The sequence below is a fragment of the Schistocerca piceifrons genome, chromosome 1 (genome assembly GCF_021461385.2).
Source record: "Schistocerca piceifrons isolate TAMUIC-IGC-003096 chromosome 1, iqSchPice1.1, whole genome shotgun sequence".
Taxonomy (NCBI): Eukaryota; Metazoa; Arthropoda; class Insecta; order Orthoptera; family Acrididae; genus Schistocerca; species Schistocerca piceifrons.
The window spans coordinates 185,035,643-185,179,821 of NC_060138.1; the positions used below are offsets into that span (position 1 = coordinate 185,035,643).

The 144,179-nt window shown below is 38.9% G+C and overlaps 2 protein-coding genes across 2 annotated transcripts; one reads left to right on the forward strand and one right to left on the reverse strand.

Annotated features, from left to right (window-relative positions):
• Positions 1 to 33,267: 33,267 nt before the first annotated feature.
• On the reverse strand, positions 33,268 to 35,101 carry LOC124798286. Its single transcript, XM_047261651.1, has 6 exons — positions 35,069 to 35,101; positions 34,800 to 34,864; positions 34,613 to 34,753; positions 34,366 to 34,558; positions 33,930 to 34,320; positions 33,268 to 33,338 (listed from the first exon to the last, which is right to left on the reverse strand). Exons 1-6 carry the CDS (start codon positions 35,099 to 35,101, stop codon positions 33,268 to 33,270), a joined length of 894 nt encoding a protein of 297 aa, XP_047117607.1.
• Positions 35,102 to 38,274: 3,173 nt separating this feature from the next.
• Positions 38,275 to 77,378, forward strand: LOC124798365 (intracellular protein transport protein USO1-like). The gene is made up of 5 exons (XM_047261774.1): positions 38,275 to 38,286; positions 39,130 to 39,422; positions 53,732 to 53,881; positions 70,364 to 70,493; positions 77,182 to 77,378. Exons 1-5 carry the CDS (start codon positions 38,275 to 38,277, stop codon positions 77,365 to 77,367), a joined length of 771 nt encoding a protein of 256 aa, XP_047117730.1. The 3' UTR covers positions 77,368 to 77,378.
• The last annotated feature ends 66,801 nt before the right edge of the window (positions 77,379 to 144,179 follow it).

The following is a 144,179-nucleotide window of genomic DNA, read 5'->3' on the forward strand; positions in this document are numbered from 1 at the left end:
AAATGAGTTTCTTAAATCTACAGGCCATCTTTTATGCTACGTACAGAAATAAATTAATAACGTTTACATGGACGTCTTTTGTTTTATTTATTTTGCTTCACTATGATGTATTTCCTCAGTCAACTCACGTGGAACACACGTCACGTGGTCAGAGGAACAGTGTCGTTCGCCTGCGCCATCTACCGTGGCAACGATGCATTTCCGGACACATGTTCATACGACCTCTTCTCATCCATTTGTATCTGTTACTGTATTCATTAGATGATGTGCATTACAACAATGTGTTGTCTTTTTTCATCGAATTTGAAATGAGTTTCTTAAATCTACAGGCCATCTTTTATGCTACGTACAGAAATAAATTAATAACGTTTACATGGACGTCTTTTGTTTTATTTATTTTGCTTTACTATGATGTATTTCCTCAGTCAACTATAAATCACGCCGGCCGCGGTGGTCTCGCGGTTCTAGGCGCGCAGTCCGGAACCGCGCGACTGCTGTGGTGGCAGGTTCGAATCCTGCCTCGGGCATGGATGTGTGTGATGTCCTTAGGTTAGTTAGGTTTAATTAGTTCTAAGTTCTAGGGGACTGATGACCACAGCTGTTAAGTCCCATAGTGCTCAGAGCCATTTGAACCATTTTTTTTATAAATCACGTTGCAGGTTTCAGGTATCATTTTACTTAACAATTGTGGGGATACAACAATACTGAATTTGAGGTCCTCTTTAAATTCTTCCGGTGGCTAGAAATCGCAGTGTAGCTAACAGCCTCTCCTCGCAAGTTACAGCTTCTCTCATGACCATTGTTTTCAGCTTCTCTCATGACCATTGTTTTCGTTAAGTATGGTTTCATGATGTTCAGAAGCTCCGAAATCCACGATTCATCCACTCTTAGAGTTAGTAACAGAACGTGGATGAAATTTTTTCCTTGTCTTAGCCACTTCATTAGCCACTTCTTTGCCCATACCTTTCCCCCGCCCTTTTTTGGCCTTGTTACGTCTAAAAAAGCCAAGGCAAACACTAGTTTTTGTTTCTATGTAAAACAAAACTTAAACTCAATCACAACAACGGGGTGGCGTTATAAGCGCTGAGTGCAGATGGTGGGGATGTGTGAAGTAGGATGCCACGACATTGGTTGGTCGGTCGATCGATAGACAATTGGTGCGTGTGCAGGGGCATTAAAATCGTAATTTATCTCGTAACCAACGAAAATATGACAACAATTAGCGTTATTAAAGAAAATATGCGATGCAAATTGAGCATCAAGAAGTGATGTCAGAGCAAGCATTACGTCATTTATCGAATCCAACTGTTAATATCGCAGATTCCTAACGACGCCGGCCGGGGTGACCGAATGGTTCTAGGCGCTACAGTTTGGAACCGCACGACCGCTACGGTCGCAGGTTCGAATCCTGCCTCGGGCATGGATGTGTGTGATGTCCTTAGGTTAGTTAGGTTTAAGTAGTTCTAAGTTCTAGGCGACTGATGACTTTAGGAGTTAAGTCCCATAGTGCTCAGAGCCATTTGAACCTAACGACTTGGAAATCGACTGTATCCATTCAGAGGAACCATCCAAGTATTTTTGCGTCAAACGCGATAAAGAAATCATGGAAAAGCTAAATCCAGGTGACTAGAGCGGGATTATAACCGCCATCCACCCGAATACGCTATTGCTTGACGCAGGAAGGAAACTTATGGGGATTCAACAGCTTCGGAGAAGATCTAGATACAATTAGAATCTTCCGTCGAGAAACATCAATAACTATTTAGCGCGTAACCAACAAGGTAAGTAAGATACTCCCTGAAAAACAATAGTTAACCATAATAAGCACATTCCTAATGTGAATTTAACAGCTCCTCTGGAGGCTGGAGCGAAAAATGTTTTGACAGCCGGGGTCTAGTGAAGCAGGGGATACAACCCCACAAAACAAAACATTGCACGAGGACTTTAATCTTGGACAATGCGTTCAGTGCCTTACAACTGCGCTACAGTTATCCTAAGTTTCCATTACTTTTTAAATTCGCTCTTATTGCATACCTCATTATATCTGAAACTACAGTTTAATTCGTATCTGTAAACAGCACGTTTACTCTTAGAAAAGACAATACCATTCTCAAAGAAATTACAACTCTACCTGATTTCCATGGTTACGACGTGTGCGAAAACAAATTATCCGTTGCGCACCCCGCGCAGTAATTATGTCCACCACGAAGCGGCAGGAATCGTCTACGGAGAAAGATAACACCAACAATGAAACTGAATTTGCTTTGCAGGTCGAGTTGTCCATAGAGACAGACCGAATACTGAAAGTGTTGGATCGCACTATGGAAAAACTGGAATTGGTTGTGAGTATTTACTGGATAGTTTCCTTGTCGTATGAATATATTATGCTCAAGGATAGCTTAATCAGTTATGCGCAGCTTGAATGAACTCTTACTTCTTTTATGCAGCTGTTACTCGGTATTTATAATTACTGGAAGTTGCACACTTCATCAGTCTTTCATTCTCGATTAAAATTTCGGAACAATACATCATAGGAACTACCACGAACTCAACATTGTATAGAACATTCATACGACCCATTTATGAGTACTGCTCTAATGTAGGGGGTTCTCAACAGATAGGATTGAAGAGAGGCATCGAAGCAATTCAGAAGCGTGTTGCTACATTTATTATCATCATTGTGAAGACAGCAATAGGGCTAAAGGGCACTTATGATGTAGGCGGACTTCCGATTGCGTGATGCTGTTGACAGTTCGTTATCATTGGGCGTACCCAGTCAGCTGATAGTGCACGGTAGCCAATGAGAACCACTCGGTCTTATAACCTTCGTTATCACAAATATGTAGCTGTTTTTTGGTAATTTCCAAGAATGATTGCCTATCGAAGTCGTGGAGTCGAAACGATACATATCGAACGCGCGGTCGTAAATCGATCATGCAATTCCGGTGGCGGGTGTTGTGATCTATTATTTGTGATCGTCATTTTTACCTGTTTTTCGTCGTTCGCTTACTTGCTCTAAATTAGACACCTCAGTGAATTATTTGTGAGTTGCTAGGGAAACCCAGACTAATTATGTCGTTAGTGAGTGGGATGTCTGGTGTTCTTGACGTTTCTTTGGCGGATTCTCTCACGTGGAACAATCTAATTCCATGTTTATCCAGCGTAGAAAATTGTTCGACTTTTGTCGGAATTATGGAGTACTACCGGACAAAGAAAGAGGGGACTGTGTAGACTGTGGTGGTGTGAAGTGTGTAAAACATCGTAAGAACAGTTTCGATGCTGAAATACCGTTACAATTTCATTGCGGAAAGTGCAAAAAACGAACGAGTATCGGGAAGAATACATAGTTCGACTCTTCCAAATTATCCATCCAGACCACCGTAATGGACTTTAACATGACAACACCGACGACGAGTAAGGTAAGTCGTCTTATTAGCAATTACAAGTATTTTTGTAACGCTCTTCTTTTGTCGTTGCTGTAATGACCCACGTAACCATACTCATTACGCCCGCCACCAGAGTCGCATGATGAATTTACGATCGTACGTTCGATATGTATCGTTTGGACACAGCCACTTCGATAGGCAATCATTCTTGGAAATAACTGACAACTGCTTCTACTCCATGTAATTTTCTTACATGTGCGTAATGAACGTATGTGAGTTCAATATAAATCACTATGCGTCAAAAAGAATTACTGGTAGCAAAGGCTAGTGCAAATGACTATCGTAAAAATTGTCAGCATATTACCGTATTTTTTTTATGCCAACAGGCATTATGAGTTTAAATTAATTCGTTCGACTTCACAGTAGGAGAACGCATTTAAGACCCATCGAACAAGCAAACAATTAATCAACTCCTGTGAATAACTCGACGGAATAACGTCGAAAACAACCGATATCTCGACAGGTAACCCTCCCTTTCGATTTAAGGCAATTTCGTATTTGTGCGTTGAAAATGACTGGGGTATACTTGTCGAAATATTGTAGCTTTTGAGGAGTTTATCCGGCCGCATTCTCGCGAGTAATTAGAGCATACAACACACTGGGAAAAGCTTAACTTCTCCTTGGACAATGTGTTGAAGATTATAGCCTGAATACTTCCAGGTTACATATTCCTAATCAACAAAAGCAAGGAATTCCTCACCCACTGTGTATGCAATCGATATGTCGACAAAAACATTGTAAAACCATGAGTTTTTAAAACCAAGAAAGATTATTACTTTACTTTGTTTCTAAATCTACATCGTAATAACATCTGCTATCCTGAGTCCGTGTCTGAGGCATCTGATTGTAAATTTAGGATGATGAAGTTCAAGACTTCCGTCCATCTTCGCGTCCCTGTCACTGTTATTTCTGAAACTTTTCAGTGGCTTCACTGAAGGTGATGCTGTGTATTGCTTCATGCACAACCGTTTCAGTGTCTGTTATCTTGAATATTTTTTTTTTCCCCACGCAGCTTGTAACCTGTCCGCAAATTAAATATATCGGATTATACTTTCGGCGATACATGGGTAAACGCAAAAATGTGTGGCCTCATTTACCTGCAAAAAAAGTCAAATTTGTACATTCTGTCGCGCGACTTTTAATGAATTAAGAGCTGCAGGAGTTGAATATTTTTATTTTTCAGCCAGAGCACAATATCCCCTTTCCTGGTGCTCATACTTCGTCTTTTCTCTGTAACAGCCGAATGACAGCAGGTATGGTAATTACAATAGACTTCGAAGCAAGGTACGGCAAGAATTGTTCAAGTGACAGCGTTTACTTAAGAATGGTAGTTACTAATTTTTTGCTTACATCTAAATACATGTTTAATCTCACGCACTAAATCAGAAGAAGAGCCAGCATGCAGAATGAGTATCCGAGAACCTTTTCCTACAGGAACTTTACAACCGCCAGTACCATCACTCATTTTCCAGCAGGTATTCATGGAATGATTCTGACTCACCAAAGTGTCATCATTGTAATACACAGCAGATCTACCTCCTGCTCTTGCATCGTGCATCTTTATAAGGGCCATGGTTTGTGCTGCTTCTATATCACTTCTTTCAACGAAAACATCTCTTAATATTTTTGAAACCAATGTCTTTTAAAATTCTTTGCATTGACGAATCGTTACCTTTGAAGCCAACTTTCTCAGACATAATTGTAACAAGTTTGTGTGACGTCGGGTGTTTCCTTCTTATACACATTTCAAACACGGGGCGCTTTAAAATACCGTTGTCAAAACAATCTACTTGTATTACACGTATCTTGCGATTTCGATGCTTTCCAGGGGACACGAAAACAAATTTTTCTGACGTTTCTACGGCTACGACACGTGCTTCTGTAGTTCGTTCTTTAGTCTTCAAAATGTCAAAAATAGCGGTCTCACTTTCAGATGCACATTTGAAAAAGTTTAAATGCGGGACATAAACCTCCAAAAGTACTTGTGTAGCATTTACATCTACATCTACCACATTACTCTGCAATCCGCAATTAAGTGCCTGGCAGAGGTTTCATCAAACCACCTTCAAACTCTTTCTCTACCGTTCTATTATCGAAGAGCGTGCGAGAAACACAAACACTTCAATCTTTCTGTGCGCTCTCTTAATTCTTCTTATTTTAGTGTAATGGTCATTCCTTCCTATGTAGGTGGGCGCCAACAAAGTATTTTCACATTTTGAGAAGAAAGTTGGCGACTGAAATTTCATGAGATCCTGCCACAACGAAAAATGCTTTTGTTTTTATGATTGCCACCCCAATTCGCGTATCATATCTATGGTAGTCTCTGCTCATTTCGCGATAACACAAAACGAGCTGCTCGTCTTTAATCTCTTCGATCAATCCTATCGGCTGAGGACCCCACAAAGATCCCATACCGGACGGCAGAACTTAAGAAGAGGGCGGAAAAGCGTGGTGTAAGCAGTCTCTTTAGACCTGTTGCATTTTCTTAGTGTTCTGCAAATAAATCGCGGTCTTTGGTTTGCTTTCCACACAACATTATCCATGCGATCGTTGCAATTCAAGTTATTCATAATTGTAACCCATAAGTATTCAGATGAATTTACAGCCTTTAGATTTGTGTGTTTTATCCTGTAAACTGTAATTTACCATACTCTTTTTAGTACTCATGTGAATGGCTTACGACTTTTCATTAGAGTCAATTGCTATATTTCCCACCATACAGATATCTTGCATAAATCGTTTTGTAATTTGTTTTACTCATCTGATTACTTTATGAGACGGTAACTCTGCGTGCGGGGACTACTCAAGAGGACGTTGTTATCAGGAGAAAGAAAACTGGCATTCTACGGATCGGAACGTGGAATGTCAGATCCCTTAATCGGGCAGGTAGGTTAGAAAATTTAAAAAGGGAAATGGATAGGTTAAAGTTAGATATAGTGGGAATTAGTGAAGTTCGGTGGCAGGAGAAACAAGACTTCTGGTCAGGTGAATACAGGGTTCTAAATACAAAATCAAATGGGGGTAATGCATGAGTAGGTTTAATAATAAATAAAAAAATAGGTGTACGGGTAAGCTACTACAAACAGCATAGTGAACGCATTATTGTGGCCAAGATAGACACGAAGCCCACGCCTACTACAGTAGTACAAGTTTATATGTCAACTAGCTCTGCAGATGACGAAGAAATTGAAGAAATTTATGATGAGATCAAAGAAATTATTCAGGCAGTGAAGGGAGCCGAAAATTTAATAGACATGGGTGACTGGAATTCGTCAGTAGGAAAAGGGAGAGAAGGAAACATAGTAGGTGAATATGGATTGGGGGAGAGAAATTAAAGAGAAAGCCGTCTGGTAGAATTTTGCGCAGAGCATAACTTAATCATAGCTAATACTTGGTTTAAGACTCATGAAAGAAGGTTGTATACATGGAAGAACCCTGGAGATACTAAAAGGTATCAGATAGATTATATAATTGTAAGACAGAGATTTAGGAACCAGGTTTTAAATTGTAAGACATTTCCAGGGGCAGATGAGGACTCTGATCACAATATATTGGTTATGAACTGTAGATTAAAACTGAAGAAACTGCAAAAAGGTGGGAGTTTAAGGAGATGGGACCTGGATAAACTGAAAGAACCAGAGATTGTACAGAGTTTCAGGGAGAGCATAAGGGAACAATTGGCAGGAATGGGGGAAAGAAATACAGTAGAAGAAGAAGAATGGGTAGCTTTGAGGGATGAAGTAGTGAAGGCAACAGAGGATCAAATAGGTAAAAAGACGAGGGCTAGTAGAAACCCTTGGGTAACAGAAGAAATATTGAATTTAATTGATGAAAGGAGAAAATATAAAAATGCACTACATGAAGCAGGCAAAAAGGATTACAAACGTCTCAAAAATGAGATCGACACGAAGTGCAAAGTGGCTAAGCAGGTATGGCTACAGGACAAATGTAAGGAAGTAGAGGCTTATCTCACTAGGGGTAAGATAGATACTGCCTACAGGAAAATTAAAGAGACTTTTGTAGAAAAGAGAACCACTTATATGAATATCAAGAGCTCAGATGGAAACCCAGTTCTAAGCAAAGAAGGGAAAGCAGAAAGGTGGAAGGAGTATGTAGAGGGTCTATACAAGGGCAATGTACTTGAGGACAATATTATGGAAATGGTAGAGGATGTAGATGAAGATGAAATGGGAGATAGGATGCTGCGTGAAGAGTTTGACAGAGCACTGAAAGACCTGAGTCGCAACAAAGCTCCAGGAGTAGACAACATTCCATTGGAACTACTGACAACCTTGGGAGAGCCAATCCTGACAAAACTCTACCAAGATGTATGAGACAGGCGAAATACCCTCAGACTTCAAGAAGAATATAATAATCCCAATCCCAAAGAAAGCAGGTGTTGACAGATGTGAAAATTACCGAACTATCAGTTTAATAAGTCACAGCTGCGAAATATTAACATGAATTCTTTACAGACGAATGGAAAAACTGATGGAAGCCGACCTCGGGGAAGATCAGTATGGATTCCGTAGAAATGTTGGAACACGTGAGGCAATACTGACCCTACGACTTATCTTAGAAAATAGATTAAGGAAAGGCAAACCTACGTTTCTAGCATTTGTAGACTTTGAGAAAGCTTTTGACAATGTAGATTGGAATACTCTCTTTCAAATTGTGAAGGTGGCAGGGGTAAAATACAGAGAGCGAAAGGCTATTTACAATTTGTACAGAAACCAGATGGCAGTTATAAGAGTCGAGGGGTATGAAAGGGAAGCAGTGGTTGGGAAGGGAATGAGACAGGGTTGTAGACTATCCCCGATGTTATTCAATCTGTATATTGAGCAAGCAATAAAGGAAACAAAAGAAAAGTTCGGAGTAGGTATTAAAATCCATGGAGAAGAAATAAAAACTTTGAGGTTCGCCGATGACATTGTAATTGTCAGAGACAGCAAAGGACTTGGAAGAGCAGTTGAACGGAATGGACAGTGTCTTGAAAGGAGGATATAAGATGAACATCAACAAAAGCAAAACGAGGATAATGGAATGTAGTCGAATTAAGTCAGGTGATGCTGAGGGAATTAGATTAGGAAATGAGACACTTAAAGTTGTAAAGGAGTTTTGCTATTTGGGGAGCAAAATAACTGATGATGGTCGAAATAGAGAGGATGTAAAATGTAGACTGGCAATGGTAAGGAAAGCGTTTCTGAAGAAGAAAAATTTGTTAACATCGAGTATAGATTTAAATGTCAGGAAGTCGTTTCTGCAAGCATTTGTATGGAGTGTAGCCATGTACGGAAGTGAAACGTGGACGATAAATATCTTAGACAAGAAGAGAATAGAAGCTTTCGAAATGTGGTGCTACAGAAGAATGCTGAAGATTAGATGGGTAGATCACATAACTAATGAGGAGTATTGAATAGAATTGGGGAGAAGAGGAGCTTGTGGCACAACTTGACTAGAAGAAGGGATCGGTTGGTAGGACATGTTCTGAGACATCGAGGGATCACCAATTTAGTATTGGAGGGCAGCGTGGAGAGGAAAAATTGTAGAGGGAGACCAAGAGATGAATACACTAAGCAGATTCAGAAGGATGTAGGCTGCAGTAAGTACTGGGAGATGAAGAAGCTTGGACAGGATAGAGTAGCATGGAGAGCTGCATCAAACCAGTCTCAGGACTAAAGACCACAACAACAACAACAAATCACAGCATCATCTGCAAACAGATCAGTAACCACAGAAGGCTTTCAACACTTTCTTGTAAACGCTTCTGTTTTACTCGGTGATTTTCCTTCGATTTCTATATACTGTGAGCTTTGTGCAGGAAATGACGAACCTAGTGCACAACTAAGACGATACTCCATAGGCATGCAATTTACTTAAAGTTGCTTGTGAGGAACTTCATTGTCATTGCCGTCATCTGATATTCATTTGGAAATCACACTAAAAAGTTTACAGATGCACGTTCACCGCTATACTGCTACAAGAAAGTAATATAGAAATCAGAATGAGTGAGTCGGTTGCTCTATGAATGAAACTGCATTGTCGCGAAATACGGCAACAGCGCAGCATGCGGGTAACGTCTTGCAGGGGCAGCAAAAGTTTGATTTTTAATAATAAGGCAAGCGTTACAATTAGAAACTACGTGTTTCTCTTGAGGCAGTGCAACTGACGGCGCACAAACACCCGGACTTTATTCATCTATTGTTCGACAATGGGAGCAACAAACTTATCACATAATTTTAAACCTTTCTCAACGACATCCTCCACAAAAAGACGAAAGAAAAAGATTGTAGCGTACTATATTTTCGTTTTTCATCAGTAAAATTTCAGTATCAAGAAAGACGTATAAATTTATAGCCTCTTTACTACTAATGCTATTCGCAACTCACTTTGTAGACAATATGTACGCATATCACTCAATGAACCTGCAAAATACATCATTGCACGACTCGTTAGTTCATCAGGTATGACTTCATAAATACTTAGTTGCGTGAAAAACTTGTTTCGTAATGAGACTACTTAGCGACTTCCAACAAACTTGAAGCCTTATTTCAAATCTTTTTTAAACCTTTTCTCGTTTACATGCTTGACGTCAAATACTTAACTCGCTGAATCATTTGTAAAGTAATCAGATACTTGAATCTGTTCTTTGCATGGTAGTTCAGTCTTTAGAGTATCGGGGTTTATTGGTAGATTAGTACTGTATTAGTGTATCGCCTCTCCACTTGAAACATATGGCTATAAAGTATTTTTTGATAGTACGTAGCTACGATTTCTTTACTTTTAATTTCGTTGTAGTTCATACTGCAGCTGTAGTCCTTTTCTCCGGCACTCGATTAGTTTTCTTTTCGATAAATATTTAAAATAAACGATTTATTGCAGCAAAATAGCCATTATAGTTATACATTAGATTACAATCATTTGAGAGTGAATTACAAGGTAGTATTGAGTGCCTGCATTTTGAACCATTTATTGCATAGTCTCTAATTGATATGGTCCTCTTGTTGCGTATTTCTATATGGTATCTCTCACAAGACTGTCCACATGGTGTACACTTGCAAAGGCTTGACGGTTCGTGGTATGTTGTATTTGCACAAATTTCATGATGGAATCCGTGTACTGCGAATCTTGTAAGTACGTGTCTCATCTAAAAATTTGCTGCTGTCCAAGTGCGGTCGATCATGGCCCCGGATCCATAGAATTCCGTTGGTACTTTCTCTCTTTTCTTGAGTAGTGATCTTTGTAGGTTCTCCGATGCTGATGTGTTGGGAAGTAAGAACCTTGTCCTTAGATCCTCTATGAGGAAAGATTCTCGTGCGAGAAGGTAGACTAATCTTGATCTTGTGGTTTTTGCTACCCCTAATGCTCTTTTGATATAGGTTGCTTTTACTCTTTCCAATGTTTCTAAGTTCTTTTCATTTAGGTGTATCCATATGATTTCTATCCCATAAGCCAGTATCGATATTATTTTTAATTTGAAGAGTGCCTTAGCTGTGTCTAGATTGTTCTGATGGAACTTATTTAGTTTATCGCTCTGATGGCTTGTGTCGCTTTCTCTGTTGTGTGTTTAGTGAAGCACTTTGCGGACGGCTGGAGTGTTATCCCTAGATATTTTTAATCTTTTGTGATAGATATTTGCTTTCCTTGTAGTGCAATTCTTGCCGTTTTTGGGATTTGCCCGCCTGGTCTGAATACCATCATTTCCGTCTTGTCGGTGTTGATTACGAACTTGTGTGCACCATTTTTCCACGTCTTCTATAGTCTCCTGTTGTTTCTTTAAGTTTTTTGAGCCTATCACAATGTCGTCCGCGTAGGCATATGCTTCGACATCTTCGTCTTGAGCGATTTCCATAATGTCCTTTGCTGCCAGAATGAACAGGAGCGGGCTTAGCGGGTCTCCTTGGAGTACTCCGTTTGTTTGCCTTATTCGTTCAGACAGGTCGAGGTTGTCCGAGATCCTTATCTCGTTCCATTCATTTATGGAGTTTATGATCCTCATCCAGACGCTGTCTCTTCTCAGGGTTTCGTCGAGCATCCTTTTTACTAATGATCGATCTAGGAGGTCGAAAACCTTTGTGAAGTCTATGAATACAGCATAATATTTTTGCTTCTTATTGATGGTTTCCCATATGTTTTTTAAAAAGCAGCTGCACTGCTGTGATAGTGGATCTTTTTTCCCTCAACCCGAATTGAGATTCTGGGAGGTGGTCTTCCAAAGTGTGTCTTATTCTTCCTGTGAATACAGTTAAGACTGACGTTCTAGATGTAAGATCCTACGCATCATTTAGTTTAAAACTCTACTTTGTGACATAACTGTGTGATTGGTACCTACCAACTGAAAGCTCTTGTCAGAAGTTCAAATTGGTGTCAACAATCAAAATATTGCAGTATTCATTTGTATTCGTGGCTGGAAAGTAGTGTTAATGTTCGTGTGCTCGGAAAAAAGGCAGAACACTGTCGCACTGCGTATGAAAGTTACGTGTAATGCGCATTATATTTATTTGGAATTTTATTTCTGTTTTATTTTTATTTATTTTATTTATATTTGTTGTACTGGTCTTATATCTACAACTTGAAAACAAGGTAGTTTATTATATTATGCCGTAAAACTAAAGTTATGGTTTCAAAACGTTACGGAAAGAGTACCACTGCTCAGAATGACATCAAATTTGAACAGCTCATTATTGACGCATGGCGAAATGTCGTAGACCAAGGCGTCTTAACGTAAATGCGGTCGGCTACAGATGGCACATGAATGGAAATACGGCGGCTACGGTTTGAGTTGCGCATTACACCATATGAACTGTTCAGAGTACATGATTGCTGTTCGGCAGTCAACGGTTGGAAATAAGTCTATCCACCACGGCGAGGTCGTACCACACTGGATGGGAAAAAACCTGGTTTCAATTGCCCTGTGGGCAAAAACGCATAAAAACCAAAATAACATGGGTTTTTAATTGTCTTGGGGCCAAAAACCGCATAAAAGGCCAAATGGCATCGGTTTCCAACTGTCGTGAGACATGTTCAGTATACTATGCACAGTTTTTGGCCACAAGTTGAAATCAAGAAACAGCGTGTTCCACAACAGATCGGAGTGCCTCGGGTGTCACGTCCAGAATACGCCGTGCAATGCGTGCCTTCAATTCAGCTACGTTGGTGGTTGGAAACTGAACAGAACGTCTTTCAGATAATTCCACAGCCAGAAGTCACACTGATTAAGATCAGGTGATCCAGACGGTCAGGCTGTAGGGAAATGACTGGCTGATAATTGTAGCATTTCCGAAATGCCTCTGCAGTAACTGCCTAACCGGCTGTGCAATGTCCGGAGGAGCGCCACCTTTCATAAAAGTTATCCTACCCACACATCTACATTGTTGAAGGGTTGGAATGATGTTGGTGCGCAAAAGACTCATAGCGTTGACCAATAACGTTACAGGTAACAGGACCCGCAGGACTCATCTCCTCTGTTTTTTTTTTTTTTTCCCCACTCCTCCATCAGACATCGGGCTGTTCCAGAGTTTGCTGTACATCCTTTACAGTTGTACAGATTATTTTTATTGCATTTATTTATTTTTCATGCACTTCAGTGCACATTTCACTTGGATATTAAATGCCCTTTATTCATTTCGATATTGTTACAATGGCAATGTTCATCTACATCTGCATCTACATCTACATCCATACTCCGCAAGCCACCTGACGGTGTGTGGTGGAGGGTACTTTGAGTACCTCTATCGATTCTCCCTTCTATTCCAGTCCTGCATAGTTCGTGGAAAGAAAGACTGTCGGTATGCTTCTGTGTGGGCTCTAATCTCTCTGATTTTATCCTCATGGTCTCTTCGCAAGATATATGTAGAAGGGAGCAATATACTGCTTGACCCCTCGGTGGCCGTGGGGGTGGCCGAGCTGTTCTAGGCGCTACAGTCTGGAACTGCACGACCGCTACGGTTGCAGGTTCAAATCCTGCCTCGGGCATGGATGTGTGTGATGTCCTTAGGTTAGTTAGGTTTAAGTAGTTCTAAGTTCTAGGGAACTGATGACCTCAGAAGTTAAGTCCCATAGTGCTCAGAGCCATTTGAACCATTTTTCACTCCTCGGTGAAGGTATGTTCTCGAAACTTAAACAAAAGCCCGTACCGAGCTACTGAGCATCTCTCCTGCAGTTTTCCACTGGAGTTTATCTATCATCTTCATAATGCTTTCACGATTACTAAATGATTCTGTAACGAAGCGGGCTGCTCTCCATTGGGTCTTCTCTATCTCTTCTATCAACCGTATCTGGTATGGATCCCACACTGGTGAGCAATATTCAAGCAGTGGGTGAACAAGTGTACTGTAACCTACTTCCTTTGTTTTTGGATTGCATTTCCTTAGGATTCTTGCAATGAATCTCAGTCTGGCATCTGCTTTACCGACGATCAACTTTATATGATCACTCCATTTTAAATCACTCCTAATGCCTACTCCCGGAAAATTTATGGAATTAACTGCTTCCAGTTGCTGACCTGCTATATTGTAGCTAAATGATAAAGGATCTTTCTTTCTATGTATTCGCAGCACATTACACTTGTCTACATTGAGATTCAATTGCCATTCCCTGCACCATGTGTCAATTCGTTGCAGATGCCCCTGCATTTCAGTACAATTTTCCACTGTTACAACCTCTCGATATACTACAGCATCATCCGCAAAAAGCCTCAGTGAACTTCCGATGTTATCCACAAGGTCATTTATGTATATCGTGAATAGCAACGGTCCTACAACACTCCCCTGCGGCACACCTGAAATCACTCTTACTTCGGAAGACTTCTCTCCATTGAGAATGACAAGTTGCAATCTGCTATCTAGGAACTCTTCAATCCAATCACACAATTGATCTGATAGTCCATATGCTCTTACTTTGTTCATTAAATGACTGTGGGAAACTGTATGGAACGCCTTGCAGAAGTCAAGAAACACGGCATCTACCAGGGAACCCGTGTCTATGGCCCTCTGAGTCTTGTGGACGAATAGCGTGAACTGGGTTTCACACGATCATCTTTTTTGAAACCCATGCTGATTCCTACAGAGTAGATTTCTAGTCTCCAGAAAAGTCATTATACTCGAACATAATATGTGTTCCAAAATTCTACAATTGATCGACGTTAGAGATATAGGTCTATAGTTCTGCACATCTGTTCGACGTCCCTTCTTGAAAACGAGGATGACCTGTGCCCTTTTCCAATCCTTTGGAACGCTACGCTCTTCTAGAGACCTATGGTACACTGCTGCAAGAAGGGGGGCAATTTCATTCGCATACTCTGTGTAAAATTGAACTGGTATCCCATTAGGTCCAGCGGCCTTTCCTCTTTTGAGGGATTTTAAATGTTTACCTAACCCTTTGTCATCTATTTCGATATTCTGACATAGATTACATCTTATACAATCGCAATATTATAATGTTACATAATACTAAACCATATTAGACAGTAGTGTGGCGTGGAGGAAGAGTGATAGGAAGAGAGAAAGTGGAAGTAAACTTATGGCTTGTGGAGGGGAATGAGAATAGCAGAATGTAATTAATAAGTAAAAGATACATGTCCATCTCCTCCCCCCCCCCCCCCCACCCCCTCCCCCACCCCCTCCCCCACCCCTACCATGAACCATGGACCTTGCCATTGGTGGGGAGGCCTGCGTGCCTCGGTGATACAGATAGCTGTACCACAGGTTCAATCACAATGGAGAGGTATTTGTTGAGAGGCAAGACAAACGTGTGGTTCCTGAACAGGGGCAGTAGCCTTTACAGTAATTGCAGGGGCAACAGTCTGGATGACTGACTGATCCATTAACCAAAACAGCCTTGTGCTGGTACCGTGAGTGGCTGAAAGTGTAATTTTTCCTGAGGGCATGCAGCTTTACTGTATGATTAAATAATGACGGCATCCTTGTGGATAAAATATTCTGGAGGTAAAATAGTCCCCAATTCGGATCTCCGAGCTGGTACTACTCAGGATGATGTCATTATCGGGAGAAACGAAACTGGCGTACAACGGATTGGAGCGTGGAGTGTCAGATCTCTTAATAGGTCAGGTAGACTAGAAAATTTAAAAAGGGAAATAGATATTTAACGTTAGATACAGTGAGAATTAGTGAAGTTTGGTGGCAGGAGGAACAAGACTTCTGGTCAGGTGAATACAGGGTTATAAATACAAAATCAGATAACGGTAATGCAGGATTAGGCTTAATAATGAATAAAAGATAGGAATGTGGATAAGCTTCTATGAACAGCATAGTGAATGCATTTTTGTAGCCAAGATAGACACGAAGCCCACACCTACCACAGTAATACAAGTTTATATACCAACTAGCTCCACAGATGATGAAGAGATTGATGAAATCTGTAATGCAATAAAAGAAATTATTCAAATAGTTAAGGGAGACAAAAATTTAATAATCATGTGGGACTGGAATTTGATTGTAGGAAAAGAAAGAGAAGGAAAAGTACTAGGTAAATATGGACTGGGGGTAAGCAATAAAAGAGGAAGCCACCTGGTAGAATTTTGCACAGAGTGTAGCTTAATCATAACTAACACTTGGTTCAAGAATCATGAAAGAAGGTTGTATACGTGGAAGATACCTGGAGACACTGGAAGGTTTCAGATAGATTATATAATGGTAAGACAGAGATTTAGGAACCAGACATTTCCAGGGGCAGATGAGGACTCTGACCACAATCTATTGGTTATTAACTGTAAGTTAAAACTAAAAAAACTGCAAAAAGGTAGGAATTTAAGGAGATGGGTCCTGGATCAACTGGAAGAACATGAGGCTGTGGAGAGATTCAGAGAGAGCATGGAGAGAATGGTTGACAAGAACGGGGGAAAGAAATACAGTAAATGAAGAATGGCCAGCTTTGAGAGATGAAATAATGAAGGCAGCAGAGGATCAAGTTGGTAAAAAGATGAGGGCTAGCAGAAATCCTTGGGTAACAGAAGAGATTCTGTATTTAATTGATGAAAGAAGAAAATAAAAAAATGTCGTAAATGAAGCAGGTGAAAAACAATACAAACGTCTCAAAAATGAGATTGACGGGAAGCACAAAATGGTTAAACAGGGATGCCTAGAGGAGAAATGTAAAGTTGTAGAAGCATATATCACTAGGGATAAGATAGATACTACCGACAGGAAAGTTAAAGAGACCTTCATAGAAAAGAGAACCACCTGTATGAATATCAAGAGCTCAGATGGAAAACCAGTCCTAAGCAAAGAAGGGAAAGCAGAAAGGTGGAAGGAGTATGTAGAGGGCCTGTAAAAGGGCAATGTACTTGATTGCAATATTATGGAAATGAAAGAGAACGTAGATGAAGATGAAACGGGAGATATGATACTGCCAGAAAAAATTGACAGAGCACTGAAATACCTAAGTTGAAACAAGGCCTAGGAGTAGACAAAATTCCATTAGATCTACTGACAGCCTCGGAAGAGCCAGCCATGCCAAAGCTCTTCCATTTGGTGAGCAAGGTGTATGAGACAGACGAAATACCTTCAGACTTCAAGAATAATATAATAATTCCAATCCCAAAGAAAGCAGGTGTTGACAGATGTGAAAATTACCGAATAATGCGTTTAATAAGTCATGGTTGCAAAATACTAACACGAATTCTTTACACACAAATAGGAAAACTGGTACATCCTGACCTTGGAGAAGATCAGTTTGGACTCCGTAGGAATGTTGGAACATGTGAGGCAATACTGACCCTACGACTTATCTTATAAGATAGGTTAAGGAAAGGCAAACCTACATTTCTAGCATTTGCAGACTTAGAAAGAGCTTTTGACAATGTTGACTGGAATACTCTCCTTCAAATTCTGAAGGTGGTAGGTATAAAATACAGGGAGTAAAAGACTATTTACAACTTGTACAGAAACCAGATTGCAGTTATAAGAGACAGGATGAAAGGGAAGCAGTGGTTGAGAAGGGAGTGAGACAGGGTTGTAGCCCATCCCCAATGTTATTCAATCTGTTTATAGAGCATGCAGTGAAGGAAACAAAAAAAAAAAAAAAAAAAAAAAAAAAAAAAAAAAAAAAAAAAATTTGGAAAAGGGATGAAAATCCATAGAGAAAAAATAAAAAGTTTGAGGTTTGCCAATGACATTGTAATGCTGTCAGAGACAGCAAAGGACCTGGAAGAGTAGCTGAACAGAATGGACAGTGTCTTGAAGGGAGAATATAAGATGGACATGAACAAAAGCAAAACAAGGATAATGGAATGTAGTCAAATTAAGGCGGATAATGCTGAGGGAATTAGATTAGGAAATGAGACACTTAAAGTAGTAAATGAGAATTGGGCAGAAGAGTAATTTGGGCACAACTTGAGTAGAAGAAGGGATCAGTCAGTAGAACACATTCTGAGGCATTAAGGGGATCACCAACTTAGTATTGGAGGGAAGCTCGGAGGGTAAAAATAGTAGAGGGAGATCACGAGATGAATACACTAAGCAGATTCAGAAGGATGTAGGTTGCCATAGTTATTCAGAGATGAAGACGCTTGCACAGGATGGAGTAGTATGGAGCGGTGCATCAATCCAGTATCTGGACTGAAGACCACAACAAGAACAACAACAACAACAGCAACAACAACAACAGCAACAACAACAACAGCAACAACAACAACAGCAACAAGGTACATGTGGATATTTAGGTATAGTGGTCACTTAGTGGGCTTTTTGTTGCCATGAGTACATATAATGTTTGCACATAAGGTATGAGTTTGTATTTCTGAAATAATGACAGGTGATTGTGTGATACAGTTTGAAGAATCTTACTTACTGTTTACAACTGGAATTACTTCGAGCCACAGGGAGCTCCTTGAGAGGGTTGTGACAGTATGTTGGTTGTTGTGGTGTGTGTGTGTGTGTGTGTGTGTGTGTGTGTGTGTGTGTGTGTGTGTGTGTGTGTGTGTGTGTTTATCTCAATTATTTGTACTTTTGTCTAGGTGAGGGGGGGATGTGGTATTGGTTGTGAATGGTTCCACAATGGGAGCACAGTCCGGGAATTTTTGACGGTGTTCTGGGCCATTGTGCTGTATGGGGAAATGTACTACAGTTTGGATCTCCTCAAGAAAGTATGGTACTATGATAAAAAATGCTGTCAAACTGCACCACACAGTCACCTCTGCAAAATGAAGTGTTACCATCTGATATCCGGCAGATTTTCTGTTGCCCATATTCCACAATTCTGAATATTGACATGTCTTTGAAAATGGAGCTGGGCTTTGTCTGTCCATAGCTATTCATTGTCCACTTCCATGAGAGCAAGAAATTCCAGAGTGAATGTTTGTCTTGTTGGCAGGTCAGCGGGAAGCAACTTCTGAACTTGGATTATTTTTTTTATGGATAGCAATGCAGGATCACAGCATAATGCCTCAGAACATTTTTTTAATTGTGACATTTCCGACTGTGAAAGTTTACATTTTACAACACACCAAATTTTACAAGCCTTAAATAATAAAATATCCCCAACTGCAATTTTCGTGGTATTTATAAGGTGTTTTACTGCATAATTCATGTAACTCTCTTAGGAAAACGTAAGTTTTATGGAATTGCAAAACGATTTAGAAAATATATCTGAATTGTGCAAAAAATGACAGTTGACCCTAAATAACAAAAAGTGTGAGATAATCCACATGAGTCCTAAAAGGAATCTGTTAAATTTCAGTTACATGATAAATCAGTCAAATCTAAAGGCTGTAAATTCAACTAAATACCTAGGAATTACAATTACGAACAACTTAAATTGGAAGAAACACATAGAAAATGTTGTGGTGAAGGCTAACTAAAGACTGCGTTTTATTGGCAGGACACTTAGAAAATGTAACAGATCTACTAAGGGGACTGCCTACACTACACTTGTCCGTCCTCTTTTAGAATACTGCTGTGCGGTGTGGGATCCTTACCAGATAGGATCGATGGAGTACATCGAAAAAGTTCAAAGAAGGGCAGCATGTTTTGTTTTATCACGAAATATGGAAGAGAGTGTCACTGAAATGATACAGGATTTGGGCTGGACATCATTAAAAGAAAGGGGTTTTTTGTTGCAATGGAATCTTCTCACAAAATTCCAATCACCAATTTTCACCTCCGAATGCGAAACATTTTGTTGACACTGACCTGTATAGGGAAAAACAATCACCACAATAAAATACGGTAAATCAGAGCTTGTACGGAAAGGATTGATCAGTGTTTTCCTTGCTCCTATTGTGATAGATTCTTTAATGACACAGTTCCAGAAGTTAGATGACTGTGTCAGAACATTGGTATGATCATAATCCATCCCGTGTAATTCCGATAGGCAATGTTCCGTGACTACTGACGGATTAGGCTGCTGCAATCTTTGTGCTGTTGGTGTTCTCAGTGATGATTTTTGACAGTACACACCATCTGACATCTATACGCCTTGTCACATTGGCAGGGTACTTGATAGACTATGGATTTCATAGTCATACCAAGCAGTGCTCATGTTTTGAATGGAGTATTGTCTTCACTTGATGTTTGTGGAGAATTTTTCTCATCTTTCCAGATACTGTACTAAAAAGAGCAATAAATTCAATGGCTGAGCTGCCTCTTCTGTTTTCACCTTTTGTATAATGGGTATAGGATGTGGGCTCTCTGAATTTACCACTCTCGGTAGCAATTTTTCTGGGACACTGTTCTTGAGTTCTTGATAGAGACTTTTATTATCAGAGAAGTTGAGAGCCCTGTGTACCGATTCCTCTGTGCTGGGTGTGGCAGCTGTCTACCTGTAGGTATAGGTCTGAGTGCATCCTCTTTCAGTACATGCTGTGGCCCAATGTGGCATCCACTCATCTTTTCACCAGAACAGAGGAACATTCCATCTGCTTTCCATGGTAAAACTAATGTTCTAATGTAAGGAACAGAGTCATATGAAGAAGTAATTCAGCTTATGTTTTCCATGGGGTCATATGTCTACTTATGGGAAGAAACAGGTAGGGTTCCATTGGACTTCCTCCTCAGAATGCTCCATATACATGTTGGTGACATGTGATGAAAATGGACTTCCCATGGCTACTTCCTCCATCTGTTCATAGAAGCCACCATCAAAGTATGTTGATGTCAAGACATGCCCAAATAGGTCAGTCATCTCTATGTTAAATTTCCAGGCCTGAAATAAAGTGATGTTTACTGTATAATTTATTTTATTACTTGATTGAAAATATATATGGTCTACCTATTATACGAGGGCCTTTGAAAAGTCTGTGCAAAAATAAAAACTACTTGTGTGTTTGGGGTAAACCTTTTTTATTTTTTGACATAGTCTCCTTTATATGCCAACTAGCTCTGCAGATGACGAAGAAATTGATGAAATGTATGATGAGATAAAACAAATTATTCAGATAGGGAAGGGAGACGGAAATTTAATAGTCATGAATGACTGGAATTCATTAGTAGGAAAAGAGAGAGAAGGAAACATAGTAGGTAAATATGGATTGGGGGTAAGAAATGAAAGAGGAAGCCGCCTGGTAGAATTTTGCACAGAGCATAACTTAATCATAACTAACACTTGGTTCAAGAATCATGAAAGACGGTTGTATACATGGAAGAAGCCTGGAGATACTAGAAGGTATCAGATGGATTATATAATGGTAAGACAGAGATTTAGGAATCAGGTTTTAAATCATAAGACATTTCCAGGGGCAGATGAGGACTCTGACCACAATCTATTGGTTATGAACTGTAGATTAAAACTAAAGAAATTGCAAAAAAATGGGAATTTAAGGAGATGGGACCTGGATAAACTGACTAAACCAGAGGTTGTACAGAGGTAAAAAGATGAGGGCTAGTAGAAATCCTTGGGTAACAGAAGAAATATTGAATTTAATTGATGAAAGGAGAAAATATAAAAATGCATTAAATTAAGCAGGCAAAAAGGAATACAAATGTCTCAAAAATGAGATTGACAGGAACCGCAAAATGGCTAAGCAGGGATGGCTAGAGGACAAATGTAAGGAAGTAGAGGCTTATCTCACTAGGGGTAAGATAAATACTGCCTACAGGAAAGTTAAAGAGACCTCATCTTTTTACCTACTTGATCCTCTGTTGCCTTCACTACTTCATCCCTCAAAGCTACCCATTCTTCTTCTACTGTATTTTTTCCCCCGATTCCTGTCAACCTGCATGAATATCAAGAGCTCAGATAGAAAACCAGTCCTAAGCAAAGAAGGGAAAGAAAAAGGTGGAAGGAGTATGTAGAGGGTCTATACAAGGGCGATGTACTTGAGAACAATATTATGGAAATGGAAGAGATTGTAGATGCAGATGAAATGGGAGATATGATACTGCTTAAAGAGTTTGACAGAGCACTGAAAGACCTGAGTCCAAACAAGGCCCCGGGAGTAGACAACATACCATTAGAACTACTGACAGCCTTGGAAGCGCCAGTCCTGACAAAACTCTACCATCTGGTGAGCAAGATGTATGAGACAGGCGAAATAACCTCAGACTTCAAAAAGAATATAATAATTCCAATCCCAAAGAAAGCAGATGTTGACAGATGTGAAAATTACCAAACTATCAGTTTAATAAGTCACAGCTGCAAAATACTAACACGAATTCTTTACAGACAAATGGGAAAACTGGTACATGCTGACCTTGGAGAATGTCAGTTTGGACTCCGTAGAAATATTGGAACATGTGAGGCAATACTGACCCTACGACTTATCTTAGAAGATAGATTAAGGAAAGGCAAACCTACGTTTCTAGCATTTGTAGACCTAGAGAAAGCTTTTAACAATGTTGACTGGAATACTCTCTTTCAAATTCTGAAGGTGGCAGGGGTAAAATACAGGGAGCAAAAGACTGTTTACAATTTGTACTGAAACCAGGTGGCAGTTATAAGAGTCAAGAGGTGATAGGGAAGCAGTGGTTGGGAAGGGAGTGAGACAGGGTAGCCTCTCCCCGATGTTATTCAATCTGTATATTGAGCAAGCGGTGAAGGAAACAAAAGAAAATTTTGAATAGGTATTAAAATCCATAGACAAGAAATAAAAACTTTGAGGTTTGCCGATGACATTGTAATTCTGTCAGAGATAGCAAAGGACCTGGAAGAGCAGTTGAATGAAATGGACAGTGTCTTGAAAGGAAGATATAAGATGAACATCAACAAAAGCAAAACGAGGATAATGGAATGTAGTCAACTTAAGGCTGGTGATGCTGAGGAAATTAGATTAGGAAATGAGACACTCAAAGTAGTAAAGGAGTTTTATTATTTGGTGAGCAAAATAACTGATGATGGTTGAAGTAGAGAGGATATAAAATGTAGACTGGCAATGGCAAGGAAAGCGTTTCTGAAGAAGAGAACTATGTTAACATTGTGTATGGATTGAAGTGTCAGGAAGTCTTTCCTGAATATATTTGTATGGAGTGTAGCCATGAATGGAAGTCAAACTTGGATGATAAACGGTGTAGACAAGAAGGGAATAGAAGCTTTTGAAATGTGGTGCTACCAAAGAATGCTGAAGATTAGATGGGTAGATCGCATAACTAATGAGGAGGTGTTGAATAGGATTGGGGAGAAGAGGAGTTTGTGGCACAACTTGACTAGAAGAAGGGATCAGTTGGTAGGACATGTTCTGAGGCATCAAGGGATCACCAATTTAGTATTGGAGGGCAGTGTGGAGAGGAAAAATCGTAGAGGGAGACCAAGAGATGAATACACTAAGCAGATTCAGAAGGATGTAAGTTGCAGTAGGTACTGGGAGATGAAGAAGCTTGCACATGATAGAGTAGCATGGGGAGCTGGATCAAACCAGTCTCAGGACTGAAGACCAGAACACCAACAACAACAGTCTCCTTTTAGACTTATACACTTCATCCAATGCTGTTCTAATTTGTTGATCCCTTCCGAATAATAGGAATTGTCCAAGTTCTCAAAATAGCTGTTAGTTGCTGCAATCACCTCATCGTTTCGATAAGATCTTTGTCCCACCAGCCATTTCTTCAAATTGGGAAACAAATAGTAGTCCGAGGGAGCCAAGTCTGGAGAATAGGGGGGGATGTGAAATGAGTTGGAATCCTGTTTCCATTAATTTTGTGACAACAATTGCTGGAGTGTGTGCTGGTGCATTTTCATGATGGAAAAGGACTTTTATGCAGTCCAATCACCAGCAGTTTTCTTGTAGCTCAGTTTTCAAACGTTCCAATAATGATGAATAATATTCACCTGTAATAGTTTTACCCTTTTTCTAGATAGCTGATGAGAATTATCCCTTGCAAACCCCAAAAGACAGTTGCTGTAACCTTTCCGGCCGAAGGAATGGTCTTTTTTGGTGCAGATTGTCCCTTGGTAACCCATTGTTTAGATTGTTGTTCGGTCTCAGGAGTATAATAATGTATCCATGTTTCATCCACTGTGATGAAATGATGCTTAAAGTCCTGCGGATTCTTCCTGAACAGCTGCAAACCATTCTTACAACACTTCACACGATTCCATTTTTGATCAAGCATGAGCAATTGCACAACCCATCTTGGATATAGCTTTCTCATGTCCAAATGTTTATGCACAATATTATATACCCATTCATTCGAGATTCCCACAGCACTAGCAATCTCATGCACCTTAACTCTTCAGTCATCCATCACCATATCAAGGATTTTATCAATGATTTCTGGATTCATAACCTTTACAGGGCATCCAGAATGTTCAGCATAACTTGTGCCCATATGACCACTCCAAAAATTTTGAAACCACTTACAAGCTGTTCTAATCGAAGGTGCAGAGTCACCGTAACGTTTATCAAGCTTCTCTTTAGTCTCCTGAGGCTTTTTGCCTTCCATAATGTAATGTTTAATCACCACATGAAATTCTTTTTCGTCCATTTTTTGACAATCACTCGACTTCCTTGATTCACACGAATGCCAAACACAAAGAAATAGACCAATATGGCTGAAACTTGGTGTGCATTCTTTCCAAACATGCTACTAACTAAACATGACCTCGATATGCACTGGTGGTGCCATGTCTCGGACTTTGTACGATCTTTTCAAACACCCCTCATATATACCTGAAAAATATGAAACTAGTTGCATCACCATTGCTTACTCTGTAAGTCATTCAAACTGCACAAATAATTCATATTTATGACACCATACACTTTTTGACAACTCAATATTAAAAAGCGTAACAAAATATAAAAAAAGACATTATTTTCTTTACAGAAAAAAAATGTTTTTTGCCAGAAAAAGTGAATTTGCATGTTATTGATAGTGAAAATATTTTAAATTCATACCTTTTTTCCAGATGTGTCTACCTTTCTTTCTGGAAGATAATGGAGATCTCCTTAAGAAATTCTTGCCCGCTGATGAAATTTTAAAGGTGATATGTGCATTTGATCATTATACACAGTACAAGGAGAGTTCATATGATGATGCTCCTGAGAGTATTGAATGTGAGCTGAGAAAGGGTATGTTCACTATTAGAAATAATATTCTGAAACATAGAGATGCAGGTGAGGAAGAGTCATCTGATGATGAAGATGAAATTTCAAAAAAGGTACCTAAGCAATGCATTTTACCTGTGAGTGAAGGAAGAACAGATGCAGATGTATGCAGAGCTCTACAGTTCTTGTACATCAAACCAAGAATAAGGAAGTTTTTGACACAGCATTTGATACAGAAGGTAGTACCAGTTGGAGAATTTTTATATAATTTATTCAGTCTCTGTTATGTTTACTCACTGAATTTTACTTATTCCAACACTTTGAAAAGCAGCATGGTGTGGGTGACTTGCTACAACTCTACTCCTTAAATGCTTAATTATTTTGCTCTTTGTTCCATAATGTATGTAATTCATATGCTGTAGTTACGTGAAATGATTAATTTCTTATTCAAACTGAGGTCCACAAAACTTAAGTGGTCACGAAGTAATTTCAGGGCTTCTAACACTAAAGGTACAATTAGTTTATCTAAAAACAATTTATTTAAAGGATTATTAAGAATTTTCAAGACCTGCAGCAAGTGTGAAGTTGAGATTTGTAATGAGCAATAAGCTAGTTATTTATGAAACAAGAATATGTGAGGGTATGATGAATGGAAAGATAGAGGAAATTTCTGAAGTAGTTAAGAATTGTTACAATATGAATGACAGCAAAATTTCTGAAACTGAAACTAAGGTAACTGTAGATCAGTGTGTCCTGTCTAAAGTATGTTCTTTCAGCAGAAGCATCCTTTATTAGTTGTAATAATTGCAACAAATCTGAACAGTGTTGTAGTGTACATCTTACTGATTTCACAAGAAAACGTAATATTTTACCAAATACTTGGTCTGAGCAAGAAAACATTTTATTTATAAGTGGTTATTTGTCGGGTGATGTCTGCGGTGTGGTGTCTGAAACAGGTGATTCTTGTAAAACCTGGGAATAGGTCAGAACATTGTTTTTGAGTAAAAATAGGTCAAGGAGGAACAACAGGAAATCATAAGTGATTTTGATGAGGAGAAAAGTATAATTCCAGGAGAGGAACATAAAGGATTTTGTCAGTATTGGATTAACAAAGTAAAATACTTGGATGATAAATTGAACAGTGAATCTGTAATATTGGGTTTAGAAAATAGATTACCATCCAAAGTAAGACAAGTATTGCCTTCTGCTCTGGGGAGCATTTCCAATAACTTCCTGAATTATGCAGGAAGAGTTGAAAGAATTATCAAGAAAGATATAATGGTAACTGAAAGGAATGTGGGAAATTCATCAACAAGGGAAGTATAAGTGAATAGAAACAGGAAGAGTAGGGCAAAAATAACAATTCATGGTTAAGGAGAAGTAGAAGGGGAAATTAAAATCCCAGAAACCAGGAAAACAGTAAGTCAGAAGAAATGGAAGGGCTGATGGAGACTATGGATATGTAAATGGTCTGGGGAACTGACAGTTGCTTCAGTGGAGACTCACACAAGGACAAATAAAATTAGAGATCCATCCATACTGAGAAATAAATCATTCCCAAGAAAATACATAACAGCAATTCAAGTCTGTCACAATAAATTATCAAACAGGTGAATGGCATATAGGCATTAGCAATAATACGCAGTGCTATGTTTTATCAGGTAGGATTCAGTTATGGTTTCAAGCTGTCTAAATCAGAAAGGGAAAAAGCTAGTAATGAACTGAAATGCTGAACAACACTGTCTAATAAAGAGGAGATATTGAACAAGAATTGAAATTATTAAATTATTAGTGGAGTGGTTAGCACACTGGACTCGCATTCGAGAGGACGACAGTTCAAACCCACATGTGGCCATCTTGATTTAGGTTTTTGGTGATTTCCTAAATTGCTTCAGGCAAATGGCAGGATGGTTCCCTTGGGAGGGTATAGCCAACTTCCTTCCTTAACCAGATGAGACCAATGACCTCACTGTTTGGTCTCCTCTCCCAAATCAACCAACCAACCAACTAAATTATTATTATTTTCATTATAAACAAATTCAAACAGTCCCTCTTACTCTTCTTCACTATACAGATCATCAGTTTCAGTATCTGGGAGCTTTTCAGGAAATTAATGGAAGAATTACTTAACAGCAAAATTCTACACGATCCAGAGTTTTCATTACCATTATATATGTCAACTGACTCTGGTTTTTGTGGTTTGGATGTAGAATAGTCCAAGTTGGCCTATATAGATGATGGGATAAAAATAAGACTATAGTACAGGTATTTGCTAGCAGAACCTTCCATCTACATTAAAAATACTTCTATATTGCAGAGCTTGAAGCATTTGATAATTATTTATGGTTTTAAAAAATTGAAGGATATTTGTTAGGTTACAAAACAATAGTTTTCACAGATCACAAAACTTTGAATTTTTTTAGACATTTCTATATTAAAACACACAACATTAATGTGATGGGCCTTATTTTTCCAACATTTTGACATTGAAATTAAGTGTGTAAAAGGAAAGAAGAACATTACAACTAATGCTTTGTCTAGAATGCGTATTGGGAAAGTTGGCAGGAATCACAGGTTCAACATGGCAACAAATAGCAGGTTATTTCAATTACAGGGATAAAGAAGGAAATAGGGAAGGTTTTTAAATATATAGAAGTGAAAAATCTAAGGGTGTTTAAGCAGTATTAAAGGTCAGTGAACCATGAAAAGGTAATCAGTATTATACAATTTATAAGGGAGTATTATTCAGAAGAAAGTCTTTCAATAAGGAGGAGTGGAAGTTTACCCTAGCATCATATAGATAAGTTAATTGATTATTTACACAACAATTATGGTCACTATGGGGCTAGAAAAGTTATTGCCAAATTACAATAAACAGTATTCTGTGAGAACATGTCTAGAGGAGTAAGAAAAAGATTGGCTATCTGAGACATTATGCCCACAGGTCATAACATACACTTTTCCCCTGAAAGATCTCACACACGAAGCACGACCAAATGATTCAAGAGATTTGATGGTAGTGGATTCATTACCATCGTTAATAGGGGGGTTACTCATATGTTTGTGGTGCTTGATACTTTTTGCAAATTTGTAGAATTTTACCCTGTTAAAAAGCCATTACAAAAACCTTGGTGGAAAAATTACACGAAAACTATTTCTCAGAAATGAGGATTCCAATGCAATGTGTAGTACGTATAAAATTAACCATATCAAAATGTGAAATAATTTTGCACAGAGCACTATGAGTGAAATAGGAATGGAGGAGGTCAATCAGCTGTGTAGAATTTTATGTAGCAAAAATCACACTGTAGGGGCTAAGCATACTGCAACTTTTGAATAAAATATAAATAAATTATGGAATGAGATTACAGGGTTTACCCCCTTGCGAAACAATGTCTGGTGGGAAACCTTGTAATATAATTAGTGAAGGACTCAACCAGAGACTTCAAAACGTCTGTGAAAAGCTAGGCTGTGACTTCCTGGACTTGCGCCATAGGTCTGAGAACTGTAAGGTCCCCCTAAAAAGGTCAGGTGTGCATTACACATCAGAGATGCTGCTCAGGTAGCTGACTGCATGTGGGGTGCACACAAGAGTTTTTTAGATTAGGTGACTCTTCATCCAATCCAGATAATGATAGTTGTAGGAAATCCAGAAGTATCAGTGTAAGATCAAAAGAAATGTCTCCCAGAAGCATTTGCAACAAAGTGCCATAGTTTGAAGTGCTCAGGAAAAGCAGCGAAGCTCACATAATACTAGGTACAGAAAGCTGGTTGAAACATGAAAGCAGAGATTTTGAAGGGAAAATTTAAGTGTACATTGTAAGGGTAGGCAAATGGGAAGTGGAGGTGGTGTATTTGTCACAGTAGACAAGAAACTCAAATCGACCAAGGTAGATATTGATGCTGCAAGTGAGATTGTTTGGGCAAGACTCAGTATCAGCGATGGGCATAAAATGATAATTGGATCCTTCTGTTGCCCAGCAGACTCATCTCCTGATGTAATCAAAAACTTCAGAGAAAACATCAGTTCACTTCTAAGTTCCCCAGTCACACTGTACTCATCAGTGGAGACAGTAATCATCCACTAATTAATTGGGAAAATTACAGTTTTGTTAATAGTGGATGCGATAAGATATCCTATGAAACTTTAGTAAATGCCTTCCCTGGAAATTCCTGATAACAGATAGTTAGGAATCCCACACATGACAGAAATATTCTGGATCTCGTGGCAACAAATAAACTTCTACTGAGATGTCCACAGCAAAACTGGTATCAGTGACCATGATGCTGTGGCAACTATGATTACCAAAGTACGAAGAACAACTAAAACTAGCAGGAAGGTATATATTTTTAGTAAAATAGATAAAAAATCAGTAGTGTCATATCTCAGTGAGGAACTTGAAACTTTTCAGCACAGGTCAGCAGCATATAGAGGAACTCTGGCCCAAGTTTAAAAGAATAGTTGACCATGCACTTGAGAGATATGCACCCAGTAGAACATTTCATAATTTGGGGGGGGGGGGGAGGGAGGGGGGGGGAGGGAGGGGGGGGGGGGGGGAACGTCCAGTCACTGTACAGAAACTTCTAAAGAAACAAAGATTACTGCATAATAAGTGTAAAACAAAGTGTAATGCTATAGATAAAGAGATGTGGAATGAAACATGTTTGGCCATCAAGAGAGCAATTCATGGTGCCTTCAGTGACTACCAAAGCAGAACATTGGCAAGTGATTTTCCACAGATCTCAAAGAAATTCTGGTTGTATGTAAAGGCTGTTAGTAGCACCGAAGTGTCCAGTCCTTAGTGAATGAAACAGGAACTGAAACTGAGAGTAGCAAAGCAAAAGCTGAAATGCTTAACTCAGTTTTCAAACGTTCACTTACAAAGGGGAACCCAGAAGAATTGCTCAATTCAATCCACTGGAAATATTTATGAAATGGATGGAAATGGAAATGGATGGTGATCCATCCCATATTGCTAGATGTGTGAAAGATCTCCTGTGCGCGTTGTTTGGTGATGATTGTGTGCTCAGCCACCACTTTCGTCATGTTTGGCCTCCCAGGTACCCAGACCTCAGTCCGTGCGATTATTGGCTTTGGGGTTACCTGAAGCCACAAGTGTATCGTGATCGACCGACATCTCTAGGGATGCTGAAAGAAAACATCCAACACCAATGCCTCACCATAACTCCGGACATGCTTTACAGTGCTGTTCACAACATTATTCCTCGACTACAGCTATTGTTGAGGAATGATGGTGGACATATTGAGCATTTCCTGTAAAGAACATCATCTTTGCTTTGTCTTACTTTGTTATGCTAATTATTGCTATTGTGATCAGATGAAGTGCCATCTGTTGGACATTTTTTGAACTTTTGTAACCTTTTTTTTTTTGTTCTAATAAAACTCCATGTCATTCCAAGCATGTGTGTCAATTTTTACCTCTCTATCTACATTATTCCATGGTTTATTAAGTTTTCAAATTTATACTGACTTTTTGATCACCCAGTATTTTATTGTCAGTGGTGTTGAGAATTGAACAAATCTCCAGGGCCCAATGGAATACCTATTAGATTTTATACTGAATTTGTGGCTGAGTTAGCATCTCTTCTAACTCTACTGCAGATCTCTCGAACAAAAAACTGTGCCCAGTTCTTGAAAAAAGGCACAGATCACTCCTGTCTACAAGAAGAGTAGTAGAAATGATCCACGAAACTACCACCCAATATCCTTGACATTGATTTATTGTAGAATCTTAGAACATGTTCTCACCTCAAACACATTGAGGTATCTTGAATAGAATGATCTCCTCAATGCCAACCAGCATAGACTTTGAAAACCTCGATTATGTGAAACTGAACTCCATTTTTTCACATGACAAACTGAAAGATTTGGATCGAGGCAGTCGGTAGATGTATTTCTTGATTTCTGAAAAGCATTTGACTCAGTGCTGCACCTGCACTTTTCGTCAAAAGTATGATCATATGTGGTATCAAGTGAAATTTGTGACTGGATTGAGGACTTTTTGGTAGATAGGATGCAGCATGTTATCTCGGATGGAGACTCATTGTCAGATGTAGAAGTAAGTTTGGGTGTGCCCCAGGGAACTGTGTTGAGACCTTTGCTGTACATGCTGTATATTAATGACCTTGAAGACAATATTAATAGTAAAATCAGGCATTTTGCACGTGATGCATTTATCTATAATGTAAAACTATCTGAAATAAGCCTGCATAAATATTTAGTCAAATCTTGATAAGATTTCAATGTGATGCAGAGACTGGCAACTTGCTTTAAATGATCAGAAATGTAAAATTTTGCACGTTGCAAAATGGTAAAATGTAGGATCCTATGACTATAATATAAATTAATCACTGTTGTGATTGACCAACTCATACAAATACAAGGGTATAAAACTTTGTAGGTATATGAAATGGAATGATCACATAGGTTTAGTCATGGGTAAAGCAGGTGGTAGACTTTGGTTTATTGCTAGAATACTGTTGAAGTGCAATCAGTTTACAAAAGAGATTGCTTACAAATCACTCATGTGACCAGCTCTAGAATATTATTCAAGTGAGTGGGACCCGTACCAAGTAGGACTAACAGGGGATAATGAACATATAGAGAGAAGGGCAGCAAGAATGGTCACAGGTTTGTTAAATCTGTGGGAGAGTGTCACAGAGATACTGAACTGGAAGACTCTTGAAGATAGATGTAAACTATCCCAAGAAACTCTATTAACAAAGATTCAATAATTGGCTTTAAATAATTACTTTAGGAATATACTAACCCCCTATGTATCACTCACATAGTAATCATGATGGTAAGATTAGAATAATTACTCCATGCCCAGAGACATTTCTCACATTCCATACATGAATGGAACAGGAAGAAACCCTAATAACTGGTACAATGGGACATAACCTCTGCCATGCATCTCATGGTGGTTTGCAGAGTATAGATGTCAATGTAGAAGTGAGATAACCAAAGAAGAAAAGGTCAGATTGGATAAAGAAATGATTAAAAACAAAGAAAATGAAGCCAAAAAGAGACATGGTTGTAAAGGAAAAACTGTAAATTTCAAAGCATTAGATTTGATTCTTGTAAAAATTAACTGAGCAGTCAGGGATAACAGTCGTGTATGTGTGAATTGTGCTTGCTTGTGTGAATGTGCATGGGTGTTTCTCTTTTCGTGTCTGAAAGCTTAATGTGTAACAGTCTTTTTGATGAGTGTGTCTGCAACTCAATGTGTCATCTTTTGGTGAATAGCATTCTATTGATGCATTGATTGTACTTGTTCATAGTTAGCAAAACTATTATTCTACTCATTATTTTTCATAGTTAGTAATTATTATTTCATTGCCCATCCACATCATATTGTTACAAAGTTATTAATTGTAGCCCACATATACTTTGGAATCATCAGACCCAGAGCCAGTCCATTACAGTTTTATCTTATTCTCTTTTGTAAATTTATCCAACATGACATAAGTTCCAAATGAACATCCTTAAAATTGACATCATCATTAACAGTATCCTCACCATCAACATCAGTAACAATTTTATCATTATCATCATAATAACTCAGTGTAACATATACTTCCCAGCAGCTTCAGTTCAACATCACCATTATAGTACATCAAAAAATCTTATCATGACATTATCATTATGTTCAAATAAAACCTCAGTATTACAGCTCAATCTTGAACACACCTAGTATTTTCAACAATCTTTAATTTGTTCACAAAGTAAATTCTCTTACGCAATATAGATCACAAAATTTCATTACTAGTGTGGCCCGATAAGCATCCTCTTACAGAATTTTGTTAGTTGTTTAGTTTGATAAATAACCTCCTTCCTCTAATCAACCTCTGTTTTAAAGTGTTACTGAGATAATACATAAAATGTTCAATACTTATGGTATCTCAGCTAAAAAATTTCTAATTACAACAAAATTTGTAATGTTTCTGTTTTTCCATATTAATCATATTTTATTTCTGCCTAGTCTTATCATATTACAGTAATGAACCAACAAACTTGTGCCCCAGCTGAAAATTGTATGTGATATCAGGTACCCTTTTTTAGAACCTATCTTAGCTAGAGAGCTAATTTTTTTACAGCTTATGCTCACATGTATTCTGTCAACACTGAAACAACAATATTGCATAATCTTATTTGATGAATTGGATTTTAATTTTTATCTGTATAAGCTACATTTTTGAAAAAAGTCTTCTTTTAATGTCTGTTAACTTTTAATTTTACAAGTAATGGAATAACACTCTTTCAGTACATGCACATTAACTGTGTCATGACTCTCAGAAAATTTGATGGTTGTGTCTTCATTGGAAGTTGAGAAAAAGTACATTAAACTTGGAAGAAGAAAACATTCAAGTAATAGATGCCATATTTGAAACAACCTGCTGTATAGCTGTGCCCTTCATATTGCTGTGCCCTTCATCTTCATCATCAAATGCATCCCTAAGTTTTCTCACAATGCCTCTTCTGTTGTGCTTTTTTTACTAAATGTTTGAGAGAGGATCTGCATTATTGTAGCGCAGGCTGATCTAAGGCCACCAACCTCTTCATTTGCTTTTCATTAGACAGATCAATGGAGATTGGCTTCATTTCTTCCATTACAGTGGCTGGTAAACAGTGATGATGATGATTGTAATTCTCCAATTGTATTTTCCCTATTATATTTACACCAGCAGTTCTCACCATCAGGATGTAGCCCATGACTATGACACTCAGTTTTAGAGGTCATGTGCAAAAACAGCACCCGTACAGCTGTACTCATCACTTCCACATTATCTTTATTTGGTCTGATATCTAGAGCAGGGGTCGACAAGTAATGTTACATGGGGGTTGAATACTTTCGAAAATTGTTATCAAGATCAAGAAGGAAAACCCCGTATTCCTTACTAGTTTTTTTATTTTTATTTTCATTCAAAAAAAATATGAAAAACAGTAGATATTTCTTATTTTAATTTTCACTCACAAAATATGAAATATAATAGATAGGCATATTTGTATTAAAAAATCAAATTACATTTGCTGTCTTGAGTCAGTTTCTTAACGTTAGGTCCACATGGGGAGCAGCATATGCGAATAGTATCTTCAAGGTTGGGGGCCGCTAATCTTGAGCAATACTTGCTCTTCAAAAAATTCATTTTCAAAAATGAAATTTCACATATATATGTGGAGCCAAACATAGTAGCCCAGTATATGACTATTTTTTCTTTTTTTTTTTTTTTTGCAATTTTCATGTTTTTCTGGGACATGTTTATTCCAAAAATTTCAGCAGATGCAGTTTTATACATTTGCAAGGAAATGTCTTCCTGCAAGTCTATTATCTCCATTTGGAGTACAAGCTTTAAAAGGCAGACCAACTTCATAGCCACATCCATCCATTCTGCTGCTGGAGAAACTTCAAAACGTGACTGACATAAATTTTAAGAATACTGAAATGTCTGTTTCAGAATTACATTTCTATTCAAAAATTGTTGGCAAGTGAAAAAATTCTTGACTTGTAATGACTTTTTCAAAGATATCGAGCTTGCAACGGAAAGAAGAGACACTTTTATCAGATCACATATTAATCTCCCATTTCCTTGCAGCTCAGTACTGAGAGCATTTAAATGTTTCAGAACGCATTTCAAGAAATCCACAGCTAGTGTTCTGCATTTGTTTGCTAGGAACTGCAAAGGGTTTCTTGATTCTCATGAGTCCAACTTTTCTAAGGACATTATTTCTTCTTTTATTTGCCAAAAACGTTCAGTAACTTGACCTTTACTTATCCAGTGAACATTGTTGTACTGCAGTAAGTCAAAATGCACTGAATCACACTCAGGAAGAAACTCTTTGAACTCTGTGCTGAAGAGCAGAATGAGATCTCATAAGGTTAATCAGCTTGATCAACCTGTCCATTATTTCTTTCAGAGTCACACTAAGTTTTCCACAATGAGCTGCTTGGTGAATTATGCACTAATAAGACAATACCCACCACATTCTTATCTCTAATTTTCTTTACTAGTCCTTATTCTTTGCTGGTCATCACTGGAGCCCTTCAGTTACAAGAGAGACAATGTATCACAACTAATGTTTGATTTTGACACAAAGTCATAAAAAGTCTTGAATAAATCTTCTCCCTAAGTATGTTGTTAGCAGTTCTTCCCCTAAATTCTTTACCTCAATATCCAAAAATCGCACAAAAATGGACATTTTTTTCTTCATCAACAATGTTGCATGGTTCATCTAGTGCTATGGCACAACAAGGCACCATCTGCAGAAGTTTGAGAAAACTACATTTATTACCAGCAACAAAAATTTTGGTTCTTCCGGTAGATCCACATAACAGTACACATTTTACAATCAATTGGATGGATTGGCAATTTACGTATGATATGAGATCACATTTCTGCTTAATCTCCAAAATGAAGTGTACGCATACTTCACAATTAACTCTAAACTATGTTTTCAATTAAATATGTAAGATTATCATAAATTACTTTCATCAGTTTCAACTGGATCGTACAAAATATTGATTAACAGCGTAAAGAAAGAACAAGTTAATTTGCAGGATTGTCTGTAGCTTGTATTTCAGCATGAATAGGAGGTAAATCTATTTCAATCAGAAAAATTATCTAATGGAAGTTAACTGAATTGGTCTTGTTTCTGTCATTAGAGCCTCCAGGTTCTCCTGAGTGCAAGGAGACACTGGGGTGTACAACGCTTTCTCAGTACTGTTGATGCATTGTGGAACAGGCACTCGTAATGGATACTACAATACTCAACATCCATATTAGATTGTACTTGGCAACTCCAAAGGAGTGGAAAAAGGGAGAAATAAAAAGGCGTGGGTGCATTGATGGAACAGAAAGCTGTGTAGTACTGGAGTGGGAGCAAGGAAGGAGATAGGTGGGTGAAGGACAGGGATTGGCAAAGTTTGGGACCAGGGAGTTATGGAAACAAAGGATACACTGCAAAAGTGTTCAAATCTGCACAATTCAGAAGAGCTGGTGTTGGTAGCAAGCATCCAGATGGCACAGGATATGAAGCAGTCATTTAAGTGAAGCATGTTGTGTAGGGCAGCACGTTCAGCAACTGGGTGGTCCAGTTGCTTCTTGGCCACAGTTTGTTAGTGCTCATTCACACAGACAGACAGCTTGTTGGTTGTCATGCGCATGTAGAACACAGCACAGTGGTTGTAGCTTAGCTTGTAGATAAAATGTCTGCTCTCACAGGTAGCCCTGCCTTTGAGGGGATAGGGGATGCTTGAGACTGGACTGGAATAGATGGTGGTGGGAGGATGTAGGGGACAGGTCTTTCATCTAGGTCTATTACAGGGATATGGGCCATGAGCCAAGGTGCTAGGGGCAGGGGTGGAGTAGAGATGTACAAGGATATTGTGCAGGTTGGGTGGGTGGCAGAGTATCACTGTGGGAGGAGTGGGAAGGTTAGTGGGTAGATTTTAATATTTTGGAAGATGACTAGTGACTTATAAGTAGCCCTGAAAGAGTTCCACTTCAAACACTATTAAAGACCTGTGTAATACCAACTTTTAAATGATTTTCTTGAAAGAAAAACACATGACTGTACAACATTTTTCCCTTTCTCTGGTGGCTAGGGTTGAAGGGTGGTGGAAGGCAGGCACAGCCCTTGCTTGCACATGGGTATTGGCACCATTGGTGCTGGGTGGTACTGTGTCACAAGAGGAGTGCTCCTTTGTAGCCGGATAATGGGAATGTGGGAGTTGGTAAGCGACTAGAGAGACAAGACACTGGAGATCTGTTTCTTTGCAAGGTTGGCAGGGTAGTTTCAGTCCGTGAAGCCTTAGTGAGACTCTTGGTATATCTGTAGAGGGACTGTTCATCACTACAAATGTGACTGCCATGGGTGGTTAGGCTGTATGGAAAGGACTTCAAAATGGTTCAAATGGCTCTGAGCACTATGGGACTTAACTTCTGAGGTCATCAGTCCCCTGGAACTTAGAACTACTTAAACCTAACTAACCTAAGGACATCACACACATCCATGCCCGAGGCAGGATTCGAACCTGTGACCGTAGCGGTCGCGCGAAAGGACTTCTTGTCATGGGATAGGTGACAGCTGTCGAAGTGGAGGTATTGCTGGTGGTTGGCAGGTATGATATGAACTGATTTACCGATATAACCTGATACAGTCATCTAGGTGAAGGTCAACATCAAAGAATGTGGCTTGTTGGGTTGAGGAGGTCCAAGTGAAGTGAACAGGGAGAAGGTGTGAGGTCCTGGAGTAATGTGGATAGGGTCTCCTCACTATCAGTCCAGATCATGAAGGTTCATCACTGAATCTGAACAAAGGAGTTTAGGATTCTGAGTACTTAAGAATGATTCTTCAAGATGTCATTGGTGTACCACTAGTCACCATCTCTACAACAATCTCCAAATCTCTCCCACATCCCCTCATGGCTGATAAACCCCACCTCACAGACCTACTACATTTACCACCCCCTCAGAAACTTCCTCCCACCACCATACTGACCACACTGCCCAACACAATGTTCTTCACTTCAGTGACAGCTTCACAGCCTGTGCCATCTGGATCCTTGCTACGAACACCAACTTTTCTGAATTACGCAAGTGGGAGCTCACCCTGCAATATATCCTCTGTTCCCGTAACCCCCTGGCTCCAACCTTTGTTAGTCACAGTCCTTCACTCACCTATCACTTCCCTGCTTCCACTCCAGCACTACACAGCCTTCCATTCCACCTAAGAACCCACTACCTTTTTATTTCTCCCTTTCTCCACTCCATCTCCCCCCCCCCCCACCACCACCCCCTCACCCTCCTCCCTGTCGAACCTCCTGACATCACCTAGCTGCGCTGTCATGTCCCCACCACATCCACGTATGCTCCCACAAAGAGTACTTTGCTGTTCCCCTTCCCTGCCCCAGTCTCCTACTTACCCTTACCAACCCAATTGTTTTTCCCATCATGTGAAGCGCAGTTGCTTGCAATCCGGTCTCAGCCACCAGAACCAGACGTGTCCGAAATCACCCAAATCCATGGGGTGACTTCAGACACTTTATTTCACTGCCTCAGATAAATATACCTACACGTACACTTTCTGGTTCTGGGATATTTTATTCGTTACGCATATACCCTACCACTTCCATAACAATCAATTTAATCTAACAATATACACGAAAGTTACACTCAAAATAACGACAAAACCATCAGAAACCACCCCGTTTGATGGCATGTGTTTATCAGTTGAGCTTGTGTGAATGTGTTCTTGTGTTGTCTGCTTTAGATGAAGGCCTTTTGGTCAAAATCTCACTTGTTTAACAGTCTTTCTGTTGTGCCTGTCTGTGACTCAACATTCCCACTGTATCACGTTATACTTACACAAAAATGTATCACAAAGTATATCAAAAGATTGGATTGCCTTCTTCACTAAAGGGACATTACATCCTATGCTGAATTGATGATTGTGTCACATTAAATAGCAAGGCCTGCCTCCTGGAGCTATTCTCCATTTCATACAACTCCCTTCTCCTTTTCGTTATCTGTTTTTATTAGCAATGTACTGTAAAGACAACATGTTAAGTTGCAGATAGTCACAATTAAAAGACACTTGTGTCCATCTGCAACTTAATATGTCTGCTTCACCTTAACTGCCAATCTGTCTTTTCCTATATTGTTGATGTTTCTATGTGTAGTTTCCATTGTATGTCATTATTATTATTATCATTATTATTTTTGTTTTTCTATTATTCTTATTCATCTTTGTTGTCCTGCCCTTCCTCTCTCTCTTCCCTTGGTTTTCTCCCAATATCACTTTTCTCCTAATTCTTAGTTCCAGTATTGTAGGAATTTCATTTTTCTTCTACTTATATCATTTGTACTTCTCTATCCATCATCATCTCTGGGTGGAGCTGCCACAGTGTTTTCTATTTCACTATCTTTGATGTCCTACTCTCTCTGATACTACCTCCATTATCTTTTTCTTGCGTCATCCTCACATCAGTTGGGCCCCTCTCATCATGGGGTCTGAGTAACCTACCCTTCCTTTTTAGCCTTCCACAGCTTGTATCTCTTTGTTCCTTGATGAAAGAACAAATAGCTCAAAATGCTAAAAAAAATTTTAATTCCAAAAAGAAACACAATTTTGCTTCTAAGTAATATTCATCTCATTCAAAAATGTAGTTACCTTATTGATAAATTACATTACAATTAAGCTGAGGAAACTGATACTTACTTTTTCAGATTTCTGAAGCTGGAAGCATATTCATCGAATATATGAGACATCTGCGTCAATGCATTGCAAAAAGACTTGCTGTATCTCCCTGTCAAGAATTAGCAGATGAACAGAATTTACGTCTTACATGGATCCGAAATGCCAAAACTAAAGCAGTTAAGTCAGTATTACTGGATAAACTTGAGATTCAGAGGAATGAAGGTAATGCACAGCTTGCTCAGAGGGATGTTGCAATTAAAAAAAATGAGGAACTGATTGAAAAGATGAAGAAATGTAGCAAAGATGATATCAAGAAAAGAATGTAAGTTTAATTTAGCAGATCCTTTTTGGTTCCTTAAAACATACTATTAGCAAAATCTTTAACTAACAATGAAATAGCTCAAAGAATGTTCTACCGTAATTTGAGCCGTGTGTTTGTAGAAGTTAAGTAATTCTTGGCTTCTTAATCTGTTTCTCCTGTGCATAAGGAAATATTATTGAATCGAATGAAAAGTAGAATATGTCACTTTAGAAAATACATAACTTTTGCTTTTTATACAACTGTATGACCATAAGTAATGAAGAATGACTGAAACTTGCATAATAACAGAAGTTAATCCATGCTAAATTGAACAAGTTGGTTTAAAAAGAGATTTATATTTTTATTAGAGATCTTTATTAAGGAACAAATAATGGGAAGCAATCCCCTGAACAGGGTGCTGGAGGATGTTCTCGTTGTATTACACACTTTTGGAATTGGGAACACTTAATCTTGGCTACATGAGTTACTCAAAAAATGATATTGTATGACATTGTGGCATGAAATTAGGTAAATTATGCTAACTTTTTTATGTCCCTTACACCTGAAACATACTATAACATTAAAGAGGTGGGCATGAACACCACACCTGTAAATTGTGGTACAAAATGTGAAACTGTAAGGCTACATTTAAAGGGCTGATTTTATTTGTGCATGTGAGTGAAATCATGGGGCTTTGTTATAACTGTTCAATGGAGCAGGTAGTTATGAAATGCCAGGAGTTGGTGAAGAACTGAGTTACTGATAGGTTTCCTCCCACAGTAAGTGGTAGATAACAGTAAGAATGAGTTTCTGTCTGCCTTGTGGTTACACAAAGTATGTACTGAATAGCATATTCCAGAAATATGAACTTGATGAACCATTTATGCCATGTTCAACCTATTTAACCCAAAAATGTGTCTCTGAGAGATAAGTAAAGTAATGTAATCCACTTAATTGTTCAACAAAAAATAATTAGAGCTGCATTGTAGACCTACATCACTGCAAGTATTCAGAGGTGGAGAGGCTTGCACATGATAGACTGATGTGAAGAGCTTGTTATGTAAATATTTTCCTTTGATATATGTATTCTGGATAGCTGGAAGTGCTTGTAGGTGCTTGCCACAAAGTTACTGAACTGTGTGTGTTATATCATATTCTTAGTTTCAGACATATTGAGATGTTGAAATTGTGCTGTGTAAGAATGATGAGAATAAGATGCTCTATGTGAAAGATAAAAGTGGTGCAACAAGTTATTTCATGAACATGTCCTGCTACAAACAGAAATATATCATTCTAATTGTTGAGCCAACAAAGACATTGAAACATATCAACTAAAGAAAATAAGTTAAGTAATGAAATTACAAAATTAATTCTTATCACAATATTTATTTTAGAAACAATTCAACCTTTCCTCAATTTGTTCTCAGTTGCAGAACACATTACGCAAACAAATGCAAAGAAACAGTTTGCGAGGTTTGTTATAAAATTATAATTTGACTGAGTATGAAATATAATTTGATGGAATATGAATGTGTGGGCATCAGCAGTGATGTAAATAAATATAAATATATACTGAAATGATATGTTGCAGGAACATAATCGATAAAAATAAGAGTACTGTTTCTGGGACTGGAAAATTGAACAAATACATTTGAATAAATATCTTGTTTCCTGGTGATAGCATTAACCAAGGAAATGATTCTGGTGACAGGAGCAATGCATATGGTCTTACTTTATTTATTTTATGGTTAAGTGTGACAAAAAAAGTTTAGGGAAATTGGCTCCAAATTGGAAACAGAATGGCTTGAGTGGTTTCAATTGTATGAAGCTCACATCATTGCTCCCAAAGTATCAGGTACCTGAAACTACATTACTTTTTGTCAATGGTAGGGAGTGCAGTCTTTTGCCTTATTCAGAAATTGTTCCCTGATGTCACTCCGAGTGAACTTTACTATGATCAGATTGTAGCTTCTCTAATTACGTATTATGACTAACAAGTGAATGTGGTGGCAGCTAGGTACCAATTCTTTTGTTGCAAGAAAATGTCAGAACAGTTTCTAACAGATTTTCAGGGTATGACGAGGAAATGCAAATTCAAATGTGCTTGTGGTGCTTTATATTCAGCTGTTAAGTTATGTGATGCAATCGTGTACAATGTAACTGATTTCAAACTTAAAAAACAGATTTTGAAACAGTCAGATCCATAATTTAATCACATATTGCCAATTCTAGATCAGTATGGTGCAGGTGCCAAAGCGGCCGAAAAATTTTAGCAGCCACCAATCTGTCAGGTTGAGTCATCCCTTGCTCATGACTGGCCCAGTAGGCAGCAACAGTATGCGTGCGCCAAGCCGCATAAACAGTTCTCTAAACAGGTGGCTACATCACTGAATACAGTTAAGTGATACCCTAGGTGCTATTCATGGTACAAATGCCAAGATTTCCTGTCCACACAAGCACAGTGTTACACTTGTGGCAGGAAAGTTCATGTACACTCCATATGTTTGCAACGGAACAAACATAAGGTTTCTGTCCACTCACAAAAATCTAGTCACAAGGCCCATGTAATCAATGCAGTGTATTCAAAGCCTGCTGTGAGCATTTGCAAAACTAGCTATCAAACAGTTTCTTCGGTGATATGCCAGTCCAACAAACTTTTTGTTCATTTGCATCTTAGTGGAAAACCTGTGAAATTTCAGTTGAACATGAGTGCCTCTGTTACATTGCTGAATCATAACACATATGAACTGATAGGCTCACCATTCCTGTCTAAAATTAGCACACACCTGATGGCTTATAATTAACAAGACATACCCATTCTCAGAAAATGTACTTTGACTGCCACTGTGCTACAATCGTGATTGTCAGAACATATTTGGCCTTGATTCATTTGATTTGTTTGGCTTTCAAATCCAGGACAATGTGTTGTCAGTGACTGAATGCCAAAGACAGTGTAGCTAGATTGCTGAAAGAATCTCCTGAACTCTTTTCTGGAGGTTTAGGTAAAGCTAACAATTTTGTTGCACATATTACTATGAAAGATAGTACCAGCTGAAATTTTGCTGGGCCAGAACTGTTCCCATTGCATTATGAGATAATGTGCCCGCTGAACTTAAAGAATTCCAAGATAGTGGAGCTATTGTGCCCATACAAGCTAGTCAATGGGCAAGTCCACTGGTTTTGCTCCCCAAACCTTCAGGTCGCATTCGCCTCTGTGTTGACTTTTAAGTCTACTGTCAATCCACAAACTGTGATTGATACTTATCCATTGGCATGCCCAGAGGATGTCATGGACAGATTAGGCAGTGGTTGCTACTTTTCAAAAACTGCTTTGCATGACGAATATCTACAAATACCACTAGATGAAAAACCGTGTGTGTTGTGAACACTCATTTAGGCTTGTTTAAATATTTGTGTTTGCCTTTTGTTTGGTAGTGCTTCTGCACCCTCCATTTTCCAATGGTATTGGGAACAGCTGACGCTCAAGTACCAAACTGTTCAAACTATTTGGATGGTATTGTCGTATCAGGTCATAACCTGAAGAACACATTGCAAATTTGCATGCTTTGCTTCAAGTGTTATCTGATGCAGGACTAAAGTGTAGACTGGACAAGGGTGATTTTTTTAAATCCGAATTGCAGTATCTTGGTCATATCATAAACATTCAAGGTGTACGTCTTCTTCAGTAGCATTTGTTAGCCTCATGTGATCTGCCAGTTCCTTGCAATGTCATAGAATTGCAGTCAGTCTTAGGTTCACACCAAATACTACACAAATCGCAGCTCCATTGCATCACTTGCATCACAAGAATGTCCCCTTTGTTTAGACAGATGAGTACCAAGAAGCTTTTCAAAAATTAGAGATGCATTGCTCAGTGATCGATGCTTGGTTCACTTCGATCCTGACTAACAAGTTGAGTTGCAAGTTGATGCTTCCTCTTACAGAATCAGTGCAGTGCTTTCACACAGATTTGGTGATAAAGACAGGCCTACTGCTTTTGCAGTAGAAGTGTTGTCCAAAGCTCAGAGTAACTATTCACAAATAGAGAAAGAGGTGTTGGTTATTGTGTATGGTGTCACCAAACTCCACCACCATTTGTGTAACAGAAAATTCTACTTAGTAACGGATCACAAGCCTTTGCAATCCTTTTTTCATCTGATGAAGTCCATTCCTGTATGAATTGCCCAAAAATTGCTAAGATGGGCTGTGTTGTTGTCTCGGTACCAGTACGAGATTGTGTATTGTCCGGCACCTCAACATGGTAATGCGGATGCACTTTCACATCTTCCAATTGGCTCTGATACAGACTTTGATGCTTCTGCTGCATCTTTTGTCACATCAATGCTCACATTTCTGAATTGATTCAATCCTTTCCTCTGAACTATAGGAAAATTGCACAGGCCATGGAAGCTGATTCAGATTTGAATGTTTTATTCAAATACATTCGCACATCTTGGCCTCGCTCATTGCATAACATAAAGAACTCTGTAGTGTGCCAATACTTTGTATGTCAGCATAGCTTCACTATGCAGCGAGGTGTGATTCTTGTTCAAAATGACAGTGGACAGTCACGTGTGTTGATCCCCAAAGCCTTACAAAAGGAAATGTTGCAGTTACTTCACCAACAACTCGTGGGGGAGGGGGGGGGGGGGGGGGGGGGGGGGGGGAGGGCGGGGCGATCATTTGTACATAACAGTTAGTTAGTGCATCGACACTGTACATGGCAGGTTATGGACACTCAAATAGAATAGATGATGTCATGCAGGTGCTAGAATAGATGATGTCATGCAGGTGCAGAAAATCCGTCCACTCTGTCACAAAAATTCTCTGCTTGGCCTAAGTTGCAATCACCATGGCAACGTGTGCTCATAGACGTTGTGGGACCTTTTGCTGTGCCAATGAACTCGAAAATGTCACATTGCACAGTTCAGGTGATGTCCTCTTCTTTTTGCATCGAAGGTTTGCCTGAAGTCATAGTGTCAGACAATGGCCCTCAGTTCACGTCAAATCAATCTGAAACCCTCCATGAACACAATGGCATACAGCACGTAACTAGTGCACTGTTTCATCTACAGCCCAACGGTGATACCAAACTTCTTGTCAGGACCTTCAAGCAGCAGATGTCCAAACTTTGCACTGCACACACCATGGATCAAGCATTTGCATCCACAAGATGGACCATTGCCGGTGGAATTGCCCATGGCTGCTGCCATCAGACACTGCTCCACCCTCCTCAGCATCTGTCACCGAAAAAAGGCAGCAAGTATCACTTTGTGCCACATGGTATTGTGTTTTTCAGGGTTTATAGTGGCATCAGATGGTGGGTGTGAGGCGAGATCCGTCGTCAACTTGGCGCATGCATCTGCCTCATTTCAGGCCCAGATGGACTGCAGTGCTGACATCACAATCAATTACATCACTGTCATGTGCACAGTGGTCCCTCCGCATCTCTTCCCCAGATTCATGGATCTCAATGTCATCATGGTCACAGCAGCTGCCAGAGGTTGTCATCACAACAACGCGGCATGACCACATAGAGACAGAGCCTTTGCCTCCTCTCATCCTACCAATGGAGCTGGACCTGCCCATGCCGCAGCAGCTGATGCCTTCTACATCTTGGTATGTGGCTCAGGAGCTGGATGCATACCCTTATGGGCATTTTTCAGGGGACATTTCCACCAGAGTGAAGACCGGATGGCCTGGTACGATTGGTAGACTGACATCCCATGCAGTCACAGCTTCCAGTCCATCAGTGTGTCCACAGTCCTGCTCCCCCCCCCCCCCCCCCCCCCTCACTCCATTGTCATGCTCCATATATGGTGACAGTGGGCGGCTGTGTGAAGAAGTCAGCCAATTGCACACTGACTGACCTCCCTTGAGGACTACAACACAACAGCAGCGGCCCCTAGGTGAAGAGGACGTAAGTGCCATGCCCGACTGGTGGCAGCCCACTTTGATAGCAGCTTCAACATTAGCCACTTTTTTAGCCAACACATCATAGCCTCTAGCATTAGCAATGCATTGTTGGCATGAAATTACGAATGTCCTGGAATTTTTTGTAAGTGAACACCGGGTACTGCATCAAAAACTTGGACAGTTGCAGCTGTTTTCGCTATAAAATTTGCCCATATCAAGTAATAAATTGATTTATTATTAATTTTTAAAGCAGCACCATAGTTTTATAAACACCTTGTAGAATGAAGAAGTGAAAAAATTCTTATTATTTCTGAGAGAAAACCACATAACAGGTGGTTAGATTCCAACTTGCTATGTCATAAAGTGGTATAAGTTTGGAGTCAGCAGCAGCACATTGAGAGATATAGCATTCACTGGCTGCAAACCTGTATTTGAAAAGGTAATTTCAACACTGACAAGTGGCCACTTCTTCACATCTTCCCTCCATCATTCCTTCAATAAAAGTAGTGAACCATGATGAATGGTGAAGCAGGTGAAGCTAAACAATGTTATTACAACTAGCAGTGACTTTTTTGAGTTTGTTCCTTGTCTCTGTTGTCTGGACTCACATTCAGGAAGATGATGGTTCAATTCCTGTCTGACCATCCAGATCTAGGTTTTCCACAACCTCCCTTAAGGTAAATGCCGAGATGATCTACTTTATTTATTGATTTATTTAGCCATCCATGGACATTTTAAAATGTATGGATGTTGTCAGTTTGTGTACATTCATATATTTATACAGTTTGTTGCTACATGTAGTTAAACATTGTGACATATAACTTATTTACAATCATGTTTGCTCCTGATCATAACATTACATATAGGTAAATATTGTTAAACAAAAGTTATTTACAATCATTTTGTACTAAGGAATTCTCTTATAGGGTAAAAGCAGTGTTCCTGCAAAAACAATTTAAGATTTTTCCTAAAGTGGTACATGTTATCTGTTTCTTTTACTTTCTGTGGCAGTTAATTATACAGTTTTACACCTTCATATAAGAAGCTATTTTGAGTTTTATGTTTATTCTTCCTGTCTAGGTGAAGACAGTGACTCTTTCTTGTACTACAGTTATGAAAACTGCTATTTGTGCTATAATTTTCTATATTTTTCTTGATGTACACTATGGTTTGGAATATAAATTCACAAGGAACAGTTAGAATTTTTAATTTTGAAAAGTTCTCTGCAGTGGGTCCACTTACTGCTTTTCGTTATAATTCTTACTCTCTCTTTTGCATTTTAAATACTGTTTGTAAATTCTCAGCACTGTTTCTCCAGAAAATAATACCATAACTGATTACTGAATGATCATAACTAAAGTATACAGTTCTCAAACATTCATTACTACATGCAGGTACAAGGACTCTTACGTGCTGTTTCACAGCATGTTCATTCCACTTCATTTGGCTGTCAATGTGCAACCCTAAGAATTTTGTTGTAGGTACATCATCTATGGAGATGTTATCTAGTTTTAAATTTAAGGGACTCTGTTTTCTGTTCATTCTAAAGCATATTGTATTTGTTTTCTTTATGTTGAGAGTTACTTTGTTTTCTGGGGCCATTTGTGAACACCCCTCAGCACTTCAGTAGAATTTTCCATCATTTGTGCTGATGTCTTACTGGTGATTACTATGTTGCTGTCATCAGCAAACAATATCTTCTCTCTATATCTGATATGTTGTCGGAAATCAATTATATACACCAGAAACAATACTGGGCCCAGTACACTTCCTTGAGAGACCCCAATATTTATATATTGTGGATCAGATATATGTTTCTCAATGTACGTTGATCCACGGGAGACGTGTGATCTCTACTGACTGTACTCTGTTTTCTAGATATGAAGGAAACCATTTGAGAACCACTCCTCTTACTCCTAGTGCCTCTAACTTATGTGACAGCTTCTGGTGGTCAATCGTATCAAATGCCTTAGACAGATCTAGTAAAAGGCCAGTTACTTAGCTGTTCTCATCTAGTGCTTCTAAAACAGTTTTTGTAAATTGTGCTATTGCAGATTCTGTACCTCTACCAGGCCTGAAACCATGCTACTCATTGCAGAGGAGGTTGAATTTACTTAGATAGCTCATAAGCCAATAAGCCTGTTTTTCATTATTGTTTCTATTACTTTGGAAAAGCATGACAATAGGGCTGTTGGTCTGTAGTTCTCAACGTTTTCTACATCACCTTTCTTGTGAACTGGTAAAATTTTGGCATGCTTCAGATAGTCAGGAAAGCAACCAGTTTTGAAGGATTCATTTATGATTTCTCTTAGTGGAGCTTTGATACCATTTATGGATTTTTTCAGCACACACATTGGGATTTCATCTAAACCTGCCAAGTTTTTGTTCTTTAATTGCCTTACAACATTGCATACTTCCTCCTCAGTAGTTGGAAACAATACCATTGAATTTGGTATGTGCTTCTGTATTGGTTGATTAGCACTTTTTGGAAATTTTTTCTATAACTTCATTGCAATGCTGCTAAAGTAGGTACTCACATAATTTGCTAATTCTTTCGGGTTACCTTCTAAGTTTTTCTTGTTCTTGATTTGTGTGTTTGTACCTATCTGCTTCACAGTTCCTGTTTCTAGTTTCACTACAGCCCACGTAGTTTTATTTTTATTATTGGCTAAATTTATGAACCTATCGTTGGCTGATATTTTTGCAGGGTAGATCCTTTTGTAGTTTTTGTAGTAGTGCAAACAAACTGGATCACTATTGTCCTTTTTAATAGAGTTTAGGTCTTTACAAGTTTGAGCACATTTTCTAATTCCTTTAGTAATCCATTTATTGTTGGTGGGTGTTCCAATAGAAATTAATGCTTTGGAGAATGTTTCTTAAAATTTTAATTTAAACTCAGACATAAAATTAGAGAATTTGCTATTCACTTTAGTTTCTATAGTTACTCCTTCCCAACTTTCATGTGTTAACTTTAAGGAAAACTCTTGCAAAGTTGATGGAGCGTAGACTCTTTTATATTCATACAGTTTTGATTCTTCTTTTACACAAGCTTTTACTTTTATAATCTGACATAGATGGTCATACTTGCAAGGGTAAAGCCAATTTTCTTCCTCATCCTTCCCTAATATGAGCTTGCACTCCATCTCTAATGAGCTCATTGATGGAACATTGAACACTAGTTTTCTGTCCTTCCTTCTTCCCTTTCTCCTGCTCTACTCAACTCTTTTTTTTCAGATTCTGTCAGTCCATAGTTTCTTCAACTTCTCTGCCAACACTACATCTCAAAAGCTTAAAATCTTTCCTTTCTGACTTTCCTCAGCTTCCAACTATATGATGACTCATAGATAGGCACATTCACGTCAGACCCATGATCATCAACAATACCTCCACACTGACATCCCTTCCACATGAAAATGTTCCATCTACACAGTTTTGTCATCTGTGGATTACACATCTGCAGTTACAAGCAGTTGTTTACCCAGTGTGCTAAAGATGTTATTACAAGGAAAAAATCAATTACTGATAAAATTATTTAATTGGATTGATAAAAAATCTACTCACGAAGCAGCGGCAGAACATACACATAAAAAGACTGTTGTGATTGGCAAGCTTTCGGAGCCAATGGCTCCTTCAGGCAGAAGGCTTGAAGGAGAACGAGGAAGGGTGAAGGAAAAGGACTGGAGAGGTTTAGGATAAGGTGTAGGGCTGAAAGTGAGGCCCTTAGATAATACAAATAATTCAGGAGGAGAGAGTGCTTTAGACGAGAGGTTAAGGACACTGTACTGTTGTGACTGGTTCTTGGATTATGGGTTATTTTTGGTCTGGGAGGCAGTGGTGAAGCCAGTCTCTCCGAAAGCCTGCCAGTCACAACAGTCATTTATGTGTGTTTTCTGCCTCTGCTTGGTGAGTATATTTTTTATCTATCCAATTTAAAAATTTTATTGCAGATTTCAGCAACAGGCATTACCCCTAAATCTGATCAAAAAAAAGATTTCCCTGTACTGTATCCTTCCATGCTATTAATACACTAACCACATCCTTTAACAACATACAGACAAGCAGATTCCTTATTAAGCAATATCACCCCAAACTTGAACAGCTGAATCACTTTTCACTTCAGAGTTTTGAAAACCTTTCAATACATCCAACACTGATAAACATCATCCACAAACTCCTTCCACCTCTTGCAAAATTATATTAGTCTTACACAACTTAACTGTCTTGCTACAAGGATCATGTGGAGGGACCAGGAGAGACAGTTGTCTCATGTACCTACCCAGCACGTCATGTTCCAGTTTTGTCATAGGCTCATCCTATCCCATTAGGAACAGGGGCACTTGTGAAAGCAGCTGTGGCATATACCGATCCCTATTCACCTCCTGCACCATATTTTATGTGGACATAACCATTAACTATCAATCCATACAAATAGTCATCATTTAACTTTGTCCTAGGTCAAGGGGGCAAAGCATAATGTGGTTAACTTTCTTTGTTCACAACTATACTGTCATGATTCCCCATCACATCACCATGTACATATACACATATTTTCTGAATTGCTTAAGTGGCACCTGCCCATCCAACAACTCATTTGACAATATAAGGAAAAGGATAGATTGCTAAGATGACACACTGAATTGCAAACAAGCACAATAAAAAGAATGTTACACATAACTTTCAGCCAAATGCTTCCTTAGAAAAGAAAATACACACACATTCACACAAGCAAACACACACCACACACAATGACTGCCATCTCCAGCAACTCAGACTGGAGTTTGATCCGGTCCAAGCTCCCAGCAATGGCAGTCATCTCCAATACTGACTGTGGTCAAAGAAGATCTGTGAAGGCTTCTAGACACTACATTAAGTTTTGCATGTCATTGCTATTGGAATAAACTCTGAATAACACAGAAATGCTATGATCAAGGTTAATGTGTTATATGTAAGAACATCTGTTACATATTTTATCAGTTCATGGAAGCCACCAGTTATGATTCTTATAATAATAATAATAATAATAATAATAATAATAAATACAAAAAATAAAAAAAATAAAAATTAATTTTTGTAAACATTTATAAAAATCTTTTAAAATGTTTTAATGCTATTAAGTTCTACATCACTGTTCCATATGCTACACTCAGGAGCATTTTTTATGAATTACATCAGTAGATTTACTACAGATAGAGGCACTTTTCAGTGCTGTAGGTGTTGCACCAAAAAGGTCTCTTAATAAATAATTTTATAAAGCCACAGCAGACTAGTGTATTGTCCATATTCAGTAGTTTACTCTGTAACAAATGGTATCTTGCACAACTGTTTCTTAAGAATTTTGACACTTTCCAAACATATGTATTAAACCATTGTAGTTTGAACCAACTGTGATTTAATTTTTTGTAGTAGATCTTATGATGAGCAACAGGCCCCAAACTGGTCATATGGACCTAAGAAAATGCAATCTGGAAACCAAATTTGGACAGTTTTATAACAATATTTAACATGAATTGAGAGGTAGTTGGTTGTACCAAATAATGTAACTTTAGCATTGAAGCCTTTGTAAATGGTAGTAATCAAAATAATTAACCAATTTGGATATACTGGAAACAACTGTTCAAAGTCAAAATTTTACAATTTTTTTTCTATTTTACTTTAAGAATTACTATCACACTACAGTTTTTGTGGAGGTGTGTTTTTAATTATAATTTCACAAAAGTATCAACACCAATTATGAACTTGTCATCAGGGATTGTTATGTTTTTATAAAAGACTAGCATCAGGCCAAACTGTTAGTTGTTAATATAATAATGTAAAAGTTTGAAGTGTAAAATGTGCTAATTATTTATCCAGACTGTAAAATTTGTGTGAACATATCTTTTAAGATTGGGACAGTACAAAATTACATGAGCTAAAAGTCAGATTTTCATTCCATAGCTTGAAAATACTACCTGGACCTCTCATTTAATTGGATAACTATTATTTTTAAAAAATTTGAATACTTTTTTTCATTGTAACAAAAAGTGCATAATTTTATTACTTTATTTAATCTGTAGCACAGTTCCAGCTGTACTCATCTTGAGGTTGAAGCTCTTGTGTCGATGTTTGCTGATTAATAAATTTTGTTTTCAGATAGGATCCACCTTGAAAAAACACTTTCTCTTCTTTTACCCAGATACATTTTGCTAAAGTTACAGCATAATCAGTGTTTTTTATTTTCTTTCTTGTTACCACAAACTGTGTTTTTTTATGTTCTGCATTATATGACAAACTGTGAAAGAAAAACATCTGTTTAACAAAAAATAGAATGCCACAGCATGTGGTAACAATAAAGAAAATAAAAAACCACTGACAATGCAGTAACTTTCAGCAAAATACATCTGGGTAACAGAAGGAAAAAAACTGTTTGCTCAAGGTGGATCCCATCCAAAAACTAGTTGCAGTTACATGTGTGACTGTAAACAAGAGGGCATGCATTTGACAACCTAACATTATTAGTATATGAATAAAAATAATTTTTCGGAATAACTAGTTGGAAAGTTGAATCAAAAAGATTGCATTCATGTTCATATCAATGATAGAAAAATACACTAATGACGTATGGAAACCATTTAGTAGAGAATCAAATCTACCTTTGAAACATTGGATGGTTGCTTACCAGTTGTTTGAGATGCAATATATTTTTTGTACTCCTTGTCAAATTTAGTTCTTGGATGACAATATGTTACCTATATATTTTTGATAAATGGCAGCATTGGTCATAAAAATTGAAATCTTTTATTTTACAGATCGATTTCAGTCACTGTGCGACCATCTTCAGTGCTAGAATTATATAAGAACCATCAGATGTGAGGATCTTAACACAATTATGGCCCTATTTATAACAACCATAAAAAAACCCAGAAACAGAAAAACATATACAGGCACACAAATTCTTGTACATACAAATTATTTGAACCTTGTAGGCCCATATCACAAGAGCACAACATTTTCTATGAGGTGTAACATATCCTGTGATGATCACTTCCAACAGATATCTTCACTTTTAATGCACACAATATTTTTTTGAATTTACAGAAGAGCCTCTCTTGTAACCTTAGCAGTTGCTGATTCAACATACAGTGAGCTTATATGTTACACAGCCAACTAGCTAAGCTCAGTATCGCAAAAACAAGCATCACAGCACCCTTTATTTTCCAAATTGTACAGCATGCAGACACCAAATACAACAAATACTATTAAAAGAAAAACTAAAGCTTACATACAAAATAACCTTCAGAAATCACATGACAAATTTTTACAATCCAAAGTCGTAGCAAAACTTTAAAAACACAATATAGGCATAATAAAAAATACATGAAAGTTACACCTTCTGATGCAAGATTTTACTGGAATATACCTAACATAAGAGCACATAGTAATTTCTTAAAAACAAATACAGAAAGTTAACATCAGAAACAACCTGTTTACATTTCAAAAATCATCACTTACATGTAAAAACATTAACGCTTTACAATGGGACATTATACCCTCTCTTGCCATATTCAAAGATTTGACCAACCTAATGATTAACATTGTCAGCATAAATTCTTAACAGGCATCTATAAAAAGTAATAAAAAGACATTAACAACAATACAGTAATTTCCCCTATGAAATTCTGAACCTGAAATACTGCTATTTTTCATGTGAGCAACTGACATTAAATTTCAATAATGACAAAGTGCATGACTGTGGTAATTTTAATGAATAAACAGGCCTATTTGCAATGTAGATTTGGCATATGCCTGTTTATGCAACTGTATTTTTAGCACTGAAGATGATCACACAGTGACCGAAATCAATCTGTAATATAAAGAATTTCTGTTTTTATGACTGATGCTGATATGTACCCAAAATATATTTGCAAATATATTGTGGTGTGCAAAATTCCCAATAGAATTAAACATTAATACGTTATCCAACTCACTGAATCAGTTATACAACAAATTGTGCCTTTAGAATCTTCATGCCTCTACCACAAATTTCTGTAACAGACAGACCTTTTTTTTTCATAATATTGTCCCCATATAACTACTTCGTACTCTCCTGTCTTCAGTCTATCTTTGTAATTCCCAGATACATTTTAATAACGCTGTAGTATGTCTTCCTATTGTTCATCTTCTTCTGCCTCCCGCTCTTTGTCCTGTTGCTGATATTTTGTCAGGCATTCATAACATTTTGTGTACAGTTCAAGAGCTTCTCATTTCTAGTCAATTGTTTGGTGATTAATCCATTCTCATCCACACATAATATGATTTTATTCTACTTATGAGTCCTCAAAAAAAGCATTCTCACAGAATTTTTTCTGAAATTATATGAGAGGGCATATTATATACAGTAGCAACAAATAAAAGTTGTTTGAGTTTTTATCTTTCAGAAATGAGTCAGAAAAAAATATGATTAATGACTGGAGAGATAGTGAAAGTAGGCAAGAGATACTTCAGGCACAACTGATTGAAAATGAAGCAAGATTTGAACAATTGCTCTCGGAACATCTGCGCAGTGAGAAGAGCTTAAAAGCAAAGAAGTAAGTACATAGTGTAGTTCATCTTCACACTGTTAATTCTACATGACAAATAAATAAATGAAATTGGTGTCAAGATAATATAACCCCCAATTAAACTTTTAATTTTATTCATTGTTTTGCCATATTAAGAAGTGAAAAAATTGTTAAGTAATGTAAGACATATCACTACTTGCCATAAAGAAGACACATAAAGTTGCAGACAGGCACAATTAAAAGACACTCACATACAACTTTCAGCCACAGCCTCTTGGACCAGAATGCAACATTGCATGGAATGCAAGCAGCAGTCTGGAGGGGGTGGGGAAGGGGAAGAGGAAGGGATAGCAGTGTACAGGTGGGGAGAGAGACGAACGCTGTCTGGTGGAGTGTGCAGTGACTAGAGTGCCAACAGGTGCAATATAGGGAGGTTGTGGCACAGGGAGATGGGGAAGAAAGGAACAAAAATGGAGAGGAGCAGGAAAAGACAGGCGGATGCATTGGCCGAGGGCTGCAAATAAACAGGGTGGGGAAATGAGAATGAGGAGGAGATGATAGAGGACAGAGGGGTGAAAAACTGTTGGGTGGTTGGAGGGGGGGGGGGGGTTGTTGGTATGTAACTGTAGATTAAGGCCAGGATAATTATGGGAGTGGAGAATGTGTTGTAAGGGTAATTCCCATCTGCACAGTTCAGAAAATCTGGTGGTGGACAGAAGGATCCAGACAGCTCGGGCAGTGAAGCAGCCATTGAAATCAAGCAGGTTATATTCAGCTGCATATTGTGCCTCATGGTGGTCTGCTTTGCACTTGGCCACAATTTGGCAGTGGCTGTTCATCCTGGTGGACAGATGGTTGGTAGTCATACCAATATAAAAAGCTGTGCAATGATTTCAGCAGAGCTGGTGCATGACATGGCCGCTTTCACTGGGGGTAGGATAAATCTGTGACAAGACTCAAATAGGAAGTGCTTGGCAGGTGGATTGTGCAGGTTTTTCACCTGGGTCTTCCACAGGGATATATCATTGTGACAAGGGTTTAGGGTTGGGAGTGGCGTAGGGCTGGACGAGAATGTTGTGGAGGTTGGCTGGGCAATGGAAGGGGTGGGAAGTATTTCAGGTAATATGTCCCTCATTTGAGGACACAATGTTATGTAATCAAAACCCTGGCAAAGTATGTGGTTCAGTTGTTCTAGTCCAGGGTGTTACTAGGTGAAGAAGGGGCACTCTTTTGTGTCTGGCTTTTGGGGATTGTGGGAGGATTGGGGTTTGAGGGGAAATGGCACAGGAGATCTATTTGCAGATTTGGTCTGGCGGATAGTGCCTGGCTGTTGATGAGACCCTCAGCATACTGAGCAACCTTTGGTTTGAGAGAGATGACAGCTATCAAAATGCAGGTACGGTTCGTGGTTGGTAGGTTTAATGTTGACAGAGATTCGGATGGACCATCAAAGAGGAGGAGATCAACATCTACGAAGATGGCACACTGGGTTGAGGGGGGGGGGGGGGGGGGGGGGGGGGGGGGGGAGGACCACATGAAGCAGATGGGAGAGAAGGTGTTGAGGTTGTGAAAGAATGAAAATAATGTGTGTGTCTTGGCCATGGGTCCAGAACATGAAGATTTCATCAATCAACCTGAACCATACTAGGGATTTGGTGTTTTGGAAGGCGAGGAATGTCTTCTGTAGATAGCCCATAAAACAGTTGACATAGGAGAGTGCCGTGCAGGAGCCCATGGCTGCTCCACAGGTCTGTTTATATACCTTCCCTTCAAATGAAAAGTAGTTGTGGGTTATGATGAAATTATTAAGGTGTATGAGGAATGAGGTAGTGGGTTTGGAGTCTGATGGACACTGGGAAAGGTAGTGTGGAATAGCAGCAAAACCATGGGCATGAGGGATGTTGATGTATAGGGAAATGGTGTCAACAGTGACGAATAGGGATCCGGGAGGTAAAGGGATGGGGATGGTGGGGAGTCAGTGAAGGAAGTGATTGGCGTCTTTGATGTGGGAGGCTAGATTATGGGCAATTGGTTTTAGGTGTTGGTCAATGAGGGCCAAAATTCTTTCAGTGGAAGCACAGTAAGCAGCTGCAATGGGACATCCAGGATTGTTGGGTTTGTGGATTTTGGGGAGCATGTAGAAGGTGGGTGTGCAGTGTGTCATAGGGGTGAGGAGGGAAATGGATTCAGGAGAGATGTTCGGGGAAGGGCCTAAGGGTTTAAGCAGGGATGAGTTTGTGTTGGACTTCTTGGATGGGATCACCTATATTATAGGTGGAGGAGTCAGATAACTGGTGGAGGCCTTCTGCTAGGCAGTCAATGCTATTCATAACAGCAGTGCTGCACCTTTGTCTGCAGGTAGGATGTTTAGGTCAGGATTTGTTTTGTTGCATATTTTTCTTCCACTGAAAGGTTGGTGTTATGAGGAAGGGACGGTTGGATGGTGGTATGAACTGGAAAAAGCAAGGTGTGGTGGTAAAGAAGTGCTTCCATTGCAGGGACTGGGAGAAAGAGATTTGGTCTTTGACAAGCCCAGCATGATCAAATTTGGGTGCAGGGTTAAGATGAGGCCTTTTGATTGGACTGAAACATCTGTACAATTGAGGGTTTTGGTGGGAAGGTTAACAAGATGTAACGGGAATGTTTAGGATTTGGATTTGGTGGGGGTTGGTAGGGAATTTTTGGGGATATGGCAAGCTGAAAAGGTCAGCCAGGAGGGAATTACCTGCTATGAGGGGTGGATGAGGAGGAACACTGTAGTTACAATAGGGTCTGGCTGGTGACGCCCAAGGTGACAATAGGATGTCGACATGTTGGATGACTTACAGAGGTGGTGTCTGGAATGCTTCTCTAGGTGATGGAGAACATGAGATTCAATTTCAGAGATGTGATCAGAGTAGTAGTATAATGCAGAGGGAGCAGAGGTGTTTTTGCAGTATCAGGTTTGTGAGGGCCAGGGGTTGGCAGAATCTGAAAGGCTGTAAGTGACTGTGAAAGGTGGACTGGGATCCAGAGAAAGGACTCTTTAATGTTAGGCCAACCTTTTTATGGGCCATCTCGAGGAGACATTCCTAGTCTCTTAAAACAACAAACCCCTACTCTGGTTCAGGTACATTAATATCTTCATGCTCTGGACCCATGGCCAAGACACTGTGTCTTCATTCCTTCACAGCCTCAACACCTTCTCTTCCATCATATTTACATGTTCCTCCTCAATCCAGCATCCCACCTTTCTAGATGTTGATCTCCTCCTCTCTGATGGTGCCATATGCCCCTTTGTTAACATTAAACTAACAAACACCAACAGTACTTGCAGTTTGCCAGCCAACATCCCTTTCAAACCAACCCTCCCCCCCCCCCCCCTTACTGCCTGGCTACCCAGGTACGTCGTATTTTCAGTGACATAAACTCCTTTGCGTAGTATGCTCAGGGTCTCACCAAGACTTTCACAGACAGGCACTTCCCCCCAGACCTAGTTTACAAACAGGTCTCCCATGCCACTTACCCTCACACCCCCTATCCTCCAACCACCCCCAAAAACCATCCACAAAGGAGTGTCCCCTTCATCATCCAGTACCTCCCCATACTGGAACAACTGAACCACATCCTTTGCCAGGGCTCTGATTACCTATCATCGTGCCATCAGATGGAGATACTTCACACCCCTGCTAAAGTGGTGCTCCATCGCCCACCCAACCTCCACAACATCCTAGTCCATCCCTATGACACTCCCATTCCCAGCCCCTTGCCATGAGAATCATATCCCTATGGAAGACCCAGGTGCAAAATCTGCCAAATCACCCCATCCACCACTTCCTACTCCAGACCTGTCACAGCTTTATCCTACCCAATCTGGGGCTAGACCACCTGTGAAAGCAGCCATGTCATTTACCAGCTCTGCTGCAATCACTGCACAGAGTTTTTGTATTGGTATGACTACCAACCACCTGTCCACCAGGATGAATGGCAACCGCCAAACTGTGGGCAACATGCAGCTGAACATGACACACTTGTTTTCAATGGCTGCTTCACTGCCTGAGCCATCTGGATCCTTCCCTCCACCACCAGCTTTTCTGAACCCTGCAGATGGGAGTTATTCTTAGAACACATTCTTCGCTCCTGCAATTATGGTTCAAATGGCTCTGAGCACTATGGGACTTAACTGCTGAGGTCATCAGTCCCCTAAAACTTAGAACTACTTAAACCTAACTAACCTAAGGACATCGCACACAGCCATGCTCGAGGCAGGATTCGAACCTGTGACCGTAGCGGTCGCGCGGCTCCAGACTATAGCACCTGGAACCGACCAGCTACTCTGGCCGGCCCTGCAATTATCCTGGCCTCAGCCTACAGTAACATACTTTCCCTACATGCTCCACCCAACAGTTTCCAACCCCTCTGTTCTATCATGTCCTCCCCATCCTTGTTTCCCAATCTGTTTATTTGCAGCCCGCTGCCAATGCATCCACACATCTTTTTCTGCTCCTCTCCTTTTTTGTGTCTTTTTCCCCCACCTCCCTGCTCCAAAAACTCCCAACACTGCATCTGTGGGCAGTCTAGTCCCTGCACACTCCACCAGAGAGCATTCTTCCCTCTCCACACCTGTACACTACTATCCCTTACCTTCCCCACTTCCCCACCCACTCCAGCCTGCTGACTGTTTACCACATGATGCTGCATTCCAGCCCAAGATGCTGGAGTTGGCAGTCATTTGTGCATGAGGTATGCTTGCACCCACGTGATTTACCAACTGACCTGCCTACACTGTGACTCATTCTATGTGGGAATGACCAGCAACAAACTGTCCGTCGCATGAATGGACACAGGCAGACAGTGTTTGTTGGTAATGAGGATCACTCTGTGGCTAAACATGCCTTGGTGTACAGCCAGCACATCTTGGCACAGTGTTACACTGTTGTTTGTTGGTAATGAGGATCACCCTGTGGCTAAACATGCCTTGGTGTACGGCCAGCACATCTTGGCACAGTGTTACACCGTCCGGGTTATCTGGATACTTCCCACTAACACCAACCTATCCGAACTCCGGAGATGGGAACTTGCTCTTCAATATATCCTCTCTTCCCGTTATCCACCAGGCCTCAATCTCCGCTAATTTCAAGTTGCCGCCACTCATACCTCACCTGTCATTCAATAACATCTTTGCCTCTGCAGTTCTGCCTGAACTGACATCTCTGCCCTAACTCTTTGCCTTTGAATATGTCTGCTTGTGTCTGTATATGTGTGGATGGATATGTGTGTGTGTGCGAGTGTATACCCGTCCTTTTTTCCCCATAAAGTAAGTCTTTCCGCTCCCGGGATTGGAATGACTCCTTACCCTCTCCCTTAAAACCCACATCCCTTCGTCTTTCCCTCTCCTTCCCTCTTTCCTGACGAAGCAACCGTTGGTTGCAAAAGCTAGAATTTCGTGTGTATGTTTGTGTTTGTTTGTGTGTCTATCAACGTGCCAGCACTTTCGTTTGGTAAGGCACATCATCTTTGTTTTTAGATATATTTTTCTCATGTGGAATGTTTCTCTCTCTCTCTCTCTCTCTCTCTCTCTCTCTCTCTATATATATATATATATATATATATATGTTGAGTGTCTTTTAATTGTGCCTGGAGCCGGCCGAGGTGGCCAAGCGGTTGTAGGTGCTTCTGTCTGGAACCCCGCGACTGCTACGGTCACAGGTTCGAATCCTGCCTGGGGCATGGATGTGTGTGATGTCTTTAGGTTAGTTACGTTTAAGTAGTTCTAAGTTCTAGGGGACTGATGACCTCAGATGTTAAGTCCCATAGTGCTCAGAGCCATTTGAACCATATTTTTAATTGTGCCTGTCTGCAACTTGACATATCTTCTTTACCGTAAGTAGCAATCTGTCTTTTCCTACATTGTTGATATTCCTATCTGCAGTTCCCATTGTTTGATTATGCAATGATAGCTACCATTAAAATGTAAACAGGGTCAGGATTCCACTGCCTGTTGCCGAATTTGAATATGGGTTCTGTGCTGGGCATGAGGAACAGGATTAGATTAGATTAGATTTACTTTCATTCCAATTGATCCGTAGTGAGGAGGTCCTCCAGGATGTGGAACATGTCAGAAAAACAACAATACATGACAAATATTTAAACTAAAACAAATAAGCTAATGTACCATTCCACAGGTCCCAAGTGGAATGATCGTCATTTTTTAATGAACACTAAGAGTCATTTTACAAATACTATTGCACTGAATTTAAAATAAAAAAGTTTTATATTTATTTATAAGGTAAGAAACATGTAATACAACTACTGTAATACTTATTTACAATGAACACATTACTGCACTGAAATGGTGCAGAAGTTCGATTATACTTATACTTACACACACACACACACACACACACACACACACACACACACACACACACACACACACACACAAATTTTCAGTGAACACATTACTGCACTGAAATTGTGCAGAAGTTATGTTGTACTTATATACAAATCAGTTGGTTTTCCTCAGAAATTCATCAATGGAGTAGAAGGAGTTGGCCACCAATAAATCCTTTAGGCTTCTCTTAAACTGAATTTCATTGGTTGTTAAGCTTTTTATGGCTGCTGGCAAGTTATTGAAAATGTGTGTTCCTGAATAATGCACACCTTTTTGTACAAGACTAAGTGACTTTAAATCCTTGTGAAGATTATTCTTATTTCTAGTATTGATTCCATGAATTGAGCTGTTGGTTTGAAAAAGTGATATATTTTTAATGACAAATTTCATTAAGGAATAAATATATTGGGAAGCTGTAGTTAGTATCCCTAGTTCCCTAAACAGGCTTCTGCAGGATGTTCTTGAGTTCACACCACATATAATTCTTACTGCATGTTTTTGTGCCCGGAAAACTTTAGCTTGGCTTGATGAATTACCCCAGAAAATAATCCCATATGACATTATGGAATGAAAGTAAGCATAGTATGCCAGCTTTTTCATTTTTATATCCCCTATGTCTGACAAAATTCGCATTGCAAACAGAGATTTGTTAAGACGCTTCAGCAGTTCTGTGGTGTGCTCCTCCCAGTTGAATTTATTATCAAGCTGTAATCCCAAGAATTTAACACCGTCCACTTCTTCTATCTTCTTGTCATCATATGTTAGACATATACTCTTGGGACACCCCTTACAAGTTCTGAACTGCATGTAGTGTGTTTTTTCAAAGTTTAGTGACAAAGAATTGGCTAGGAACCAGTGATTAATGTCTACAAATATTTTATTGGCTGATCTTTCTAAGACTACACTTGATTTGCTATTTATTGCAATGTTTGTATCATCAGCAAACAAAACAAACTTGGCATCTGGTAATGTTACTGATGAAAGGTCATTGATATACACAAGAAAAAGTAAGGGCCCCAAAATGGAACCTTGTGGGACCCCACATGTAATTAGTTCCCAGTTGGATGATGCCTGATAGCTTGATACATGTCTCTTTCCTAATAACACCCTTTGTTTCCTGCCAGAGATATAAGATTTGAACCATTTTGCAGCATTTCCTGTTACACTATAATATTCTAGTTTACTTAAAAGGATATTGTGATTTACACAGTCAAATGCCTTTGACAGATCACAAAATATACCAGTTGCCTGCAATTTTTTGTCTAATGAATTAAGTACATTTTCACTGTAAGTGTAGATAGCCTTCTCAATATCAGAACCTTTTAGAAATCCAAACTGTGACTTTGACAGTATGTTATTTGAGATAAGATGGTTATAAAGACGACTGTACATTACTTTTTCGAAAATTTTTGAGAATGCTGGCAACAGTGAAATTGGACGGAAATTTGATGCTATTTCTTTATCTCCCTTCTTAAACAGTGGCTTAACTTCAGCATATTTCAGCCATTCGGGAAATATTCCACTGATAAACGACTGGTTACACAGATAGCTTAATATGTTACTTAGCTCAGAATCACATTCTTTAATTAACTTTGTTGATATTTCATCATACCCACTAGATGTTTTTGATTTTAAAGATTTTATGATGGACATTATTTCTGTTGGGGTAGTGAGGGTCAAATTCATATTATGGAAGTTACTTGAAATGTCTGGTCTAAGGTAATCCATAGCAGCATCTACCGAACCTGACAACCCCATCTTTTCAGTAACAGTTATAAAATGTTTGTTAAAAAGTTCTGCAACACTATACACATCTGTCACCAATGCATCATTTACTCTTAATGCTATTTGTTCCTCTTCATGTCTGGTTCTACCGGTCTCCTCCTTCACTATATCCCATATTGTCTTTATTTTGTTATCTGATATGACTATCTTTTCCTTGTAATATATTTGCTTTGACATCCGTATTACAGTCTTTAATATTTTGCAGTATTTCTTATAATGTGCTATAGCATCAACATTGGAAATGTTTCGGATTGACAGATACAGTTTTCTTTTTGTTTTACAAGATACCCCTATTCCTCGAGTAATCCATGGCTTCTTTGTAGACTTTGCTCTAACCTTGGTAAGTTTTGGGGGAAAGCAGTGTTCAAATAAGGTAAGCACTTTATTAGCAAAAATGTTATATTTTTCATTCATGCCATGAGCACTGTAAACATCAGTCCAGTGAATGTCTCTGAGGAGTGTCCTAAAATAATCAATTTTTGGCTTACTGATTACCCTCTTGAGCTCAGATTTAACAGATTTTATATCCTGTTCAGTATTAACATTTAACAGAAGGAACTGCATGTCATGGTCTGAGAGGCCATTGACTATTGGTTTTGTAATATAATTTTGTTCATTTGACTTTTCTATAAAGATATTATCAATGGCTGTTTGTGAGCAAGTGGTTATCCTAGTGGGGAACTTTACTGTGGGAATTAAGTTGAATGATAGTGTTACTAACTCAAATAGGTTCTTATTGGGAGAGTCTTTAAGGAAATCTACATTGAAATCACCAGCAACCACTATTTCTTTGTTTTTGGTTGTTAAATGGGCCAGTACAGCTTCAAGGTGGTTTACAAACAGATTAAAGTTACCTGCAGGTGCTCGATATACACTTAATATTATGAAAGATTTTTTGTGAAAATCTAATTCTGTTGCACATGCTTCCATATGCTGTTCTAGGCAAAATTTATGAATGTCTATGTTCTTAAATTTATGACAGTTCCTGATGAATGTGGCAACTCCTCCTTTCTCCATTTCTGATCTACAATAGTGAGATGCTAACCTAAACCCTGTAACACTTAAAAGTTCTATACCAGTGGTCACATGATGTTCAGAGAGGCAGATTATGTCAGCTGGGTTTGAAGACTCTAATTCATCTATGCAGATAGTTAATTCATTAATTTTATTTCTCAGTCCTCGAATATTTTGATGCAATAAAGATAGCTGACATTTCACATTGACTGACTTAAAATTGGATGGAGTTAAAATATCTGCTGACAGTTGAAAATTCTTAACCAATGGCTGTTTATGTTGATGTAATAAGCTGGAATTATGTTTTTTGATTTCTTTCTCAAACTGAAGGTTTGTCTCAGTTCTAACCTCTCTTAAAATTTGTTTTCTTTCTGTCCTCCCTACCCTAAAAAAGGGTCTTTTCTGAATCCTATAACCACTGGTATTTTACCACTCATGACAGTGCCTCCCCCCTTTAACTTTCCTGCTATTTCCCCAGCCAATTTACCCTTCCCCTTCCTGTTGAGGTGAAGGCCATGCCTAGTATAATCCCACCTACTGACAGAATCAACATGAACCACACCAATGTGTGACCCCGCACCCGACATGAGCAGCCGTTCCAGCTCCAAATTAACTCTCTTGACAGAAGAGTTCAAATGAGGTCGGTCTTGGCGCCCAAGAACAGATACAAACTCAACACTGGTATGCCTCGATGCTGATGCAATCTTCGCCAGGTCACACTCTATGCTGTACCCAGGATCTCTGTCAATACTGTTACCTGCCCCACCCACTATAACCACGGTGTCTTCCTTAGTGAAATCTTTGCAAAGTGATCCTAAATCCTCTGTCACCTGCTCCAGACCAGCACTAGGTTTAAAAAAATTGGTGACCTGGTATTCTGATCCTAGTTCATCCTGCAAGAGTTGGCCAACACCTCTTCCATGGGAACTACCTAACAACAACACTTTCTTTCTCTTTACTGATTTCCCTACATTCTTACTTTTCAATTTGCTGCTGAAAGTTTGTTGTGCCCTGTCTACACCTGTAACTGCTTGAGGCTCACCAGCTTCTAACTGAAGCAACAGGTCAAATCTATTTTCCACATTCACCATAAAGCTGTCAGACAAAGTTCTAGGCCTGTTCCTCCTGTTGCCTGTTGCCACTTCCCACCTCTCTTTACCCTTCTCCCTCCTTAACCTGTCAAGATCTCCCCTGGCCTTGTCTAACTCAGCCTGAAGGGCAGCAATTTTCCCCTCCTGTTCCAGTATCTTCCTATCTCTACTACAAATCTTACAAAACCACTGATGAGTCTCATTTACTTCCCCTATTCCCACGCCACTACAGTCACCCACATGGAAAAAACTACAGCACCCATCACACCAAAGCCCCGTGGGATTGTGGGGGTGTGTCCACAGATGGCTCCTGATGAGAGAATAACAACATTTTTTGATCAACTGCAGTACATTGGTTGTTGGCCTTATGGGAGAGGTTTGCTTCTGCTTGTAATATTCTCAGAGGTGACGAAGGTGGCCAGTAGATGCTGCTGTGACTGTAGATATGCTGGTGTAACTGGAATCTGCTGCCTTGGCAGTGGTGATACAGCCTTGCTGGGTCATACTGCGGCAGCTGGAACCACATGCAGCAGGCCTGTGTTCTGATTGTGGCTGGGGACCGTGGCAGTAGTAGTAGCAGCGAGGTCACTTCCCAGTCTCAGTGGCCAAGCTTGGCACCGACTGTCTGGCTCAGTGATGAGGATCCCCGACTGTGTGCCCGTGACAGCTTTTGTGACAGTGCCTCAATATGTGGTTTCCAGTTCAGAGTGTTATTGATGGTAAGTCCAAGAAATTTGGTGTCCTGCCTGCTTGTAATGTCATCTTTGCCAATAACTGCATTGAAGGGGGTAAGATTTTGTCTAGTGTGGAAGTTCATACTTACAGTTTTTTGAGTATTTATGAGTAATCTATTTGCTTCAAACCAAGATTGTAATTGATAAGTAGTTTCATTGACTGCATCTTGCAATGTGTCATCTCTACTGGTTATCAGGATATTTGTGTGATCAGCATACAGGAAGGAGCTGGCATTTGGTATGTGTTCTGGGAGATTGTTTATGAACAATATGAAAAGAACAGAGCTCTGAGGGACGCCATTTGTTGTATGTAGCGTATCTGACCTGCAGTGCCTGGGTGTCCTCGATTTTTTATTTCTACATATTGCTTTCTTTCACTGAGGTAGCTACAGAACCAATTGTGGGCTACACCTCTAATCCCTTACTTACAAGAAGCATCTTGTGGTTGACCATGTCAAATGCCTTGGATTGATCAAGAAATATACCAACAGCAGGTTGTTTATGGTCAACAAAATGTGGGCACTTTTCTAGAAATGCACACAAAGCATGTGTGGTGGAAATATTTTTTCTGAAATCCATATTGGGATGATGTGATTATGTTAGAATTTAAAAATATTTCTAATCTAATTGACATACGGTATTCAAATATTTTTGAGAAGGCAGATAGTATAGCAATTGGTCTATAGTTTGCTATGCCCGTTTTCTCTCCCTTCCTGTAGGGAGGTATAATTTTAGCAAGTTCTAGCTGGTTTGGAAATGTTCCCTCTAGAAATTAGGTATTTATGATGTTTGACAGGGTCCTCTGATGTAATTTGAACACTTGTGAAGTAAGAAGCGGGTATCATATCATGCCCTGCAGAATAAATCTTTTTAACTCTTTTTTTAATAATATCTTCAATTTCAGACAGTGTTGTAGGAGATAGGAAAAAGGAGTTCAGAGGAGTATTGTTTTTGAGAAGAGAGTGTACAGTGTTTGAAGAGTTGGTTAGGATATTTTTGGGAAGAATGTGTACAGTATTTGAAGATGACGTAGTAATGCAGCAATCATTTACTGTGCATCAGTACTGTCCAAGCAACAACCAATAACACGTAAGTCCATACTGATATCTACATCTACATGGATATTCTGCAAATCACATTTAAGTGCCTGGCAGAGTGTTCATCGAACCACCTTCACAATTTTCTATTATTCCAATCTTGTATAGCACGCGGAAAGAACGAACACCTATATCTTTCCATACGAGCTCTGATTTCCCTTATTTTACCATGGTGATCATTTCTCCCTATGTAGATCGGTGTCAACAAAACATTTTCACATTTGGAGGAGAAAGTTGGCAATTGGAATTTTGTGAGAAGACTCTGTTGCAATGAAAAATGCCTTTCTTTTAATGATGTCCAGCCCAAATCCTGTATCATTTCAGTGACACTCACTCCCATATTTCACGATAATACAAAATGTGCTGCCCTTTTTTTTAACTTTTTCAATGTACTCCATCAGTCCTATCTGGTAAGGATCCCACACCGTGCAGCAGTACTCTAAAAGAGGATGGACAAGTATAGTGTAGGCAGTCTCCTTAGTAGATCTGCTACATTTTCTAAGTGTCCTGCCAATAAAACATAGCCTTTGTTAGCCTTCCCCACAACATTTCCTGCATTCTTTCCAGTTTAAGTTGTTCGTAATTGTAATTCCTAGGTATTTAGTTGAATTGATGGCCTTTAGATTAAACTGATTTATTGTGTAGCTGAAGTTTAACGGATTCCTTTTAGCACTCATGTGGATGACCTCACACTTTTTGTTATTTAGAGTCAGCTGCCAATTTTCACACCATTCAGATATCTTTTCTAAATCATTTTGCAATTTGTTTTAATCTTCTGATGACTTTATTAGTCGATAAATGACAGCATCATCAGCAAACAACCTAAGACGATTGCTCAGATTGTCTACCAAATCATTTATATAGATGAGGAACAGCAAAGGGCCTATAACGCTACCTTTGGCAGGACCAGAAATCACTTCTGTTTTACTTGATGACTTTCCGTTAATTACTACGAACTGTGACATCTCTGAAAGGGAGTCACAAATCCAGTCACATAACTGAGATGATATTCCATAAGCACACAATTTCACTACAAGCCGCTTGTGTGGTACAATGTCAACTTCATGCGAATAAAGAGCTAGTTGTGTTTCACAAGAATGATGTTTTCTAAACCCATCTTGACTGTGTCAACAGAATGTTTTCTTTGAGGTCATTCATAATGCTCAAACACAATATATGATCCAAAATCCTGCTGCGTATCGATGTTAATGATATGGGTCTGTAATTAAGTGGAATACTCCTACTACCTTTCTTGAATATTGGTGTGACCCCTGCAACTTTTCAGTCTTTGGGTACAGATCTTTCATCGAGTGGATGGTCGTATATAATTGTTAAGTATGGAGCTAACGCATCAGCATACTCTGAAAGGAGCCTAATTGGTATTAAGTCTGGACCAGAAGACTTGCTTTTATTAAGTGACTTAAGTTGCTTTACTACACTGAAGATCTCTATTTTAATGTTACTCATGTTGGCAGCTGTTCTTGATTTAAATTCTGGAATATTTACTTCATCCTATTTTGTGGAGGCATTTCAGAAGGCTGTGTTTAGTAACTCTGCTTTGGCAGCACTGTCTTTGATAGTATTTGCTACCATGCAGAGAAGGTATTGATTGTGTCTTGCTGCTAACATGCTTCACAGATGACCAGAATTTCTTTGGATTTTCTGCCAGGTTTCAAGATAAAGTTTCGTTGTGGAAACTGTTATAAGCATCTCACATTGAAGTCCGCACTAAATTTCAAGCTTCTGTAAAAGATCACTAATCTTGGGGATTTTGCGTCTGTTTAAATTTGGCATGTTTGCTTCATTGTATCTGCAACAGTGTTTGACCTGTTTTGTGTACCAAGGAGGATCAGCTCCGTTGTTTTTTAATTTGGTATAAATATCTCAATTGCTGCTGATACTATTTCTTTGAATTTGAGCCTCATCTGGTCTACACTTACATTATTAGTTTGAAAGTAATGGAGATTGTCTCTCAGGAAGGCGTCAAGTGAATTTTTATCTGGTCTTTTGAATAGGTTTATTTTTCGTTTATTTTTGGAGGATTTGGGGGTTACAGTATTCAGTCTCGCTACAACAACCATGTTTTTCTAATCCCTGTATCTATTTTGATGATCATTACTAACTCAGGATTATTTGTTTCTAAGATGTCAAGTGTGTTTCCACAACCGTTTACTATTCACGTGTGCTCATGAACCAATTGCTCAAAATAATTTTCAGAGAAGGCGTTTAGCACAATTTCGGATGATGTTTTATGCATACTTCCAGAATTAAACATGTATTTTTGCCAACATATCGAGGGTAAATTAAAGTCACCACCGACTATAATTGTATGAGTCAGGTATGTGTTTGAAATCAAACTCAAGTTTTCCTTGAACCTTTCAGCAACTGTATCATTTGAATTGGGAGGTTGGTAAAAGGATCCAAGTATTATTTTATTCTGGTTGGCATCAATGACCTCTGCCCCTGTTAACCCACAGGAACTATCTACTTCAATTTTGCAACAAGATAAACTACTTCTAACAGCAACAAACACGCCACTGCCAACCATGTTTAGCCTATCCTTTCAGAACACCGTAAAGTTCTTTCCAAAAATTTTGGCTGAGCTTATCTCCGGCTTTAGCCAGCTTTCAGTGCCTATAATGATTTGAGCATCAGTGCTTTCTATTAGCACTTGGAGCTCTGGTACTTTCCCAACACAGCTACAACAATTTACAACTGTTATACCAATGGTTCCTGTAACTACATTCTTCCTGTGTTCGGCCTGCACCCTTTGTGACTGAAGCCCTTCTCGTGTTTCCTGAGACCCTCTAACCTTAAAAGGTGTGTGGTTCAATGAGCATCAGGATGAATTCACCATACTCTCCTGGCCACCAGACTCCCCGGTTTTAAGCCCAACTGAGAACTGTGGAACCACTTTGCTTGGGCTGTTCATGCCTTGGATTCTGAACTGAGAAATGTAATGCATCTGGCCATACACGAGAGTTAGCATGGCTCCACTTCCTCGTTGACACCCTTGCTGCATGGCTTGCCATGATCGGTGCTGCAGCAGGTGGTTATTCAGGTTTTTGACAATTAGTATAAATTTCTGAATGGAATTCTCCATGTTATACAATTACTAAACATCTTTACTTAATTAATTCTGTTATTTTTACAATATCTTTTGTGATACAAAAAGCTTTGCTAGTATCTCTGAAATGTGCAGCCCTTTCTCTCTTGAAAAGTGAGTATTTGGCTCTACAACTGAATCACATATCAAGATGGACAAGCCAAAATGTTTCCACTTTCTGTAATTGCATTACACTGCATGTCTAGCTTTAGCAGTAGTTTTCCAAACATGATAGTCCCTTGTTGAACTATCCAACCCAACCCTCTAATAGATTTTACAACACTAAACATCTTACTGATAACATAGGAGGTGCTTTTAAAAAATTAATGTTATAAGCACCACCGTTATACTAAATCCATTCTTCATGAAATAATGGACTGCCACAATTTTGCAACCAATGCTGAAATTGGTAGCTTCCATTATGTGTAGTATGAAAATTTGTAAAGTAACTATTTGCCGCCATTCCTCTGATTTGATGTGCATTTTCTTTGTCAGAACTAATACTCAAGTTTGTATCTACTAATCTACTATCACATTACATCACTGACCCACAGCCCATCTTGCACATCACTTTCCTGTCTGACTATGATGTAATTGAGGATGTTGTGTCACATAGTAGTCAATGATTTAATTAAGTGCAGATAATAGCAGATAAATCTCTGTTGAATGTAAAAGAATTAATTTATAAGATTCCACCTCAAGTATTGCTATATGGTTGTTGCATTCATCATGTAAAAATAGTGAAATAAACAGATAAACAGAACACACCACAGAAGTGATGTGTAATTGTGACACCTACTTGATAAATATGAGAGCTTTACAGAGACCATACAGTGGAGGCTTTTATGACTGGTTGTTTTAGTTGCTGCTGAACCTTCTGGGTTGTATGGTCATGACCTGTGAAACTTTTCTTTTTTGGGGGGGGGGGGAGCGGGGGGGGGGGGGGGGTGCACTGAAGATGTTCAATGCAGCTGAGGACAAAGCAACAGGAAGATAAATGTTTTGTGGGCTACAACCACATAACTCAGAAGATTGACCAGCAACTTCACAGAGTTGCTCCAGTGGGAGTCATGATGCAAGAATTTTCATTCATGAGTGAAAGAGTCACTATTAGGATTGTCTTCCATTTCTGCAGACAACAAAGATATTTATAAAACTGTGTGATTAGTCACTTTTCCATACAATTGCCCTAAGTAGAACAGGGAGAAGAAAAATAAAACAGGTATGAGGTAGCAGCTGATAGGATTAATTAAGATTAATTAAGTAAAGATAAGAAGAAAAGTTAAACAATGAATAATTTATTTTTTAGAATCAAGGTTGAATCACAGCTACTTACTGTGTTAAGCAAATACGATGCTGACATAGGAGATCTGCAGAATGAATTGGATGAACTTATGGATGGCTTCAATGAAGAGAAACGACAGATGAGAGAGCTAAGGGTAAGATAATTTTGTATATTATTCCATTAATTTAAGCTAATTTTGCATGAACTGTGCGTAGATCTTGTATATAAATGATGTTGAGTTAAACCTCGGACTGCCTAATTATTCAGAAGACCCGTAGCTTAGCCTGTAAATTGTGCTGTATCCTAAAGGTTCAATATTTTTGTGGAAACACACTCATCTATTTCCATAGTGCAATTAGTTTTACAAATAGGCTCTGTTCTTTTTCAAATTTTATCATGCCGTTTTTCTGTGAATATTGTAATGTTCCTGACTTTACATTGGCTAAATGAAACATATGTTATACCAAAATGTTTTTAATGGAGTGAAGGAAAATAAATAAAAGTGTGCAAATGTAAGAACAAATTTATTATTGAAAGAATAAATCAACATAGCAAGATGAATGAAAATTACAATAAAAATTTGGTAATTTTTTTCCCAAACTGAGTCTTTCCTTGAAGGATTCGGATCTGAACCCTTGCCTTTTAATGGGCAATGTTCTTACTAGTTGAAGTGACACTCCCTCACAGCTCTACTTCTACTCATCCCTCTCTCTTATTTTCTAAACTTCACAGTGCTCCCGCATCCCTTGCTGGAAGAAAGGATTGTGCAGAGAAGTAGCTTAACCACTGCCTAGGTAATTGTTTCATTTAGAAGTCTCTCACAGAGCAGTATGTGATGTTTTGAAACTCCCTGGCAGGTTAAAACTGTATGCTAGACCAGGAAAGGAAAGATTGCAGATTTGAGTTCTGGTCCAGAACACAATTCCTGAAGTCCCTGTCCTACTGCCTTGCTTATGGCATGGTGTTCTCTGTGCACTTGTTCCACAAATGAAGGACTGATGACCTCTTAGTTTCATCAGTTAATCTCTACACATCCAATTGAGCATGAGCCCACACCACTGCTGTCATTTAAATTTCTGGATACACACATCACTTGGTCCTAATTATTTTTGGTAGATTTCCTCTTTCCATACTGTAGTGAAAAAGAAAGTCCAGAGAAGTAGTCATTCATTGAGTTTTGGGGTTCTCTGAAAGGGCTTTTTAAAAGCATTTGCCACAATGCCCATGAAATACTGTTATGAAAAGTGGGAAACTATGTCATTCATAGACAACCAGGAGAACAGGGACTATCATATCTTTGCAATAAGAATATATATACACTCCTGGAAATGGAAAAAAGAACACATTGACACCGGTGTGTCAGACCCACCATACTTGCTCCGGACACTGCGAGAGGGCTGTACAAGCAATGATCACACGCACGGCACAGCGGACACACCAGGAACCGCGGTGTTGGCCGTCGAATGGCGCTAGCTGCGCAGCATTTGTGCACCGCCGCCGTCAGTGTCAGCCAGTTTGCCGTGGCATATGGAGCTCCATCGCAGTCTTTAACACTGGTAGCATGCCGCGACAGCGTGGACGTGAACCGTATGTGCAGTTGACGGACTTTGAGCGAGGGCGTATAGTGGGCATGCAGGAGGCCGGGTGGACGTACCGCCGAATTGCTCAACACGTGGGGCGTGAGGTCTCCACAGTACATCGATGTTGTCGCCAGTGGTCGGCGGAAGGTGCACGTGCCCGTCGACCTGGGACCGGACCGCAGCGACGCACAGATGCACGCCAAGACCGTAGGATCCTACGCAGTGCCGTAGGGGACCGCACTGCCACTTCCCAGCAAATTAGGGACACTGTTGCTCCTGGGGTATCGGCGAGGACCATTCGCAACCGTCTCCATGAAGCTGGGCTACGGTCCCGCACACCGTTAGGCCGTCTTCCGCTCACGCCCCAACATCGTGCAGCCCGCCTCCAGTGGTGTTGCGACAGGCGTGAATGGAGGGACGAATGGAGACGTGTCATCTTCAGCGATGAGAGTCGCTTCTGCCTTGGTGCCAATGATGGTCGTATGCGTGTTTGGCGCCGTGCAGGTGAGCGCCACAATCAGGACTGCATACGACCGAGGCACACAGGGCCAACACCCGGCATCATGGTGTGGGGAGCGATCTCCTACACTGGCCATACACCACTGGTGATCGTCGAGGGGACACTGAATAGTGCACGGTACATCCAAACCGTCATCGAACCCATCGTTCTACCATTCCTAGACCGGCAAGGGAACTTCCTGTTCCAACAGGACAATGCACGTCCACATGTATCCCGTGCCACCCAACGTGCTCTAGAAGGTGTAAGTCAACTACCCTGGCCAGCAAGATCTCCGGATCTGTCCCCCATTGAGCATGTTTGGGACTGGATGAAGCGTCGTCTCACGCGGTCTGCACGTCCAGCATGAACGCTGGTCCAATTGAGGCGCCAGGTGGAAATGGCATGGCAAGCCGTTCCACAGGACTACATCCAGCATCTCTACGATCGTCTCCATGGGAGAATAGCAGCCTGCATTGCTGCGAAAGGTGGATATACACTGTACTAGTGCCGACATTGTGCATGCTCTGTTGCCTGTGTCTATGTGCCTGTGGTTCTGTCAGTGTGATCATGTGATGTATCTGACCCCAGGAATGTGTCAATAAAGTTTCCCCTTCCTGGGACAATGAATTCACGGTGTTCTTATTTCAATTTCCAGGAGTGTATATATCAATAGAGGACTCATACCAGTCATAAGCCAAAGCCACCACACATATGGAGTGCTAAGGGATTGGTAATGGGGCCATTGCTGTTCTACATCTAAATCTACATACATACTCTGCAAGCTACCAAACGGTGCATGGTGGAGGGTATCTAGTACCACTATTAGTCATTTCCCTTCCTGTTCCACTCACACCTGGGCGAAGGGAAAAATGATTGTCTATATGCCTCCACATGAGCCCCAAATTTCTCGTATCTTATCTTCGTGTTCCTTAAGCAAAATGTAGTTGTCGGCAGCAGGATTCTTCTGCATTCAGCTTCAAATGCTGGTTCTCTAATTTTTCTCAATAGCGTCCCTTGAAAAGAACTTTGCATTCCCTCCAGGGACTCCCTTATGAGTTCCTGAAGCATCTCTGTAACACTTCTGTATTGTTCAAACCCATCAGTAACAAATTTAACAGCCTACCCCTGAATTGCTTCGACATCTTCCCTTAACCCTACCTGGTGCAGATTTCAAACATTTGAGCACTACTCAAGAACAGGCTGCACCAGCATCCTATAGGTGGCCCCCTTTACAGATGGACCACACTCTCCTAAAATTCTCCCAATAAACAAGTTGACCATTCACCTTTCCTACCACAATCTTCACATGCTTGTTCCATTCATATAACTTTACAACATTATGGCCAGATATTTAAATAAGGTAACTGTGTCAAGCAGGACACTACTAATGCTATACCTGAACATTATGGCTTTGTTTTTCCTACTCATCTGCATTAATTTACATTTTTCTACATTTAGATCTGTTTGTGAATGATATAGGTGTTGAAGAGACACAGAAGAAAATATTGTATGCAGCAGGTGACAATACTGAACAGTGACTAAAATGAGCAAAAGCATATATTTCTGCTAACATTACAGCTAAATGCCTCTTGGAAAATGAACTGATTATAATCACGAAACAGACTATGTATGTGGTGTTCAGAAAAAAGGAAACTTTGTGCTTGTGGAATTCGAGGTGGATAATACAAAGCTGGAAGAAGTAAAATCCACTAGATTCTTTGGTATTCTGTGGATAAATAGCTGAAATGGAAACAGTATATTAATTCTGTCTGCTAGAAACTCAGATTCATCATATTCATAATGACAACATGCAGGCAAATAGCTTCTGTGCAGAGTATACCATGGACTGTTTAAACTGTACCCGCAGTATTGAGTGACAGTGTGGGGAAACTAAAACATTCAAAAACCATTCATATGGTTGTCTGGATCCATTGTTTTCTGCATGTCAGATGAGAAAAGTGAAAGTTGGGTTCTGCATGACCAAAGTTCTTTGGACTCCCATGATGGTTGGCATTAGAGATATCATATCACAGTGAGAGGACAAAATTATAATCCATGGGACATGCAAGCAACTACAGTCAAGCTGCTGAAAGAACATCCATAACAATTCATGCTCATGGCACACACTGTGTGGAACGGACACTGCAGTGCAAATCTGAGCTCCAGAATTCTTAACCGTTGACATGATGGCAGTGCCTCATTGCCACCCTGACAGCTCAAGTCACACATGGTGTATGTAGTGGCTGCAAAGCTTTTGTCGCAGATCGTGAATCACCAATTCACTTCATGTTGGTGTAAAGTGTGATACTGTTAATTTGAAATATACGTGATGTAGCCTCTGTCTCAACCTGCAGGAAAGTAGTCAGGGATGCTACCTTAAAGTTTCGGTCTTGTGAACTTGTACATAATATACAATCATATTTTGATGTAGGCAACAATGACACTCTTATACCTTTGTCAAAAGTCATCAAATGAGTAGCTCCAGCTCTGAAAATTGGAACAATCTCTGTGAAGAAAATGACGAGGGAGAAAGATGCTGGAATTCTACAGGAAGCAACTGCTGCTCTTTTGACTTTAGCAGTAATTTTCAAGAAGCTGGATTCGGTGACATACATATGACTATTATGTGTGGAAAGAATATCTCACCAGGAAGAAGCACTTGTCTCACTACGAGATACTGAGTCATTTTTCAGAGGGAAAACCAGACCATGAGTTATATTAAAGAAGATAGGGTTTCAATGGAAAATGTTTTCTTGAAGAGTTCTCATGAATGAGAGGATATGATTGCCTGGAGATGCTGTTCTTTGATGAAAGAAAGTACAAACCTCTTTTGGTCTGACAAAACTTGGGTAACTGCAGTTTTTGGCCCCAGGACAATAAAATCTTGCTTCTTTATGCAGTCGTAGCCCAGGACAATTTAAAATCAATGGAATTTTGCTTTTCATACAATTTTCAGCCTAAGGACAATTAAAAACTTATTTTCCCATCTGATGTGGTACAAGTTTGCTGTGGTGGAGGGGCTTACCTAACTAACAGTGCCACAACTGTTGACTGCGGAATGTGAGCAATCATGTACAGTGAACAGTATGGATGGTATAATGTGCAACTCAAAGCACAGACATAAAATATTGCAATTCTCACCTGTCATTTGTAGCCAATTCCATTTATGTTAAGGCACTTACAGTGCCATTTATTGGTAAGATTTTCATAATTGTGTAGTTTTTTTGTTTGTTTTTTTTTTTTTTTTTTTTTTTTTTTTTTTTTTTTTTTCCCATGGCATTTGCCCCCACATCAATAATATGCCATTCAGCTTTTACATCAGTCTTTCTACAGCGTTTTGAAACTGGAACTTTAATTATGGACACCTTTTGTATCTGTTGGCTAGCTGTAGCTCATTTTTGAAATCTGATTCTTCACTTATTTACTTCACTTCTCTGTATCAATGTACATCAATCTTATACAGGGTGTATCAAAAAGAATCATCTGTTTTTAAAAAATCATAATTACAATGTTATTTGAGATATGTGCATGAACAATGTACTGTTGGAAAGAGCGAGGTTTATATGGTTCCTGCTAGGTAGCAGCAATGTGCACCTACTTCAGTTCTAGTAAAAATGGCATCGATACTATAGAAAGCATTTTGTGTTCTATGTTTTGCGCAGTGCTGGTCAGTGATAACTGTTCAGCGTGACTTTCATACTAGGTGTGGCATGGATCCTGCTACAGCACAGAGCATTAGACGGTATGAACAATTCTGAGAAACAAGTTGTTTGTATAAAGGCAAATCTCTGGGTCATCCCCGAGAGTCTGACACAGACGTCGAACATATCCATCATATTTTCACAAGGAGTCCACAGAAATCCATTTGCTGTGCACCTTGACAGCTCAACATGCCCCCGCTGTCCATCTCGCATTTGTCGCGTCGACGTTTACACATGAAGGAGTGCTGTAATTTCTTTCTTGGGAGGATGGAGGATGATGCCTAGTGTTTGGTGATGAGGCAACATTCCATTTAAATGGAAAGCATAATGTGAGAATATGGGATATGGAAAAACCACATGAAGTTGTACAACATGAGACAGACTCTCCAAAATTTAATGTGTTTTGTGCAGTTTCATGGGAAAAGGGGTATGGTCCATTTTTCTTTGCCAAGAACATTGTTGCAGGAAGCACATATCTCAATATGCTTGAGAACTTCCTTTTTCCACAGTTGGAGACTGATTCAAACAACTTCATTTACCAACAGGATGGGGCACCATCATGCTGGCATCTGGAAGTGTGCAAATTTTTAAATCAGAGGATTACTAAATGATGGAGCAGTCACACTGGACCAAATGATTCAGCCTTACATACTGGCCTCCAAGGTGACTGATCCTTACTGTATGTGATCATTTCTTGTGGGGGTTTATAAAAGACTCTGTTTCTGTGCCTCCATTTCCAACAACATTGAATGAACTGAGACATCACATAACAGCTGTGGAAGCTGTAACTCAAGACATGCTTGCTGCAGTGTGGGAACAATTTGAATACCACATTGACATATTCCGTGCATCTCAAGGGGGGCATATTGAACATCTATGAAAAGGTATAAAAAAAACTTTTTGAGTTTCCCATTCATCAAAAAACAAAATTCATTATATATTTTTATTGGTTTCAGAAATATAGATGTGCCAAACCGGATGATTCTTTTTGATACACCCTGTATTTTTTAATTATGTAGAGTGGAATTTTGTTCACAAAACATTCTAATAATGAATTTCCAGGAACGATTTGATATACAGGAAGTGGAATATATCAGACTAATGACTCAAAAAGCTGAAGAAGAACGTATTGAACATGAAAGAAGAGTAAACTTTTTCACAACAAGTCGAGCAGCACGCATCATTCAACGTGCGTGGAGAAAATACATACGTAGGAAACGTCGACGTAAAGGGAAGAGAAGAAAATAAAAATTATTAAACAGCACAAAATAATAAACATTTTTTATTGTTTTGTAAACAAAGATGTATTACAGGATATAAAAAAACTTAATACTTATGGTGCTGATTTTTCTTTCTTTTACTTCAATTTCTCTTTCTTTCTTCTTGTATCTCCTCCTCCTTTTTCATTATGCAACCTGTTGATTCTCCAAAAATTCATAACAAAATATTATTACTTGTGAAATATCTGTCTTTATGCAGCACTTAACATTTTATCAAATATATTTTCTGTTTGTATATAGATTGTCAAGAGCCTGAAAATTATTTTTAATTTAGAAAGAAAATTGTTTTTACATTATTTAGTTTCTAGTTTATATACAATATATTTAACTGATAAAAGATGACTATTTAGAATTGCAGGAAATAAAGTAAGCACAACAGAATACAGATATCTTAAAAATGTGAAGGACAGAAAGCACAAAATGAATAAGCTAGAAGACAGATGAAAGGCTGTAAGAGCATGTATGTTTTGGAAGAAAAATAGATGCAGCACCATATTGGACATGGAATGGGGGTGGACACCGTCCCCCTCCCCATTTTTTCCCTTGGGGTACATCGTCTGCTTGCTAATTTATATGTAGAACATTTTCTTACTACAGTAATTCAGTTTCATCAGCTCTCTTTCTTAAATTATTCTCTATGCCTGGTTATAGCTCATAGAACATGTTAGCTGTGTTGTCAGCTGAGTATTGGTAAATGGGCCAGACAACTAACGCAATGAACAAAGTACAATGAACATGAGATGTGTGGGTTCGGGAATTTGCCAAGTTAGTGCTAGTTGTCACTTCATGTTCCATGAAAATTATGTCTGACTACACTTAACTCCCTTCTTCCTCACACTGCTCTTGCACTCTTTAATGATGCCACCAAACTTGACCTTTATCTGAAACCTAAGCTGTAAGATAAGACATTAGTAAAATAAAAACATTTCCTGCTTCTTTCTGCTGATATTGCATTCTTCAGTGCTACAACAACAATATCAAATGCTGCCCCTTGACTTAACCCTCTGTTATAATATTATTATGTGCAGCAAACAGTAGACCTATTTATTATTTTCAATCATTGTAGTATCTTTCATTTGTTTGTCTACAGTCTGATTGTTAACAGCTTTTCGTTAAGTAACAGCATGGCCAGCACGGGCATTGTGATTCAGTTTTCTACTCGTTGAAGCTATAGGCATTGTAGTGAAGGCTCTGTTGGTTTCTAATGTTCTTTGTATTACTTTTCTGTTTTAAAGCCTGACATATTACGTTTTTAAGTGACAAATATAAAAATTTTGCTAATAATTGAAAGGTGTGATTTTTCAGTATGAAATGCAGTATAGTAGATTATTTTACTAAGTTTAATTCTGGGGTTTCAGCTACAGAAAATGATTGGCAAGGTTTGGAAGAACATCGTCTGTGAATAGCAGCACCAGAACAGGTACTATGGAAGATAAAAACCAATCATGAGAAGTAGTTTCTCATTATTTAGAGTCACAAAACACAGCACATGGAACAACAGTACATGGAGAGAATTTAAGACAAAAAAGTATGGGTGGTTGATGTGTAGACAAGGCAAGGTGGCATATTAAGTATATAAAAATGTGCTGAAAATAAGAATGAGTAAGTCACAGGAAGAGCACATTTCTAAAGAATGGAGTAGTATTTTTTGGACCCAGTTTATGGAAATAAGAAACTCAGTTAACATCATTGAAGAAAAAGATTCATCATAACCATCATCTCGGACAGTTTCCATCCTCTGGCCAGGTGTGTATGGAGCATAGGCCTCTCCATCGTCTTCTGTCTTACCACCATCTCTCCGCCTTCACCTTTGTCCTGGATGCATTCCTCCACTCCTTTCAGTCATCTGTCTCTCGGTTTTCCTTTTGGTCTCTTTCCTTCCAGTTTCATTTCGTGTATCCTCCTGGGTATCCTCTTTTCCTCCATTCTCTTAACATGTCCATACCATCTCTGCCTTGATTTCTCTATCTCCTCCTGTAATGGCTCCACCTTCATTAACACTCTGATCCTCTCATTTGTTAAGCTGTCTATCTTTGTCACTCCAATGCTGTTTCTCAAGAATTTCATCTCACTAGCTTGTACTTTGCTTTTCTCTCTTCCTTTCATAACCCAGGTTTCTGATGCATATGTCAGGATCGGGACATAGTTTGACCGGTATATAACCTTTTTACTGATTTGGGGTACATCCTTGCTCCATATCAGGCTTCTGACACTCTTCTGAAATGCTGCTGCTTTTCTCCCCCACTCGTTTATTTCTCTGTCGTTTTTTCCATCTTCCTATATCAGGCTACCTAGGTACTTGAAACTCTCCACTCTCCTCAATCGTTCCCCACCAATTGTTATTCCAATTGTTCCTCACTCCTTCTTTCTTGTTGTGATAATCATCTCACTCTAACTTATGCTAAATTTCAACCCATATTCATCCCCAGATTCATACACATGGAAATTCAGAAGCACATGTAACTGCATGTAGACAAAGAGAAAAGAGACAAGACAGTTTTCTAGAAAATCCTGTAGTTGAACAGCATAAATACATTTTTGAAAGTAGAAGGGAAGTGTTTCGCACAGCTTATTTTGTAGCAAAAAAGTATCAAATCAAATTTAGACTTTCCCAAGCTTATGGATTTGCAAATTTAAAATGCTCTGGACATGCACAAAACACTTCGTAGTGAACTTAGTTGCACTAAAATGACAGACTGCATTGTGCACAGTATGAGGTAGAAGCTCTATTCATCCATAATATCAAAATATTCCAAGATATCTGTATCATTGTTTACTCTATGTCTGTACCTCACAGACAGTTTTAATAGTGTATTTAAGGTCATAAATCTGTGATGGTAATGTAAATACCTTTTGTTTGGATATCATTGATGTGGTATCACATATTGATACCAGCTCAACAGAATGGCAAGTTTCTGTTCGACGATGATTGTGATAACTTTCAATCTCATACTTGGTGCATTTACATGTGCTATACTCATTGTCAATGAATCAATGATACATCTTTATGCCTTTCTTCCTACAATGTCTTTTCATCATCACTCGTCACCAATAAGAGTACTAATTATATAACAGTACAGTGTCACATTAGCGCAATGAATGGTGTACAAGAATGACTAAAAACTTAAAGTGGATTAGTTATATGACAATAACATGCTATGAAGTCTGTTCAAAAAATTATGGAACTTTGTCCATAAAATTTTTCTACACTTACCTTTCACTTATTATGCATGGTCTCCTTTGAAATACTCTCCTTCACGATTAATCCACCACTTCCAATGCTGTTTCCACTTTGAGAAGCAGTCTTGGTATGTCTCTTGTTGAATTACACAAAGCACTGTCTTGAGTTTTCTTTCATCTCGTCTATTATTGCAAATCTTTGTCCTTTCAACAACTTTGGAAATTTAAAAAAGTCTGCAGGAGCCAAGTCTGGAGAGTACAGAGAATGAGGTGTGAACTAATCCCTCAAAGAAAACTATCAGCACAGCTTTGACTTTTGATCTGACCTGACAAGCTCTTTTTTGTCTTGGAGAACCTTTCCTGACCCACTGTGAAGATTGAACCTTGGTCTCAACATCACAACTGTAGAACCATGTCTCATCGCTAGTTACGATTCTCTTAAGGAATATCTCATTCTCATTTGTGCCCTCCAAAAGCTCTTCACAGATTGTGCAGTGAAGGTCTCTCTTGTTTAGACTCATAAGCTGTGGGATGAACTTGGTGAAAACACGATGCCCTTCAATTTTGTTGACATTCCTGACATGGGCATCATGGGTAGACATCAAAGGACATCCTGAATGAGGGTCCATCTGGCCATTTTTAAACCATGTGAACCAACCGTAACACCAAGCATGGCTTAAGCACTCTTCACTGTAGGCTTCCTGAATCATTTGGTGTGTATCTGTAAAGATTTTCTAGAGTTTCACACAAAATTTAATGCAGAGGCATTGCTCCTCCAACTCTGCCACCTCAAAATTCACAATTTGTGTGAACTCAATACAGCACTGAACAATAACTAACATACATACAACAATGAAACCTCTGGCATTTACACATTACACACAGGAATGTGCAGGGATGCCAGCTGCATTTCATTCCAACACACCATTGGTGTGAAATTATGAGTGTTCTGGAATTTTTTTGAACAGACCTCACATTTACACAGAATATGTATATCTCAGATCTTACTGATGGACTAAATAGTGTATATAAGTTGAAGTATTGTATCAGTCTCACTCATTATAGGGAATACATACTATAACTCCACCTATAGATGACATACTTTTGAATAATAAATAGACTTACAGTATTTTATGATATTCAATGTACAGGTTAATTTATCAAATGTAAAGCCCCATTCATTATAAGAAATTATCTTTTCTGAATGCAGGTAATGAATTGCATTGTAGTAACCAGGTACAGTTTAGGCTATCCAACATCTCAACTGAGTTTTGTTTAGCTGTTTTCTTTTAATGCCTTGTATTAGGCAGTCTCAACAATATCTGGATTACAAGGGGGTATAGATTGTGACCCTCAGTTACAGATTAGACTGGCAATCATAGTTCTAATATATACCATCACATAGATGTACACAAAGTAGTATTTTCTTGTTTATAAAGTACGAAGTGGCAATGTAGTGGCTAATTCAGGTTTTTACTCTTTAAGCAAGAGATAACAAATGTGAATAATGTTTCAATTACACAAACCATTAAACCACAAAGGACTAAGTTAAAAAAAAATTTATAATAAGATATGTCAAGTTGCAGACAGGCATGATTAAAAGACACATTCTGGCCCGAGGTGCTGGAGTTGGTCATGTGTGCATGAGATGTGCTTGGTTTGTGTGTGTGTGTGTGTGTGTGTGTGTGTGTGTGTGTGTGTGTGTGTGTGTGTGTTTTTCACTGATGAAGACTGTGGCTCAAAGCTGTATGTGAGTGTGTTTTAGTTGTGCCTGTCTTTCAAATTGATGTAATTATTCATTTAGTGCATACTATCCTAAGTCAGTAGGCTCATGGCGTGAGAATCATGAAGGTTTATGGAAACTTTGAAGAGCCAAATCATCTACTACTCTATTGCTGTCCATACCTAATACAGTGATTGCTACAAGTGTCATTATTCTGACTATAAGGAAATATTTCCTATTCATATGTGAGAACAGGCTCCTTTTAAAATCAGTAATTGTTGGAGTGCTGGGGAAACAATCATAGCACCAAAAAATAATTAATTTTGAGTAATGAAATTTTGGAAATACATTTGCCTAGGTAACATAGTTAAGTGATTAACATAGCAAGATGACAGGTTGATGTAAGAGGGAGATAAGCCATTGCAAATGCAAACTGCTGGTACGTTAATAACAGATGTAACCACCAGAGTGCTGAATTCAAGCATGCAAACATGCATGAATTGTGTTGTACAGGTGCTGGATGTCAGTTTGTGGGATAGAATTCAACTCCTGTTGCACTTGGTCAGTCAATAAAAGGACAGTTAATGCTGTTCGTGGATTATGTCCCGTATGCACTCAATTGGAGATAGATACGGTGATCGAGCGGGCCAAGAGAATGTCAATACTCCGTAGAGCGTGTTGAGTTAGACAGGGGTATGAAGGTGAGGTTCATCCTGTTGGAAAACACTGCATGGAATGCTGTTCACAAATGGCAGCACAACATGTGAAATTGCCAGATTGATGATTGATGTACAAATTTGCAGTGAAGGTGCACGGAATAAACACAACAGTGCTCCTGCTATCATTTGAAATTGCACCCCAGACCATAACTTCACATGTAGATCCAGTGTGTCTAGCACACGGACAGGTTGGTTGCAGGCCCTCAACTGGTCTTCTAATCAACATATGGACATCAGTGGCACGGAGGCAGAACCATCTTTCATCAGAAAACGCAACAGACCTCCACCCAGCCCTCCAATGATATCTCACTTGACACCAATGAATTTGCAAACGGTGGTGGTTTGGGGTCAGTGGAATGCACACTACGGGGCAACTGGCTCGGAGCTGTCCTCGAAGTAAACAATTTGTAACTGTTCATTACGCCACTGGTGCCAACTACTGCTCAGATTGCTGCTGCAAATGCAGTATGCTCTGCCAGAGGCCTATGCTGAACACAATAATCTTCCCTCTCAGTAGTGCCACATGACCATCCTGAGTCTGGTCGTCTTGCAATTACACATTCTTGCGACCACCACTGCCAGCAAACATGTATAGCAGCTACATTCCTGCAAAATCTTTCTGCAATATTGCAGAAGAAACATCCACCTTCTCATAGCCCTGTTAGACATCGTACAAACCATGTAAGGTACTGATAATGGTGTCTCTGTCACCTTAAAGGCATTCTTGACTAACATCAACTCAACACAACCAATTCAAAAGGTAACTAATGGTCACGACCATTACAGCATGTGTTTACAGCAGACCTGATTCACATCATCATAGTGCTGCTATTAGCACCAGTCTAATGTAACTGTTGAGAAATTTGAATAGATGTAATCTTTCAGATGTGGAAAAACACCTGCCAACTTTTGTTTATGTCACGCAGCTCCTGGGTGTTGCCATTTTTTTCCATTAGTGTAGTAAGTGCAGAGGCAATCACAACATGGGAAGTTCATTCAATGAAGACTAAGAAAACTATATAATGTACCCAGTCATAATGTTATGCTCACAAAAGATAAAACACTTAAAAGGTTATGTTTTCACAGGTATAATGTATCGTAACTCAATTTGACGTTATATGGATGTTCAAAGTACACTCATGCTCATAAATTAAGGATAATTGCAGGATGTGGTGCCACACAATGTGGCACTACTAACATGGGCACATAGGTAACACACACAACACATATCTGTAAGTCCACAGTGACTAAGAAAACTATATAATGTACCCAGTCATAATGTTATGCTCACAAAAGATAAAACACTTAAAAGGTTAACATGAAATACCATACAATGGACAGTTATGTTTTCACAGGTATAATGTATCGTAACTCAATTTGACGTTATATGGATGTTCAAAGTACACTCATGCTCATAAATTAAGGATAATTGCAGGATGTGGTGCCACACAATGTGGCACTACTAACATGGGCACATAGGTAACACACACAACACATATCTGTAAGTCCACAGTATTGGTGATAAGTTGAGAAAACTGTCCCAAAACACATGTGCTACAAAACGCCACTGTTTCTTGTGCATGTACCCCCACATCAGTATGAGATACGATCACCACGCACACGTACACAGGCCGCACGACGGATTGGCGTACTCTGGATCAGGTGGTTGAGCAGCTGCTGGGGTATAGCCTCCCATTCTTGCACCAGTGCCTATCAGAGCTCCTGAAGTGTCCTAGGGGTCTGAAGATGTGCACGGATACGTCGACTGAGAGAAACCCAGATGTGTTCAATAGGGTTTAGGTCTGGAGACCAGGCAGGCCACTCCATTTGCCTGATATCTTCTGTTCCAAGGTACTCCTCCATGATGGCAGCTCGGTGGGGACATGCATTATCATCCATCAGGATGAAGGTGGGACCCACTGCACCCCTGAAAAGGTGGACATACTGGTGCAAAATGACATCCCAATACACATGACCTGTTACAGTTTCTCTGTCAGAGACATGCAAGGGTGTATGTGCACCAATCATAATCCTACTGCACACCATCAAACCACGACCTCCATCAGGTCCCTTACAAGGAAATTTAGGGGATTGGTATCTGGTTCCTGGTTCATGCCAGATGAAAACCTGGCGAGAATCACTCGTCCATGAATATAACCTGAGATCACTGTTCCAATGACCATGTACTGTGTTCTTGACATCAGGCTTTATGGGCTCTCCTGTGACTAGAGGTGAGTGGAATGCACATTGCAGGTCTCCAAGTGAATAAACCATGTCTGTTCAGTTGTCTGTAGACTGTATGTCTGGAGACAACTGTTCCAGTGGCTGCGGTAATGTCCCGAGCAAGGCTACCTGCAGTACTCCGTGCCCATCTGCAGGCACTGATGGTGAGATATTGGTCTTCTTGTGGTGTTGTACGCTGTGGATGTGCCATACTGTAGCGTCTGGACACGTTTCCTGTCTGCTGGAATTGTTGCCATAGTCTTGAGATCACACTTTGTGGCACAAGGAGGGCCTGTGCAACGACCTACTGTGTTTGACCAGCCTTCAGTCGCCCTAGTATTCTACCCCTCATAACATCATCAATTTGTGTTCTTTGAGTCATTTTCAACACATAGTCACCATTATCATGTCTGAAAACATCTGCACACTTACTCGCTGCACCGTACTCTGACATGAACCAGCACACCTCCGTGTAAGTGTACTGCTGCCAACACCACCATGCAACGAACGCAGGTCAAATGCACCACATGATCATACCCTGAGGTAATTTAAACCTAAAAACCGTCCACCAGTGTGTTGTTTCACCATTTATCAGCATTATTCTTAATTTATGAGCATGAGTGTAGTTTGCCAGACACTAATGCAGAATTCTGTTCCCTACTACGTAACTGGTGCTGTAACAATTATCCTGAAACATTTATCTGTGTATTACTTTCAGGTTTCTTGCTAATTCTGGAGTATTTCACACATTTCTAATAGGATAATGGCCAGTAGAAGATGTGTAAGTGATGATAATATTGCCATGTTGCTTCTCAAAGACATTGAATATGAAGGAGAATTTAGTGATAAAAGATTGGGAAGAAATTTTTGCTTCATGTAATGATATAAATTCTATTGAATTAGAATCTACTGATGGAGTGGAAACTGAGACACAACCTGCAGCAAATACCTGGAAGGTTTATTATGATGGCAATGGTGATCTCATGATTTCCTTCTTCTGTCATGCAACAAGGTTACACCGTTCCTCATGGTATTGAACCAAACTCCAAATGTGAATATTTCCAACTTTTTTCCACTCACAATCTTAGTGATACTAGGAACACTACAAATATGTATGCTAAACAAAAGATACAGACACACACTTCATGTGGAACCCATAGATGGATGTTCCATTAGAAGAATCGAAGGCTTTCCTCGGTGTGGTATTGAACATGGCATTGAACTTGAAGGCAGAATTAGTTGACTATTTTACAGAAGACTGGCTGGAATGAACTTTATTTTCCAAGGATGTTCTCTCTCTCTCTCTCTCTCTCTCTCTCTCTCTCTCTCTCTCTCTCTCTCTCTCTCTCTCTTTATGCTGCATTTAGTTCCACTTGTCACAACTCAGAGCGATCAACATATGAGAGGGAGCAAGATAGAGAACATTAGTGATGAGTATGTTGTCTGTAAATGCAAAGAACTTTGTGTACCTAAAATAATTATGTTTATTCTTACATTCCATATTATGCAGACAGCTACAGAAAGTTGAATAATTCTGACTGACATTTTGCAACCTGAATAGTGGTTCATTTGTCAAAGCAATTACTAGCTTCTGCAGGTGGTTCAGGATGTCACTTCATTACTGACAGATCCTACATTAGCCCTCAACTTGCTCACTAATTACACAAAATGGAATTTCATCAAACAGGTACCTTCTAGGAAAGATTTTCCATGTAATTTGAAGAAGATAAAACTTGCTGAATAAGAAGTATGTGACATTCAAAGATAGTGGCAATGTTGAGTACATTCTGTGGTCTTTGGACCCAATTGACCACTGTTCATAGGAGGAAAGAACCTGTGTAGTTCTTGGAACCCAATGTTGTTTTGGATTACACAAAGTTTTTGGGAGGAGTAGAGAGGGGTGATTAGTATTATGATTGCTACAGTTTTACAATACAAGTGGCAAAAAAAAAAAAAAAAAAAAAAAAAAAAAAAAAAAAAAAAAAAAAAAAAAAAAAAAAAAAAATATATATATATATATATATATATATATATATATATATAATGGAAGGAAACATTCCACGTGGGAAAAATTATATATAAAAACAAAGATGAGGTGACTTACCGAACAAAAGCGCTGGCAGGTCGATAGACACACAAACAAACACAAACATACACACAAAATTCAAGCTTTCGCAACAAACTGTTGCCTCATCAGGAAAGAGGGAAGGAGAGGGGAAGACGAAAGGAAGTCTGCTTGTGTCTGTATGTGTGGATGGATATGTGCGTGTGTGCGAGTGTATACCTGTCCTTTTTCCCCCTAAGGTAAGTCTTTCCGCTCCCGGGATTGGAATGACTCCTTACCCTCTCCCTTAAAACCCACATCTTTGTTTTTTTATATATATATATATATATATATATATATATATATATATATATATATATATATATATATATATATATATTATGAGGTGACTTACCGAACGAAAGCGCTGGCAGGTCGATAGACACACAAACAAACACAAACATACACACAAAATTCAAGCTTTCGCAACAAACTGTTGCCTCATCAGGAAAGAGCGAAGGAGAGGGGAAGACGAAAGGAAGTGGGTTTTAAGGGAGAGGGTAAAGAGTCATTCCAATCCCGGGAGCGGAAAGACTTACCTTAGGGGGAAAAAAGGACAGGTATACACTCGCACTCACACACATATCCATCCACACATACAGACACAAGCAGACATATTTAATGTTTCCCTCTATTATATATATATATATGTATATGTGTGTGTGTGTGTGTGTGTGTGTGTGTGTGTGTGTGAACAGTTATATTCTTTACTCAATAGACACAAATGACTGTTGAGAACAACTGCAGTCTCATCTTTGCAATATAAGAAACCTAATCAGACAGCTAGTCAGACAGATGAGAAATATAAATTCAAAGATGAGAGGAAGACCATCTTTGTCTGACACCAAGGAGGAATTAAATGGGAAGATGCATTTTACAACAGAAAAAAATCAGCAAAGGATTGCAAGGTTAACAGCAAATGAAGGGAGAATGGAGACCAGTGCTACTGGAAAACATGTGAGAGGAAGCCTGGACTGCACCCAGGAGAATGTTTTAAGAAGTACCACACAGAAAAGATCATCAACAGTGATTAACAAACATGAAATGTGGTTACAAAAACTAGTGTAAAATAAAATAAAGTTGACAATTTCTTATACTGCATTTTATTTTGCAAAAACAGCTGTGTAATCTATGTGAAATAAATAAGAGATGGTGAGTATGCATACTGGATTTGAAAGGATTAAGTTGAAGTTAGATACAATAATCAGTATGAGACAATGTGACATCAGAAAAATGAGAAGTGGAAAAAAATGTCACACAGCAGGTGTCCCTTGCACTTGTCACACACATGGTACACTATAGAGAGTGCACCACCCTGAGGAATTTTACTAACTTTCCACTTCTTTATCAACTGTATTTCCATTTTCACCATTTTTCTTTTGCAAATTGTTACCCCACAGGGCTTGATAAAGAATGGGCTAATTTATTACTCTCCCTTGTTTTTCATCAAAGATGTCACAATACTCCATAAATGTTTATTTAATTCCTCTTTTTCCTTTGGATTCAATTTTCTCAGTTTCCTTTACCTTTTCTGCTATTGATTCACTATGATTCATTTACCATATCATCATCACAAACCCCTCATCTTCCTCATGATAACCCCTTTGCCCAACTGTTCTATCTTCCTGATTTGGTTACCGCTATTGCAGTTATTTATCATTACTGTATCAGCTTCAGAACAAATTCCACTTTTTGGATCTGTTAATAATAATTTCATGTCATCCCAACTGAAACCAACTTTTACAATACAATCCATCCCAAAGTTAAATTTCATTCAGATCTTTCATCACCAAACATCCTTGCACCAACAAAACATTATTTATTTTTAATGATAATAAAACTTGTCTATTCACCAACTTGTTAACTTCTCTGTAGCACCTTTGATTCTAACCCAAGTTATTGGAAATTCAACAAAATTTTCTCCACCCTTTATCCAAGCCCTTAATTTTCCCAAGATTCCACTTATATGCACTTACATGATTTCCAGAGCCAACAAGGCAATTCCTTTTCCAATTATCTGTTTGCACACAAATATACGGGCTTCTTTGCATATTACTTTATCTTTGTTCTCATCTTAATCTAACAAATCACTTTCTATTTCTTTAAATTTTCCAATCCTCTCCCTTCTTAAATTAACACCTCTTTTAATAATGGATGTAAAGACCCCAAAGGTAAATTACTATTCGTTACTTCATTATTTATTTTAGAATCTACCCCTCAGTCTGAGTGTAAATCATGACCAACCTTTTCAGAACCCTTGTATTTGATTACTATCTTCTACATCATTATAATGCTCCCATGTTACCTTCAGTATTCTCTCCAATGAGTTTATTTTGCCTTTTTACAACATCACAAATGGACACTATTTCACTGATGTCTACAGGTATGAGCTGTTTATCATGTACTTCCCTAACACCGTCCTGCTCATCATTATCACATACAAAAGTGTTCCTAGTATCATTTCCTCCACTTCACTTCTAAATAAACCATATCATTTAATTCCTCACAAAGTCAAACATCTTCCCATTCATTCTCAGTATCCTCAGTAGTAACACTACTATCTCTAACACAACTATCTGTCACTATATCTTCATCATCCTTAGCACAAATATCACTAATAATTTTAATATTCTCCTCACAACTCTACCTATCTTGTTTATTCCCCCTACACCCCCCCCCCCCCCCCCCCACACACACACACACATTATGCTCCGTTTCCACACTGTCAATCATAGCAATAACATGTTCACCCCCCCCCCCCCCATTTTCCATTAATCTCATAGCCCCAAATTAATTATAATTATTGTACTTTTTCTTTTATCCAGACAATTGCTTCATCAAAAATGTTTGTCTGTACATCTTCACCCAATTCTGTTTCCCTACTCTGATGTGCTTGTCTTTCATTTCACTTAGTTCATTTTCCTAGAATTCCCTGTCAAAGGTAGTTGTGTTAACCTGACCTGTTCTACTATTTCCACAATGGAATCTCATTTGTGAATCATTTCTTACGATACTTTTCCTATAACCATTAGCTTGATTTCAATGCATTCTGCTCACCCAAACTGACCCCAACTGGGTTTACCTGATTATTTTCTCTATTTTCCATCCTTTTATCGTCAAATTGTCAATTATTTCCTTCTCATGGCCTCATGTTGCCTACTTTCATTTGTATTTCTATCACTCCAATAGTTTTCCCTCCTATTATTGTAGTTCCAATTACCATTCCTGCAATTTTCTGGCTCTCTACCACCTCCCATTCTGGTGGTGACCGTATTCTCCTTGTCGATCTCTTTGTCTTTCATTTCTCTCTCATACTCTAACTGCGGCATGGCACGTTACTTTTTACCGCCGTGCCAGTGTCCAAAAATGTTCATTTGTCTAGCTAAAAGCTGTAGTAGAAAATATTAGACCACTACTGTCTATTGCAGGTCGAAACATACAAAGAATTGTCCGGTAAACGGGATGTGGCTAGCTACTGAAATAAAAGTTTTAACTTGGCAATGCAAATTTTCAGGTGTATTTTTACAAAAAAGATCACAGTTAATACCACCAAGTCCGTACTAAGTGGCAACACAATGTAAAGTTCACACACACACACCACAATCACACACATAGCCAGTTTACAGTATTTACACCCGTTACCGAAGTTAATAGAGTTCACTGGATCATTTAGTTATGAAAATGCTCGCTCAAACATTGTGCACTTTGCTCTACACGTAATACCTGTTCCAGTCTTAGATCGCACAACATGCCACGCGGTTTTAACTAACTGTCAAAAGCAATAATTTTGATATTCTGTCCGAAATTCCACACAACTTCCACTATACCATTCACTTAAATACACTTTTGTACTACTTTGCGAGCTCGTAATTAGCATTTTTCCACGATTTTACAGTACTTTCGTCGGAGCTGCTTTCAATGAGATGTTACTAGTTCGAACCCTCAGCCCCGGCCCCACTAGATCACTCCAAAGGCTTTGTTCCCAGCATAGACTGGCACGAGCCTGCATTTTTCTGATTGGCTGATATCACAAACAGCAAATCCGCTTGCAGTATTATCCCGCACTTTACTTCAATGACCAATCATAGTAAAACATTTCTTTCTATTGCTAAATAAATAAATTTAGAAAAGTATCAAATATAAAATTACTCCTTCTGAAATTAATGATTAATTTGTGTTCTACTCACGATTTATTAGTACCATAAACTGACTGCACATTTAATTATAGTAAATCCCCTGTATAGTTTAACTGGTACTTTGTGAATAAACAAAACAATTTTCATTTACTTCTGTTCTTCTTCACTCATGCAACACTCACACTGCTAATTACTACACATATAAAACAATTATAATTATGCAGATACATTCAATATTTATCAAACATAACTTTACAACATGTTTTTTTACTACGACTGCTAGCACTGTCCATCAACTGCTGACCTCTGCTGCCTACTAGCACAACTACGTGCAGCTCTGTAACTCAGGTCCATGTCAGCTGGTGACATCTGTCGATGACTCATGTCTATAGCGATATTGTCCCAATAAGTGACAGGAGCGATGCGAAGGTGCTATGCATCATAACTTATCTACAGACTTCAAAAATGGCTTAATGGAATCTTCAGGTCCATACATCAATCCCCATTGAACTTTTGTTAGTAATTTTCTCTTTAAGGAATCAGTCTTAATCAACTCATCAAGTTGTTTATCTAAATGTACTAACTTTTTAACTCCTTCTCACAAAAGTCCTTCATTCGATCACTACCTTCCTTGAAATTATGTCAACTTAGAAATTCACTTTTTATTCCTGCTTACTCTCTGAGCAAAATTATTTATTCTTGCTCACTTACTCTCTGAGCAAAATTTATTTATAAACATTGTTCAAAGTCACTGGAAGTCAATTCTGTGCTAATATTTTGATTGGCCCAAGACAGTGCTTGCCCTGCCAAAAACTTTTTTACAAATTTAATGTTTAAGACTTCAAGCATTCCAGGTACAAAATTATCTTTGCATTGATAAATGAAGTCAACAGGGTGCAACTTGTTTTCTCCAGGGAAATTCTTCATACTTACATTATCCAATACCTGCCACAACTACTAACAAAACAGTGACTAAATTATCTTGCAATTGAGATAAAGTATTATTACCACCTGATATATTATTTTGATGTGCATCAATATTACTACTTACATCTTTGACTTTGCTGTAAATTTTGTATAATTCCCCCTTCTGTTCTTTTGACTATATCTACCAATTCCCTATCAAAGACTCTCTACTGTCAATTAATTTTTGTACAGACATTTCCCTCTTATTTATAATCATCTTATGCATTATTTTAAAACTTTTGTCATTCCTTTCTATTTCGTTAATTAATTCATTCTCTACGTTACTCACTTTATTCTCTACCAATTTAATACACATGTCAATCACCTGATGCCCATTTTTATAGGGAACTTCAAAATTATCAACTTGTGTATGTTTATTGGGTAATTGGTCTTCCACTTCCTGTATGTCCTTCCTTATGCTTTCCTCTTAAGAGGATTGTTGTAATTGTCAGATTACAGTGTTATTACTGGTTTTGCATTAAAATAAAAGTAGATCTGTTAAGTAGATTTGTTAACATATTTTAGGCTGTATTATTTTGCAAATTATTTTAATTTTAATTACTTTGAAAATTAAAGAATTACATTATGTACATTTGTTTGGCATTAGCAGTTGTAACATCCACGAGATAAATTTTAGCTACAGTGCGACGAGAGGAAATTATGCCTGTAAAAGTTATAAACATTATCTATTCGACATATGAAAAAAATAATAAAACGATGATCAATATTAATTATTTATATAATATTTTATGATGTAATTGGACATACCGAAGTGTATCATACAAAGACAATGATAATTGTAAATTCCTTTTATCATCTGCGATTGTCTTCCTTTGTTTTTACCTTTTGTTGGTTGGCTTTTGTAGGTTGCAGACGCATATCGAACTGTGGTCTGTTAAGAAACTGTAATTATTTGTTAATTATTACTTGAAAATAGAGTTCATTATTATTATAAATATGAGTGAATAATTATTTGTAACTTTAATTCCTCTCTCAGTAAGCATTATCTGTGTTAATTATTTCTTTCCGCTGCAAGGAGCGCAGCCATTGACGATAGCAATTTGTATCGCATTTTTGTCTGTGTTTTCCTTAGAAACAAATCAAATGTTTGCTTGATGAAGTCTAAATAGTGCACAATACGAAAGTAGATTTTATAGCATTTAATAAGCATTTTAAATATTTACTTATTTGCTCTAACAATAGAAAGCCTCTATCAATTGTCTGCCGCCACCTTAACAATTATCTCAGCGGCAAATTCAAATTTAAATTATGCAACTCTGCAGAATAAATGCCGAAGGTAATACAAATGTGTGAAAATAAATGTGCACCGGTGGTCCCGAACTCATGTTAATGAAAATGATTCGAATCAGATTGGTTCTTTAAAAACAGTGCTCATAGTACGATCCTTATAAGAAACTTTTCTGGCTGATGTATAGAGCCGAAATTAATTACGCACGAGTTGCGAAGAATATTGTTTCAGGTAACGTATGTCAGTGTTGTGCGCGGCTGATATTCGGTGGTTTTAATGATCATTTTGCTGAAGATAACTGCTTCCATCTTAATCAATAGTTGTAAGGAATCTGTTGTATGAACTGTGATTTAGTGACACACAACTTACAGACAACACTTTAACATGACGTTAACTTGGAGTTCTTTAGCGACTTAATCAAATCTTTAGCCAGGAGAAAAATTATTTAGTAATTACTCAATGTAATAAAATAAGATTATCATTTCCATTTACAAATTAGTTAAATGCCAAACCACTGAATAACACAGCAAATGCCACACAGTTCACATTGTATTTCACATATTTTTTGGTTAACAGACAAAAATGAATAACATTGTATTAATGATTTCATTACATATTATTACAACAGAATACAATAATTTCTGATATTCCTACCAATTGAACAAATTCCATAAATTAGAGGTATTGGTGTTTCATACTTATTTATATTTTATACTGTCCTCCAGGTGGAGGTTCCTGGCTGTAACATTGTTCTGACATTATAGTTTTCCTGTTAATTGAAATATAGGCGATTTCTTGCTGTAAATGAAGTTGATCAGTGCAATACACTTCAAACTGTGAAAGAGGCTTCAGCACAATGAACTTAGTTATGACAACATTGCAGAAGTCACTTTCTGTTTGCCATTTCTCATCTTTAATATTTACTTCAATTGTGGGACCTCCACTACATCTATGGAACCCCAAAGATTATACCATGTGGCTCAAAACACGTAGGCATGATGAACACAAACACAACCAAAACAAGAAGAAATGAACTTGAGGCAATATTATAGATAGGAAAGATGAAGTAAATGTAGATGGGATGTGAAATATGATGCTGTGAGAAGAATTGGACACTGCACTGAATGACCTACGTGGAAACAAGGACCAGAGAGTAGACAACATTTTGTCAAAATTATTGAGAGCCTTGGCAGAGCCAGCTGTAACAGATGTATTCCACTTCGTGTGCAAGATATACAAGACAGGGAAAATACCTCCAGACTTCAAGAAGTATGTTATAATTCCAATCTCAAAGGAGGTAGGTGGTGATAAGTGTAAATACAACTGGACCATTACTAAACTGTTCACAGTTGCAAAATATTGACACAAATTATTAACAGAAGAATAGAAAAATGGTAGAATCATTGTTAATATTTGCCATGTTATTAGCAGACAGCATCAGCAAGCACATTTCTTCCAATAATCAAGTTTATTTCAGTCAAATTCTCATGCAAATTCTTTAATGGTTATGCTGGTTTGACTGACAGTCATTATCAAACAGCACAAAAATACGTTTTGATCAATGAAATTTGGTAAATGTCAAAATTCTCGTGAGACTTGTACTAGAGTCCATTAGGAGGAGCCTCCACATCAGTATTGACTCCTAGCACATTTTGATGCAGCCACTGGCCAAGAAGTAATTGTGGGCTATTGATAATGTTGCAGTAAAGAATGGTATAATCTTTAAGGAATTCATGTGAGCAGCTGACTGCAATAGTGTTGGATTTCCAATCAACCATCAGTATGGTCACTCAATGATGAAAGGAACAAAATTCTGGAGTTAGTGTGGGTTGGGTTGGGTTGTTTGGGGGAAGAGACCAAACAGCGAGGTCATCGGTCTCATTGGATTAGGAAAGGATGGAAGACGGCCGTGTCCTTTCAAAGGAACCATCCCAGCATTTGCCTGGAGTTAGTGTGTTTCAAGACAAAATGTCTATTAGTGCTTTTTTTGGTCAAGCAATGTGCTTTGGATGTCAAAATTGGTGCATTTCGTTCATTGCTTGTTGTTGTAGAGTTAGTGTCATTGAGGAATACATTAAGCAGCTGTTGTACTGAATATGCAGGATGAACCAGAAGTTACATAATCCTGAATTAAAAAAAAAAAAAAAAAAAGCATGCCATACCCAATCAATTTCTCAGCTTTCTGACGCCACTGTTGTGTTAGCTGTGTGTGCACAAACATGAGTTTTTCCCACGCTGAACATATATTCATTCTTCAGAGTTATTTCAAATTGCAGTCTTTCTTAAAATGTCAGGAAGACTTTAGGGTCACTTTTCCTGAAACATGAGTGTCTAAATAACTGATTTCATGCATAATCACTCATTTCAGAAAAACTGGTAGTGTGAACGAATGTGTGAAGTGATGCCTCACTGGAAAATATCCACACATCCTTGATATGTTCACCGCAAAAACAGATGCAAAAACTGTGTCAGCAAACTGAACTGTCCTAGGGAAGTGCTCACAGAGCCACAAGGAAACTGAAGCTCCACTTGTATTGCATTCATGCTGTGCACTGGCTTTGAGAAAATAGTAGAGAAAATTGAGTACATTACTGTCAATGGTTTTTGCATTTTATTCATAATAATGTTTGGGTGTTGAATTATGTTACTACCATGATGAAACATGTTTTCATCTAAGTGGTATGAAAACAACCACAATGACAGATATTGGAGCTCAGAAAACCTTCACATTTTTCATGAGACCTCATTACAATCAACAGAATGTTGGAGTTTGGTGTGCAATTGGATGCAAAATACATCTAGGCCTACCCCTCCCCCCCCCCCACCCCCACCCCCACCCCACCCCACACACACACAACTTTTTTCTTTAGGCACATCTGAAGGATAATGTCAATAACAGCAACCCTCACACAAACAACAACTGAAGCATAATGTTAAAGATAAAATACCCAGCATAAGCATAGCAACCATTCAAAAAGATAGCAACTAAAATGAACACACATGTTGAGATATGTGTTGCAGCACATGAAGGACATTGCTGCATCTGTTATGAGAAAATATACATTGTGAGTGTATACATTATAAATATACTAATAAGGATTTGAATTTTTTGAATTTAGGGTTGCATATTTTCTGACTCACCTTGTATTACTGTGTTTATAATCCCAAGTAAAGCTATAAAAGGAAATAAATAAATGCAGAAACAAAACCCAAGAGGAAGAAGCTAAGCAGTCAAGGGTAAAAGGTAACACATATACAAGATATACACGAAAATCAGTCCCACATAAAATCATTAGACCTCCATACTGGTATGTGGATCCATTACTGTTTTTTAATTAAATATTACCTGTTGAACAGAAGAGTTTTGAACAATAGCTATGACTGAAGTTGTTATTAATCAGTGAATGTCTGAGAGCAATTTTACTAAAGTTATCTGTGTGTTTCTTTTGGATTCACAAACAACTGTTTTGATATTCAGGAACAAGAGGGAATGCAGATACTTAATACTTTTTTATGATTATGTAATAGAAATGAAAAGCATATCCACACGCATCGACTAATTTAATGGCACTCACAAGCATAGACTAATTTAATGGCACTCTATGAAATATCAACAAAGTACAGCTGTTCCTAAAGATGGAGAACCAACCAAAGTGATGGCTGTATGACTGACACACACACACACACACACACACACACACACACACACACACACACACACACAGAGAGAGAGAGAGAGAGAGAGAGAGAGAGAGAGAGAGGAGATATGGAGTGTCTGCAGGGATGTAGGAATACATTCATTAATTTACATGGGATGCAGCAGAAACTTTATTCAGGCTCGTTAGCTGTTTTCAAAAGGTGAAAGTCCATTGAACAAGAAGGGATGCAATAAGAAGGTACCTGTTGTCTCACTTGAAATCTATACAAAAATTAGTGACCACCTACCCAAATTTTCTGTCAGAACATCTCATTATGGAGCTAACAAAGTAAATTACCTGTATGCAGGAGGGAAGCTTAAGATAATGCACAATTTACTTTGTGAGGAATATTCTAATCTTAAAGTAAAATACATGTTTTATGTTGATTATTTCAGTAAGAACTTTGGCTATAAATTTGGTAGACTACATATTGATATATGCACATCTGCTAAGAGCTTCAAGTCGAAATAGTCTTTACAATCATCGCAAAACAACAAGCTAGTACTAACAAACAAACCAAGTATTCACAAGCAATAAAGTCAAAAATTTTGTGCTTTACTGAAATTGTGCACAGAAACCCACTGATCAGATGATACACTCTGTGTTGCATTTGACTACATCCAGAATTTACCTCGCCCTCATATAACTGTTCAAGTAATATTGTACCTAAGGCATCAATAGTTACACATATTTATACAACACATAACCTCAGCACAAAAGTTGCAGGTTTAAAGTGGGTCATCTGACAATCAGTCCTATCTCACCAACAAGATTAAACCCGGGATGAAGAAATTACATTTGCACATTGATGTATGTCTGGGCTAAAATAGGAACCATTGGCTTATTCTTAACTGATTGGTTTTGGTTGAAGATAAGTGATTTGAGGAAATTATTCACTTCTGCCTGTCTTGTGATAACAATTTTGGTGTTTCCAAGAAAAAAAAATGAAGCAGTATTACAGAATCTATTCTCCAAAAGAACACTGTGCAATAATTTTCTAACACAAAAAAGGATGATGTAAAAATTTAGGAAGGAACTGACATCACTGATGTGGATGCATGTTGCTCTGAGCATAACAGAAAATCAAGTATGAGTGACGAAATCAACAGGGCACTTCTAAAAGCACAAAGGTGATGTTACCATCTGTGTCAGTATCATTCTGAAGAATGGTCACTCATTGTTTGGCTGCTATAATTTGGCTGTTTAGTATTTGTGAATTTAGTGCAAGCTATCTGTAATATGATTAATTTTAGTGTCATAATTAAAATATACTTCATAAAAAATAAGGAACCAGTTCATGTTTTCTTTGAAGACATTGGCACATACTCCATGTATATTTTCTTCTCATTCTTACACATAAATTTGTTCGTTTTGGAACAAATGTAATAAGCCAAAAGAGTTAATTTTATGAAGGATTTCATGATGCCTTCCTTCAGGTGCCATTCTCTTTATTTCATGTACGATTGTACAATTTCAGACTTAGGCCATTTTCAAGTATTTTATGGATGATTTTTTAGTAATAAATTATGCCTTGTATGTCGTTGCTACTTTGATTCCATGTTATGCTCATAAAATAAATCCGATATCTTTCACTTGAAAATGGCCCAAGGCCATAATTGTACAATAGTAGATGATATAAAGAGAATTGCTGCTGAAGGCATCATGAAATTTTTAAAAAAATTCATCTCAGCTGCAGACCCTATCACATAGAAAATTATAGTTAATTTTATCTTTGCTTAGAGGTTCTGCTCATTTAATGTTGAAGGGAACTAATTCCCTTTATGTATTTTACCAGTAGAAGTGTAAGTAACATAAAAAACAGATTACGTTTACTTCTAAGTTTGCAAAGCAGAAAGTAAGAAAAATGTGTGTATACATATATTTAAGGTTGTTATTTCAATAAAATTTTATACATTTTGTTCAAATTTCTGATTTAACTGTTATTATACTAAAATACTACTGCAGTTTTCACAGAGAAGATATGAGGGTGTTGAAAGTTAAGTAAAATCAAAATACAATTAATTGAGTTTTCTTTGTTTTTACATGGTTATTCTTTCACCACTTCGTAACTGATCTCTAGAAAAGTGTAAATATTTTGCTGTAACTTGAAACCTCACCAGTGCTGAAATGTTGTTGTTGTTGTGGTCTTTAGTCCAGAGACTGGTTTGATGCAGCTCTCCATGCTACTCTGTCCTCTGCAAGCTTCTTAATCTCCCAGTACCTACAGCAGCCTGCATCCTTCTGAATCTGTTTAGTATATTCATCTCCTGGTCTCCCTCTATGATTTTTACCCTCCACGCTGTCCTCCAATACTAAATTGGTGATCCCTTGATGCCTCAGAACATGTCCAACCAACCAACCCTTCTTCTAGTCAAGTTGTGCCACAAATTTCTCTTCTCCCCAATTCCATTCAATACCTCCTCATTAGTTACGTGACCTACCAAACTAATCTTCAGCATTCTTCAGCAGCACCACATTTCGAAAGCTTCTATTCTCTTCTTGTCTAAACTATTTATCATCCACGTTTCACTTCCATACATGGCCACACTCCATACAAATACTTTCAGAAATGACTTCCGGACACTTAAATCTATACCCGATATTAACAAATTTCTGTTCTTCAGAAATGCTTCCCTTGCCATTGCCAGTTTACATTTTATATCCTCTCTACTTCGACCATCATCAGTTACTTTGCTCCCCAATAGCAAAACTAATTTACTACATTAAGCACCTCATTTCCTAATCAAATTCCCTCAGCATCACCTGATTTAATTTGACTACATTCCATTATCCTCGTTTTGCTTTTGTTGATGTTCATCTTATATCCTCCTTTCAAGACACTATCCATTCCGTCCAACTGCTCTTCTAAGTCCTTTGCTGTCTCTGACGGAATTACAATGTCATCAGCGAACCTCAAAGTTTTTAATTCTTCTCCATGGATTTTAATACCTACTCCAAATTTTTCTTTTGTTTCCTACACTGCTTGCTCAATATACAGATTGAATAACATCGGGGAGAGGCTACAACCCTGTCTCACTCCCTTCTCAACCACTGCTTCCCTTTCATGTCCCTCGACTCTTATAACTGCCATCTGGTTTCTGTACAATTTGTAAACAGCCTTTTGCTCCCTGTATTTTATGCCTGCCACCTTCAGAATTTGAAAGAGAGTATTCCAGTCAACATTGTCAAAAGCTTTCTCTAAGTTTACAAATGCTAGAAACGTAGGTTTGCCTTACCTTAATCTATTTTCCAAGATAAGTCACAGGGTCAGTATTGCCTCACGTGTTGCAACATTTCTACGGAATCCAAACTGATCATCCCCGACGTCAGCTTCTACCAGTTTTTCCACTTGTATGTAAAGAATTTGTGTTAGTATTTTGCAGTTGTGGCTTATTAAACTGACTGTTTGGTAATTTTCACATCTATCAACACCTGCTTTCTTTGGGATTGGAATTATTATATTCTTCTTGAAGTCTGAGGGTATTACGCCTGTCTCATACATTTTGCTCAACAGATAGTAGAGTTTTGTCAGGACTGGTTCTCCCAAGGCTGTCAGTAGTTCAAATGGAATATTGTCAACTCCCAGGGCCTTGTTTCGAATCAGGTCTTTCAGTGCTCTGTCAAACTCTTTGCACAGTATCATATCTCCCATTTCATCTTCATCTACATCCTCTTCCATTTCTGTAATATTGTCCTCAAGAACCTCACCCTTTAGACCCTCTACATACTCCTTCCACCTTCCTGCTTTCCCTTCTTTGCTTGGAACTGGGTTTCCATCTGAGCTCTTGATATTCATACAAGTGGTTCTCTTTTCTCCAAAGGTCTCTTCATTTTCCTGTGGGCAGTATCTATCTTACCACTAGTGATATATGCCTCTACATCCTTACATTTGTCCTCTAGCCATCCCTGCTTAGCCATTTTGCACTTCCTGTAGATCTCATTTTTGAGACATTTGTATTCCTTTTTGCCTGCTCCATTTACTGCATTTTTGTATTTTCTCCTTTTATCCCCAAGAACCATGGACCTTGCCATTGGTGGGGATGCTTGCGTGCCTCAGCAATACAGATAGCCGTACCGTAGGTGCAACCACAATGTAGGGGTATGTTGAGAGGCCAGACAAATGTGTGGTTCCTGAAGAGGGGCAGCAGCCTTTTCAGTAGTTGCAGGGGCAACAGTCTGGATGATTGACTGATCTGGCCTTGTAACTCTAACCAAAACGGCCTTGCTGTGCTGGTACTGCGAACAGCTGAAAGCAAGGGGAAACAACAGCCGTAATTTTTCCCAAGGGATGCAGCTTTACTGTATGGTTAAATGATGATGGCGTCCTCTTGGTTAAAATATTCCGGAGGTAAAATAGTCCCCCATTCAGATCTCCAGGCGGGGACTACTCAGGAGGACGTCGTTATCAGGAGAAAGAAAACTGTCGTTCTATGGATCGGAGCGTGGAATGTCAGATCCCTTAATCGAGCAGGTAGGTTATAAAATTTAAAAAGGGAAATGGATAGGTTAAAGTTAGATATAGTAGGAATTAGGGAAGTTCGCTGGCAGAAGGAACAAGATTTTTGGTCAGGCGAATACAGGGTTATAAATACAAAATCAAATAGAGGTAATGCAAGAGTAGGTTTAATAATGAATAAAAAAATAGGAGTGCGGGTAAGCTACTACAAACAGCAAGGTGAATGCATTATTGTGGCCAAGATAGACATGAAGCCCATGCCTACTACAGTAGTACAAGTTTATATGCCAACTAGCTCTGCAGATGATGAAAAAATTGAAGAAATATATGATGAGATAAAAGAAATTATTCATATAGTGAAGGGAGACGAAAATTTAATAGTCATGGGTGACTGGAATTCGGTAGTAGGAAAAGGGAGAGAAGGAAACGTAGTAGGTGAATATGGATTGGGGCTAAGAAATTAAAGAGGAAGCCGCCTGGTAGAATTTTGCACAGAGCACAACTTAATCATAGCTAACACTTGGTTCAAGAATCATAAAAGAAGGTTGGATACATGGAAGAAACCTGGAGATACTGACCGGTTTCAGATAGATTATATAATGGTAAGACAGAGATTTAGGAACCAGGTTTTAAATTGTAAGACATTTCCAGGGGCAGATGTGGACTCTGACCACAATCTATTGGCTATGAACTGTAGATTAAAACTGAAGAAACTGCAAAATAGGTGGGAATTTAAGAAGATGGGACCTTGATAAACTGAAAGAACCAGACTTTGTACAGAGTTTCAGGGAGAGGATAAGGGAACAATTGACAGGAATGGGGGAAAGAAATACAGTAGAAGAAGAATGAGTAGCTTTGAGGAATGAAATAGTGAAGGCAGCAGATGATCAAATAGGTAAAAAGATGAGGGCTAGTAGAAATCCTTGGGTAACAGAAGAGATACTGAATTTAACTGATGAAAGAAGAAAATACAAAAATGCAGCAAGTGAAGCAGGCAGAAAGGAATACAAACGTCTCCAAAATGAGATCTACAGGAAGTGCAAAATGGCTAAGCAGGGATGGCTAGGGGACAAACGTAAAGATATAGAGGCTTATCTCACTAGGGGTAAGATAGATACTGCCTACAGAAAAATTAAAGAGACCTTTGGAGATAAGAGAACCACTTGTATGAATATCAAGAGCTCAGATGGCAACCCAGTTCTAAACAAAGAAGGGAAAGCAGAAGGGTGGAAGGAGAATATAGAGGGTCTATACAAGGGTGACGTACTTGAGGACAATATTATGGGAATGGACAAGGATGTAGATGCAGATGAAATGGGAGATACGATACTGCGTGAAGAGTTTGACAGAGCACTGAAAGACCTGAGTTGAAACAAGGCCCCAGGAGTTGACAACATTCCATTAGAACTACTGACGGCCTTGGGAGAGCCAGTCCTGACAAAACTCTACCATCTAGTGAGCAAGATGTATGAGACAGGTGAAATACCCTCAGACTTCAAAAAGAATATAATAATTCCAATCCCAAAGAAAGCAGGTGTTGACAGATGTGAAAATTACCAAACAGTCAGCTTAATAAGTCACAGATGCAAAATACTAACGCGAATTCTTTACAGACAAATGGAAAAACTGGTAGAAGCCGACCTCAGGGAAGATCAGTTTGGATTTCGTAGAAATATTGGAACACGCGAGGCAATACTGACCCTATGACTTATCTTAGAAACTAGATTATGGAAAGGCAAACCTATGTTTCTAGCATTTGTAGACTTTGAGAATGCTTTTGACAATGTTGACTGGAATACTCTCTTTCAAATTCTGAAGGTGGCAGGCATAAAATACAGGGAGCGAAAGGCTGTTTACAATTTGTACAGAAACCAGATGGCAGTTATAAGAGTCGAGGGACATGAAAGGGAAGCAGTGGTTGAGAAGGGAGTGAGACAGGGTTGTAGCCTCTCCCCGATGTTATTCAATCTGTATATTGAACAAGCAGTGTAGGAAACAAAAGAAAAATTTGGAGTAGGTATTAAAATCCATGGAGAAGAATTAAAAACTTTGAGGTTCGCCGATGACATTGTAATTCCGTCAGAGACAGCAAAGGACTTAGAAGAGCAGTTGGACGGAATGGATAGTGTCTTGAAAGGAGGATATAAGATGAACATCAACAAAAGCAAAACGAGGATAATGGAATGTAGTCAAATTAAATCGGGTGATGCTGAGGAAATTAGATTAGGAAATGAGACACTTAAAGTAGTAAAGGAGTTTTGCTATTTGGGGAGCAAAATAACTGATGATGGTCGAAGTAGAGAGGATATAAACTGTATACTGGCAATTGCAAGGAAAGTGTTTCTGAAGAAGAGAAATTTGTTAACATCGAGTATAGATTTAAGTGTCAGGAAGTCGATTCTGAAAGTATTTGTATGGAGAGTAGCCATGTATGGAAGTGAGCCGGCCGAAGTGGCCGTGCGGTTAAAGGCGCTGCAGCCTGAAACTGCAAGACCACTACGGTCGCAGGTTCGAATCCTGCCTCGGGCATGGATGTTTGTAATGTCCTTAGGTTAGTTAGGTTTAACTAGTTCTAAGTTCTAGGGGACTAATGACCTCAGCAGTTGAGTCCCATAGTCCTCAGAGCCATTTGAACCATTTTTTTTATGGAAGTGAAACATGGACAATAACTAGTTTAGACAAGAAGAGAATAGAAGCTTTCCAAATGTGGTGCTACAGAAGAATGCTGAAGATTAGATGGGTAGATCATATAACTAATGAGGAGGTATTGAATAGGATTGGGGAGAAGAGGAGTTTGTGGTACAACTTGACTAGAAGAAGGGATTGGTTGGTAGGACATGTTCTGAGGCATCAAGGGATCACCAATTTAGTATTGGAGGGAAGCGTGGAGGGTAAAAATCATAGAGGGAGACCAAGAGATGAATACACTAAACAGATTCAGAAGGATGTAGGTTGCAGTAGGTACTGGGAGATGAAGAAGCTTGCACAGGATAGAGTAGCATGGAGAGCTGCATCTAACCAGTCTCAGGACTGAAGACCACAACAACAACCACAATTAAATTCAATTTCTCTTTTGTTACACAAGGATTTCTATTAGCTCTCATCTTTTTACCTACTTGATCCTGTGCTACCTTCACTATTTCATCTCTCAAAGCTACCCATTCTTCTTCTACTGTATTTCTTTCCCCCATTCCTGTCAATTGTTCCCTTATGCTCTCCCTGAAACACTGTACAACCTCTGGTTCTTTTAGTTTGTCCAGGTCCCATCTTCTTAAATTCCTACCTTTTTGCAGTTTCTTCAGTTTTAATCTACAGTTCATAACCAACAGATTGTGGTCAGAGTTCACATCTGCCCCTGGAAATGTCTTACAATTTAAAACCTGGTTCCTAAATCTCTATCTTACCATTACATAATCTACCTGAAACCTTCCAGTATCTCCAGGCTTCTTCCAAGTATACAACCTTCTTTCATGATTCTTGAACCAAGTGTTAGCCATGATTAAGTTATGCTATGTGCAAAATTCTACCAGACGGCTTCCTCTTTCATTCCTTACCCCCATTCCATATTCACCTACTATGATTCCTTCTCTTCCTTTTCCTACTGTCGAATTCCAATCACCCATGACTATTAAATTTTCGTCTCCCTTCACTATCTGAATAATTTGTTTTATCTCATCATATGTTTCATGAATATCTTTGTCATCTGCGGAGCTTGTTGGCATATAAACTCGTACTATCTTGGCCACAATAATGTGTTCATTATGCTGTTTGTAGTAGCTTACCTGCATTCCTATTTTTTTGTTCATTATTAAAACTACTCCGGCAGTACCCCTATTTGATTTTGTATTTATAACCCTGTATTCACCTGACCAGAAGTCTTGTTCCTCCTGCCACCAAACTTCACTAATTCCCACTATATCTAACTTTAACCTATCCATTTCCCTTTTTAAATTTTCTAACCTACGTGCCCAATTAAGGGATCTGACATTCCACGCTTTGACCCATAGAATGCCAGTTTTCTTTCTCCTGATAACAACGTCCCCCTGAATAGGCCCCGCCCAGAGATCCGAATGGGGGACTATTTTACCTCTGGAATATTTTACCCTCCAAGAGGATGCCATCATCATTTAATGATGCAGTAAAGCTGCAGGCCCTCGGGAAATATTACAGCTGTAGTTTCCCCTTGCTTTCAGCCATTCACAGTACCAGCACAGCAAGGCCATTTTGGTTCGTGTTACAAGGCCAGATCAGTCAATCATCCAGGCTGTTGCCCCTGCAACTACTGAAAATACACACAAAATTCAAGCTTTCCCTCTCCTTCCCTCTTTCCTGATGAAGCAACCGTTGGTTGCGAAAGCTTGAATTTTGTGTGATCATTAATATGGTACAGCCTTGAGTACTTCCAGTGATGCAACTTTTATTTCCTCAATCATTGAATATCTTCGTCCTGTCATAGGTCTCTTCAGTTCTGGGAGTAGGAAAAAGTTGCAGGGGGCCAAATCCAGTGAATATGGTGGATGGGGCATGATTGTCATGTTGTTTTTGGCCAAAAAATCTCTCACAACCAATGATGAATGAGCACATGCATTGTCGTGATGCAGAATTGTTTTTCCACAGTTCCTGACATTCTTTACATTTTGTTTCTCACAAATGGCACATAACATCAAGATAATACTCCTGACTGACCGTATGCCTTTGAGGCAAAATTTCATGATTCACTCTGCCACAGTAATTGAAAAAAAAAAAAAAACAGTGAGAAAAACTTTGTCATTTGATCGAACTTGGCATGCTTTTTGCAGTCTTGGCTCTCCGGGATGCTTCCATTGGGATGACTGGGCTTCGATTTCGACATCATAACTGTTAACCCATGTTTCATCACCAATTATGACCCTTTTGAGCAAACCAGGATCATCATTGACGTCATTCAAGAGGTCCTGAGCAATGCTCATGCGACATTTCTTCTGATCAAAATTGAGAAGTTTTGGAACAATCTTCGCTGACACACCTTGTGCCCAAAACACCCCAAAAAATTGCATGACATGAGCCGGCTGATATATCAACATCCTCAGTAACTTCTCTTATGCTAATTCAATGATTTTCCAAAACAATTTTCTTCACAGCTCTGACGTTACCATCTGTTGTTGATGTGCTGGGCCGTCCAGAATGAGGTTTGTCATCTTGGAAGAGCTTGTATCACTTGTAAACATTTTTTTTACTTAGAGCAGACTCACCGTATGCCACTGTCAACATTTCAAATGTTTAAAAGTGCTTTATTCCATTTTTCACAAAAAATTTTATGCAAATTCTGTGCTCCATTTTTTGTAATAATCGAAAATCACCGAATGCACTAAAACATGTCTAATCTTTTTACCTGTAAAAAACCAATGAAGTATGCTGTACACTTGAAACTTTGAACATACGTTCGGGACATGTGTACCAACATAACAAAAAAGAAAAAAAAGATTGCGTATCAAATGTACATTGCCCCCGCAATTTGAAAAGTCATCTTACTTTTTGAACCGCCCTCGTACATTCCACTGTGCATCACCAGTTATCCTCACCGATGTTTGGTGAAACAATGTGTTACATGTTGTTTGCTGCTAAACTGTGTGATGAAAGAGAACTATTTATGAATGTAAACCAAACATGTTTTTCTTCAGAAACTTTAAAACGATCATGTAACTGTAAAATTGCAGTTTTATGACATGTGTAAGATACTAAGAAAATTACCAACTCCCCTATTTTTATGATAAGTATCACCAAAGGATGTGTGTATCATCAACTGTAAAATAATACAGGTATCTAATTTTACATGCAAAGTTCTTGTGTATGCCTTATGATACCTTCCTTGAAATTTATATGCAATCCCAAATTTTCCTTTGCATGCCTTTTATAAAAATATTAATAAACACATTATGTTGACCAGTACTTTGGTTTATTTGCAGTATAAATAATGTAAAAAAGACAATTTAAAAAAAGTTTATTCATAGGGATTCGACTCAATGATACTCTGATTACCACTCTGCACTCATTCTCCTGTGCCAACCGCTACCTGAATATTATGCTAACATAAATAGCTCATGCCTCACCCAAAATTGCTACTTATCTTCTAAATGATTGGCCATCTGGAACTCACACTTCTGTCACTTACCTTTCTGACAAGCTCTGCACATAGCATAAATTTGGACGTAATAGGTGACAACTATAGTTCAATTCTTTTATCTTGGCGGCTCGCGCATGCCCGCCTAGACGCGGGAGATTGCTGCGTTGCCAGTTGCACACGACGCACGCGCCAAGAGAAGCAGCGCCATAGTATAGCATAGTTCGCAAGCTTACGTTTAGGGGGGAGTGCGCAGTTCATGAAGTAAAGCCATCACGGCCGCATTAACCCTTTCGCTGCTACAAAGACGTGCTCCCTGCATTCCGCGCTGTGGGCGATTTTGTCACTGCACTGCTCGCCTGTGCAGACACATTGTGTTCCGACTGCTTTGACACTCTTTATCATTTGATTCCACAAAAACTATTTGGCTCAAAAATTAGATTTTTACCTATCTTCTTGACTGATACCTTCCCCCCATAAATGATTTAATTTTGTTTCGATGTTCAACGCAGTTATTACGCAGCATTAAATATAGTAAACCTTTGCACGAAATTTTGAAGAATTTGCAGAGGTAAAGTCCATAGAGTATACTTTCCGGATGGTCGATTTTAGTTGCCACAATGTTGAGAATGAAATGTGGACAAGATACCTATATATTTCATTTAATTTAAGTACCACATAAGTGTCGTATGTAATATTGAGAAATATTCCACCTTTCGCGACTGTAACAAAAGTTTTACTTACACTGGGCACGTTTGGCTTTATTTTAAAGCACTTCAATCAATCAAAAGGAAGTAGACAAAATACATTAAACAAAACTGTGGACTTAGAAAAACATTAGGACTCGAATATACCATCTGTCAGTGAAGTGCTCAGAGTTATGTCAAATATAATTTTGTGTGTGGCACACACAAACAGCATTTATTTGCTAAAACACTGATGAGCCAACACAAACGTTGAATATTGTGCTACCGCAGCACAAAACTACGAAAGGTGACTTGGCAATGGAGGACACAAAATACAGTCCTGTTATGATGCTTCAAAAGAGAGAAACGCGTCTGGTCTAAATAAGTCGCTTATTACAGTTGCAGAAGAGGGATATATTTCAATACCATTGGTAAAACTGCGACTGTGGAACAAAAACAAGAAATAGAACATGAATACCATTGTGTATGTGCCATACCTTTCACCGATGGAAGTGCTTTAAAATAAAGCCAAACGCACCGTGTGTAAACAAAACTTCTATTACAGTCGCGAAAGACGGAATATTTCTCAATATTACATACGACACCTATGTGGTACTTACATTAAATGAGATATTGTTATACAGTAAATATTATATGAAATTTAGGTATCTTGTCCACATTTCATTCTCAATATTGTGGCAACTAAAATCGACCATACGGAAAGTATATGCTATGGACTTTTACCTCTGCAAACTCTTCAAAATTTCGTGCAATGGTTTATTACATTTAATGCTGCACATCAAAACAAAATTAAGTCATTTATGGGGAGAAGGTATCAGGCAAGAAGACGTGTAAAAATCAAATTTTTTAGCCAAATAGTTTTTGTGAAATCGAATGATAAGTGTGTAAAAGCAGTGGGAACACCATGTGTCTGCTCAGGCGAGAAGTGCAGTGATGACAAAATCGCACACAGCGCGGAATGCGGGGAGCACGTGTCTGCAGCAGCGAAAAAGTTAATGAAGAGGCAAAGCACTAGAAATTTCATTCAAACGAATAAAATTCGTGAAGTAAGGCACTTCAATATTGTTTTTAAATAAAGAAAATATTAAGCACCGCGGAGGGATTGAACTCATATCCTTTCACTTGGCAGCCCAGCACCTTCACCGTTCCGCTACCTCTGCTCATCGAACAGTGTAACTCCATAAGGACTCTAACACCTCATGCAACTACTTATAAACACTGTCGGTATGACTATGAATTACTCACGCTTCGTCGAAGTACAATAGGAAATAAACAATTACCGCTGTTCTTTATTGCGAAAAAGCAGTTCGTGAGATTGAAACAAACACCTTTCCTTGATATCACCTGAATTAGGAGTCTTATTGCTTGTTTGGTTTAATTAACTAATAGAATATGAAGCAATTGGTATAAAGAATGCTTTTTCCAAACTTTCTGTAACAGAAAGTCTGCTATCAAGGCATTGCTTTTGTTCTATTACTTTATTTATGACTGAACGTTTCTAAAACTGAAGACACTCGTCCGTGCTCTGCACTGCTGTCGATATCTGGCAACGTCATTCTCTGTTCATTGGCTGACTGTGTTTTGTGACGTCAGATGCGCAGAACGAACCTAAACTCGGCCGCCAAGATATATGACGCGCACTTTAGTCCTCTTGGAAGTACTATTGCTTTGCTGCTTCTGGCCATTACTCACTCAAAGGACTTAAGTATTATTAACTATCTGCAACTGTTGCTAATTCAAACTGAGTCAGACAACTGGCACTTTGGCAGTGGGTAACTGCCCCATAAAGTCAGACAATGCTACACGAATTCTTGTCAATCGGTACTAACAGCCTCAGCAGGTCCTGTGGATAGCTTCTGTTTACACAGTACTGGTGGGTTGCTGCTCATGCCAAGGATTTGCAAATATTTAAAATATTAATGAGCACTCCCCAACAAAGGAAGTTACTTTTCACATATACACAGAAGTGTGCAAAAAAATGACTAAACAAAAATTTGTATACAAAGTTTCACGGTGAGAGATGGGCAGCCACTACGCTCTGAGGAGACAAATGTTATATCCTCATTGCTAATGATAAATGGATGGAAGGTGACCAATGGTATCTGCTGCTGTAGGAATTTGAACACGCAAGCGAAAGATTAGTCAACACATGTGCACATTAACTAAATATGTTGTACTCAACTTGTGGGTGGAAAATTGCTACACTGTTGACAACTTGCGGCAGCCATGGCTAGCTACATGCAGAAGCCTGACATGGGCAAGCATCTATTTACACTGAATGTTTGCTGGTAGGGCTAACTATCAGCAGCTCGGTGTAATTTTCAGCACCAACTAACGACACAGAAGTTTATCTTGTACTAGAAGACTGGTGCCCGGGTGCCCACCACTTGTAACACTGTGCTGGTGGCCTTCATTGGTCAGCAGGATGGAGATTCTTCATTGGTAGTAATGTTCAAAACACCACTCATGGCACCCACAGGAATCTTCAAGGTGCCGACTCCAGCAGTATTGATAAGCTACACTACTACACAAACTAGGTACAGCTGATTGCTGGTCTATGACTGTACTACAGCTATAAAAAATACCCAACAAGGTGTAAACTACATAAATATAGTGTGATCATTCTCTTCACAAAGTAATGTTTGATAAACATTTTATTTGCAGTAACACAATCTTATATGATAATTTCAGATTTGTTGGGTTTGGAAAATTCACCTGAAACTTCTCCGCCTTCATGCAATATATGAAAAAGGTTAACAGTGTTTAGAGACAGTTTTTTGCTACAAAACTTGCATAAAGTTAAGAACATAAGTGTCATAAAATATGAATTTGACAAATATTTAACCCTATGCATTTACCTTCAGCTGTTACTTCAGAACTTTATGATTATTAATGTGCTGCCATTAACTGAAGGAACTGTTAGCTTGGCACTTGACTTGTCCACAGTAAAAGTTGGTGCTCAAGTCTCCAAAGATTGTGAGAGATTGAAGCTAATGTTCAAACAGGTTGACCCTGGTCTAAAGTGGGACAGATGCCAAGGCAGAAAAGATTTATTTGCACATCATACTCAAATTTTAAAGGAGATAAAACATTAATGCAACATAATATTATTATTTAATTAAAAATAAGTTTTTTGCATGGAAAAGGTGAGGAGGGAATGGAGGCCAGGACCTGTGGTTTTTGCTGTGCCTAGGACTCTAATCAATCTAAATCCACTACTGACTATTTTGACTTTCATTATAACAGTGTGGGCATGCACTTTAGAAATACAAATACTGTAGGGACAACTTAAATTTCAAGAGTTATAAAAGAACTTTTTATGTTTATCTCAAAACTTTAAAAATTTGACTTAGTACCTTTCAACAGTAACCAACTCAATTAAAAAGCATATCTTTCTCTTTATACAATTTTTAACAGCTAATTCATTATATGTCCCCTTGAAACAGATAGAAGATCTATTGAAATAATTAAAGGCAGCAACTATTGAACTTTTACTGCACCACCTAACAAAGAAAATCTAACTATTCTGGTAATATATAAATAATTATTTTTAAAAAATCATTTTGTGCATTTCTTGAAAAATGCATAAGACTACTGCCACTGATCAAATTATAGGTTTTTCACTTTTCTGTACACATGATAGTTGGTGGAATTCTATTTGGATAAAAAAAATACACACAGACTGCCTGGAATTTGCAAATAATATTGTAATATTGTCAAAATCATTAGGAGATGTGATTAATCAAATCACCCAACATGCAAGACAAGCACTGTAGCAGGTTTACAGATTTCTATCTGGAGGATACGGCATATAATAAGCAAAAGACAGTTTCTCAATTGATGGCATTACAGGACAGAAAATTCAGAAGATAGAAAGATTTAAATCCCTAGGAGTATGAGTAGAAACTCGTTTGACAGAAATGTAAACTAAGAGAGCACAAATTAACAAGATGAATTTAGTATACAAACTCATTGGTCAACGCAAAATTAAGACTTACCAGAAAGAGGTTCACCATAAAACCTCGTACATGGCAGAAAGTCTGAATCTTGTAACAACAGGATACTGGAGAAGGTAAAACTTATGGAATGAATAATTCAAATGATGGGATTTGGGCCTAGAAGAACAGGAGACAGTCTATGTAGAAGACAAGTGAACCAAGAACTGTATACCCAGCTATAGATGATCTGACATCATGAAGAAAAGGTCTAGTCCTTTTTGCACATCATTGCAGTGGACAAAGGGAGTTTGACACACCACATATTGAAGTTTCTTGGGAACAAGAGACTCAAAGTACTCTGGATCTAAAGGGTACAGGGGATATGGAAGATACAGGAATACAGGAGCAGAGATTTCTGACAGGATAACTTTCAAGTAAAAAGTTGAGATTTTCATGGGTTTCCAGATCAGAATCTATCCATGACAAAAATATAATGACCAGAATAGTGAAGAATGTTGTGAAGTATGAGAGTTAAAGAATATTGGACAGAGATAAAAATCATAAGAAAAAAAGCTTATCTGAATCAATAGGGTCATCAGATGGTCAAAACAAAAAGAAGAAGAACAAAATGAAGAAGAAGAAATTATCCCTCCGGCAGGTGCACATTTTTTTATTGCACAAGCAGTTGCATGGCGCATTTTATGTGCCACTTTTGCTGCTCAGTTCTATAGTTATTTTCATATGCTCTCATGCTAGTATTGATATTAATTAGTTTATTGTTTTTAAGGGTAGATATAGTATCACTCAAAATGATATTAATAATATCAAAATAACAGATTTTATTGTGCAATTAATATAAATAATTTATCATTGGCACAATGGAAAATACTATGAAATAATGCAACACATCTAGCCAAGAAATGTCTATACACTGTTGCTCATTTATAGTGGGAAAGAATGTTTCATTATTTAACATGGCTGTTAATTATACTTTATCTAGAAAAGTTGATGTACATCAAAACACATAAATGACATAGTTCTAAAAAATCTATATCCCACTGTCAGTGTTAAAAATTAATATATTCATAGTGTATGCCTACAGAAACCATAATATAACAGCTTACTGACAGGCCATGTTCACTACTTAGTAATTTAAAGAGATGTCAAGATTCAAATCACTAATCATCTGAGTCTGCAGGTGTAACTTGACACTTTTCACAGGTGTAACTAACAGTCATATGCTTCCTGCAAACAAAACTATTAAAAGAATCACACTTTATTGTTGTGTCAATATTCTTGGTCCTTCCACAAATAGCACAGCATTCCTGTTTCTTAGCCGAATGCTTCTCAGCTTGCTCAGATGTTGTCTGGTACCTTTGGAGGAACAGCAGTATGTCCTTGGGAAGGCTCTGAATTTTGGCTCTTTCTATTAGATGTGGTTTCATGAGGTCATAAGCCAGGTTCTTCAGAAATACTCTTCTCGCAACCTTTCGATTTTGTCCATTTGAGTAAAAAAGGATCTGGGCGTTGATACCAGCAATTTCCATTAGAGCGAAAAAGATTACCAAAGGCCACCTTCTTGTTATACAAGCCACAGAATATGTGCCGCACATCTGGTTGACTGGATCAACATCACTCTTAGTGGCATTGTAATCTAACACAATCTCTTGCTTTCAAGAATCTTCATCGATAGTACCTGAATCATGCATAGTTTACAACAACAAAGCTGCCGTGTTCTTCTTCGGTACGTATGAAACCAATCGTTTTTATATCCGAAGAGAAATGAACCAGGTACTCAGTTTTTCTTAAGCAGGAATTCCAAGGGAATTTCTCATTTATTCTTTCTGAGTGTCCCAATACATGTAAGTCTTTTACCTAATAGCGACATAGCCAAGGGGCAACTTGTATAGTAATTCTCCATAGTTATATTCCTGTTGGATACCTCTATATGACTCACAAGTCTGTGAAGTATTTCAAACACTGAATTTGAGACTGCATAAGGTTGCTCATAAAAAGTGTTTTTACATCACAAAGTGCAAATATCATAATGCCGTATTTCGCAGGTTTGTTGGGGATGTAGTGCACAAATCCACAATGACCACAAAAAGCTTGAACTTTCTTGTTAATGGTTACCAACTCACTGATGCTGTACGTAGTTTTGCTATTGGTTACAAACTAACCCAGAATCGAATGTACTGTGACCAACTTATCAGATATTTGCCTCTATTCTCTTGTGCTTTTATCATTGAAACAAAAACAATGCAGCAAGAATAGAAACTGCTTGTATCTCATCACAGCTCTTCCAGTTTCAATTCCTGATCCATTGGTATTCCACAGTTACATTATATTCGTGAGGTTAGCTTTCTTTATTCTGAAGAGATAAAGTAACCCAAAGAGTGCAAGTATTTCACTTCTCGTCATTTCTTTTTTATCTCTCAGTCTCTGACAATCACAAAATTCTGGTTTGAGTTGAATGTATTTGTTTGTGTACTTCACAATAGTATCGATCATTTCCATGTTAATTACCTCGAGGAGTCCAGAAATCTCAGTTGTTACATCCCTGGCATTTTTGCCTTCTCCCTTTGCTTGTGGCAGAGCTATTTCTTTTACTCCATTTAGAAGTTTTGCCTCTTCTCACAAACCAATCACCAGTAGCACCTGATTGGCAATTATTGTCTTCATTTTTGTCTCACTAGTACACTTTCAGTGTCATGATCGCCATGAGTAATTACCTCCACCATATCATCCGATACATCTTTTGTAAAATCTGGATCTTCATTTATGAGCCATTCGAGTTCCTCATTAGTTAAACACTTTCTTGCCATAAAATAAAAATTTATCTCAAACATGGGCCATAGGAATGTTGCAAGTGAAATAACCCTTATGTTCGAAGAAGTAAAAAAATACTTACATGACCAGTCGCGCAATGTACTGAGTTCACTAGAAGTGACAGCATTACACTAAATTCTCCGTTTAACAAATTTCTTAGCATCGACAATTATTGCACCGCACATAACAGTCGTCAGAAGAATAATGAAGGAATACGTCAAGTTTCAAGAGTCTCCACTGTTGCCAACACGTTGGATACACCGATTATTTAAATTTGGCGCACTCTGTGTATCGGCATACCTGCTTGAGGGTTAAGGTCAGCCCTGTCATGGGCAACGCTCATATGGCCCACCTTCACAGCATCACCTGCAAAAGTTCTCAGTTGAAGTCCTGGTCCATCTATCAGGAAATTTTTAGAACAGTGCAATACTCCACTGTAGTCCAACAGCTAAACTATTTTTCTGTTACATGCTCTCTTCCATGGGTGCTAGTCCAGCAAGGGACATAGCAGAGCTTTTTCTATTTTCAAAATAGAAGATAGGTGCTGACAAAATCGAAGTTGCGGAGGCAGGTAATGCATCAAGTCTGGTTAGCTCATTAAGAAAGTAAACGTCCTGTGGAAGGCAAGCATTTTTTATTCAGATAACCCTGACACCAACACCTACATCCTTTCAGGACTGCAGCGTGAATGGGATGAGTGTTTGCATTGGCTAACATAGTTTGTCAGGCAACACCTCAGTAGGATGTTTAGTGCAAGGAGACATGACACTGTTCTTATGAATACTGATACAAGGAGCTGTTACACAAAACCAGTTTCAGCTTATTTTCCTTAAGTGTACACAAGTATGACTTTGTGAAACCACTGCTCTCCTAAGTTAAGCTTGCTTAATAACATGTACAATGGTACTTACCTGGCAAATAACTGTACATACTGTGAAGGGAGACAGGGGGAAAAGCCACTTGGTGATAGTTGTAACTACATGCCTTATGTATCATAGGGAGCACTAGGATTACTGAATACAATTGAATTTCTATTTACTGCTTGAATTTAAGGCTGTATATGAAGTTCAGTTAGAACGATTATTAATAAGTTACATATTGGCACTAGCATACCACGTACCTGTATATTTCAGGCGCTGTCGACATTACTTTGAAACACAATACCAGCAGCATCCATTCCCATAATGGACCCACTATGTCCATGTCAATCATCATGCCTCTCATTCCACTGTAAAAATTCAACACACAAGGTGCTGTGAACAGGTGAAATTACTTTCATCCAGCCACAACTGTGCATTCTTTGATTGCTCTGGAAGAAGGCACATCATACTAGAACACATGAAATATTCATTTATTACATAAATGAATAAAAGAATTACTTGACTTTGTCACAACTTCTTTGCCACAGGAGTACTGGATAATTTACAACTGTCACGGACCAGCAAAGTATCACTTGATGCACTAATTAAGAACTGTTCTCTTGAGGTACAAAATCCAACATTTACGGAGTACATTTCATCAGAAGCTTTAACTATCACATTGGTCCTGTACTGCGATGACTTCTGTAGCTGAGGTCTTGAACTGGCTTGACACTACATTGACTTGGTGTGAAGGCATCGCTATGGTGAGAGGCTAGCGTGGTCTTCAAGAGCGCCCTCCATATATTGTCATGGATCACAGTGAGCCGTCATAAATGTCTGTGTTATTGATTCACATTGGCAACTTTGGTGTGGCAATGTGATCCCGAATGATGCCACAGAAGCTATACTACGAGTGCTATTATGGAAAACTTTAGAGGACCATTGGAAGAGGCAAGTATCAGAGAAGTAAAATATACATGGAAAACTGAGAGAGAAGATTCAGGAATGCACAAAATGAAACAAAACAAGCTCTTGAAAACAATCAATGCAGAAAATAAAATTTTACATGGATAGATAAAAGCATCTGCTCACCAAGCAGAGCAGGAGAAAACATTTATAAAAGATATGGACACGCATAAGCTGTCAGAGCCAGCGGCACCTCCTTCTATCGGAAGGGTTTAAGTGAAAGGAAAAGAGATACAGGAAAAGGACTACTGAGTTTTAGGAAATAGGGCATTACAGAAAACCCCTCTAGAACCAACAGTCAGGGGAGACTTAATGGATGAGGTGAAACAGATAAACTGAGGTATGGTACCTGCAATGGACAAGATACTGAAAACCTGAGAACTTAAAGGTGGAAGATAGGGTACTAAGCAAAACAGAGATTACCGAAAAATATCATGCAAGAGTTAATAAGAATGGAAAGCTAGGTGCTGTATACATGGTAGAAAGGTGAGGAAGTAGGAAAAAATAGACAGGTTAGAAAATAAAAGTTATAGAAATAATGTAAGGGAGTGAAGAATAGGAATAGTTACTGAAAAGGAATGCTGTGACCACTGAAATTAACATAAATTTAGACCAAATGAGTGGCAAGAATAAAGCACATGTTGCAACATCAGTTCCCACCTGCAGGATTCCGAGAAAATGGTGTAGCATATGTTGTGAAACAGGCACTGAGGTCACAGCTGGCGTGTGTGGTAAAACAGACACAGAGGTCATGACTATCTTGTTGTAGAGCATCCTCTGCAGCAGAATATTGTCTGTTGTCAGTATAGGAGGAGGAGGAAATTAGTGTTTAACGTCCCGTCGACAACGACGTCATTAGAGACGGAGTGCAAGCTCGGGTGAGGGAAGGATGGGGAAGGAAATTATCCATGCCCTTTCAAAGGAACCATCCCGGCATTCGCCTGAAGTGATTTAGGGAAATCACGGAAAACTTAAATCAGGACGGCCGGAGACGGGATTGAACCGTCGTCCTCCCGAATGTTGTCAGTATACACCCTCTGTCTATGCCCTTCCATCCTAACAACAACAGTGTGTGATAAACAATGTTTACATAAGAGCTGGTACATGACATGTTGTTTCACAGGTAGTTCTCCCTTTGATAGCACTTATTTTGCCTGTTACAAGGCTGGTCTAGATGGTGGTAAGACAGTGCGTCAGACAAGTCTTACAGCATGGATGGTCACAGGTGGAGGACCCAGACAAAAGGCTACACTGAGTGTGATGGGAAAAATGTCAGACAGAACAGACCTTATTTCAGGGAGTGGTTTTTAGGAAGTATTTTCCATGAACTTTCTCTACTGCAATTTATTGTTGTATTTTTTTCTATCATGTTTTTCAGTTTTCTGATGAGAAAAACTCACCTCCTCTTGCCCACTCATTACCCCTTCTTAAACTGTTGTCTGTTCTGAAGATTTTTGTCAAATTTTACTATGTTTTTCAACTGTTCTGATCTTTTTCCTTGCTTTCCATCCTTTTTTCCCTCTCATTTTCCCCATTCTGCTTCTTTTTCACCACTCCCAGCATCTCTTATACTCCACATCCTCCTCTTATATCATGATGAACTGTGTCACATTTTATATTTGGTCTTTCAAAAACCTGCTTTTGCTCTGTCTAAATTAAGCTCCTATATTCTGTTCCTTGAAACACACTTGTCCCTGGGAGTTATTCCCAAGTGCTTACTTTGAAAGTCCCTTTTTCTGGATGTAATCCCTCTCTTCACCTGACACTTTTAAAGTTCAAACACAGCAAATCTTGCTCTTATCCAGTGAATACCTACAAACATGCTTACTTTGAAAGTCCCTTTTTCTGGATGTAATCCCTCTCTTCACTTGACACTTTTAAAGTTCAAACACAGCAAATCTTGCTCTTATCCAGTGAATACCTACAAACATGCTGAGTCGCGATAGGCACAACAAAACGATTCACACAATTATAGCTTTCAGCCATTAAGGCCTTTGTCAGCAACAGACACAAAAACAGTGTGGTTTCAGTTATCTGAGGCTGCAGATGTGTGTGCAAGTTGCATTTGTGTGAGTGTGGGTGTGTATGTGTGTGTGTTTGTGCATCTGTTGCTGACAAAGGCCTTAATGAATGAAAGCTATAATTGTGTGAATCTTTTTGTTGTGCCTGGCATGTCAGCATCTCTACTATATGGTGAGTAGCAACTTTCCTTCTCTAATATTGTTACATTCCATCCTGGATTTCCCACTGTTTGATATATACCTAAAAATTTTCATTTCACCAGACTTCTCTCCCCCTATAAAATCCTGCATTTATCTGCCTCTAATATTTCCTTGGATAGTATAATCTGGCAAGCCAACTACAAACTAGTCCACACGCCACTTCAAAAAGCTACCCTACCTTCTCCCAAACTACATCTCCTATGATGTTTCTGTCACCATCCCTCTCCAGCTCCCTAAACAGTCGTGCCATCAGCTACAACTTCTCTCCTATAAAATGAGACTGGCAAGTGTGCTTAACACCCGCAGCCTCCCAGCATAGAGGTAACTCAGCATTCCAAGAACAAGCATCAACAGTACAGGATTCTCAACCTCTACACTATGGCCCTCTTTCCTCCTGAATTATCCGTATTATCCAAGGGTCTCACTTTCAGTCCTAAACCTGCATTTCATCGTGCTGCTTTAGTTAAGGAGCTACTTTCCTTCACATGTAATGTCAACTGAAAATATCACTTTGCAACCAAATCTCAAAACTTTTATAGAAGTATACCTGACACTCAACCCTGCCTTGAACTGTTTTGACCAAGATCCAACTTTATCCACCACTACTACCTCAAAATCATCCAAGAATTCTTAACATGTATTGCTGCATCACTACCCTTTCTCATGTCACTGCAACATGACCCTCACCTGTCCTCTACAGATTCCAGATACTTTGTTTTCTGAAAATTGATGACTGCATTATTATCCTCCCAGTGGACAATATGTCTACCGCTGTGATACTTGACCAACAGGAATATGTAACAGAGGGCCTACACCATCTTTCTGACACTTCTATGTACAGCGTCCACCATTAAGATCCCAGCCTTGTGCAATACAAACTTCAAATCTCAAGCTCCTCACAAGAATAACACTTCAGTCCATAGAAATTCATACCCCACAAAAACCACGCACTCCCACTTTTTACCTTCCTTCTAAGATTCCCAAATCCAATCTCTTTGAGCATCCCATAGTTGCTGGCTTCAAAGCACCCCCGAACATTTCTCAGCCTTGGTTGATCAATACCTGCAAGCTGTTGTACAAAGGCTAGCCACCACACACCTGTCTTGTCACCACTCATACCACCCATCTCCCTCTGTACCAACAATTCCCATGTATATGGTCTGTTTGTTGCTGAACATTATTTCAACCAGTGTGCACCTGATTCCAAACCTCTGACATCATTCCTGCTCACCTTGATAAACTTCATGCTTACAAATGACTATTTTAACTCTGAGTGGCAGACATGCAAACAGATTAAGGGTACAGCTGTGGGAACCAGTATGACTCCTTCCTGTGCCAACCTTTTCATGTGTTGCTTGGAGGAGGATTTCCTGGAAGCCATAAGCCTTCAGTCTCTTGTTTGTTTTAGAATAGAACATAATAGAAGTTTATTGTCTCGTAACATACAATTTCAAGCCATTGACTTAACACTTTGCCATCTGCATGTCTTGTACAAATTTATTTGCTTGGTGCTGGCAATGCTAATTCAGAGTACTTGGCTTGTCGCCGGCCATTCTTGACATTATTAGGAGACTTTAAATTGGTAAGTTTTACTAATTGCATCAATTGTTCTCATAAGTTCTCAACCCTGTTCCCCTACTTTCATGAAATTTCAAAGATATGCATATGTAAATAAATGCAAAATTTGTTTGTTTCATATATTTGTTTATTTGCATTGTCTTTGGTACTAAAATGTAAATGTCATGTGACTAGGGCCTCCTGTCGGGTAGACCATTCGCTGGGTGCAATTCATTTGATTTGACGCCACTTTGGCAACTTCACATTGATGGGGATGAAATGATGATGATTAGGACAACACAACACCCAGTCCCTGAGTGGAGAAAATCTCCTACCCAGCTGGAATTGAACCCAGGCCATTAGGATTGACATTCTGTCGTGCTGACCACTCAGCTACCGGGGGTGGACATCTTTGGTACTTAGTATTTCTCTTTCATATGATATGCAGCAAACTATCTCCGAGGTATAATGCAACTTCACAAGACTTGCAAATTAAGTTTGTTGTTCTTCTTTTCTTTGTTTTTGGAACGTACATGGCAGTTTCTTCATTTTTGTTTATTCATTTTGGAAATAAGTATTAGTTGGTGTTGCTTTATGTGGCCAGAAAGTCTGTCAACCGGATCATAGTGAGACATATGCGGTGTAGTGGCAACCTCCCAGTTTTGCTCAAAAGCAGGTACATTGTCTTTTATCCATGAAACAGAGACTTTTAATAAAATAATTGTAAAATCAGGGACTCTTGTGCTCTGTATTGAAATATTGGCATGTACGGAGTGCATTAAATAATGCACAATTAAAGAGGTACATGCAAACACTTTTTGATCATTTTATAGTTTGTTGTATATAGGATAATAACTCAAATATTGGCCTGCCCGATCCACTCCTTTCACATATTTGTTGTACTCTAACACACTTTCAGGTATTTTTGTTGTTTAATTGATTTTTCTGTATTTTCTCTGAGTGTCAGTCAAAGTGGAATTATGTAATCTAGAGATCATTTGTATCATTTTAGTTTTTGAAGCTCTCCATACCTGCGCGAGTACTGCACCTTTCCATTGATGACAAGCTTCAAACATGCTGACTTTTGCGCACTTTAAATTTTCTGGAAATCCTGTCTGAATCGGTTGCGGGACATCGTTTTGCAAAATATCAGTGTGTCTATCAATGGATTCATTGACCAATAATCATTTATCCTCACGTTTTTTGCAGTTCCCATAAGGATAGCAAGCCCAAACCATTTTCTAAGTTTGGGTCCCGTAATGTCGACAAATTTGGCATTTTTTTTTTTTTTTTTAATATATATCCAGTTTCCTTCTATAGCAATTTTGACTGTAGTACTGTTGAGTTAATTGCTAATATATTCAAATAGATTGTTCCCAATATGTAATTCTATGATATCTTCAATGCTCTGTGTATCTCTGGGAAATATGTTTGGACCCGGAGATCCTTCAAATTTATTATTGGTCCTCAGTAAATCAAAGTCTAACCACTGTGCACTGTCTTCTTCTTCTGATTCATCCACATCAGCTGGCAACCATAGCATTCACTTAATTCTTCTTGGATGTATTGCACTATCTTCCAACAATTCTGATTCACTTTCAGTTTTTTGATATCCAATGTCTTCTTCCCAATCGGCCAAGTCGTCCAGAGCGTCAGACAAGACGTCTGCGCATTCCTCATAAATAATCGTATCGTCTCTTTTGCCTGCCATGATGAAAGGGCACAAGTACATATAAAAACAAAAAAAACTTGTTGATCTATGGAACTTATTGTTACCTCAACTAAGCACCAACATAATGCAAAAGTCACTAAAGTGCTGTGGCCAGCCACTGCATAATACTCTGCTCACAACACCACTGTGGTGCCGCCGGCCACTGAGTGATACTATGCACAAGACACCACTGTGGTGTCGCTGGTTGTTGACTGCTATTTTGCGCACAACACCACTGTGGGGTCGCCGGCTGTTGACCACTATTTCGCGCATGACATCACTGTTGTGTCACCGGACGGCATAGTGTTAACGTATAGGAGACTCCTCAAAAAACTGGTTTTCAATTTTCCATATAATATCAGTAATATAATATATGATACTGAATAATTAATTAATTAAGCAATTAATAATTTTTCTTCAAAAGTAACAAACTTTTAAAAATTAACAGTCCTAAGTAATTGCTCTCTCATGCTCAAATTTTCAGGTTCTCATTTATGAATTCTTCTATTGAATAGTAACATTTCTGCATTAGTTCTCCATGTAAGGATTTTTCTCAGTATTTCTAAATTTATGTTGAGGTGTTCTCTTCCTTTCACTTTGGTATAAATTCACATCCCATATAATGTGGAGTTTGAGTATAAAGTTTTAAATGGTGGGTGGGCAGCATAAAATTATTTTGATTTCTGGTGTTGTAATCATGTTGAAAATGATTTGCTACAAATAAATCAGGGTTACTCTGTACAAAGATAATCAGCTCATATAGGGTTACACTTAATATACTTAGATTTTTTAAGAGTGAGTGATATGATTTTCTTAACCACACATTGTGCATGGTTTTCTGAAGTTTTAGTATTTGACACATATGGTTTGAGTTACCACAAAATACAATTTCATACCTTATTACTGACTCAAAGTAGTGGTGATATACTACTATTCTTATGCCCATACTGGTAGCATTGTACAATATCCTAATTGTTAATGCTTAGTTATTTAAGTTATTTGCAAGGTACTGTATAAGTGATACCCATGATAGATTTTTATCTAGTTGCATTCCTAAGAATTTCCTGCAAATCCTGGTCCCTGTGACTGACCTGAATATCATTTAATTTTGCTTGTTTTGTTTTAAAATACAATAATTGAGTCTTCTCCATGTTTAATTTTAACCTGTTTAAATCAAACCAGGAGTCTAATTTTTCTAAAAGTATTTAATACAGTTTGTGGAATTTGTCAGAAGCGTTACTTTCAATTATTACAGATGTGTCATCTGCAAATGAAGCTGGGTGATGTTCAGAATTAAGTGGCAGATCATTTATGTACAACAGAAACAGAATGGGATCTAAGACAGAAGCCTGAGGTACTCCATGTGAAATAGTTTTCCTCTCTCTGATGATACAACCACTCCTAATCTTCAGTTGGTTAGATAGGACTTAAAACTATTCTAATACTGTGCCCCTAATTCCATACTTTGCCATTTTCCAGAGTGTCAAGGAGTGATTCACACTATCAAAGCCCATTGATAGGTCACAAAAAATTTCTGTGGCATGCTGTCAGTTGTCTAGAGAGCTGCTAATTTTATCAACAACTTATAGCAGATACTGTGGTTTTGCCTTTTTGAAGTCCATACCGAATTTTTGAGATTAATTTAAATTTTTCTATGAAATTTTGAATTTTTTTGGTGACTACCTTTACAAACATTCTTGATGGTGATGGACCGACAGAGACTGGGCAATAGTTCCCCATATGTTATTTTGTGCATTTTTTGAATAGTGGCTTAACTACTGCACACTTCAGTGTATCTGGAAAATAACTTACTTGAAGGGACTGATTAACTATTGTAGTTAGTGGCTGTGCAATTATTTTAGACAGTATTTTTAACCTTTTTTTTGTATCCCATCCCATCCTGCTGATGTTTTACATTTTAGCTATAGTATCAAACTTTCTATATCTTTTAAATGTACTGTAAAGTTCACCTTCAAATTGCTCACTGTTGAAGAAACTTACATTGCCTGGGTAATCTTCTACATTGGTGTGTTTGGATATATCGATGGCATCTTTGCCATATGAACTCGTAGTGAGGCTGGCATGTTGAAATTTTTGGAGTCTCTACATATGTTCTACCAATTAAATGTTGTGTAGTAGCTGTAGCGTAAATACTGTACACCCTTCCAGACTGGTATGACTACCACCAAGTTATCAGGTAGGATGAATAGGCATAGACAGAGGGCACACAATATGCTGTTGCAGAGCATGCTCTATGGCATGAGAGTTGTGACCTGTCATGTACCATCTGAATTCTCCCTCCTGACAGCAGTTTCTCAGAACTCCACTACTGGGAAATGGCACTCTGTTCTCACCACCCGTTGTTGTTGTTGTGGTCTTCAGTCCAGAGGCTGTTTTGATGCAGCTCCCCATGCTACTCTATCCTGTGCAAGCTTCTTCATCTCCCAGTACTTACTGCAACCTACATCCTTCTGAATCTGCTTAGTGTATTCATCTCTTGGTCTCCCTCCACGCTGTCCTCAAATGCCAAATTTATGATCCCTTGATGCATCAGAACATATCCTACCAACTGGTCCCTTCTTCTTGTCAAGTTGTGCCACAAACTCCTCTTCTCCCCAATTCTATTCAATACCTCTTCATTAGTTATGTGATCTACCCATCTAATCTTCAGCATTCTTCTGTAGCACCACATTTCGAAAGCTTCTATTCTCTTCTTGTCCAAACTATTTATCGTCCATGTTTCACTTCCATACATGACTACACTCCATACAAATACTTTCAGAAACGACTTGTTGACACTTAAATCCATACTCGATGTTAACAAATTTTTCTTCTTCAGAAACGCTTTCCTTGCCATTGCCAGTCTACATTTTATATCCTCTCTACTTTGACCAACATCAGTTATTTTGCTCCCCAAATAGGAAAACTCCTTTACTACTTTAAGTGTCTCATTTCCTTCTCTAATACCCTCAGCATCACCCGACTTAATTCGACCACATTCCATTATCCTTGTTTTGCTTTTGTTGATGTTCATCTTATATCCTCCTTTCAAGACACTGTCCATTCCGTTCGACTGCTCTTCCAAGTCCTTTGTTGTCTCTGATAGAATTACAATGTCATTGGCGAAACTCAAAGTTTTTATTTCTTCTCCATGGATTTTAATACCTACTCCGAATTTTTCTTTTGTTTCCTTTACTGCTTGCTCAATATACAGATTGAATAACATCAGGGAGAGGCTACAACCCTGTCTCACTCTCTTCCCAACCACTGCTTCCCTTTCATGCCCCTCGACTCTTATAACTGCCATCTAGTTTCTGTACAAATTGTAAATAGCCTTTCACTCCCTGTATTTTACCCCTGCCACCTTTAGAATTTGAAAGAGAGTATTCCAATCAACATTGTCAAAAGCTTTCTCTATGTCTACAAATGCTAGAAACATAGATTTGCCTTTCCTTAATCTATTTTCTAAGGTAAGTCGTAGGGTCAGTATTGCCTCACGTGTTCCAACATTTCTACGGAATCCAAACTGATCTTCCCCGAGGTCGGCTTCTACCAGTTTTTCCATTCGTCTGTAAAGAATTCGCTTTAGTATTTTGCAGCTGTGACTTATTAAACTGATAGTTTGGTAATTTTCACATCTGTCAACGCCTGCTTTCTTTGGGATTGGAATTATTATATTCTTTTTGAAGTCTGAGGGTATTTCGCCTGTCTCATACATCTTGCTCACCAGATGGTAGAGTTTTGTCAGGACTGACTCTCCCAAGGCTGTCAGTAGTTCTAATGGAATGTTGTCTACTCCCGGGGCCTTGTTTCGACTCAGGTCCTTCAGTGCTCTGTCAAACTCTTCACGCAATATCGTATCTCCCATTTCATCTTCATCTACATCCTCTTCCATTTCCATAATATTGTCCTCAAGTACATTGCCCTTGTATAGACCCTGTTTGTATTCCTTTTTGCTTGCTTCATTTACTGTATTTTTATATTTTCTCCTTCCATCAATTAAATTCAATATTTCTTCTGTTACCCAAGAATTTCTACTAGCCTTCGTCTTTTTACCTACTTGATCCTCTGCTACCTTCACTACTTCATCCCTCAGAGCTACCCATTCTTCTTCTACTGTATTTCTTTCCCCCATTCCTGTCAATTGTTCCCTTATGCTCTGCCTGAAACTCAGTACAACCTCTGGTTTAGTCAGTTTGTCCAGGTCCCATCTCCTTAAATTCCCACCTTTTTGCAGTTTCTTCAGTTTTAATCTCCAGTTCATAACCAATAGATTGTGGTCAGAGCCCACATCCGCCCCTGGAAATGTCTTACAATTTAGAACCTGGTTCCTAAATCTCTGTCTTACCATTATATAATTTATCTGATACCTTCTAGTATCTCCAGGATTCTTCCATGCATACAAATCTCTTTTATGATTCTTGAACCAAGTGTTAGCTATGATTAAGTTATGCTGTGTGTAAAATTCTACCAGGTGGCTTCCTCTTTCATTTCTTACACCCACTCTTTCTTGTTTGGCAGTCCCCAACAATCAGTTTTTCCTTCTCATCCTGTCCAGTATGCCTCTTCTGGCCCAGGGTACTGGACCATTTTTTCTGTAACTCTTTCCATTTCCTAAACCTTGCCAGTCCTTTTCCTTCATCCATCTTCTCTTCCCTTCAGCTCTTCTGCAGGAGCCACTGGCCCTGAAAGCTTGTGCATTTCCATATCTTTTATATGTCCTTACCCCTGCTACCACTTGAAGAGCAGATTTTTTTCGATCCACATTATATTATATTTTCGATACAGGTTCTTGAATATTCAGGGAGTGCACTGCACCAATAAAATAAGGGAGAATGGAAGAGAGGAAAGAGACAGAACAACTGGTAGATTATTGGAAGAGTATAAGGTCAGTTTAGAATAATTCTGTGTAAAGAATGGTAAGCACTTACAGGAAAATTATTTTATTTTTGTGAAATTATGCAACTACCACCACAAGCCCGTTACACTGGCGTAACAGGCGGAGAGGTGCTACTCTGACATGGCGCATCCCCATGTGGCGGTAGGGGGGCCGGGGTGGAGGTGTCCTCACTGGCTTGCTAGCAGACTTGAGTGAAATAAAATAGCTCTCAGAGACCAAACACAAACCCTCTGGACTAACACTCCAGTTGTATCTCGAGCAATCTTCAGGAAGATCCACCGCTCCAGCCTTGCAAATTTTATCGATTATGAGTGTAAAAGAACACAAATTACCCCATGGAGTAAAATCTCTTGACCTCAGGTCGCAAGCAGGTATTTTGGATTCTGGGGAGCCTGCACTCACTGCTTTTGTTTAATCGAAAGAACCTGAAAAATTCAAATTCAAGAAGAAATATAATATAGGAACACTTAACATTAACTCGCTGATCAAAACAGGAAAACATCAAGAACTGACTCATGCACCTGAACACCATAATATCCAAATTCTGGCACTACAAGAAACTCACTACACCGATGAAAATTTGTTTGAAACGGGCAATTACAGAATTTATAAAGGAAAAACAGTGGAGTATATCTTTGGAAAATGCCCTCTACTGGGTACAGCCTTTATTGTTAAAAGAAATATAACAGGGTCCGTAACAAACTTCAGCTCTACGTCCAACAGGCTCTCAACATTGACGATCAAATGTAAAAACAAAAGGTATATGCTAGTGAAAGCTCATGCTCCAATAAATATTGTCAATAAAAAAATCAGAACAAAGATTTTCTGGGAAGAACTAGAAGACACTATTCAGAAGATTCCAAAGGAAAAGTCATCATTCTGCTCAGGGACTTAAATGCACAGCTCAGCAAGGAAAAGAAATACAAAAACATCATTAGAGAATACCCAATGGATAAGAGGACAAACAACAATGGAATAAGACTTGTGGAACTCTGCCAAATCTTCAATCTCAAAATTATGACTAAACACTTCAAGAAACATCCCAAGAAGATGAAGACTTGGAAAGCACCATATCAACTCCTTGGAGAGCTACAAATTGACCACATAGCCATTTCTAGAAGAGAATTTAAGACAATTCAAAATATCAAGGAACAGGAAGGAGCCAAAATAGATACGGATCACTATCTTGTTAAGCCTAAAATTAAATTCATCCCAAATTCAGGAAGAAATAATAATAAACCTATGAGAAAGCGTTTTGAAACCAAGAATATTGAGGCAGATACACAAAATTATTTCAAATCAAAATTGCAAGGTGAGACTTGGGATGAAATGAAGTCTCAAATGATGAAAGCGGGAGAAGAATCTCTTCCAACCAAAACTAAACACAAGAATATCTGGTGGAATGAAAAGTGCAATGAAGCTTTGGAAAACAGACAAAAGCTATGGCAAAAATTTACAGTGAATCTGACACAAAACAACCTGGAAAGGTTCAGAGAGGGTAGAAAAATAGCCTCCTACACAATCAGAAGCGAAAAGAGACTGTGTGAAAGACTATCCCTTCAACAAATACAGGTGTACTTCACTCAAAAAAAAAATCCAGAGACTATTAACAATCTTTCAAAAGACACCTGAAAAGTTACAAACAACCCAGTTTAAATTTTCGTGACAAATCACGGAAATTAGTTACAAATGACCAAGAAAACTGCAACATTTTAGCATACTATTTCGGAGACCTTCTCAACTGTAAAGAGCCTCCAGAGAAACTGGAATTCAAAACTCCAGAAGAAATCCCTACAGAATCACATCCACCAACTCTAAATGAAGTCCGGCAAGCTATAAAATCCCTCAAGAACAACAAATCTTCTGGTGAAGATGGAATCACAGATGAACTTTTGAAACTAGGTGAGGAAAAAGTAGCACTACACTTTGTTACAATTATGAAGGAAATTTGGAAAACTGAGAAGATCCTAGAAGAACGGAGGACAGCACTTATACATCCACTTCACAAAAAGGGTGACAGATCAGATGTGAACAGTTACAGGGAGATTTCCCTTCTATCTGTTCCATAGAAGGTCCTTTCCAAGATATTAATAAATAGGAATGAACCAGTTCTCGATGCACAGATAGGAGAATACCAAGGTGGATTTAGAAAAGGGAGGAGCTGTTTGAAGCAAATTATTAACTTTAAAAACATAATTAGAACACATGCTAGTCAACCACATGTTACGACATTTATTTATTTTAGAAAAGCATATGAGTCCATAGACAGAGAAAGCCTCATTAGAGCTCTGGGGGAATTTTAAATTGACAGAAAAACTAGAGAGATAGTAAGGCAAACATTGACAGATACCAAGTCCAAAGCCAAATTTCGAGGCAAGATTTCTGAACCTTTTAAAACCCAAATGGGTTTGCAACAAGTGGATGGACTCTCCCCAATTCTATTCAACATCGCTCTGGAAAAGACTATGAGGGAGACATTGGAAGAATATGCACAACAAAAAGTAAGGGGATTTTTTTTTTTAGGATCAGTTAAAGACCTTATGATACATGCACTGGCTTTTGCAGATGGTATTGCTCTCCTATCCACAAATATAGCAGATGCAATTAAACAAATACAAATCACAAGAAAATACTAAATTCATGTCTAACAAACATAAGGAAATCAAAGAATTGCACACAATTATTGGATGTATCGAAAGGCTCAAACACTTTAAATATTTGGGAGAAATAATAACGGATAATGGCATAGAGAAAGAAGCTGTCAAACTTCAAGTAGCTATACTTAAGAGGGAACACATTTTCAAAAGCTGTACAACAAAAAATGCCTGTCTTGAAATGCAAAGTTATTACACTATAATACAGTGGCGAGAACAGAAGTTCAGTATGCAGCAGAAACACTCTCCCCCAAGAACAAAGGACTAATAGATGAGCTCGAGAAGTAGGATAGAGTAATTCTGAGGAAGATTCTTGGTGGGGGGGGGGGGGGGGGGGGGGGAAGCATTGGTGAAAAATGGGTAAAGATGAGCAATGAGAAGATCTACCAATTTATTAAACCAGTCACAATGGAAATGAGAAAGAGAAGGCTGATGTTCTTTGGTCATCTGGTGAGAATGGATGATGGTAGATTAATGAAGAAAATCTTCAATATAATTCAACAGAGCAAAACACCCAACTCTTCTTGGTTGCAAGAATAAAGAAAGACCTCAGTGAACTTGGACTTACAGAAATGGACGCAATGAATAGGAACAAATACAGAAAGGCAATAACTGAATTCAAGGTTTTTCAGGAGACCCCAAAACCGAAGACCAACAGGAAACTAACAGCTGAACATCTGGAAAAAATGGCAGCAGGCAGAAGAGCAGCCTGAGAGAAGAGAAAGAAAAAAGTGAACATTAAATAAAATTTGTAACGTGGTCCTTAGTTGGCCAATTCGTGTAAATAAAGAAATAAATAATGCAATTAGCAAGTGATAAAAAGATACAACCATGTTCCTCCATTCCAAATATCTCCATCTTGAGTCTGGCAAGTACAAAACAGAATATCATATGGAATTGTTGGCTGGGAGAGCTCAAGGTGTAGTTTCAGCCACCTAATTGGAATGGGTTTTCTCCTCAGCAAACAGTGGCCACTTTCCTAGCAATACATAAGAGTTGTATCTTACGTGTAGCTGTTGATTGTATGTATGTATAGTGCGGTGTCATATATGTGCTGTATAATGATGAGAGAATGGAGAGAGTTAAACCCATTGGGGACATGCACTCCTTTCCAAGGGGGTTGCAGAGTTCTAATGTTCCATTTGATGTGCAGATCACCATCAATAATGTCACAGGACCTCACTCCTTGGGACACTGCTAAATTTTTGGAATTTAATTCAGGGCTTTGATGCAAATTCTGATGACCAGGAACTAGACATCACCGACTCTACTCCTCTAGCTGGCCAAATACAGGTGGCAACAAATTCTTGCACTACCAGGAGTCAAACTGGCTACCTCCAGTTTGAATGCCACTGCACAGGTATGCTTCAGTGATCTGGGCTATGGAGGTGGGATGGTATGTACAAAACATCCACGAGCCTTTTTATTCATACAAAAAGTCTTGAGCCAATGACATCAAGACAAAATGCTTATCTGATTCTTATGTCTGTCAATAAACAATAATTTTAATTTATCACCTTTATTTTTCTCCCAAAAGTTGCATGTCAGGGAAAATATTTTGTTAGTGTTGGTCTGCTTTTTTGACACAACAAAACAGCTACAGCTTATTGTGCCATAGATTTCAAACTTCCACAGTACAACAATGGCAATAAATAATGTTACAAGCATACAAACAGGTAACAGAAAAATTTTGTAGAGTGTAAGGTGGGTTGTGGGCTATGAGGTGGTATTTAACAAAATTCCATATTGGTTGGATAGAACTGATAACTTCAACTCTGAGGACAATGATCTTAACTGGAATTAATTACCATGATTCTCAAATACTGTAATGTCATTCTGATTTTGTTCTTAGAACTGATTTTATTCTGGTAATTGTTATATCCTGTGTTAAACACATAGTTAATATTCAGGGAATATTCTATAACATTGATGAAAAGAAGTATGATGTAAATACTAAATTTTTGTTCTTCCTCGTAACTTTCACACAAACTGTTATGAAAAAACTCATAGCTAGGGCTCCCAAGTTTCCCCACCAAGCACAATGACTCACTCATTGCAGGACTGGACTCTCATTCAGAAGGAACAGGTTCCAAATCTTTGTCCAGCCATCCATATTTAGTTTCCTCTGGTACCCCTGAATCAATTAAGGCAAATGCTATGATCTGTCCTTTGACACAAACCCATCTCAGTTCCTTCCCCATCCTTGGCTACTGCGACCTTCTGCTCATCTCTACTGATCTTGTTATTAACGTGATTTAAACTGTAGACTTACTTCTTTTATGTGTGTTCATCCAACCAACCTTCCCTATTTCATATCTTTAGAATTTGTTCAGATCATAATGCTCTTTTTACACTGTTTTATCTATTCTTTTATCTCCATTTTTCATAAATTTGATATTCTGACCAAACACTATGTTAAATGAATTGCTAGGTTGTGAAGTGACCCAAACAACAACAACAACAATAATAACAACAACCACCATGTTCTGCAGTATCTATGAATCCAAAGGGAGTGCATATCCATTCCTTCATAACATATTACTTACACCACAGTCTTGTGTATATCTGTGATGCATGTTTTGCAAAATAAAGGAAGGAACGGAATTAAAGAGTAATGTTGTTTTAAGATTGAGGTCATTAATGATAAGCTCGATGTTGATGAGGATGAGTAAGAACAGCTTGTCATTGTTTTAAATTAAACATATACTACTCGAAAAAATTAGGACAACATTTTAAACATCTGCATTATTTTTTCAGGAATATTTGATGTGAAACAGACTTGTCCTAGAAAATCAAATCTTTATTTAATAGAAATGTACATATCTTATTCTCTTGTCATCACACATGTTGGTGCTATGAGCAGAAACTTAGCACAGTGTCATAAATTAAAGTGGGAACTCTTTCACTTAAGTCACAAAAAAGAAACATTTCAGTACCTGGTAGGCCCTCCAAGTGTCCATACTACTGCCACACACCTTTGAGACATTCTCCTGACAAGTCAGCAAACATTTTCAGTAAGAACCTCTGCAAGCTGTTGCAGGATGAGCCTGAAGTTGTATGTCTAACATATACCATAAATGCTCAGTAAGGCAGGTCAGGACTCAGCAGGCCAGTCAGATGTTTGAATTGCAAGGTCCTGTAATGTTTCCATGGTGACTGTTGCTGAAAGCACTCTTGCATTGTCTTAAACTGGGGACCCATTACAACAAAAGTCTCATGTATGTAATTCTGAGTATTTGAAGGTCCGATTAGCCATCAGCTGTGATGCTACCTCACATTATGTCTGAGCCGCAGCAAAATCTCTCCATTTCCTGGACCACTGCTTCATAACAACATCCAAAACTATAACAATATACATGAATACAAATGTCACACTACATTAGATGAAAGTGGGACTCATCTGTAAATAATACATTGTGCCAGTGACGCAGCTTCCAGTAGTGCCTGTGTTCTTCAGAAAATCAAAGTCAGCCACTCATGTGCTGAGCAGTTAATAGAGGGACATGGCAGCTGCCAGTGCGTGTGTTCCTCAGAAAATCAAAGTCAGTCTCTCACATGCTGAGCAGTTAATAGAGAGCCATGATGAGGTCTTCTTGCTCTTAAACTGACCTCTCAGAGTCTGCTGTACATTGTTTGGTCACTGACACTGCAATCGGTTGCTGCTATTACACATAATTTATACTTTGGATAATTTAGTCACTATATGCAGAGAGGATATGTTGAATTCTGCAGATGATATGATATTGAGTATTAATGTAAGTGGTAAAGATTGAGTATTTCATGACTGCTCAAGGCTTATGGTAAGCAAAGACATAGGGTACAGATCAATAGTTTGTGCTTCTTGTGGGTATGGTAAGCATAGGGTCTCTCCTAGAATGTATAAAGTATTAAGTACAATAACTTTAGTACAGCAAATGCTAAAAAGTAGCAGAACAAATCATTATACAGGGTGTTACAAAAAGGTATGCCAAACTTTCAGGAAACATTCCTCACACACAAATAAAGAAAAGATGTTATGTGGACATGTGTCCGGAAATGCTTAATTTCCATGTTACAGCTCATTTTAGTTTCATCAGTATGTACTGTACTTCCTCAATTCACCGCCAGTTGGCCCAATTGAAGGAAGGTAATGTTGACTTCGGTGCTTGTGTTGACAAGCGACTCATTGCTCTACAGTAATAGCATCAAGCACATCAGTACGTAGCATCAACAGGTTAGTGTTCATCATGAACGTGGTTTTGCAGTCAGTGCAATGTTTACAAATGCGGAGTTGGCAGATGCCCATTTGATGTATGGATTAGCACGGGGCAATAGCCGATACGTTTGTATCAAGACAGATTTCCAGAACGAAGGTGTCCTGACAGGAAGACGTTCGAAGCAATTGATCGGCGTCTTAGGGAGCATGGAACATTCCAGCCTATGACTTACAACTGGGGAAGACCTAGAACGATGGGGACACCTGCAATGGACGTGGCAATTCTTTGTGCAATTGATGATAACCCTAATGTCAGCATCAGAGAAGTTGCTGCTGTACAAGGTAACGTTGACCACGTCACTGTATGGAGAGTGCTACGGGAGAACCAGTTGTTTCCGTACCATGTACAGCGTGTGCAGGCACTATCAGCAGCTAATTGGCCTCCATGGGTACACTTCTGCGAATGGGTCATCCAACAATGTGTCAATCCTCATTTCAGTGCAAATGTTCTCTTTACGGATGAGGCTTCATTCCAACGTGATCAAACTGTAAATTTTCACAATCAACATGTGTGGGTTGACAAGAATCTGCATGTCATCAACACAGATTTTCTGTGAACGTTTGGGCAGGCTTTGTTGGTGATGTCTTGATTGGGCCCCATGATCTTCCACCTACACTCAATGGAGCACATTATCATGATTTCATATGGAATACTCTACCTGTGCTGCTAGAACATGTGCCTTTACAAGTACGACACAACATGTGGTTCATGCACAATGGAGCTCCTGCACATTTCAGTCGAAGTGTTCGTACGCTTCTCAACAACAGATTCGGTGACCGTTGGATTGGTAGAGGCAGACCAATTCCATGGTCTCCACACTCTCCAGACCTCAACCTTCTTGACTTTCATTTATGGGGGCATTTGAAAGCTCTTGTCTACGCAACCCCGGTACCAAATGTAGAGACTCTTCGTGCTCGTATTGTGGACGGCTGTGATACAATATGCCATTCTCCAGGGCTGCATCAGTGCATCAGGGATTCCATGCGACAGAGGGTGGATGCATGTATCCTCGCTAACAGAGGACATTTTGAACATTTCCTGTAACAAAGTGTTTGAAGTCACACTGGTACGTTCTGTTGCTGTGTGTTTCCATTCCATGATGAATGTGATTTGAAGAAAAGTAATAAAATGAGCTCTAACATGGAAAGTAAGCATTTCCGGACACATGTCCACATAACATATTTTCTATCTTTGTGTGTGAGGAATGTTTCCTGAAAGTTTGGCCATTTTTTTTTTTTTTGTAACACCCTGTATACACTCATTAAATTACTATCAGTTCTGTGTGCAAGGGTTAACTGATTGTCTTTATTATTTTGTAATAAGAACACATGGGTGAAATTTGAGAATCCATGCTATGTACTGAAAGTGCGCAATCAAATGCTGACAGTGATAGCAAACAAATTTAAATATGTAGTAAAACAGTGTGATCCCTGCCGCTATTGGATAAGCAGCTGCCAGCAGCAAGTCGTATACTCTTAGCTGACTTATTTGTTACATAGTTCAATTCTTAATTTCTTTGTGTGTTTTTGGGTACTTGCATTGTTTAATTCATAAATTTTGGGCGTATTATAGTATTTGAGAGTTGTAGCATCGCACTTTAGTACCTGAATAGTGTAAATTCTTGTAGTCGTCTGTCTTCTGTTTTTGTTTTGAGCGGCCAGTGTCAGTTGGTCACAGCCAGTGTGCTCCCTGCCGCCGTTGGATAAGCAACTGCCAGCAGCAAGTCGTATACTCTTAGCTGACTTATTTGTTGTTGTTGTTGTTGTTGTGGTCTTCAGTCCTGAGACTGGTTTGATGCAGCTCTCCATGCTACTCTGTCCTGTGCAAGCTTTTTCATTATTATTATTATTATTATTATTATTATTATTATTATTATTATTATTTGTTACATAGTTTAATTCTTAATTTCTTTGCATGTTTTTGGGTACTTGCATTGTTTAATTCATAAATTTCGGGGGTATTATAGTATTTGAGAGTTGTAGCATCGCGCTTTAGTACCTGAATAGTGTAAAATCGCGTAGTCTCCTTCTGCCGTCGAGCAGTGTGTCAGCAGTGCGCAAGTAGCAGCATTACTGCATTTACTAGGCAGTCTTGTATTTTAATAACTGTTTAAATTTTGTGTCGAATTGTTTGTGCTCTCTGTAGATTAGTTCAGACGTTCTTTGCACAACAGTTTTTAGAATGGATAGTGACTGCAACTGCTGTGTTCGGATGCGGGCTGAGTTGGCATCCCTTCGCTCCCAGCTTCAGGCAGTGTTAGCTTCGGTCACACAGCTTGAGGCTGTTGCCAATGGGCATCACTGTGGGGGTCCGAATGGGAGTTTGTTGGGGACGGCCAGCTCGTCTCACGCATCCCCCAATCGGACTACAGCTGTGGCTGCCTGGGATACTGCCCACATTGAGGCTGACCCCTCACCCATGGTAGAGTGGGAGGTCGTCTCGAGGTGTGGCAGGGGGCGAAAGACATTCCAGAGGGCTGAACGGAAGGCCCCTCCAGTTTGTCTGATGAACCGGTTTCAGGTTCTGTCTCTGGCTGATACTGATCTTCGGCTGGACATGGCTGCTTGTCCTGTTCCAGAGGTTGCCCCTCAGTCTGCAAGATCCGGGCGGTCGCAGAGGGTGGGCTTACTGGTAGTTGGGAGCTCCAACATCAGGCATGTAATGGGGCCCCTTAGGGATATGGCAGCAAGAGAGGGGAAGAAAACCAATGTGCACTCCGTGTACATACTGGGGGGAGTCATCCCAGATGTCGAAAGGGTCCTTCCGGATGCCATGAAGGGTACAAGGTGCACCCATCTGCAGGTGGTCGCTCGTGTCGGCACCAATGATGTGTGTCGCTATGGAACAGAGGAAATCCTTTCTGGTTTCCGGCGGCTATCTGATTTGGTGAAGACTGCCGGTCTCACTAGCGGGATGAAAGCAGAGCTCACCATCTGCAGCATCATTGACAGGACTGACTGCGGACCTTTGGTACAGAGCCGAGTGGAAGGTCTGAATCAGAGGCTGGGACGGTTCTGTGACCGTGTGGGCTGCAGATTCCTCGACTTGCGCCATAGGGTGGTGGGGTTTTGGGTTCCACTGGATAGGTCAGGAGTCCACTAAATGCAGCAGGCGGCTACACAGGTAGCAGGGGTTGTGTGGCGTGGACTGGGTTTTTTTTTGGGTTAGATGGCCTCGGGCAAGTACAGGAAGGGCAACAGCCTCAAAGGGTGTGGGGCAAAGACAGGACATGCGGGGACCAAGCAGCAATCGGTATTGTCATTATAAACTGTCGAAGCTGCATTGGTAAAGTACTGGAACTTAAAGTGCTGATAGAAAGCACCAAAGCTGAAATCGTTATAGGTACGGAAAGCTGGCTGACGCCAGAGATAAATTCTGCCGAAATTTTTACAAAGATACAGATGGTGTTTAGAAAGCATAGATTGCATGCAACCGGTGGTGGCGTGTTTGTCACTGTTAGTAGTAGTTTATCCTGTAGTGAAGCAGAAGTGGATAGTTCCTGTGAATTATTATGGGTGGAGGTTACACTCAACAACCGAGCTAGGTTAATAATTGGCTCCTTTTACTGACCTCCCGACTCAGCAGCATTAGTGGCAGAACAACTGAGAGAAAATCTGGAATGCATTTCACATAAATTTTCTCAGCATGTTATAGTCTTAGGTGGAGATTTCAATTTACCAGATGTAGACGGACACTCAGCTGTTTAGGACGGGTGGTAGGGACAGAGCATTGAGTGACATTATACTGAGTGCACTATCTGAAAATTACCTTGAACAATTAAACAGAGAACTGACTTGTGGAGATAACATCTTGGATCTACTGATAACAAACACACTTGAACTTTTCGACTCTGTAAGTGCAGAACAGGGAGTCAGTGATCATAAGGCCATTGCAGCATCCCTGAATATGGAAGTAAATAGGAATATAAAAAAGGGAGGAAGGTTTATCTATTTAGCAAGAATAATAGAAGGCAGATTTCTGACTACCTAACAGATCAAAACGAAAATTTCTGTTCCGACACTGACAATGTTGAGTGTTTATGGAAAAAGTTCAAGGTAATCGTTAAATGTGTTTTAGACAGGTAAGTGCCGAGTAAAACTGTGAGGGACAGGAAAAACCCTCCATGGTTCAACAACAAAGTTAGGGAACTACTGCGAAAGCAAAGAGAGCTTCACTGCAAGTTTAAATGCAGCCAAAACCTCTCAGACAAACAGAAGCTACACGATGTCAAAGTTAGCTTAAGAAGGGCTATGCGAGAAGCGTTCAGTGAATTCGAAAGTAAAATTCTGTGTACCGACTTGATAGAAAATCCTAGGAAATTCTGGTCTTACGTTAAAGCAGTAAGTGGCTCGAAACAGCATATCCAGACACTCTGGGATGACGATGGCATTGAAACAGAGGATGACACGCATAAAGCTGAAATACTAAATACCTTTTTCCAAAGCTGTTTCACAGAGGAAGACCGCACTGCAGTTCCTTCTCTAAATCCTCGCACAAACGAAAAAATGGCTGACATCGAAATAATTGTCCAAGGAATAGAAAAGCAACTGGAATCACTCAACAGATGAAAGTCCACTGGACCTGACAGGATACCAATTTGATTCTACACTGAGTACGCGAAAGAACTTGCCCCCCTTCTAACAGCAGTGTACCGCAAGTCTCTAGAGGAACGGAAGGTTCCAAATGATTGGAAAAAGAGCACAGGTAGTCCCAGTCTTCAAGAAGGGTTGTAAACATCACAAAGCAGCTAATGAGATGTAGTGCGCCCTAACCCACTTAAGAGAGTGAGTAGGCAGTATGGTTGATAGGCACATGTGGAGAGTAAAAAGAATAAGTAAGGAAGAGTTACAGAGGAGTAGCACTATGAGTTGTGGTCTGCCATGGTGACTTACGCACTGCTGCTGGAAAATGGAAATTACTGCTCTTCTTCCAAAAAATAATGTTATAATTATAACCCTCCAATGATCTGAGTTAGGAAATAAAGATAGAACTGTACTACCATTAAGAATGAGATATTATTTTGACATGTAAATCTTGTCAGTATTAATAAGGTTTACTTGGAATCAGTCAAAAGGCCTTATTCAAAGCCAAGAATCTGATATCATAAAGGAATATCTCTTTGAAAAGCCTATAAATACTGAGAGGTTATAATTGAAGTGTAGCTATGCATACAGGTCCAGTGTGGGCTATAATTATTGTATGGTAGCAAAACTTGATAGATATTCTTATGTGGGAATATGGAACTGATTCAGGCAGGAGAAAGAATAGTTCCAGTTTTGGCCACGAGATGCAAATCTGGCATTCAATACTGTTTGTATAACATCCACACTGTCACTTGACAAGCCATGACCTGAGTGAACAGTACGGCTATTGAGAAGACAGACTGTGCACTGTTAGTGAAACTGTTTTATGTGAACAACAGCAATTACAGTGCTGTGTTGAGAGAGTATTGCCAAGGAGGTCTGAGGAGAGTCCCAATGTCATAATGGTTTATAGAAGATGATAATGAAATCTGAAAACACGAGTGAACTTTGTGTGTCACCTGGGAGAGGAAGGGGACCTAGCCTGGTGGAAGTTAATGACGAGGTTGCTGTTGCTGGTATTTGTAGCCATGCAGCATGTGTCCTGAATAGTGCTAATGCTCCTGCAGTGTCACAAGAATTGTCCATCCCATGGTCAACAGTACAAAAAGATTTGCGGTCTATTTTACAATGGTCCCTGTACAAGTCAAGACGAAACTGAAACTTCATGATCTGCAGCAATGTTCTGATTTTGCTCTTCTGTTTCTGGCACAGATCGATATTGATGACATGTGGCTGGGCAATATTCTATGGAGTGATGGGGCATCAGGCAGAGTGCTGTTAAACCACGTGTTGCGCGCGAAGAGCCATTGCACTCGCCATGTCTGGTATGGATTCTCAAGCACCTTTATTTTTGGCCACTCTTCTTTGAAGAGAATACACACAGAGGGCATGTTAAGTGTACTGTGATGTCTACATGTTATCAAGATGGCCTTGTACAGCATGTGATGCCCTCTTTGAAAGAGCGAAACTAAGTGGATACCCCTGTTTACATGCAAGATGGGGGAACATCTCATGTTGCTTGCTCAGAGAAAGATCTGCTTAATGCAACCTGCCATGAACATGTTACCTCCAGTGATTTTCCAGAAGTATGACCTGCAAGATAAACTGATCTGAATTCATGTAACTTCTGGCTCTGGGGACTTCTGAAAGAATGTATGTACCAGGGACAGGTTTGGTCTCTACCTGATCTGAAGGCAAGTATACATGAACACATTGCTCAGATTCCACTGGAACTGCAATGAGCAACTGTTATTCACTTCATTTTATGGACGCAGCATCTCACTGACATCTCTGTTGTCCATATTGATCAAATTGTGTGAGTGGTGGTTTATAATAAAATCAGCGCCTTTCTCACTTGTCCGGCCTTTTATGCCCACATCTCTCTCCTAATCAATTACTTATGGAAACATTTATGTATATCTTTCTTGCATTCACAGTGCCAGATCTGCTTCTGGTGGCTAAAATTGGAACTAATTTTTTTCTAGCGAAAATTGTTTCCACAGTAACACACTAGGATGTCTACCAAGTTTCACTGCCATACTATAATCGCAACTCACACTGGACCTCTGTGAGTAACTGCAACTTAATTATAACCACTCTGTGTCTGTCAATATGAATAATGTTTGCCTGGTGTGCAATAAAAACTTGAGTGGAGCATAAGGAGTGAACTTGATCTCCTGAACTGTGTACTACAGCTCCACCAGATGGAGCAGAAAGCATTCCTTGAAAGGTCACATCTTGGCACACTTTAATGATCCCACAGGAACCCCTTGAGTATATTCGTGCAGCATTACTGAGACCTGAAAAAAAAGCACAATAAGGACCATAAATCTGACAAGTATGAGGCTGTGTTTATCTTAATGAGAAAAAGTGTGTAATGGATGGCCTGGTAGCCAATATGAGGTACACTACCCTCCATAAGTCTGAAAACAGTATGCTGCATATTACAATGGAGTACAATGAGAGTGATCTATATGAGTTATTAGTTATAATACAGAAAAGTATTCTCAAATAATGTTAATAATGACACTTACAGTATTGTATAGATAATTGTAATTAATAATTAGAGCCAAAGAAACTTGTACACCTGCATAATATTGTGTAGGGCCCCCGTGAGCACACAGAAGTGCCACAACACGACATGGCATGGATTCGACTAATGTCTGAAGTAGTGCTGGAGGGAACTGACACTTTGAATCCTGCAGGGCCATCCATAAATCGCTATGAGTACAAGGGGGGTGGAGATCTCTTCTGAACACCACATGCCGGTGGAGTTTGGTGGGCAGCAGGAAAGGCTGCCCCAGTCCCCTGAGTGTAACCCAATCAAGCTACTATGGGAGGAGTTGGGCAGAAGGATCTAAAAATGGGAAATCATGAGGGGGACACATTTGTGGGAGGTACTGCAGCAAAAATGGTGACTAATTCCAACTGAAAACCTGGCAAAATTGAACCATCATATGCCGAGATTATGCAAGGCAGTGGTTATAGCAAAGTGTGGCTATTTAAAGGAATCTAAAATTTCATAGTTGCATTTACTTGTTTATTATTTGAGTTTAATAAACATTCAGAAAACAATAAAATGCAATTTTTAATGTATTTCCTTTCTGCTGCCCATAATCACTTGGTGTTTCCAAACTTATGTAGGATAGTGTACATGTTGAGCAAAAAGGTATCTTATGTAATGTTTATTTACTATGGATTTTTTCTTACCATATGTTTTTTTTTTAATTAATTGGTGTATGAAGTCTCATGTTTTACAGAATAAGACATGGACATCTGCTCGAGTGAGTAGAAGGGGGATATTTGTACCCACCTAGAATCTCGAGTACCAATGTTTTATTCATTTCAGAACTCTCATACTTCTAGATATGATTGTCTATGCTGCTGCTAAATTGCAGAATTAGATCGTTCTAACATTAAGTTTGTGACCACAATGAGAAATGGATTTATCCATCACTGCATAACTTATACACTGATGAGAATAAATCACAACACCAAGAAGGAGCAGTGGGACATGAAAAAAGTTGTTTGGTGTGTTTCCACATCTGAGAGATGATGTCTGGTCAAACTTCTCACCAGTTACGTGAGTGCGGTGCTAGTAACACCGCTATGAGGATGTAAATCAGGTTTGCTTTAAATACATGCTGTAATGGCCATGAGTGTTAGTTACCTTTGAGATTGGATGTGATGAGTTGATTTTGATCAAGAATGGCCTTAAGGTGACAAAGATGCCATTATCAATATCTCACTGAGTTTGAATGATGTCATGTAATGCGGGCACAAGAAGCTGGACGCTTCTTCTGCAGTATTGTAGAAAGATATGGCAGAAATGTAGATACTGTATATGATTGCTCACAGTGATGGTCACGAAAATGTACAGTTGCAAGATGACAGGGCTTTGGACAACCATGTGGCTCTAAGGAGAGCGAGAAGCATTCTGTTCAGCATATGTCTCTAGCACAATGGACTGCATCTACAGCAGCAATCTGAGCAGCAGTTGGCACCACAGTAACACAATGAACTGTTACAAATTGATTACTTCAAGGACAGCCCCAAGCCAGAAGCCCTGCAGTGTGCATTCCACTGACCCCAAACCACCCCATTTGCGACTTCAGTGGCATCAAGCAAGAGCACTTCGTAGGGCAGGGTGGAGGTTTGTTGTGTTTTGCAGTGGAAGCTGATTCTGCCTCAGTGCCAGTAGTGGCCATGTGTTGGTTAGGAAGAGGAGAGTTGAGGGCTTAGACACACTGGACCTAAACCTGGCATTACTGTCTGGGGTGCAATTTTGTATGACAGCAGGAGCACTCTTGTGGTTATGCTATACATTCTGACTGCAATTTTGCATGTCAATATGGTGATTTGACCTGTTGTGCTGCCATTTTTAAAGGCGCATTTACATGATGAGCTCTTAAATAGCAGAAAGCCTAATTATAAGTAATGGAATAAAGAAATAATTTGAGCCATAGATATAGTCCACAGCTGTATAAATATTGTATGCAGCCATTGGAAACATTTGAAGGTTTTTGATCATCATATTATTGGCGAAAGAAGAAGAGTCACCTTTTGTTTTCTAGGTCTTGTCCATATCGGACACATTTTGCCACACTGCCATTAATACTACATTATTTTATTCATGAGTTGCAACCAAACAGCATTCATAATTGCATAACTCATTGTAAGATTGTTGGGTGACTTGCCATGCCAAAGGTTCCGAACTTTAAAGCAAAAAGTCATCCACCTCGATCCACCGTCATCTTCGGGTACAATTTTTCCATGAAGTCTGATTAACCACAGAGAGAAGAAACAAACACGGTTAAGAAATACATGAACAGACCTTTAACAAACAAAAAAAAAGGTCATTCTCACGTGCTGAGAGTTTGTATGAATTTTTTTATATTCATTACTATAATTCATTGTATTGTCCTGATCCAGGAACGAATGAGTAAAAAAAGAAAATAAAAACAACAACAACATGAACAGCATTCCAGGAATGTTTCCCAACAGGATACTGCTCACTCACATACTGTTGCTGTAACCCAACAT

Coding starts and splice junctions, on each gene's coding strand:
- LOC124798286 (XM_047261651.1), bottom strand. CDS start 35,101: ATGTCCATTTTTGTGCGATTTTTGGATATTGAG. Junction 34,559..34,612: donor GAAATAATGTCCTTAGAAAA/GTTGGACTCATG, acceptor AAACAAATGCAG/AACACTAGCTGTGGATTTCT. Junction 33,339..33,929: donor ACTGACTCAAGACAGCAAAT/GTAATTTGATTT, acceptor TTGATGATGAAG/ATGAAGGGCACAGCAATATG.
- LOC124798365 (XM_047261774.1), top strand. Junction 39,423..53,731: donor GATGATATCAAGAAAAGAAT/GTAAGTTTAATT, acceptor TTTATCTTTCAG/AAATGAGTCAGAAAAAAATA. Junction 53,882..70,363: donor AAGAGCTTAAAAGCAAAGAA/GTAAGTACATAG, acceptor TTTATTTTTTAG/AATCAAGGTTGAATCACAGC.